General features: G+C 43.7%; 1 protein-coding gene and 1 long non-coding RNA gene across 3 annotated transcripts; one reads left to right on the plus strand and one right to left on the minus strand.

The window, feature by feature from the left end:
- Positions 1-20822: 20822 nt before the first annotated feature.
- Positions 20823-53463, minus strand: LOC146344145 (uncharacterized). Of its 2 annotated transcripts, none has more exons than XR_014792588.1 (3): positions 53320-53463; positions 52369-52483; positions 20823-24125 (listed from the first exon to the last, which is right to left on the minus strand). It is a non-coding gene; the product is annotated as an uncharacterized LOC146344145 (long non-coding RNA). The 2 variants fall into 2 exon arrangements; XR_014792587.1 differs by having other exon boundaries at positions 53205-53463.
- A 153-nt stretch (positions 53464-53616) lies between these two features.
- Positions 53617-113679, plus strand: KDR (kinase insert domain receptor). Its single transcript, XM_084860313.1, has 30 exons — positions 53617-53948; positions 59845-59935; positions 61733-61929; positions 62641-62783; positions 63002-63170; positions 65046-65200; positions 66244-66415; positions 68873-68984; positions 69912-70075; positions 76660-76816; positions 79902-80025; positions 81557-81665; positions 83131-83475; positions 85379-85525; positions 86605-86736; positions 90193-90299; positions 90730-90865; positions 92757-92861; positions 95376-95489; positions 97102-97190; positions 99457-99601; positions 100197-100297; positions 101600-101722; positions 101968-102079; positions 102975-103074; positions 103562-103667; positions 104160-104311; positions 107537-107633; positions 107752-107840; positions 112488-113679. The coding sequence occupies exons 1-30, from the start codon at positions 53876-53878 to the stop codon at positions 112699-112701; spliced, it is 4080 nt and encodes a 1359-aa protein (XP_084716439.1). The 5' UTR covers positions 53617-53875; the 3' UTR covers positions 112702-113679.
- Positions 113680-144179: the final 30500 nt, after the last annotated feature.

Here is a 144179-nt window from a genome sequence, read left to right on the forward strand (position 1 = left end):
AAAAAACGGAATAAGGGTAATTTAGTGCGGGAGATGACCTGGAGGTTTGCGACATCATCTAAAGGACCTGCAAACTTCCATGAGTAACCAATCTCAATTGCAGGATAAAAGCTCCATGTGAAGAAGCCCTGAATGGGTGGCAAGGGGACATTAGATGAGTAACTAGGATCTGGGTACTATTGAGTGATCAGATTTCAATGTTTCAAATGGATTCTTCTCCTCCTTGTATTTTTTTTTTAACACAACATTCATTCATAACCAAAAAAACCCTCCAGTCTGAGAGCAGGCCATTTCACAGTTTTGAAATATAAACTCCAAAAAAACAGCCAATAAACTGAAACCTGTCTTCACAGCTTGACGTTCTGAATGCGTTTGCCTCATTCGTTCTTCATCTGCAGTGCACCGTATGGGCAGACAAACAACACTGCCTGGTTCCCCATTGTCAGGAAGGATATTTCTTCACTTCCAGCTCACAAAAATAATTCTAACATCCCCAGAGGTGGGAAGGGACTCTGTCTGAGCCCCTGGACCATTGCTGTCATTCAGTGTATCTAGTAGTGCATTAGATGGACCAGGTGATTTGGTTCTAGGGTGGCCATTTATGAATCTCCACAAAAGAGGACACCGATTTGGATAAAATTTGCATATGCGAATTGATATCCATAGATGCAAATTTAGACATAATTAGTTTAATTTAAATAGAAATACAGCACATCTCACCGTAGTGTGGAAGACTGTGACCATGCTCAGTCTGCTGATTTGTTCAGCTGCAACTCGTATCCAAGACCAGAGGGTTGTGCTTTTTCTCCTTCCAGACAGCCACTGCCTGGCCCGTTCTCTTGTTAACCCTGAAAGAGCTATTAGGGTAAATTAGGGGGAAATGGAGGAGTGTTGCCAGCTGTCTACTCAGGATCCCATAGCCTTGATCTTTAGTTTCTTGAGAACTCCGTGACTGTAATGAAGAACGATCTACCAATATTGATGTCTCTAGCATTTTGTCATCTTTTCATGTAGATTGATTAATGGATGCTTGATTATGCTATTACATAATTCATTTACTGCAAAGAGCACCTTTGGGGGCAAGAAGCACTGGGGGGATTTTTGGTGAGGAAATGACATGAGAAGGAAAGGGTTTAAAAAAACCTTCCCATTCACCATTGTCTCAGTCTGAATTAGAGCCTCACATGGCTGCTGCTGCTTCTTCTTTTTTTTTTAAAGAAAGTGAATGTTGCTAAGCATTGTTTTAAAAATGCATGCTTAATGTAAAGTGTAGGTTTGACTCAGAATTGATCAACACAAATGGACCTACCAAGTGGCCTTAGGCAAGTCACTCTCTGTCAGGCTAAATCAGGAGTGGGGAATCATTTTCAGCCTGAGGGCCAAAATGAACAATGGAAAAAGGTCTCAGGGGGTCACATTCCATCTGTGAGTAGGGCAGAGACAGAGTGGTGGGGCCAAATGTGATTATTACCATTTTTAGCGTACTTTGAAGTAAGCAGGAAAAGGTTTCTCTATGTGTACTCAGAAGTAAGCAAGACTGAATCACTCAGCAGCACTTTCAAACAGCAGTCCAAATACCAAATGAGTCCATGTCTACTCACAAGTCTCCTGCCTGCAAAATGCACACCTCAGTTCTGTGCATCAGCTCTCCTGCCTGCAAAATGCACAGTCCAAATACTTGCAACAGCTCAATTCTTTGCTGGGTATTTAAACATCAATTTCCTTTAAATGCCCTCTTGTCTCCCATCAGTGATTGGAGATAACGGGGAAAAAAACCTTATTGGCCAATGGGGAATCTGTCGTCGTCCCCGCCCCGTCCTGCACTATGTTCCACAGGCCCAAGGTTCCCCATACTTGGGCTAAACCATGGCAAGGATAAAATGAGCTAACTCTATATGTACGTTGCCATGAGTAACTTCGAATGGGCTTGGGACACATATTCAATTTCTAAATATTTCTTGTTTCATTGTAAATCCAGTTCTGTTTGTATCTAGCAACTCTCTGAAATATAGAAAGAAGTAACTGCAAATAGTGTTCTTTTGAGTTTGGCAGCCAGAATAATGGGCCTTCGCACAATGGAAGGCCAGCTATAGTGTGAATGAACAGTTGGAATTGAGGTTCCACCATATGGCAGGAAGCCATTTATCTGGCTTTGTTGCTGGTGGGAGGGAAAACTGACAGGACAATGCTATCTGTGGGGCTCACAGACAGCCAGTTCCTGCTCATCTCGCTCATGTGAAGACTTGCATTGATCTCACCGTGACAACTAGTGTGGATAAGGTGAACAAGCTTTGTTCCTTTGATAATAAAGATTCAGTAATTGGTTATTCTGGTCAGATCTGTTTCATTGCAAACTGGAGGCCAGATACGCTCCATGCTTGCGATTTCATGCTATGTTCAAAGGCAGAAAACCTGGTTGCAAAGGTTAAATTAAAATGAGAAAAGAACCATTTGCAGTCTCATTAAAAAACAAGGTATTAGAGTGAATGTTTAACAGCGTTTTAGGATGAGATATAGCCAGCGTTCTCAAACAGGCTGTCCCTTGCTATATATGATTACAGTGAAGTAAGTCCCTGAGACTTCCTGAGATTGACAGAAGTTCCTTCCATAGGTACGCTTCAGCTTGCCCTCTTAACCGTTGCAGTCTTTTCACCAATTATTGTGTTCACCATGCAATAAATGCTGTCATTTATCTTGCACAATCCTGTTGTGCTGTTGCACTTTCCCAGCACTTTCATAGTGGTTAAAATATTTATATTATGGGGTGGCATACAAAGGCAGTAAATAAATATATACATACATACATACATAAAGGATTCCCATGCTCTGCCATGCCAGCTAGCATGTCTGGTCCAACAGCAAATGCTGCATGGTATGTGGGTAGCATGTGTCACTGCCTCTATCAGATGGCATGTATGAGATTACTGTCAATATAACTTCTGTCCTTAACATCTGAGAACTTTTAAAATGCTTATTTGATATTACTTCTTTCAAGATGGAGTCTTCCCAGGCTGTACCATTCAAGTATGTGAATGGTCTTATAACCCTTTACTGCAGCATTCTCAAACTGTTTTTTCACGGACCACTGAACAATTTCTGGGGTTTCAGCAGCCCACTTAATCACCATCCTCCCCCTCCAGAAATCAAAGCACATGCTTAACTCATATTTTAATAAACCTTTTCCCCCTTTAGCACGGGCATCATGATCAAAACCAGTGCTGTATTATGAAAATGATAGGTCCTAGGCCAGGCTACTGAGAAGGGCCCCTTTAACTTTTTAGTGATAGGGGGGCAGGGGCAGTTGACTACACCAGCACTGTATTATGAATGCCAGGTGCTTCTTAGCCTTTTCAATAAGCCAGCCCTAGTCAAAATGGCCTTCATCTCTGTTGTCTAAAAAAATAAAGCAAGTATAGGGCTAAGTACAGATATCTTATTTATTTACTTATTTATTTATTGGGCATCTCCGCACAGTTTTTATCCTGCTATTGAGACTGGTTACTCATGGACGTTTGCAGGTCCTTTAGATGACGTAGTCAACCTCCAGGGCATCTCCCACACTAAATGACCTTTATTCCATTTTTTAAAAGATCGGAGATAATGAGCTATCAAATGACTGTGCTTGAGTTCCACTTGAGTTCCCTCATGAAAAGAGAAACTCTCAATAAGAGGAGCTAGACCACAGCGCCATCTAGCAGCTGTATAATGAAAGATTTCAAAGACTCAGATAAGGGGGGAAATGGGGGAGGGGAAGGAAGCATGTGTAAAGGGCATCCGTCTCATGATTCTGCATTTAAAACTGAAGCAGAAAGCCCCGTTTTAAATGCGGGATTTTAGGCGGGTGTAGAGATGCTAATTATTCCACAACCTTCCCGAGAACCACCTGAATGGCACTTGTGTACCACAGTTTGAGCAACCTCTGCTTCAGAAGGAGCAATACCACCTCTCCTGTCTGGGTGTATCATACTCTCTTCTCCACTGTTTCTGTCACTTGTAGCACCCACAAAACTATGCATCTAATATGGGGTAACTTTCGGGTTTTGATTTACTTTGATTGTAATGAAGGATTAATGTCCATTTTCCTGGTGACAATAAAGAATGATTTTTAAGAGAAATAAAGTGACTGGCTTTCCGGCCCCACTCCCAATGTTATCATTAGGTTTTAACAGGATAATGTCATAGAAAACATCACAATGGGTTGAATTATTTTCCCTTAAGAAGTGATTAAAGAAAAATGTATCTAAAGCAATGAGATGTTTGCAGCATGTTTTATGTTGTTTTTATTATGACTTCTTTTCCTTTGAAAAAAGAAGGATCTATTGTTTTATGTTATCATGTAATTCAAAAGGAATTCCCCAGAGAAATGTGTAATTGGTTGAAACCATTTTTCATTTCAAGTGCTTGCAAAGAAATAACTGCAGGTGGGGTAAGATTATGGGGTTAGGAAGAAACAATAAAAAGTGTCAAATATTGTGCTGGAATGATTGGGTTGAATTAATATTGGTTTTTAATTTCCTTTCAAAATGTTGTTTTTGTATCATTACTTTAATACCAGGCTTCTTATTTTTGCCAGCTACTTTAGTGTCCTATAAGGACAACCTACCTTTTCCATGTATTATATTTCTATCAATTTGACAGCACTGAAAAATATTTTGTACAATGAGGACATCTGTTTTACTGGAGTGGGTTTGATCTTTGCAACCTGAGTTTACAGAGATAGAAATTCATTTCTGAAATAAAATTCATGGTCTGTCATACTTGGGAACATTCTGAACCAAAAAGGAAGAGACGAACGTAAAAACAACCTCTGTGGCCGCAATCTGACCCACACCTTCCAGGAGTAAGCCCAATTGAAAACAGGAGAACTTACTTCCGAGTAAATATGCACAAGGTTGCATTGCATGTGTACAGTTCCGGCTCCAGGTTTTTGAAGGCCCTTGGGCAAGATACCCTCAATGGGACCTCTCCCTCAGTGAGTGGTCCGATTGCTTCTCACTGCTATTGTCACCAGCTACTATCTACTATTGATCCTCATCCTATTTCTCAGCATTGCTGGCTTGACAGGCAGAGAGCCAGTGAGCAAGTAGGCAGTGGCAACTACTGCTCCTGCTTCTGTTCTCTCCACCATCATTGACTGGGCCAGAGCAAGAGACAGGTTAACAAGCAGGCTGCAGTGATGAAGAGATGGAGCAAATCTAGGGATGCTCTTGTCAGTGGGCCCTGCTGGGATGTGAGCCCCTGGCAAGTGCCTGACCATGACTACCCTTGATGTCAGCCTTGAATGTGTAGATTCTTTAGCTGGATCAGGAACATACAGGCTGGATGCAAAGGCACATCTGCATTGCGATGTACATTTCAACAGGAAGCATCATACTGCATTTCCATCTGCATTGCACCATGGGTGAGAATGCACATCCTCAACTACTGTCTCAGGGTGTGTGCAGGTTGTTGTGTGTGACTAGATTTGGATGAGGCTCAGTTTATTTTCAGACTTCACTTTTACCTTATGCTGTTGGGAGCCACTATGGAATAAATATGATGGTTTTGAAGGATTACTGCCACTTTACCACAGCTTTATCACATGGTATGCATTCAGTAAAATAATATGGTTTAATTTTTTTCTTCTAGCCAGGGTTGTAGCAACAGTCCAAGGAATAGTCTACACATAAGCCCACACCCCAAAAGGAGGGGGAAGGTAGCTCAGACACCTAAAGTGTAAAGAAAACATACTAAACAGAGATGCACTAATATAATACACAAATAAAATCTTCAGTACTCACTACGTTGTTGTTCAGTCGTTCAGTCGTGTCCGACTCTTCGTGACCCCATGGACCATAGCACGCCAGGCCTTCCTGTCCTCCGCTTTCTCCCAGAGTGTGCTCAAGTTCATATTCATTTCATCGGTGATGCAATCTAGCCATCTCATCCTCTGCCGTCCCCTTCTCCTTTTTCCTTCAATCTTTCCCAGCATCAGGGTCTTTTCCAGTGAGTTTTCTCTTTGCAGCACTCACTATATTAAATCGTAATTCATTCTCTCCACTTACAAAAATACATTGAAGATATAATCGGGGGGCGGGGGGGGTAGAAATGCAGTAGTCCATAGCTGCACACAGGATCTGGTCTTGTGATACAGACATTCAGTCCTTAGGGAATTGGGTGTGTTTAGCCTGGAGAAGAGGTGATTTGATAGCCTTCTTCAAATATTTGAAGGGCTGTCACATTGATTATGGAGAAATGTATTTTCTGTTGCTCCAGAAGGTAGGACCTGAAGCAACAGGTTTAAAATACATGACAGGGGAAGTTTCGACTAAGCATTACAAAGAACTTTCTGATGGTACAAGCTGTTCAACAGCGGAACAGGTTACCTCAGAAGGTGGTAGACTCTCCTTTGTTGGAGATTTATAAGCAGAGGTTGAATGGCCATCTGGCAGAGGTGATGTAGTAGTGGATTTCCTGAATTGGCAGGTGGGTTTGGATTAGATGACCTCTAAGGTCCCTTCCAACTCTGTTATTCTAGTTCACACAGCATCATGATGTTTACTCATCATAAACAAAACAGAAGGCTGGTCAACTCACAATGTTCATATATACACTTATGAGAGTGAATATTCAGATAACGTGCCATACTCCATTACTGTGTGACCATGGGTTATTAAGTTAATTCATGCAGGGTGTTGACTTTTTGGTAAGTTGATAATGCCTATGAACAGGGGTCTCCTACATACCCTGCTTGACCAACAGAAAAGAAGGAGTTCTTCAGTCTGTGTACAAACTTCCTTTGAGTTGATGGAACTGTAGCTCTGTTCAGGTATTCAGTATGCATATTCAGTCAATGTTTACAGGCAATTCACCATCTTTGTCCCTCAGTCTACAGCCTTCCCCACCCTGGGGCCCTTCCAGAATTGGCTTTTATTATGCAGTCACCTTGCCTGAATCACACAATTTTTCAGGGGGCCCAGACACTGTTGTCTTCTTCAGTATGTAATTCAGGAAAGTTACATACTGAAGAAAGCAGTGTCTGGGCCCCCTGTAAAACTGTGTTTTCCTACTGCTACTTCTGTCTTTTTTTTACTAGAAAAAAATCCATTGAGGAAAAGATGGCATAGCTATACAATGGGTTTCTTCACGCGGAGCTTTTACCCTGCTATTGAGATTGCTCAGTCACAGAGGTTTGTGGGTCCTTTTTATGATGTTGTCAACCTCCAGGGCACACCCAGAGGTATTTTCTGGTTATTCCATGTTAAAAAGATCCGGAAAAATTGAAGTATCAAAAAAACTTGGATTGTTATGTTATTAAAACAGCTAGTAGATGGCGCTGTTTCATTGAGTTCTATGGAACCTTGAAAATTAAAAGTTTCCCTTCTCAGCAATCACGTGGTCACTTCTTGGGAGCCCACTGTAAACACAGAAAGATTCCACAATGGTAGGACTGCGGCAGTTTTCTTTAATGTAAAGGCAGCCACAGTCTAATGATTGGTAGCACAAGGAGCCTTCCATCTGGAAGAACTCCTGCTTTCCTCCAGATATTTTGGACTACAACTTCCATCATCCAGCATGGTCAGTGGTCAAGGATGAGGGGGGTTGAGGACCAAAACATCTGGTGGGCAACAGGTTGGGGTAGGCTGGTCTACATAATGTACTTTGAATGTCTGAAGAGAAACTCCCTGCACATACAGCCTTAGTGAGATGCAGAGATATTTTTACAACCCAATAAGTATATTAAATTATCTCTCTTGTACACAGATTGCCGAATTGTGTGGACTGGACAGTTAGCATCTTCAGCCAAAGCAGTAGCAATGTGCAAAAGCAAAGATGCCCCTAAAGCAAACAATGCATTTTTCTTGAAACAAATGTGGACCCCCCTCCAAAAAAGCCCACCTTGGTTCAGATGACTCGCTTGTCTCACAATACTTAACACAGAAACATCTCATGCCAACCTGCTCATTTTGAACTTTCACCGCAGATACGCATCCCAACAAGGAAGGATCTGTCAATGGGAGGCAAGTTTGCATGTGATATGTGGCCATTTGAATCCACCTTTGAGGTCGTCAAAATTTTTGGGAAAAGCCTAATGTTATTGACAATGTCGAAAGCAAAACTCCCTCAGGACTCATTAAATCATGGCTTTGCCCTGTTTTGTGTAAATCACATTTCCTCTTTCTTAATCTCAGACGTGAAAAAATCCATCTCCTCCTCCTCCACTTTTCTGAGATGGAAACACAAATATCTTATTAGACCTTTAGTCCTGGCATTTTTTTTTTTTTGGTCCATTCTAAAAGAAAATAAGAGGTCAAGGGTCAGTTGTAAGCAACAACTTTTTAAAAGCATGTTTTCTTTTTGAAAGTGGAGTTTTGACGTGATCTTCACTCATTGATTTCACTCATTGGCCCCTGGAGTTGCTTTAATTTCAGGGTCAAAAGGAGAGTCTCACTTTGAGATGGCCATCAAAATAAGACAGGAAAAGTGCACAGCATGGTTTTGAAAGCAGAAGGCAGAAGAAATACACAATGCCCATGTTGAAGGGAAAGAAACCAAGATCCCTCCTCAGGCCATATAAAAGTGTAACTGTGGTGAAATATTTAAGTGTGAGGAGAAAAACAACAACAACAGGAAGAGAAGCCAAGACACTTTCATTGGATAGGCTAAAGGACTTCACCTGTAATACTATCTTCTTCCCCCTCTGTTTGTGCAACTAACCATTTCCATATGAGCAAACATCCTGAGAGATACTCTTCTTTTAGGGCGTCTCCCATTAAGCTTTTTCTTTTCCGTTGAAGTACACAGATTTAATGTTAATTGATTCCAACTTAGCTTTCACCAAAGCAGTAGCTTTTCTCCCTGAATCATGTCCTTTCTACTGAAAAAGGAAAGAAATATGCTGGTATGGATTGCTTATGCGTCTCCTGCTTCATCAAAAAGCTCTTTCCTGTGTTGGCTACCTATCCAGATTTAAAAGTCTGAAACCCATTGAAACATGTTTGGCTAAATTGCATAGAACCTAACCATGCCAGCAAGGTTCTTCACATAGGTTCTCTTGCTGATAACCACGTGGGTAGATGGTTTGTGGACATGGATCCAGATATGTAAATGCTTTATGATACATATCCAGATGCGAAACATCCAGTACAATCCTAAGCTGCACTAAAGGATTCAGGGCACAATTCTATTCATGTTTAGGCAGAGAAAAGGCCTACAACTCTCAGCATTTTGAACTTTCACAGCTGGGGAATGCTGGAAGTTGTAGGCCTTATCTCTGTCTAAACATGCATAGGATTGCGCGCTTAGATGGGATATCCTGCCTCCAGTCACTTGGGCTCCTAGTTGTGAGCGCTCAACAGTTGGGTCTTGAACCTCTTTCAGCCTAAGGACTCGGCCTGCCGAGGAGCTGCTGCCACTGCCACAGCAACAGCCCCTACTGCTGCCACCACAGCAGCAACCACGGTAGAGTCAGAGCTGGGCTGGGCCCTTTTGAGCCCCCTGGGTGCTCTGCAACTGTCCGCCCATATTGACCCCTGACACCGGGCCTGCACACAAGTGCTGACAGACTCCTCATATTTCCTGTGAAACATCCAAAGCTGGGGATTTCAACCATTTTGTGTATTAATGGCACTTCCCAAAGTGACATGATTTACTAATAGATTGGCAAGTCTTTCCTTCTGTGTCCATTTGGAAAGGTTTCCAAAGGTGTAAAAAAGCTGCACAGAATACTTTTCCTGAATATGAGAGACATCCGAGAGATCTTGAAAGGTACTTAGTACAACATTCTAAGCATACAATAATGCTGATCTGTGGTGAAGTTTTTATGAGCAGCACTAAAGAATAAGCTAAAACAAAGAGAGATCTTACCATACACAACAGCTTTCTCCGACCTCGTGCCCTTTCCAGATGTTTTGGACCACAACTCCCAGCATTCCTGACCATTGGCCATGCTGGCTGGGCTGATGGAAATTGTAGTCCAAAACATCTGGAGTGCACCAAGCTGGGGAAGGTGGATACACAAGCTAACAGACTATGCAATAGGATGTGATCTCATGTATGGGGATCAGAACACTCTCCTTGGAACATTTTTGCTGTCTTAACAAATCATGTAATACAATCCTCAGAAATAAGCCCCTCCCTGAGTTTAATGAGACATCCTCTGTAGCCAGTCTGTTAAGAATTGGAAACATAATTATAGTGTTTTTATACATAACGTAATGTGTGTGTATGTGTATGATAGTTCTGGGTCTCCCTGCAGACACCCCTCTTGGCACCCACCAGGTTCTCCGCCGCTCCTGAGTTTTAGTTTATCTGTAAAGATTTTTAAAATTTATTTGTGTTATTGGGACGTTAACATGCTGCAAAGTGAAGTTCTGCCCTCCAGTGCCATCTTCATTCAGATTCAAAAGTCTGTTTTTGTGTTTTGGAGCTCAAACCCCACTTCTGCCTTCTACTTAGGTTCTCACTAGCTTGCCTTCTGGGAAATGAGTGTTTTGTCAGTGGCCATATCCACCATGGCAGCCATTTTGTCAGTGGCCATGTCCGCCTCCCATGGCAGCCATTCTGTCATAGTGCCCATGGCATTAGTATGTGGAATTGCTACCTTAATATTTTCATGTGCTTCTCTCTTCCCTGAGCGCTGAGAAATTCCAGAGGCAGCACTAGAGAATTCAGTTTCCTTTTGGATAAGAGAGCATTGGTGAATCTTCGTGTTTCTGTGAAATCTACAAACATGGATGTGGTACCCTGGCTGTGGGAGGCAGGGACAAAGTGGCAGGCTGAGGAAGGGCTAAACATCTCCTCCACCATTTAACCCTTCCCCTCTCTGTATCAACCCTCCCTCCTCTTTTCTGATTGGTTCTCAGACCCAGGTCTATCAATGAATGTTTACTTTGGCTGTGTGGGCATTCAGAAGTCTTGCACATGCACAAAGCCACTTTTCTTCATTATTACTTCAACATTCCAGGACTTAGCCTGGTATTGAAAACAGATGCCAGGGATAAATGCTGGTGAACGCTGGCACAGAGTATGCCCTCATTCTACACTTTCCCTGAATTATTTCCCACCAAACTCAAAATTAGTTCTTGTTCTCCCCACCGTCACTGCTCTCTCCCTCTCTCTCTCTCAAAACATATCACAGTATCTCCAAAAGGCATGGACTCCCATGTTACACAGCTGGATGGAATTCCACATTCCTTGCAGTATTCTTCTTGCTGATGTCTTTGAACAGCTTTCTAAAACGCTGCCATCTAGTGGCTAAGAAAAGGTGAAAAAGGTTTTGCAAGTAAGAGTATGCCATCAGAACCTGCAATGATTTTCTAACTCAGAGCATAGATAAGGTTGTTTGTTTGGGACAAACATCTGAACAACAGCAATTCCTTCAAGAATTCAAATGGAATACTTCCACATAAATGATTATTAAAGTTCAATCCCACAGGATTCACTGTCAAACTTCTTGGGTATTGAATCCATGTGAGACATTTTACCTCCCCCCCAAAAAAAACAAAACAAAACAAAACAAAACATGATGATAAACAAATTTGCAGTGGAAAAAACGTGTTGGTCCATTTTGGGAAACTCTGGAAAGCTTTGTCATGAGCAGGAAGACGTTTCGGAAGTAACAGTCATAACAATTGGCTCGACTAGCATCCAGCTTGGTTTCTGGCACACAGCACAATATCTCACAAACTGAGGGCCAAGTCACTTCATTTGAGCAGATGTTTGGTGGTGCCTACTGAGTTCCTATATAGCTGTCATCATGGGGTGGTGTGTCTGTCTCCTATATAAGGTATGGCTAACCTACATGTTCTGCTAATCATGTAGTTGTAGCTGAGCTGAATAGTTTCATAACTTCAGTGTAACTGGTCATGCTCCCTGCTCATGATTTGGATTGGGACAAGCACCCTCTGGAAGGGAAGGATTAAACATTCTCCCCTGTTCCCCCCCCCAAAAAAAAGTCTACCTCCTCCACCTAGGGGGTTAAAAAAAGAGAGGAAAACATCCCCATTGGAGTCAATAGAGATATCAATTTTTCTTTTTTTAACCTGCCCCCCCCCACTGGGATGGGGGGAGATCTTAGGGGGGAAATGGGGTGGAAGGTTTAATCCTTCCCTCCTGGAGTGTGCTGGTCCCAATCCAAATCAGGACCACATGCAGTTCAGTGGAGTATAGAAAAGCAACAGGCTCAACTATACCTACATGATTAGCAGAACACATGATTTGACCCACAGTCAGTAAGCAGTAGCTTATCCTGAAACATACATATGCAAGTAGCAGCCAAAGATAAAGTGCTTAACGTAGTGTCAGGGCTGGGCAGTGGGCAACTACCTGAGGTGAGCCAGGAACTAGGAGCCATGGGGCAAGCCAGTAGTCAGGATCAAAGAGTCTGAGCCAAAGGACAATCCAGGAAGCAGGGTTCTAGAAGCAAGCCAAAAGTCAGGGCTGAAGAACAATCGAGAATGCAGGAATACATCAGAGATCAGGAAGACCTTGTTGCTTGAGCAAGGCTCAGCTGAAAGCCCTTTCACACCCCTCCCTGTCTAGAAGAATCCAAGGGCCAACTTGGGTGAGCAGTGTCAGTCCAAGACCTCAGTGAATGTACTTTCCTGAGAAGCTGCCATGTGCAATTCAGTGGTTCACCACAGCTGCCTTATACCTAGTCAAACCACTGATCCATCTAGCTCAGTAACACTGGGTTTCAGGCAGGATGCATTTTCAGCCCTACCTGGAAATACTGGGAGTTGAATCTGAGACCATTTGCATGCAAAGCACATTCTGTACCACTGGCCTCACCCCAAGTCCCAGTTGATTTCAATGGGAGAGAAAGAAGCACATATTTAACTCTTCCACAGATTCAGTAGGACTTAAACTTGTTTAACTTCACCTGGACCAAACCTAGATGGGGAAATCAGTGACAAAGCCCACTGCAACTTTTCTTTGCATTGCACAGCCTTTTGACTTGCTTTCCCGGAAATAAATGACAAATAGCCACATTTTTCAGTCTATTTATTTTTGACCATTTGTTAGGGGTGGGGAGGGGTGAAAAAAAACTGCACCCAAAAATTGTGGGAAGGGGTGAGATTTTCAGAGAAATTTCTCAGGGTGCAGGGCTCTTTCTTTTACCATTCCCCCCACCCCGCATTTCCCTTCCTTCTGCCCTTGCAGCCTCCCGGGCTTCTTGAGCTTCTTGGAAAGCCCCCTAGAGGACTTCAGCAGGACTTCCTCCCTTGGGGCTTTCCAGTGCTGCTGCCTGTTGAGTGCCTAAACGTTGAGCGAAGTCTTCTTCTTCTTCTTCTTCTTCTTCTTCTTCTTCTTCTTCTTCTTCTTCTTCAGCGGCAGCAAAGCAAAACCAAAATGCCTCTCTCAGCTTTCAGGCACTCAGCGGGCAGCAGCACATTAAGCTCAAGCAGCCAGAGAGGCTGCAAGGGCAGGAGGGGGTGGGGAAATGGTAAAAGAAAGAGCACACACACCCCTTGGCCACCTCCTTACAGTAAGGTAAGCACTGAAGCCCTGCGGCCTGAGAAATTTCTCCAAAATTCTCAACATCCACACGAAAGAAGCAGAAAAACGACTGCCTCTTTCTTCAGGAAACCAGGAGGTTGCGAAAGGTTTCCACACAGCACTAATTACAAATATACTTTAGCACAAATGGTGCACCAGGTAGTAAGAAGAAAGTTGACAAGTTTTATTATCTTACAAATCTTATTAAAAATCTGTATTTCCTGCCATATTGAAGGTTGTGACAAGACATCTAAGAGACCTGGATCCCAATCCCTGCTCAGCTATGAGAATCAACATGCATAGGCCACAGGCTTGTGAGAATTTAGACAAAAACAGGGCAACCCTATATTTATTTATTAAAGGCTTGGTTCAGATACTTGTCAGATTCCACTTCTGCAATAATTTAAATGCGGTGTGGAGGGCAGCTTTATTGAACTTCTCATGGTTGCATAGATACATTTATACCACCCACCCACCTACTCAACGGCCAGTTTATACTCGGTGCCTCCACCTGGTCTTGGTTGTTTACAAGTTTGCCAGAATCCCTGTGCACTCCCACAGATGATTGCATGGGGCTACAAAGCACCTGAACAGAGCCAAAAATTAAGACATCACCTTCTGCTAGTAGGTTCAAGATTTCAATATTTTGAAATGTCAGAGAAAATACATGTTGCTGCTTTCTCTTCTCTTCTCTTCTCTTCTCTTCTCTTCTCTTCTCTTCTCTTCTCCATTGTGTGTATAGTCTGCTTATGAACCTCCATAAGACACGAGTTTGGCCACTATCAATAGAAGAAACGAGGATCTAGATGGACAATTGGAGGAGCCGCTGTGTCAGGAATTGCCTAACTGCAATCAACTCTCTCTCTGTGGTGGGCAGATACAATAGGTAATGGGAAACCTTCTTTCTGGGTTTCTACTGTCCTATATGCAAATTTTCTTTTCTGAATTGTTCATCCAGCTAATCTGTAGGCAATTTACAGCAAAATCTATACATCTTTGCTCGGAAATAATTCCCATGGAATTCAATGGGGCTTGCTGCCAAGTAAATGGATACAGGATTGATGAATTTTTTCAGAGGGTGAGAAAGGATAATGACATGTTCCTATCAAGTCTAAAGTACCATGAGTATTTTTGTAGAACTCCAGTAATTCTTAGTTTTCGAATGACAGAAGGGATCATGAAAGAAGATCTATGGATATTTTTTGCCATTAATCTCTAAATATTTTTCTTTTATTGACTTTATTTAGCCATTGGGAACCTCCAGCTCCATCAGAAAGCAATGAGAATTATAGGTGCATATGAGCCTTGATAATGAAAAGTCTCTCTCTCATACACACACCCCTACCTTGAAACAGTAAATTCAACCAATGTTATGACTGGAGGGTTGGGGTTTAAAGCTTGTCCTTGACTCTATTTTTCCCCTTTAATGTTCTGGCTCTTGATGGTAGTTTACTACAGGAAGTTATAGCCTAATCAGACTGTAAAACCAGCCAGAAGGAGACAATGATTCCAGCCACAGAGTGGAGCAGATAAAAGTCCTCACTCAACATGAGAGATAAAAACCAATGCATTTTCTTCCTCATTATTCAACTGTTTCTGAGAAATGTTTTCCCTCCATTTTTTTTTCTGCTTAAGTTACATAAACACCATAAAGTGACATGACATGAGGAGAACTCTCAGCATGAACCTATAGTTAGAACATTTCCACACATGAATTTCAAGAAAGAGTGGGGTGTCTTTAAGCAGCTTGTCTGTCTTCACAGATCAGAAGATCAAGTCAGTCTCACCTGCCGTGAAGGTGGGATTAGAGACACTAAAACAGTCCAGGAAATTATGGTGTCTTCCATCATTAATGCACTCTGCTCCAGGTCTAACATTGTCTTTGCAAGAGGGACAGCCCAAGACACGTTGTTGCCTGAGGCGAAGGACAAGATGGTGCCCCCTTCCTTCCCCCCCATTCCGCATACTGACATTGACTGGACTGGCAGCTGAATCTTACTTCAATGCTGTCAACAGGACAACATCCTCCACTGCACCTCAGGGCAGCAGGCTTGCTGGGTGGCACACACAGCTCTGTCCCCCAGCACCACCCAGCATCTGTTGGCTGAGGCAGCTGCCTCACTTCGCCTGATGATAGGATGGCCCCTGCTCTGTAGCATGGTAGCCAGGTTGTCAAAAAAATCTTCAGCAGTATAATAGGTGTGAGTTGCAGTTGCTGCAGTACATCTAAGGTCATCTTGACAAATGAGACTTAAACTGGATTTTCCTTAAATTGCTCTGTAATGCAAATTTAAAACTTACATGGGTGAGAATGTACCTTTGATTAGATTTGGGCATTTTTTCCCCACTGTAACAACACTTCCTGCATCACAAAAATGAGCTCTCATGCCCTTGTCTAGATAGAGAAATTGTCTCAAGGTCCTTTTTTCTGGAGAAAAATAGAGATCGTTCACACAACAAGACAACCCAGAGTATGGGTTGAGTATGGGTCATTGCTGAATTGTGGGTTTTTGTGTTCTGTGAACCTGGCTATGCTAACAAACCATAGTTTGTTAACTACAAACAACCCATGAAGAGAACCCATGGTTTGTTGTTGGTTTGTGAACTCTGGGTTGTTCGTGGTTAACAAATCATAGTTTGTTAGCATGGCTGGGTTCACACAACACAACAACCCATGATTCAACAACAACCCATGATTCAACAACAACCCACACTCAACCCATACTCTGTATTGTCGCGCTGTGTGAACCAGAATAATTTCTCAAAATGGGTACTACAACTGAAAACCTTGAAATATTTTCCAAATATTGCTTTTGGGGGGCTCCATAATTGAGGCAGTTGGTGAGTACTTAAAGGCTCTAATCATAGCTAACAGTGGGGTGCAAGTGCAGTTCCTTTGCAGTCCTTATTAACACTTTTTGGTAAGGAAAAAGGTGGAAGACGCAGTGGGAAAACATGGGAGAGTTACAAGTGGAAAATGGTGTCATCTGGATCCCCTGTGAGATTCCATGAAAGAGGCAGGACAATTGCATGATAACAGCCTCATTCTAATCCAGTACAAATATATAGCTAAAGCATGTGCTACTACATTGTTCACATACAAGTTCATTTCTGATTACACCTTCTTTCTCCATGCCTCTCTAGAAGTCAGTGGAGATGTCTGGAAAGTAGTATAGCCCACATGGCCCCAAAGGTATTCTTAGAAAATAAAAATGGTGGGTGGCCGCAGCCCAGCACTTCATTTTGAAGCATGCCCCGATGCCCAGAAAAAAGAAGGGACATCCTAGAGGCATCTTGGGGATCTAGAGGGGGTGGTGGGCTAGATGGGGTGGCAAGGAGCCAGGGTTGTGTATTGTGTGTGCTTTGCCTGTTTTCTGTTTTCTTTTTTATGTGCTGTGTGTTGTCTGGGTGTATGTATGTATGTGTGTGGTGTGGATTGGTGTCTTGCCTGTGTGTGTTTCTCTGAGCATCACCAGTTTACCTTCTGTGGAATGGGTATTTTGTTGTGCTTTGCAGGGGCAAATAAGTGATTTAGCATTTAGGGCTCAGATGCTACTTCTGCCCTGTACGCAGTTCCTTGGCCAAGTTACTTGTCTCTGAGCCTCATCAGTTTGCTTTCTGTGAAACGGGTGTCAAAGCAGACAACTGTGGGTTCATAAGAATGGTTTTGTGTTTTGGAGCTTAAACTCCACCTCAGACTTGTATTTGGGTTCTTGGATGACCTTTTGTCCGCCTTGGGCAAATGGATGCAGGATGTTGGCCAGCAGAGGGGACTATAAGTAAGAATGTTGAAGGGGCAAGGATGGTGTTTTCCCCCTTGGCCTTCCAGGGCTTTTTTTAGAACTGTACATCTCTGATCTGTTCTGCTCCCAGTCCTGCCAAAAAACACTGTGCCTTTAACTCACTTTGCCCCAGATCCCAACCAGGTATCAGAATTTCTAGCTGTCTGTTCTAGGACCCACTCAGTAACAAAGTCGTACATCCTTAGCATGACTCCATGCTGTAGTGGTAAAAGACATTTCTAACAAAGTTGGCAGCTTTTGTTGGATCCGTTAAGGTCCTTTAGAAGAGTTCCACCCACTGTTTTCACCGACCTGCCTGTTAAAGTTGTCCTTGCCCAGAACACAGGAGCACAAAATGATTGTGGTCAAAGAGCACCGCACCACACAGGATAACAGGCATAGAGGCAGCCTTGCAGCTGTTGCATCCTCTTGAAAAAGGCCTCCATCAGCTCTTATAAACTTGCTGAAGTCACCGAATTTTCACTTAGCAGGACAGGAAATTTCCACAGCATCTCCTCCTCTTCCTTTGCTAAAATACCTATTCAAAGGCTTCGCTGTGGTTTGTGCAGGACCGTCTATTACTAACGAATGCCTAGCTCTGAAACCTGAATGACCTTTTAACTTTCATAGCGGGTAACAACTTTTGGATATCACAGTGGGGTTCAAAAACAGAAGCATGTTCCTAAAGATTGAGAAAATCTAGAGCAATATTTAAGAAGAAACCACTATTTAAAAAGAAGGAAAAGAAGAAGAATATTTCACAGGGAAGTTAATACAAATCATATTGATCTGGTCTCAGATTACCACAATTCAAGTATAAAGTGCTCTCTTGTTTATTTATTTATCTTATTTTGTGAGTTTGTCTGGTTAAATAATCAATATTTACCAAACAAAATTCTCTGGATGTATGAAGTGGTTAAAAGATTGGGTGCAGGTTATTTGAAAGGCAGCCCACACCTCTATGAACCTGCCCATGGTCTAAGTTCATCTTTGGAGGCCCTACTTACTGGCCTGTGCTAAGTTCAGTAGATTGGCGGACACTAGAGGCAGAGCCTTCTCAGTGGTGGCCCCTGCCCTGTGGAATTCCTTTCCAAGAGAGAGATGGCTGGCTCCATCTGTGGCTGCTTTTAAGGGTGCAGTCCTATGTGGATATCCGGCAGCCTCCATACTTGGAGGCTGCTGACTATCCAGTGCAGGGTGGGAGGACAGGGGAGACAATCTCCACCTCTGCGCTCCAGCCGCCCTGCATTTCTGTTAGATGGGGGATTTCTCCTGTCTAGCAGTGGCACCTCAGAAGGAGAGGGAAGGAAGCTGGGGCAGCCATTAGACAGGTCACAGCACAGCCAACCCAGTGTCCTCCCTGCCCTGCCCTGCCCTGGGGATTGTCCCCTTTACCCCTTCTTTGCACTCCATTTTCTGAGTTCAGAGACATAGCTGGCACAGTTCTCTCCATGCTGGCTACAAAGGGTCAGGGAGTGTGGTCTCCAAGATCGGGGCCCTGTCTCCTACCTCACAGCCAGGAAATCAGATTATCCTATGCCCTCCCAGTTGCTGTCTGTGGGGCATAATATTACTCCCTAAGAGGGCTTAAAAAACATTTCAGTTCTTTCTGGCTTTTAATTAAAAAAAGCTTTATGGTATTTGCTGCTGTTAAATATTTGAAACTGCATTTGATTTTAATTGGCTTATTTTAAAACTGTTTAAATTTTAAGGTGCTTTTATAATTTTATATTTAATGGTACTGTTTTATACTGTAAGTGGTCTTGAGAAGACCATGGTCTTGAAAGGTGGCTAAGAAATAAGTTAAGTAAATAAAATAAAGTCAAATAAATAAAAATGAATACAACAACAAAAATAATGCATGATGGAACATACATTTAGATTTTTTTGTTCCTGTTATGTGATGAAGTCATATGATACAACACAATTTGCCAACAAGCATGTAAGTGCGAGAGGGGCTGATGTGTAACAGTGAGCAGGGCCGGCGCTATCATTAGGTACAGTGAGGAAACCGCCTCAGGCTGCAGATGCTGCAGTTCCTCCTGACCCCCTGGCCATTCCCCTCTCTTGAAAGACAGGGGTGTTTGTGCCAAATAGCCTGTTCTGCACCCTCTAAATTACTCTGCTGTCCTCCAATGTGCTGGAGAACGCTATCCCATTGCCAGTAAACTGCCAGTCCAGATTCAACTATTAGTCCCATTGGCTTTCTGCATGGGAAATAAGCCACAATGGCTTTTTCCCCCCACTGCATATACTGGTCACATGCCAGCCAGATTTCCTGAATTACCTTTGCTGCGCAGCTTGCCATGTCATCCAAACCCAGGCATGGCTTATTTGGGGTGGGGGCAACAAGCAACCCTCATATAACCCAATAACAGCTCATGGGTTATTTGAGGTTGCTGCTGCCTCAAACAAGCCATGCTGCCTGAGTTTGGATGATATGGCAAGTCGCACCAGTGAGGAGAATTAGGGAAATCTGGCCGCATGCAACCAGCATCCATAACAGGGTTAACGGGGGTTAACAAGGTTAACAAGCCAACAACAGGGTTAACAAGCTACCAACAGGGTTAACAAGCTTGTTAACCAGGCTGCGATCGTGTAAACTGGGTTTATGATTCTATATAAGAACTTTATCACCTTTGAAATTGTCCCAGATAGTTCATCTGAACTGAGCTATTAATCTTTTTAGTAAGAGATTAGGACATAGATTTCCACCTTTATCTTTCCAAGTTGCAATATGGAGAAGTGAAACCAATTTTGTTTTTTGTTTTTTGGGAAAAGATTTAAGATAGAACACACTACAGTCATGCAGAGTGTATTCAAAATGTTTGAAAAAGTTATGCGTGGGGCTGGTCAGTCTATTAATTGTAGTGCCCTGGATACATATAGATCACAGGCTGATTTTCTAAGCAATATAATAGTTCTGCATCCTGACAATTTTATGCTACCGTCCACAACTGCAGTCTTTCAACACTTCTATCAAAATGGCTTCTCATTAAAAAGAGAGGGAGGGAGGGAACATTAAGAAACAAAGTAAAACAAAACTATCTTCAGATAAGCAGAAGAGTATAATATCCCTTTGTCACAGGTCTTCTTTTATGTGTGTGATATATTTATTTGGCCTTGTCTGCTCATTATGGGAAGGAGCATCTGAATTGGTGTGCCCATAAGGAAATCAGAAAAGGAGAAGAAGGAATGTTTACAGTGAAAACGATGCTTAATCTCTAGGAATGACAGGAAAAGTTTATGCAAGCTACAGATAACTCACCATATCATAAAAAGTAAACATGCTGAATCTAATATAAAATAAATACACATTTGCCATTTAAGCACTTTCTGCATCAAAGTCCCTTAGCATCTCCAGTGAAAGAAGCAGTTTTAAGCTATATCCAATTGCTGTTGATTGTTCTAATCTTGGTATGTATTTGTTTGTCTATCACTTATTCAGTTAGGTGAATTTGAGCTTTCCTGGACTTTATATTGGCCTTTCAAATGTGATCATAGCAGGACCTTAAGACTTCAGTCCTCAAAACACATTTGTGGATATACACGTGTATATTTGAATTGAATTTATTTGTCTGTGACACAAAGGCCATTACAAATTACAATAATAAATATAAAATATAGCAATGCAGAATACAAAATGCCAGTAAATATTAACCAAATACATTCACAAAAGGTCCATATCAGATCATCTCCTTTACAATCCATTGCAGACATCTCTAAAAAATTACAATGGATTTCCTGTGTTGCTACTGCAAAGGTAGCAACCTTGCTTGTGTTGGAATTACTAGAAACTGCCATCAAGTCACAGATAATGTCGGCTGAAGGCCATCCAGCTCTTATTTTCAAAGGATTCCCCAGAAAGTGAGCCATGGATATCCTTATACAGGGGACAATGTAACAGGTAATGTGCTACATCTTCTACTTCCCTCATATGTGTATATGAAGGCCCATTTCACCGTATATGCATGAGGCTGGACTAAATAGCCTTCCAAATCCCCTCCAACTCTATAATTCTATGTCCCTGAGTAGGTCCTTGTACAGCAATGAGTAGTTTAGGAAAGCATACCAGTGAACACATTGGTAAGATTGGGGTTACCATTTGGGCATAGTTCACTTAAGGCCACTAGGAGCCCATCTACATGGGAGGTTTTCTCTGATACTGCTGTGGCTTAAAGTCATTAGGGACATATGACATTGTGGCCATTCTGCAGCCACCCTGGAGTATACCTGTGGGGAAGCCACATTTTTGCAGAGTACTTACTCCTTTGTTTTTCTTTAATTCTGTTCCCCTATGATTCAGCTGCTGTGTGCCCATCCCTCTGCTTTAAATTTGGTATGAGTGGGGCATGCCTAGGGGTGGGTCTTTCACCTGGCTGTGCCCTCATTAACCTAGGTAACTAGATTAAGTAGCCTGCTTTTCCAACACATCAAAGTGCTAGACCGGTCTTTCGAGCCTTCAGATTCACGCTGTACTTCCTTTTTGCCAGTGGGAATAATTAGCCTCAGTGATTATGCACTTCTCTGATGTTTGTGTTACTTAGCTTCTGTGACGTGTGAAGTCGCTTCTCCGATGTTGTGTGAAGTCGCTTCTCTGATGTCCCATAACTTTGCTTCTCTGTGATGCTTGCTAGGGATGGCGTGAGTGTATGGTTGGGCTAAAAGCCCAGCAAGAAGTTGCCGGTTCGGCCCCCCAGATGCCAGTTCATAGACCTGAGCTCTTGCCTGACTTGCAGCATGCTGAGTCAGGAAACAGCATGGTCGCCTGCTCCCTCAGCAAGCCAGCTGCCTATCGCCATGAAGGGAAGAAGCCAGTGCCTCTCCTCCTTCCCCCATCCTTACTACAGCGGCAGTGGCATGGGACAGGCTGTTCATTTTCTGTAAGTGTAAGACCCTTATGGAAAACAGCCAGCTTGCCACCACTGCTGTAGCAGGTGGGTGCAGAGGGAAGAAGGAGGAACCTATCCTCTTCTCCCCCTGCTGGAGGCCAGGGCAGGAGGCTGGGGGCTGGCTGCCGAGGCCCTTCTTCCCTGCGCCAGCACTTGACAGCCAGTGTGAGGAAGAGGGATGGCTCACGCAGCTCATGGGCAGGCGGGGTGAGCAGGGAAGCTCGCTGAGCAGGTCCGGGCTGCATGAACTGTGGGGGGCAGTTGGTGGAGCTCCCCCCTCCCAGATGGAGATGGGCTTATCCATCCCTAATGCTTGCAGTAGGGCTTAAGGGCTTTATCACTGTAGTGATCTAGCACAGTCTCAGGAACCAGGGAGCACAAAAGCCTGTCATTGCGAGCAGGGAGAAGTGCCCAGGGAAGGAGAAACGGTGGTGGTGGAAGTTATAACTCAGTGACAGTTTGCTGGAGCAGGGGTGAAATTGGGGTGCAGGCCTGCTCTCATAGGGAGCCTTCAGATGGTGCACTGGAGAATCGAGGATTTTGGCTTCTTCAGGCAAAAGTGTGCACACTGAGGAAAGGGGGGAGTGCTGGTGGGGTGCTCTCATGGGGAGCAGGTATATAGCCTGCCTTTTTAGTGCTGTTTCTAGCTTTCAGAATTGTGAATTAGGTACTCTCCATTCATAAGAATGTAGTAGCAGGGGGGAGCCTGGACATGGGCTAGGAAACAAGCCTCTCTCATAGGTTGAGCAGCCCCTCCCCAGTTGATGACATTCAGTTGTACTCTCCCCCACCCAACCCAGAAGTATGTTCCTTTCAAGCGCTGTGTGAATCCTGAAAACTGGATTTTAAAGGTACTGTACACTCAGCTTATCTTGCTTTGTGTGTCCCTGATGGAACAAAGCTGATTCCATGGAAATCTGGATAATACTCCAATGCACTTCTCATTGTTGTGAAGATCTCCCCCACTCCCAGGACTGTCAAATGCCCATGCATCAGACATAGTGTTGGGATTGGGTGTATACTCATGGAGTGAAATGCATAGGCCTGATCCCTGCAGTTGTTAATAAACAACTTCTGTAAACTGCCCAGAGAGCTTTGGCTGGGGGCGGTATAGAAATGTTAGTAGTAATAGTAGTAGTAGTATAGTGTGACCCCACTCCACCACCATGTCTGCTCATGGTGAGTCTGCATGCAGACACATATATTCACAGCTGTAGCAGTCATTGGCAGCAGTAGCAGGTATCAGATTGGATTGCTAGGTATAAGCTGATATATGCTACGCCTACCAATGACTAATTCATTTAGTCTGCAAATCTCCATTTTTGAGATTGAGTCTAAAGCTGCAGACCTCATTTGGCAACATTTTTGGATTTTATTCTGCCTTTTCCCATCCCCTACTTTTCTATCACCTAGTACTTTATTAAGAGTTCTGGACAACTCAAAGGCTTACACACTTTTGTGGAATTCTGGTTGGCCCTAATAAACGTATTGCCCATCTATGGATTTCAGATCCCCCTCCTCCCCTGGAACTAGTATGGCTACCTTTAAAAAAGAATCCTCTTGAATATTTATTTACTTATTCACAAAATGTATAAACTGTTGGAGGAAAATTCTGAGAGTGCCTTGGACTGCAAGAAGATCAAACCAGTCCATACTCCAGGAAATAAAGCCAGACTGCTCACTTGAGGGAATGATATTAAAGGCAAAACTGAAGTACTTTGGCCACATCATGAGAAGACAGGATACTCTGGAGAAGATGCTGATGCTAGGGAAAGTGGAAGGCAAAAGGAAGAGGGGCCGACCAAGGGCAAGAGGGATGGATGATATTCTGGAGGTTGGAGCTCCAACCTTGGGGGAGCTGGGGGTGGCGACAGCCGACAGGAAGCTCTGGCATGGGCTGGTCCATGAAGTCACGAAGAGTCGGAAGAGACTGAATGAATGAACAACAACATCTATGCAAGGTTCCTGCATGCTGAAAAGTAAAGAAAAAAAAACTATTTAAAATCAGGTTATACCAATAAAACCATGGCTAGTCATTCAAGAAAAACATATTTAAATAAAAATGTCTTTAGCAGACGCTAGCAGGCAGGGAATTCCATAGAGAGGGAGCCAGTATACTAAAAGCTCTATTCCAAGTGGACTCCAAATGCTCGTTAGGTCCATGCAAACCACCTCAACTGATGACCTCACTGATTGGGCAGGCTGGTGAGGGAGAAGGTGCTCTCTGAAAGATCTTGGTCCCAAGTTGTTTAGGGCTTTATATACCAATAACAAAACCTTAAACCTGGCTCAGTAGCAAACAGGCAGCCGGTGGAGTTCACTCCTGCTGAAAATGGGCCACCTCCATCAACAGCCGAACTCCTACATTCCTCACTACCTGCAGCTTCTGGACCAACCTTAAGGGCAGCCCCACATACAGCACGCTGCAGTAATATGTCATTATTTGCAATATTTTGGTGTCTGCCATCCACATTTTGTTTCATCTCCCTCCTCACAACCACCCAGTTCTCATTAAGACCCTCATGCCAATCCCATTGACTTCTTGAGATTAGCATAGCTGTACCATGACCCTGGGGATTGCATGTACATGTGTGCACGTGCTAACACATATTCTTTGCTAAGAGATGCCTAGGCCTTTCACAAAGCTACTGTTCCTGCAATCTCTTAGTTGGGAACCCCATTACTGGGAAACAACTTTGGGGGGATCTCCACAACAATGGAATGAGAAGAGCGTTGCAGCATTACCCAGATTTTCATGGAATCGGCTTTGGTCTGTCAGGGACACACAAAGCAAGATAAGTGGAGTGGAGTGTACCTTTACAATCTGGTTCTCAGCTTGAAAGGAACATACTTCCTGGTGCTGTGCGGGAAGTAGAACTGAAGGTCTTCAAACTGGCAGGGGCTGCTCAACCAATGAGAGAGGCTTGTTTCACACTCCTGTCCAGGCTTCCTGCTGCTACTACATTATGAATGGGGAGCAACTAATTTTCCCTGTGTGTGGAGATTTCCCTGAAGAAACCAAAATCCCCATTCTCCAGTGCAGCATCTGTAGGCTCCTGAGAGCTCCCCCCTGACCCCAATGTCACCATATCCCAGCAATCTGCTGCGGAGTTATTGGTCCCACCCCATTTCGCCCATGTGTGTACTTTTGCCTATTGCTTCCAACCCCTTGCCCTTTCTCCCTTTCTCCTCCCTGCTTGCAATGAGAAGCTCCTGAAAGACTGTTACTTCGATAAAGCAATAAAGCAGAGAAGGGACTTTACATAACAACAGAGAAACTACAGAACATCAAAGAAGCACAACATTGCAATAGCGATTTAAGAGAGCATCAGAGAAGCGAAAGAACGCCTGAGGGTGAATTACTAAGGTTAGCCTTTAACCCTTTCACTGCAGGGAAGCGAGATTTATTTCTTACTTCTGAGTAAACATGCACAGAAGGGGGGTTCTGTTAAGATTAAAAGCAGGCTAGCTAAAGTGAATGAGTGTCCCCACTACTGCAGTAATGCGAGGGGTCGCTGCTGCGCTCCTGGGGATTTTCTCCATGGGAAAAACTACTTCCGTTGAGGAAATGAAAGGGAATGGGGCATCCCACCCCCTTGACCATGTCACTGCCAGGTCACAGAGGCACGCCCAGGATTTAATGCAGGGGGGACATGGCACACTGTGGTAAAACTGCCAGGGAGCCACTTTCAGTAAAAAAAAAGTCGGAGTAAATGGAATTTCAGAAAATGCGGCTTTTCAAGAGGGAAGCAGCTGGTTGGCAGCAGATTGGTGACAACAACATCTGTCGTGAAGGACCTCACACTGCTCTAACTTTGTAGTAAATCGCTTGTGGAGACAGCCCCTTTGAAACTAGATTGGGATTGTAGTGACAACACAGTATGACCTTCAGTACTGTATTATTGGAGTACAGAAATTGCACCATTCAACATGCTCAGCCACATACTGTGTGGCTTTTAAGAGAAGCTCTTAAAAGATGCTGCATTTGCTGTGTTTTCTTCTGAGTAATGGCTGTAATCCCCCTTCATGGATCACTGCCTTGTTGTGGTGAAGGGGGCTGCATAACTCAGGGAAGCCATAAGCTATGCCATGCAGGGCCACCCAAGACGGACAGGTCATGGCGGAGAGTTCTGACAAAATGTGGTCCACTGGAGAAGGAAATGGCAACCCACTCCAGTATTCTTGCCAAGAAAACCCCATGGAACGTATCACAAGGCTAAAAGATATGACGCTGGAAAATGAGCCCCTTAGGTCGGAAGGTATCCAATATACTACTGAGGAAGAGCAGAGGGATTTCCAAGTAGCACCAGAAAGAGTGAAGTGGCTGGGCCAAAGCCGAAAGGACACTCAGCTGTGGATGTGTCTGGTGGTGAAAAGAAAGTCCGATGCTGTAAAGAACAATATTGTTTAGGAACCTGGAATGTCAGATCAATGAATCAAGGTAAGCTGGAGGTGGTCAAACATGAGATGGCAAGATTGAACATCGACATCTTGGGAATCAGCGAACTAAAATGGACAAGCATGGGTGAATTTAATTCAGGTGACCATTATATCTACTACTGTGGACAAGAATCCCTTAGAAGAAATGGAGTAGCACTCATAGTCAACAGAAGGGTGGGAAAAGCAGTACTGGGGTACAATCTCAAAAACGATAGAATGATCTCAGTACGAATCCAAGGCAAACCATTCAACATCACAGTAATTCAAGTCTATGCCCCAACCACTGAGGCCGAAGAAGCTGAGGTTGATCTCAGGTTCTATGAAGACCTACAACACCTTCTAGAACTAACACCAAAAAAAGATATCCTCTTCATCATAGAGGACTGGAATGCTAAAGTAGGAAGTCAAGAAATCACCAGGATAACAGGCAAGCATGGCCTTGGTGTACAAAATGAAGCAGGACAAAGGCTAATAGAGTTTTGCCAAGAGAACACGCTGATCATAGCAAACACACTTTTCCAACAGCACAAGAGGTGACTCTACACATGGACATCACCAGATGGTCAATATCGAAATCAGATTGATTATGTACTTTGCAGCCAATGATGGAGAAGCTCTATACAGTCAGTAAAAACAAGACCTGGAGCTGACTGTGGCTCAGATCATGAGCTGCTTCTTGCAAAATTTCGGCTTAAATTGAAGAACGTAGGGAAAACCACTAAACCATTCAGGTATGACCTAACTCATATCCCTTATGAATATACAGTGGAGGTGAGGAATAGATTTGGGGGATTAGACCTGATAGACAGAGTGCCTGAGGAACTATGGACGGAGGTCCGTAACATTGTTCAGGGGGCAGCAACTCAATCCATCCCAAAGAAAAAGAAATGCAAGAAAGCCAAGTGGCTGTCTGATGAGGCTTTACAAGTAGCTGAGGAAAGAAGGGAAGCGAAAAGCAAGGGAGAAAGGGGAAGATATACCCAACTGAATGCAGAGTTCCAGTGAATAGCAAGGAGAGACAAGAAGGCCTTCTTAAATGAACAATGCAAAGAAATCAAGGAAAACAATAGAATGGGAAAGACTAGAGATATTTTCAAGAAAATCTGAGATATCAAGGGAACGTTTTGTGCAAAAACGGGCATGATAAAGGACAAAGAAAGCAGATAAAGAAAGCATGATAAAGGACCTAACAGAAGCAGATGAGATTAAGAAGAGATGGAAAGAATACAAAGAACTATACAGGAAAGATCGTAACGTCCCTGATAGCCATGATAGTGCGGTCACTGAACTTGAGCCGGACATCCTCGAGAGTGAAGTCAAGTGGGCCTTAGGAAGCATTACTAACAACAAAGCTAGCGGAGATGACAGTATTCCAGCTAAGCTACTTAAAATCCTAAAAGATGATGCTGTTAAAGTGCTGCACTCAATATGCCAACAAATTTGGAACACTCAACAGTGGCCACAAGACTGGAAAAGGTCAGTTTACATTCCAGTTCCAAAGAAGGGCAATGCCAAAGAGTGTTCAAACTACTGTACAATTGCGCTCATTTCACATGCCAGCAAGGTGATGCTCAAAATCCTACAAGCTAGGCTTCAGCAGCATGTGAACCGAGAACTACCGGAAGTACAAGCTGGGTTTCGAAGAGGCAGAGGAACTAGAGATCAAATCGCCAACATTCGCTGGATCATGGAGAAAGCAAGAGAATTCCCGAAAAACATCTATTTCTGCTTCATTGGCTATGCTAAAGCCTTTGATTGTGTGGATCACAACAAACTGTTGCAAATTCTTAAAGAGATGGGAGTACCAGACCACCTTACCTGTCTCCTGAGGGTCAAGAAGCAACAGTAAGAACCGGACATGGAACAACCAATTGGTTCAAAACTGGGAAAGAAGTATGACAAGGCTGTATATTGTCGCCCTGCTTATTTAATTTATATGCAGAATACATCATGAGAAACGCCGGGTTGGATGAATCACAGGTCGGAATTAAGATTGCCGGGAGAATTATCAACAACCTCAGATACACAGACGATACCACCCTAATGGCAGAAAGCGAAGAGGATCTAAAGAGCCTCTTGTTGAGGGTGAAAGTGGAGACTGCAAAAGCTAGTTTGAAACTCAACATTAACAAAACGAAGATCATGGCATCTGGCCCCATCACTTCCTGGCATATAGAAGGGGAAGAAATGGAAGCAGTGACAGATTTTATTTTCTTGGGCTCCAAGATCACCGCAGATGGTGACTGTAGCCATGAAATTAAAAAACGCTTGCTCCTTGGGAAGAAAGCTATGGCAAATTTAGACAGCATAGTAAGAAGCAGAGACATCACCTTGCCAACAAAGGTTCGTATAATCAAAGCTATGGTTTTCCCAGTAGCAACGTATGGCTGTGAGAGCTATACTATAAGGAAGGCTGAGCGCCGAAGAATTGATGCTTTCGAACTGTGGTGCTGGAGAAGACTCTTACGAGTCCCCTGGACTGCAAGGAGGTCAAATCAGTCCATCCTAAAGGAAATCAACCCTGAGTGCTCATTGGAAGGACAGATACTGAAGCTGAAGCTCAAATATTTTGGCCACCTAATGCGAAAACTCCCTGGAAAAGACCCTCATGGTGGGAAAGATTGAAGGCAAAAGGAGAAGGGGACAGCAGAGGATGAGATGGCTAGATAGCATCACCGATGCAATGAATATGAACTTGAGCACACTCCAGGAGAGAGCGGAGGACAGGAAGGCCTGGCATGCTATGGTCCATGGGGTCACGAAGAGTCGGACACGACTTAACAACAATGGCTGTAATCATGAAACAAATATTTTGATTCCAAAATCTATGTAGCATAATACCTTTATTAAAAGGTAAAGGTGTCCCCAACCAGTCGTGTCCGACTCTAGGGTGCAGTGCTCATCCCCGTTTCTAAGCCAAAGAGCCAGCGCTGTCCGAAGACGCTTCCGTGGTCATGTGGCCGGCATGACTAAACACCGAGGTGCACGGAACACTGTTACCTTTCCCGCTGAGGCGGTACCTCTTTATCTACTTGCAATGACTAGATGTTGTGGTCAGGACATCTGCATGGTCAGAGTCTTAAGATGATACTAAGGAAGGGTTTCAGACATTCAAATTGGGCTCTGCCACATGATGCAATGGTTTCAGGTTTCAGTGTCCCCCGGATCACTGTGTAGAAGAAATTCTCAGGCAATTGTAGATCCAAAATTGTAGATCCATACCATTCCCAAAGCTCCATCAGTCTCCAGGAACAGATTTTCAGGGAACTGTAAAGGGAAGTGGGAGGTTGCAAAGGCCCGTTCTTGTAGCCAACCACCTCGCCTCATTTGATAGAGCCCCTGGCAGAGAGTCTCACATGATGAACTTCATGTCCGGGTAGGTAAATATGGAAGGAGATGTTCCTTCAGGCCCCAAGCTATTTAGGGCTTTAAAACCATCACTTTGAACTGGGCCTGGACATGGACTGGCAGCCAATGCAGATGAAGTACTGACATAATATGATCATGTTGGTCAATCCTAGTAAGAGAAGAAGGTTTAGAATGCACTGCACACCTAACCTAGTAAGTGCTGGAGGACAGAGGATGGAATGGCCAGGGAAATGTGTGGTAGCTTTGTAGAGAGAAGCCCTCTCTGCCTCCAGGCCACTGAAAACCCCAGTCTGACTGCCTTTAGTTTCTGGAGCTTTTTAACTGACAGTAGTTACTCGTTTTCACGTTTTCCACAGTAAGAATAAAAGCTAAGCATGTGCTGTTTCTGAAAAAAAAAAAAACGAACAAGAAGATACAAGATTCTGAAAAGTCACCAGATGCTACGCTATAAAGTCCAAGTCTATGACAAGCTTCTAGGCCTGCAGATTAGAACTAAGCCACTATCTGGCCCGCTTATCTAAAACTCAACTTTCTGCTACTGCTCCCTCTCTTTGTAAACACAATTAGGGTTTTCCAGATTATCAGTTAAAAAAAAAAGTAGTAGTGGGGGTTACTACTGGAGCATGCTTGAAGCACAGAGCATCCCTTGAAATACAGGATGTCTGGCCAACCTAATCATAATGGGCTTCTACCTATCGCGCTGTGCACATTGTACTTTGAAAGCAATAAATCAGTGTCAGTCTTCAAACAGGGGTTTTATTACAATTTTAGAGGATTTATCTGTTGCCGGCTAAGGAGTCCTGAGCATTAGAGGCTGCTGGAAGCCAGGAGACAGGCCTCCCACCAGATATGCATTCACACCATGGCTACAGGGCTGCTGGCACCTGAGCTTTGTCTGGGGCCCAGTTCTCACACACAAATTGTGATATGATTGTGGCACTTGAAAAAAAAAGTCAATGAGTAGAGGACGCTTCACATGTTAAGCCCAACAACATCTGGAGGGCTGCAAGTTGCTCAGCCCTGAAATGGAGGATGCCTCCAAGTAGAGGACAGTCCTCTGTCAGCCCTCTGAACAGAGGACTGTCCTCTGTAAAGTAGGATGCGTGGCCACTAGTCTAAACCCATTCCAATTTGTCTGTACTGTTCTTAAAGTGTGGTGGACAGAACTGGACTCAGGATACCAGATGAAGATAAAGTGGAACCTGCGACCTGGAAGCTGTGGTTCTATGAATGCAGCTTAGAACTGCATTCACTTTTTTTCTCTTTTTTTGCAGCTACATCACACTGCTGATTCATGTTCAGCTTGTGAAGGACTACAAGCTTTTTATGGGGGTTGCAGAGTACTTTGTTGTTTTAGCTTTTCTAGATGACCATGGACCTACTCTCCTGCCTATGATCTGCACCTAAGACTAGGAGACTGTAGTGGAGATACAATTGTTCCATGCCAGATGCCGTGTTTTTTTTGTTTTTTTTTAAATCTTATATATATAATCCAAAGTCAGGAGGTAGTTGGTCATCCCTTTTTGACTGCCTTCCTGTTGCCCAACTCTCATGAAACACTCTTCACTGGAAAGCTCTTGACACACGGATTCCACAAATAACAACGGGTTTCACTATAATTCAAAGTCAGGAGTTTATTTATGTCCAGAAAGCTTTTTTATTTATTTAAAGAATATAGTAATGTACTATAAAGATTTGTTTTCAATATCAAAAAATGTCAAGTATAATTAAGGAAACATAATTCATTGCAAATTGGAATAAAATCTAATACAAACACAAAGAAGTCTCTGTACACCTTTATAAACAGAGGTGCAGGGCAAGTACAATGATATGCCAGTAACATATGGCCTGTGAACAAATCATGAAAGGATCTATGTTACCATGAGTCGTGTGCACTCATTGGCACACCTTAAGATTCAAGTTGTTGATACACCAGAACAAGGACGTTACAGTGGCCACCCTGGAGTTTACACCAAAAACATCGTGTTTATTAAGGAAGTTTTGTAAAGGTAAAATATGTCACACTTTGAATGTTTCAATAAATGCAGTTAGTTAAGCTAAACTGTGTTCATGGGTAACCAACTGGTTATTATTATTAAAGAAAGTGTGGGATAGAATGTTTAAATAAATAGATTGTTCCATATGTAAGCGGGTGAGGTTACTTTAAGTAGCGACCAACTGAACAGTTTCTAAATAAATCTAACAACACTGCCTGGTGCTACTACCAATACCTTCTATTGGGGTTCCTGCCTTTTGGTTTAAAAAGGGTGGGTGCTATGGGTAGTGTCAGGACAAGGAGGCAAGGAAGAAAACTGATTGAGCCAGGCATCAAATCCGGCCGCTCTAGTGGTGGGGTGAACAGTGAATATTGAAATGATAATATTCCATTGGCAGTGTCAGCCAACTGCATTTTACTGGCTTATCATACATACTAATACCAAACTCATTCTGTGACTGCCTTATGTAGCCAAAATGGCACCACTCAAGTACAAGAGAGAGATATCGGTAAGCTCAGGGGAAACTCAAGGTTTGCTGGAGTACAACCCCCCCCCATACACACACAACTGGGGGCGGGGGAGACACCCAAACACCCCAATGAGGACTGAATGTGCTCAGTGGGCATGGAATACTGACTGACTGTTGTGTGGGTGGGGAATTAAAAGGAGTGCCCTAGAAGAGGGCATGCGGGCTGGAAGGAACCCTGAACAGGAGCACTTCACACTGCAACACTCTGTTGCAGGTCCCACTTATTAGACCATTCTTAGATTACTTGCCAGGATGTGATTTTACTGGTCAGATGTCAGACCAAGTAAAATAATGTCCAGAAGGCAATCCAATTCTTCATCCAATCAACAACTTTAGAGGTGTCACATATCACAAGTTAACATAAGGACATAAGAAGAGCTATGCTGGATCAGACCAAGGGTCCATCTAGTCCAGCATTCTGTTCACACAGTGGCCAACCAGCTGTTGACCAAAACCCAGAAGCAGGACATAAATGCATCAGCACCTTCCCACGCATGTTCCCCAGCAACTAGTGTACATAGGCTCACTGCCTCTGGTACTGGAGTTGGACACAGCCATCAGGACTAGTAGCCATTGATAGCCTTCTCCTACATGAATTTGTCTAACCCTCTTTTAAAGCCATCCAAATTGGTAGCCATCACTACATCCTGTGGTAGTGAATTCCATAGTTTGACTATGCTCTGTGTGAGGAAGAACTTCCTTTTATCTGTCCTGAATCTCCCACCAATCAACTTCTTGGGATGACCCCATTGGGTTCTAGTATTATGAGAGAGGCAGAAAAATGTCTCCCTATCCACTTTCTCCACACCATGCATAATTTTGTCCACCACCACCTCAGTCATGTCTCCTCTTATAATCAGTGCTCTGACATCACTCTAATAGTTCATGTACCAGTAATATATGCTAGCTATTTGTATTCATGGGGCCAATTAACATGGCCGGTTTCACCAGGTGCACATTCAGTTGGAACAACAACAGAAGTTGTAATGGACTGACAAACAAGCCCAATCTGAAGTTGCAACAACTGGCCATTTAGATTGCTAAAATGAGAAAAAAGTCAGTGGTTTGGTCTGCATTGCATGGGCAGTGCGAGCATCTAGCCAAGACAAAGTAATAAAGATAAAGATCCGCCTGCTGAGTGACTGTAGAAGCATACGTGGTCGCTTTTGTTCAAACAACCATTTCTGGACATGTGACAGGTACAGGATGTCATAGTGTTGACAGATCAGAGGCACAGGTGGCAACCCCTCCCTGCTGCAAAAGCCAACAGGTCAGGAAACATGCGGACCTAATGGGGAGGAAGTGAAAGTGGCAATCCCCAACTCATTTTCCTGATGATGCGCCCATTCAAGAGGAAGGCAACCGGCTTTGGGAAATGACTTTCACTGATCCTGGACATTATGCAGTAATGATGCAAGTTTCTTCCATTCTTCTCCGATATGTCCAGATAAAGTGTTTGGCTATACAGTATAATTTAGAGCAGCTGACATCTCTCTTGAATGGCTTTATTTCTTTTCTCTCCCCCGCCCTTTCTAGAAACTCCATAATTCACTGATATGTGTTAAATGTGTCACAAATTAAATTTAGGCACCGTAATGTGGGAGCACCCATGTCAACAATAGCCAAAACAATGAACCAAGCAGCAAATTATTTAAGTCCCTGTGGAATATATATATTTGTAATTATGGTTTTGATTGGTGCGAAGTATTGCTAAATTGAAAGTGACAGTCCCCCAGTCATGGACACTGGTATTTTTAAACTTTTAAAAGTTTTATATTATGTTTTTTCAAGTTGTATTTTATGGTTTTAATTCTGAACTGCCCACAGAGCCTCGGCTATTGGGCAGTATGCAAATGTAATTTTAAAAAATAATACAGAGTAGTCCTCATCTTATTTTGGGGTACAGGGGTGTATACACTTTGGTTGCTTCCAGGCTGGTGATATAGAAGTAAATTTTGAAGGGCAGGTGCTCATCATGACAATTCCCCATAATCACACCCCTAAAGAGAGTCCAAAAATGCCTGCATTTATGTTGATCTATATCTATGTGCGTGTTTACACACACAGCACAACAGTCTATTGTTGGCCTTCTTTCTGTCCCATTAACCAGAACAGCTAGGCTGGTGAGGTTGAGGGAGAGAGTCTTCTCTGTGGTGGTCCCCACTCTGTAGAACTCTCTCCCTATGGAACTCTGCCATGCCCCCTCTTTAATGAGCTTCCGCCACGCATTGAAAACTTGGTTGTTCAGGCAGGCATCGGGGGTGGGTTAGGGTATTTTTAGAATATGATGTTTTAATGTTTAATTTTACTGTTTTAGATTGTTTTTACTGCTGGGTGACCAGACAGATGGGCAATTAAGAAAATGGATAGATAGATAGATAGATAGATAGATGATAGATAGATAGATAGAATATAGCATATTACTCAATTTATTAGGATCAGTTGACAGTGATAGAACAGAGAGCTGAAAAGGGCACTGTAAAGTGAATAATTGCTCATTCAAGACCAAGCCACTCCCAAATACTTTGCATTACAACAGGGATAGTTCACAACAATATATTGTTGCTGGGAAAACCCATTCCCCCCACCTATGGTGAGGATTGCAACTAAGCTCAAAGGGAACGGAGGAAGCCTGAGGGGGGTGGCAGATGACATCATCATCCCTGCTAATCAAAAAGTCCCAGGGCTTTGATCCTGTGGGTCCTGACTCCACTACACCGCTGTTCCAGGCAGACCACTCCTAGCGTTATCAGTCAAAAGGCAATGTACAGCTGCTTTGTCTTTTCCTCCTTTTTCTGGTAAGAAAAAGATGGGAGAAGCACTGGAAAACACAGGAAGGTTACAGATTGAAGATGATATCATTTGGACCCCCTGTAAAGTTCTGTGAATGAGGCTGGGCTATTGTACAATAAAGGGACAAAAGTCTCCCTCGGCGTCAATGGAGGCTTTTTTCTTTATTTTAACCCCTGTATGTGGCGGTGTGGCGGCAGCAGGTTGGGAAGCAAATGGTGGGAGGAGGTTTGAACCTTTGCTTCTAGCGTGCAGTGGTCCCAGTCCAAGCTGGAGCCATGTGTACTTACTCTAGAGTTTTAAAAAAGCCTCAACTACATGCAATTAACATAACATGTAGTCTGATTCTCAGTTCACTGGTCAAGCATTGTTTTGGACTTCTGTGCAAACAAGGAACTGGGATTTGGGAACTTCGGCAGTGTTTACATTAGTGAGTTACTTCCTGTTACCTGGAACCCCGGCCCTGTATTCCCCATGCTTGTTTTTAATAAAGCTGTTTTGTCGCTAGCTGTTCAAAAACACTATTTCCAAAACAGTTATTAAGGTATATTCCTGGAGTTGCATGGAGTTTATTTAGTTATTTATTTAGCACTAGCCAAGTCAAAATATTTTTGCTGGTTTGCCTAGGGAAAATCCTTTGACTGTTATAAAAGCAGATTGCAAAACAGTAATAAAAATATGTGCATCGGTCTATAACCCAACAGCAGCACAGATGTAAATCCAGGTGAAATTATACATCAACAACCTGATAGTGTAACAACTAAATGTTTTTGGACATTTGTAACACATCTCCCCCCTCCCCTCGGCCCCCTTGAGGCATTTCACTTTCCTATGCATTCACAAAGTGATGTATTCAAGGCCTGTATGTTGTCCCCCCACCCCACTCCCACTGCAGCGAATAGCTCCTGGACGTCATTTGCTTTCAGGAATGGGGGGGGGGAGTTAACCCTTCTTCCTCTGCACTGTGGTCATGATCCAAGCCCAGTTGACTTATGGCTGTATTTCACCATCACCACCACCACCACCACCACCACCAGTGCTAGCTCCAGGTTTTTGAGGACCCTTGGGCAAGACACCCTCAGTGGGCTCCCTCCCTCAGTGACAGGGTTCACATGAGTGACGGCTGACAGCATGGCTTAAATAAGCCACAGTGGCTTGCATGCTGGCCACCAGTGCGAATACTCCAGCCATGGCGGGTGGTCACCGTGGCTTATCGTGTTGTGTGAACCTGGCCAGGGTGGCTTATTGCCATGGTTAACAAGCCACCCAGCACCCATGGGGTGTTCTTGGATTCTGGGGTGGCTTGTTAACCACGGTAACAAGCCACCCTACCTGGGTTCACACAACACGATAAGCCATGGCGACTACCCACCACAGCTTGAATATTCACAATGGTGGCCAGCACGTGCCATAAGCCACCATAGCTTATTTAAGCCACGCTGCCAGCCACGGCCCACTGAGTCTACCTTTTCACCACCATTGTCACCAGCTGCTACTGCTTCTTATCCTCTTTCTCATCAGCAGGGGTGTAGTGCCCTGGGGTCACACCAGTGCTTCTGCGCTTGTACTGGAGCCGGCTCCCAGCTGGGTCGCAGTCTGCTGGTGCTGCGGGCCAGACGTGGCGGGAGGAGGAGGGAGCAGACGAAGGGAGTGCGAGCGACTGGTGGATGCTTCTCGGATGCTTCTCGTCTACCACGCAGAGCTGGCCAGACAAAGGGGGCGAGAGAGGGACCCTGAGGGAGCTCTGCGGCCTCCTCTCGGCGCCCCCTATTCTCCTCCTCAGCTCTCGGCTTCTTCTCCTTCTACCCCCTGAGCAGCCACCATGCCTCGCAACTCGACCATCCCCAGCCAGCCCCTCAGCTTCCTGACCCTTTTCCCACCCTGCTGCCCGTCCCTGCTCCGTGCCTGTGTGCCTGGCACTGCCCTAGTTGCCCTGCAGCACCGACCACTCGCTCAGGGCTGCTGCTGGCCACGGCAGGAGCAGGTGGGGGGGGGCTGCCACCACCATTGTCAGTTGCTCCTGCTTATGTGTGGGGTTTGCTGTGTGTGGGAGAGGGATTCTAGTGGGCTTGATGTGCAGACGTTAGCAGGGGGTCATGTTTTAGCACCATGCAGTGGAAAGTTTTCACCTGCTGTTTGTTTGCACATCAAGTTTGTCCTTCAATAGGATCCTAGGTTTGTTTACTTGGAAGTAAGTCCCAATGTGTTCAGTGGAGTTTATGTTGGAGGGACTAGGGCTTGAACTTGAAGGGCTAATATGAGTAAGGGGGGGGGATGAGAGCCCTCTTCTGCCTTTTCCTTGTCTCCTCCCTCTACTTCCCTATCTTCTTCCTTCTTCCTCCTGCAAGTGATGCTGACCTCAGCCAGCTTACCTGGAGATGTAAGTTTGTTATATCTCCAGTCAAAGTCTGTTCCTAACCCACCACTCAAGTGTGTTTTGTCTACATCCGTGGCTATTGATGGTGGGGTGGGGGGCTGATTCAGACTTCAGTTTACTCCCCTAGAGAGTGTAGTTATGCTTGTAGCCTTATAGGGCAATCCTACTTGTCTATTCAGAAGTAAGTACCATTACGTTCAATGGGATTTACTCCCAAATAAGTGTGTATAGGATTGTAGCCTTAAAGGAGTTGTGGGTGACCATGGACTAAGTTCCATTTATTTTAATGGGGCATTGCTTCACAGCTGGTTGCAATGGCTCTTCATAATAATAAATAATAATACATATACTATGATTATATTATCATTATTATTATTATTATTATTATTATTATTATTATTATGTTTCTTGAATTAAAAAGGACTAAACATTTTAGTCCACACTGGAGGCATTTAAGATGAAGCTGGATGAAGCCATCTGTCAGGGATGCTCTGACTTGGATTCCTGCATTGAGCAGGGAGTTGGACTCGATGGTCTTAATGGCCCCTTCCAACCCTACTATTCTATGATTAATCAAATAATATGTTCTAGCGAGTTGCTGGATATGACGTTTTGTGTGTGTGTGCATGTGTTCTTTTCAAATGGACCTTTTAATAATTCTGAATTAGGGTGACCAGATACAAAGTGACTGAAACCTCGTTTGTATTGTATAATCTTACAAGGTTGTATAATCTTAGAAGGGGGCGTGGCTGTGAAGGGGCGTGGCTGTGACTATCATGAAGGGACCCTGCACTTCTGAATTTGCCACTACACTATTGCTCATCAGTGCTACCACTTGCTTGCTTGAAGGCAGAGACAGCCAGTGAGCAAGCAGGCAGTGGCATCTATCTCCTCCTCCTCCTCCCCATTGTCTGGGCCAGAGCAAGAGGCAGGTGAACTAGCAGGTCATGATGGTGAAATGGGGGAGTAGCTCCAGGACTCTTGTCAGTGGACAGGTGCCTGACACTGCCTACCGTTGATGCCAGCCCTAACAACCACCACCACCACCACCACCACCACCACAACATCTGGAGATGCATACATACATCTGACATCACCTTAGTTTGGCCCTAAAGACACCCCTAGATTATGAATTTAAACCACTTTCAGATTGTCAATTTAAACTGGTTATGGTCCAGTTTCAAACTCTCAACAAAGGAAACTTGTAAGTTGTAGTTCTGGGTAGGGGGGAAGATTTAAAAATAAATAAATGAATGAATGAATGCGGGGAGGAAATGTCAGCACCTTCATAAAGAACTCCCAGGGTTTTTGGAGGGATTCAATGACAACTAAATAGGGTGGACAATTATGAATTGCCATAAAATAGGAAATCTATCACAAAAAAGAGTACAAAAAGGACATTAGTTTACATAAAATTTGAATATGATAATTTATAGGTGCATATCTGAATTAATTATTATAATTTAAATAGAAATACAATACACCTCATCATAGTGTGGAAGTCTTTGACGAGGAGCTTTTCTACACAAGGATGTTAATGGCTCTTAATCAACTGTGTGTACATTAGTTTTTGTCACAGAACTGAGACCCCAAGCATTACATGAAGAGTGTTTACTTTCCTCCTTTTTCCACTATATGACCTCTAGGTGGCACTGTGGTATAGTGGAACAGAGCAAATACACACATGAAAAAAGTGGTTTCTTCTGTTTTTACAATTAAAGACTGCATTTTCCCTGCTGTAAAAAAATTGCTGAAAGTAATTTCTCTGTCGATCTAGAAGCAAAACTGGAGGCTCACGACATCATCTAAAGAACCCATGAACAACGTGAGCAGGGAATGGTGAGTGCATGATAAATGCCTTGTGCAGAAAAGCTCCAGGTGACCTGTGTACCTGCCTGTTCAGTCTGCTGTCGAAGTGCTAATGGTAACAGACAACAGTTCTTATGGTTCTTTATCTTTAAACTGGAATTGGAGAGGACAGTCCTTCAAACAGAGGACACCTTCAAATAGAAGATAGTCCTCTGCTAGCCCTTCCAACAGAGGACTGTCCACTGTAAAAGAGGACACATGGCCACCCTACAACTAAGCCAGTTTCAAACCAGTTTCACATATGTAGTGGAGGTTTGCCCAAAAATCTGTGAAAGCCCACTGTGCAGTGGCTGCTGGTGACCCCAGTTCCAGAGGGGCTGTAAGTCCATTCAGGGTTTTAGTTACCACCAGGCTCCAGCCAAAACCCCCGAATGGAATCACTGCCCCTCCGGAATTGGCCACGGCCACTGCGTGATTCCACTGGCCCTCAACACTGCTAACACCATCAAAGGGAAGAGCAAAAACCTACACAGCCCACCCTTCCTTGGCAAGTTGAGAAATGTAGCAAAGCCAATAAAGGAGAAGGGATAAAGGAAGGACCCCTTCACAGACTGTCTGTGACTCTTTAGAACATCACACATATAGGTTCATCCTATGATGACTCAGCATCAAGTGATGACTTGCATGTGAGAAATGGCTACTGCAGGTCAAACTCCACAAAGATCTTGTAATGTTCAAACAATGCTTTTCAATCGACACACTCATACATTAGGCAACATCCCATTAATAATGCAGTCCTGTAACCATTGACCTGAAAGTAGGCCCCATTGAACTCAATGAGACTCACTTCTGAGTTCAGCTTCTAACCATGGTGATCTCTGTTTAAGGTTGGCTTACACATCAGTTGCCACATGGAAGCCACTTTAAATAACTCTGTATGGGCAAGTATTAATATATAGTGATGACCTGTTGGCTCTCAGTGCCTGAGCATGAACTGAATATATTATGGCCATACCAGCCATAATGAAAGATTTGAAGTTGCGTCTGGGTAAAAATGGTCCAATTCCCATCTCAAATGCAGCTGGCCATTGTTGTAGCCCTCCAAATGTTTTGGCCTACAACTCCCATCAGCCTATTGTAGCCAATGGTGAGGAATCATGGGAGTTCTGAGGTGCCCACCCCTGTTATAAAGATTCTTCTAATAACCATCCTGAATGCCTGTGGCTACTATACATGGATGGCCACGTGGTGTCAGCCACCACATGGAGTCATTGGAACCCACTTCAGTGTGGCAGCTGTAATGTGACTTATTCAATCAGGCTGCAGCAGAGGCAGAGAAGACAAGCAGGATGACCATCAGCCCTCCTGAGAAGACAGTGTCGTCAGGTTTTACCTCAATGGTTATCCAGCAATCCATTCCATCAGGCTGTAGGAGCGGCAGAGACACTCCATCTGCTCAGCTGAGTGACTCAGAGTTTTTGCTCCTCCTCTCTTTAACTGTTTCCATCCCAGCTGGTCATGATAAGAAGACAAACAATGGCCAGCTGAATTCGAGATGCATTTGAGATGGTTATTAGAAGAATCTTTATAATAGGGGTGGGCACCTTGTGGCCCTCCATGTTTTGGCTTAGAACTCCCATGACTCATCCCCAGTGGCTATGCTGGTTAGGGCTGATGGGAGTTGTAGGTCAGAACATTTGGAGGGCCACAAGTTGCTCACTCCTGCTTTATAACATTAAGAATTGGTACTTCGTTTTTCTTGTTTTCCTTTTCCTGCCCCATCCCTTTTTCCTTTTGTGACATGTCTTTCTATATTGTAAGCCTGAAGGCTGGGGCTATCTTGTTTGGATTGATTTTTGATTGATTGATTGATCTGTAAGCAGCTCTGGTAGCTTTCCAGCTGAAGAGCAGGATATACATGCTTTCAAGCAACCAGTTAATCAACACGTAAGCTGGTCCTTTGTTACACATGTTCTGTTTTATAGTAACCAGTTGGGTACCCACGAACACAGTTCACGGAGAAAAATCAAATCGAATGAAAAGTTTAACTTAACTAACTGCATTTATTGAAACATTCAAAGTGTTACATCTTTTATCTTCACAAAACTATCTTAAACACAATGTTTTTGGTGCAAACTGCAGGACGGCCACTGTAACATCCTTGTTCTGGTCCATCAATGACTTGAATGTTGAGGTTTGCCAATGAGTGCACATGACTCATGGCAATGTAGATCCTTTCATGATTTGTTTACAGGCCATATGTTACTGGTATATCATTGTACTTTGGCCTCCACCTGTGTTTATAAAGGTGTATAGAGACTTTTGGATGTTATTTTGTTACATTTAACAGATAGGCTTCCTTTCTGAGCAATAACTAAACTTTGGGTTACTTCTAACTCTAGGTGTCTCTTAACACCTTCATGATTTGTTTATAGGCCATACGTTACTGGCATATCATTGTACTTTGGCCTGCACCTCTGTTTATGAAAGTGTACAGAGACTTTTTTGTGTTCATATTTCATTTTGCTCCAATTTGCAATTTATTATGTTTATTTAATTATACTTGAATTATTTGATATTTAAAATAAAACTTTATAGTACATTGTTATAGAAGATAGCCAAATTCTTGAATAAAAAAGGTTTATGGACATAAATAAACTCCTGACTTTGAATTGTTATTTGTGGAATCTGTGTGTCAACAGCTTTCCAATGAAGAGTGTTTCATGAGAATCGGTCAATGGGAAGGCAGTTAAAATGGGATTGCCAACTAATTCCTGACTTTCAATTATATATATAAGATTTATCTTGCCAAGTGCATGGAAGATCTGGACAGAATTTCACCATTTACCTTGGCATTGAATAGACATTGCACAAAGCTGAACGTAGGGTAGTCCAATCCTGAGTGCATAGTGACAGTGCGAAACTATGTCATTGGAATGATATGCATGTTTACTCAGAAGTGGCATTGATTCCAAAGTTCCTGTGCATCACATGGATCTTGACTAAGATGTAGTTGTCAAGGGAGATGGGCAGTGATACAGGGTTTATACAGGGCTGCTAGAAAAAAAGAGGATAGGAGATCAGGTTCCTTCTTCTTTTTCTTTCCCCTCCCCATGCTAAAAGGGAAATGCAAATGGGCAAACAGGCTGAGGTTCAGTCCTGAAAGTTTGTCCAAAGAAATTCTGCTCTCCTCCCTTCCAAGATGGATTCAGAAGAAAAGATGTGGGACAGCACAGAAAAGCACAGAAAAATCAAATGATGGCTTGGATATACAGAAAAGGCCTTGTTAAATCACTGATAGATGCGACTGGGAGAACTTACTTCTGGCTTTAAAAAATGTCTCAGTTAGCAACATCATTTGTAGTTGCTGTCTTGTCACAATTCAAGATCATGTCTGCCACAAAATGGGTTTCCACATCTGTTTCACTATGACATGTCTCTTTGGCAGGTGCTCATGACCTTGATCTTGTCATCTTCCACCCTTCAACTATTCAGGTGGTCTCTTTTGGCACCTAGGAGATCAACAGATGTCAACACATAAGGGGGGAATGTGATGCCAACCCTTCCAAGGGCTGGCACAAGGGGAATACATCCTGCTGTGGAAATGCCAATTGTAGCTTTGCATGGAAAACTCATGAAAGGCTTTGTGCCTTTGATGCTTTGGCAAATCAGTGAAGGAAGCACCCTAAAGGTTGTGTTCTTTTTTTTTTTTTAGCATACAGAGTGTACAGTTTATTTTGCTCTCTTGGCTTCTGAAATCTACATTTGTATATCTTAGCACAGCCACTGTGACTTCATGTGTTACGTTATGTCTTCTTTCCTACATGCTGTCGGCCATTTAGAACACATTCCTGTTCCTCCCACTCTTCTCTATCCAATTGTCAACTACACTGTTGGGCATCCAAAATGTTCCCTTTCTCCCCTTTCTCAATATTTCATATGGTTGGTTTGAAATCACTGTTTCATCTTTGCCAAACCTAAGGAGAAATTACATGGTTTAGAGCACAACTACGACTCTGTCGGAAAAGGAAGTCTGCTTCAACTTCCTGTGGATGTCTCTTGGGTGATGGCTTTCATACCCTCTTAAATTTAACACCCCAGAATGTCAGGGAAGCTCTAGAACGCTGTGCATTAAAGATACATAAATAAGACCTGCAACAAAATGTGGTGTGTTTCTGTTCAGTGTTCTAGCCAGCCAGCCATGCCTTGCTTCAGAAATTTCATTCTGCCTCCCCACAAGAGCACTCAGCATTCTGTGGTCACTGAGCATGCCCAGTCATTATTGGGCTGTTTTTCTGGTGGTGGTAGTGGTGGTGGTGGTGTTGGGTTTGCCTTCTGAGCTTTTCCCTCTAAAGTTTTGTTCTATTTCTGCAAAACCTGGGGTTCTCCTGAACCTGTTGATGCCTTCCTCTTGTTTCTCAGTAGCCCAGTTTTGACTACATAGCTATCATAACTCGGCGCCTGAATTTGCTATTATTATATACGATATGATAATAGGCTAGAAGGAACAATGCTTCCCCAAGCTGTACACAATATGCTTAAAGCACACATCTTTCCAACTTCTGTAACTCCATGTGACACCCCTTAACTATTCATATATATGTTGCCCCAACATATAAAACAGCTAGATCATAAGGTGCCAAATTATATCTCTGTTCAGGTGAACCAGCTAGCAATTCCCTATATAAGGTAAACAAGATGGTTGGTGTACAGTTCTTAGATGTTTTAGAATGGATTAAGAGGGTGTCTAGAAAAAAGATTTGAAATTTGAAAGAAGTTGTACTGTGTCCAGTTCTGGGCACTGCACCACACTTTAAGAAGGATGCAGACAAACTGGAGAGGGTTCAGAGGAGGGCAACGAAGATGATCAGTGGACTGGAAACAAAGCCCTATGAGGAGAGACTGAAGGAACTGGGCATGTTTATCCTTGAGAAGAGAAGACTGACAGGAGATATGATAGTGCTCTTCAAGTACTTGAAAGGCTGTCACAGAGAGGACGGCCAGGATCTCTTCTCGATCATCCCAGAGTGCAAGACACAGAATAATGGGCTCAAGTGACAGGAAGCCAGATTCTAGCTGAACATCAGGAAAAACTTCCTGTTAGAGCAATAGGACAATGGAACCAATTATCTCCGGCGGTGGTGGGCTCTCCCACACTGGAGGCATTCAAGATGAGGCTGGACAGCCATCTGTCCAGGATGCTTTGACTGAGATTCCTGCATTGAGCAGGGGGTTGGACTCAATGGTCTTATAGGCCCCTTCTAACCCTACTATTCTATGATTCTATTGATCCATTATTTTCATGCCTATGCTTATACTTTATGCACATTTGAGCAATAGACATGTCATGATATATTTCCTAATGTTAAATCCACATGGGGTGTTTAAGAACAAGATTTTCATGTTTTTTTAATACATGCTGAAAACAAATGTAGCTCGCCACCCATATACTATATGGCAGCCCACCAGTGGATTAATAAACCTTCTATTTCTGTGCCTCTCCTGGATTGCAGTAACAGGAAAAATTGCCAAGTCTCCAGTAAGAATGGGGTAGGCAACGTGGTGCCCTTCAGATGTTGCTGCCCTTCAACTTCTATCATCCCTGACTGCTGGCTGGGGCTGACGGGAGTCGTAATCCAACAACATCTGGAGGGCATCCTTTTGGGATGGTTTTATATCCTTTTTGGATAGTTTTATATTGCTAGAAAAACACTGCACCATAGCAAGAGACAGATTATTATGTGATGGATTTTCCTTTTCTGGCATATTTAGGGTCAGGAAGGATTTTTTAATTAGGTGAGGCTGAGCAGTAAGGCTGACAAATTGGCCTTTTACTGAAACATGGAACACAACTCACTTGTTTTAGCTGGCTAGGATAATTACACTAAACTTATTCCTTGCCCTACAGACACTTTTGACATGGGCCTTGTGGCTCCCTATTTTTGTCATTCAACCATTTTCCCATTGTTACTGTCATGGACTGGCTTAGCATAGTGGCTAAGAAAGTGAGCCATAAATCAGGAAGTCCCTAGTTTGAATCTCATCTTTGTCATGAACTTACTAGCTGGCCTTAGGCAAACCACTATCTCCCAGCCTCAGTCCCTCCATCTGCAATACGGGGGATAATAATACCTTACAGGGTTGTTATAAGGATTACAACTAGATAATGCCTGTAAAGCACTTTGAACATAGTAAGTGGTATGCAAATATTTCTTGTGTTGTTGTTGTTGTTGTTGTTGCCTGCCGCTGGTTTTAGCACAGAAAGATGTACTTAGTGACTTTCACACACACACCCCCGCCCCCGCCCCTTACAGTTTGGTGATTTTATTAAGTAGGAAGATTTAGGGGAAAGGGTAATGCCTCAGCACCATTTTTTAAAATTCAGCTTGCTCTTCTGTTGTAAATGGGAAGTTGTTTATATTGTCCACTGATTACAAAAATTATAAAGTTGACTGTAAGATGGGAACTTCTGTGCCAGGATCTTTCTTCCTAAGTTATTGTTGTTTTTCACAATTACGGAAACGAAAGACAGCTTGCTGTTGTGTCTGCTCCTGCTGCTGCCTCCTGTCTTGGCCAGACTACTTCGTCCAGACCCTGTCTGTCGGCAAAGAGCTCATGGCAGGTCTGAAGAGAGGAATCGTGACTGACTCAGGAGAAGCAAGAGGGGGGGACATGCACTGGGAGTGACTGGGAGACGTCAGTCCCTTCCTCATTCCCTGTAGAGCCTTTGGAACTTTTTCCATGAGCTTCTGGTGGTCCTTTGTGCATTGGGTTTAATGAGGTTTTGGCCACCAAAGGAAATAGCAGATGCACAAACAAAAGATGGTGAGCATCCAGTATAGCTAATGGGAGATGTTCAGCTCCTTCCTTCCTTCCCTCGATTTTTTTTTTTAAATCCAGCTGAACTCAAATTATCTTGGAAATGAATCCTACAGGCCACTTCTTATGCAACCATCTTAAGACATAGGAAGTCACCACAGAGTCTGAAAGCATTATTAGAATGCTCTCTACACACAACAGTATTTTCTTTCTTTGAACCACCTTTCTAACTTGAAGTGTTCAACGCAAGGGACATAAAAAAAAGAGATAACTCATAACGAAGTCCTTGATTTAAATTTACCTCATAATACAGGTTGGCACTCTAACATGGAGGAAGCCAAGCCAGACATGAAATGGAAAATATTAGACTTTAGGATGTCAGCTGGCCCTTCGCATTTTAATCAGGCATTCCCAGTAGCAGACAGGACTGTGAATTGCCTGAGAGCATTTGCAAGTTGGGCAGTATATTAACAAATAAATAATAAAATGTGAATCTGTGTTGCAGAATGCAGGCTGAATTTATTAACATACACAAAGCATACTGGCTATAGGACTTTGGCTATGTGAGTATATCTCCCAGGAATTCTGGAAGAGTCCCTAACCAACTTGCAAGTGGGAGTTATTGTCAGGGAACTCAGGGAGGAGAAGCTGAGTGGAATTTGCAAGGCCAATCCTCGTATGAGGCAGAGTGAAACAGCTGCCTTAGGCAGCTGATTTTGGGGGTCATGAAAGGATAGCAAAAAATTATTTAATATATTAAGGTGCAATCCTATGCATACCCAGCATTCTCCGGTAAGCCATGCTGGCTGGGGAATGCTGGGAGTTGTAGGACTTTTTTCTGTCTAAACCTGCATAAGATTGCACCCTTGTTGTTTTATTTTTACACCTAGGGAAAGGAACTTGTGGGATATTCTGCCCCAGGTGCCAAAATAATTTGACTAGCCTTGGGTGCTATGCACCTTGACTGGTGTCAGGAGAGGGGGGAAGCCATTTATTGTTCCTCCTCAGGCAGCCAAGCGTCTTGGGCCAGCCCTGGAATTATTCAGAAAAGTAAGCTTTATTTCCTCAGAAGGAGAATCTTATTTCTCTGAGGAACTGAAGGGCACAATGAACAGTGGTATGGAAGTGTTACTTCTGTGGCAATCCTGTTACATTACAATTACCAATTTATTCACATAAAAACCAGAAAGTGTGACATATGCCACACACACGCCACATAACTTAAGGGTGACACATGCCACATAACTTAAAACAGTTAGGGAGCAATCCTATGGCCTCTAGACAGTGGCTAGATGGCCATGGGATACCTGGTTTTCTGGGAACCAACCTCGGAGCCTGCGCTACTTCTGTGGTGCCTCAGAGGCAGTGCGGTACAGCCCCATGCTCCGTGCTCACAAGAGAAGCGTGGAGTGGCCGAAAAGGGGCATTGCCGAAGGGCGTTCTGGGACAAGAAGGGCGGAAATGCAGCCTCCTCCCCCGGTCTGCCCTCCCCCAGCTAGACAGCCGATTGCGGCCGTCTAGCCGAAAATGCAGGGCAGGAGAAGAGTGGAGGGAATGATCCCCTCCATGCTTCTCCTGCCCTGCTTTGGATAGGCGGTCACCTCCGAGTTCGGAGGCAGACGCCTATCTGAATAGGATTGCGCCCTTAATGTTTTTTTTCCCCACTTCAGAAAGCTGTGATAAAGCTTCAGCGACAGGTTATGAAAGAAGTTTAGCAAGAATGTAACATGGTAGTATTGTCCAATAGCCGAAGTTTCTGTTGAAGGCAGCATGCGTTTGTAAAATATATTTTGGAAAACTGTAAGGCATAAACTTAAAATTCAACATAACAAGGAAAATGGTTTCAGTTCTGAGTGAAGCCGTTATGTCTGTTCTACAGTTGTTATATACTTTTGACAAAAATGTTGTCTTCAGCATTAACGGTGGGAAGCAAGTATTTTGTCAACCATCATTTCAGTAAGTATGCATGCAAACAGGAAAAATTAATTAAACGTCTCCTGGGGATTAATGCCTCACTGAGTGCAGCCACAACCAACTTTGATGAATGGACTCACTACTTCAGAAATTCATAATAACTTTCAGCTAAGACTCTGAGAAGTCCAGAAGGTCAAAATACAGTCATTAGGGACAGGTTCCTTTTAAATGTTATATCAGAATTAAGTTCCTAGGGCATCCAATGTTAATTTAAGTCCCATTCATTTCAATGGGTTTAGTCTAAGTAGGACTAACATTTGATACAAGCCATTAGCTTTAACCTTCAGCAAAGGAGATCATTACCTTGTCTTGGTGCTGGAGCTTGAGCACCTCAATGACGTCATGAGCTAAACCATGAAGGGAGGGACACCCAAGATGGGAAGGTCATGGCAGAGAGGTCAGACTAAATACGATCCCTGGGGAAGGAAACGGCAACCCAGCCCAGTATTCTTGCCATGAAAACTAAATGGATCAGTACAACCAGAGATATGTCGGTATACCATCGGAAGATGGGACTCCCAGGTTGGAAGATGGTCAAAATGCTACTGGGGAGGAACAGAGGATAAGTTCAACTAGCCCCAGATGTGATGACGCAGCTAGCTCAAAGCTGAAAGGATGGCTAGCAGCCGATGGTCAACGACGAATCCGATGTTCTAAAGATCAACACACCATAGGAACCTGGAATGTAAGATCTATGAGCCAGGGCAAATTGGATGTGGTTATTGGGGAGATGTCAAGATTAAATATAGACATTTTGGGTGTCAGTGAACTGAAATGGACTGGAATGGGCCACTTCACATCAAATGGCCACAAGATCTACTACTGTGGACAAGAGGACCACAGAAGAAATGGAGTAGCCTTCATAATTAATAATAAAGTGGCTAAAGCAGTGCTTGGATACAATCCAAAAATGACAGAATGATCTCAATTCGAATTCAGGGTAAGCCATTTAACATCACAGTGATCCAAATATATGCCCCAACCACAGATGCTGAAGAAGCAGAAGTAGATCAGTTCTATGAGGATCTGCAGCACCTACTGGATAGTACGCCAAAAAAAGATGTTATTTTCATTACAGGAGACTGGAATGCTAAGGTGGGTAGTCAAAGGACACCTGGAATTACAGGCAAGCATGGTCTGGGAGAACAAAATGAAGCGGGACATAGGCTGATAGAATTTTGCCAAGACAACTCACTGTACATAACAAACACTCTCTTCCAACAACCTAAGAGACGACTTTATACATGGACTTCACCAGACGGTCGACACCGAAATCAGATTGACTACATGCTTTGTAGCCAAAGGTGGCAGACATCTATGCAGTTGGTAAAAACAAGACCTGGAGCTGACTGTAGTTCAGATCACGAACTTCTTATTGCACAATTTAGAATCAGACTAAAGAGAATAGGGAAGACCCACAGATCAGTTAGATATGAGCTCACTAATATTCCTCATGAATATGCAGTGGAGGTGAAGAATAGATTTAAGGGACTAGATTTAGTAGATAGCGTCCCGGAAGAACTATGGACAGAAGTTCGCAACATTGTTCAGGAAGCGGCAACAAAAAACGTCCCAAAGAAAAAGAAAACCAAGAAGGCAAGATGGCTGTCTGCTGAGACACTGGAAGCAGCCCAAGAAAGAAGGAAAGCAAAAGGCAGCAGTGATAGGGGGAGATATGCCCAATTAAATGCAAAATTCCAGAGGTTAGCCAGAAGAGATAAGGAATTATTTTTAAACAAGCAATGCATGGAAGCGGAAGAAGATAATAGAATAGGAAGGACAAGAGACCTCTTCCACAAAATTAGAAACATCGGAGGTAAATTCCAGGCAAAAATGGGTATGATCAAAAACAAAGATGGCAAGGACCTAACAGAAGCAGAAGTGATCAAGAAAAGGTGGCAAGAATATACGGAAGATCTGTATAGGAAGGATAATAATATCGGGGATAGATTTGATGGTGTGGTCAGTGAGCTAGAGCCAGACATCCTGAAGAGTGAGGTTGAATGGGCCTTAAGAAGCATTGCTAATAACAAGGCAGCAGGAGATGACGGTATCCCAGCTAAACTGTTTAAAATCTTGCAAGATGATGCTGTCAAGGTGATGCATGCCATATGCCAGCAAATTTGGAAAGCACAAGAATGGCCACCAGATTGGAAAAAATCAACTTATATCCCCATACCAAAAAAGGGAAGCACCAAAGAATGTTCAAACTATTGAACAGTGGCACTTATTTCAAATGCCAGTACGGTAATGCTCAAGATCTTGCAAGGTAGACTCCAGCAATTCATGGAACAAGAACTGCCAGATGTACAAGCTGGGTTTAGAAAAGGCAGAGGAACTAGAGACCAAATTGCCAATATCTGCTGGATAACGGAGAAAGCCAGGGAGTTTCAGAAAAACATCTATTTCTGTTTTATTGACTATTCTAAAGCCTTTGACTGTGTGGATCGTAACAAATTGTGGCAAGTTCTTGGTGGGATGGGGATACCAAGTCATCTTGTCTGCCTCCTGAGGAAACTGTATAACAACCAAGTAGCAACGGTAAGAACAGACCATGGAACAACGGACTGGTTTAAGATTGGGAAAGGAGCACAGCAGGGTTGTATACTCTCACCCTACCTATTCAACCTGTACGCAGAACACATCATGCGACGTGCTGGGCTTGATGAAGCCAAGGCTGGAGTTAAAATCGCTGGAAGAAACATTAACAATCACAGATATGCAGATGATACCACTTTGATGGCTGAAAGCGAGGAGAAGATGAGGGATCTCATGACGAAGGTGAAAGAAGAAAGTGCAAAAGCTGGGTTGCAGTTAAACCTCAAAAAAACCAAGATTATGGCAACCAGCTTGATTGATAACTGGCAAATAGAGGGAGAAAACGTGGAGGCAGTGACAGACTTTGTCTTTCTAGGTGCAAAGATTACTGCAGACACTGACTGCAGCCAGGAAATCAGAAGACGTTTACTTCTTGGGAGGGCAGCAATGACAAATCTTGATAAAATAGTGAAGAGCAGAGACATCACACTGACAACAAAGGTCCGCATAGTTAAAGCAATGGTATTCCCCGTAGTAACCTATGGCTGCGAGAGCTGGACCATAAGGAAGGCTGAGCGAAGGAAGATAGATGCTTTTGAACTGTGGTGCTGGAGGAAAATTCTGAGAGTACCTTGGACTGCAAGAAGATCAAACCAGTCCATCCTCCAGGAAATAAAGCCAGACTGCTCACTTGAGGGAATGATATGAAAGGCAAAACTGAAGTACTTTGGCCACATAATGAGAAGACAGGATACCCTGGAGAAGACGCTGATGCTAGGGCAAGTGGAAGGCAAAAGGAAGAGGGGCCGACCAAGGGCAAGAGGGATGGATGATATTCTGGAGGTGATGGACTCGACCTTGGGGGAGCTGGGGGTGGCGACAGCTGACAGGAAGCTCTGCCGTGAGCTGTTCCATGAAGTCACGAAGAGTTGGAAGCGACTGACCGAATAAACAACAACAACATTAGCTTTAACACTTTAGGAAGAATTTGTTCAGACCATTTGGGATATTCAGCAGGCCCCAACACTTTACTCTTTTAGGCTTCTGGTCAAAAATGTGGTGACTTCAGAAAGTTTTCAGCCGATTCATTTTCTATACTCAATTATGTTATTGCGGCTGCCCTCTGAGATTAAGTTTTATTATGTTATTGGTAGTTTTGATTTTGGTCATTGGATATTGGATATCCTCTATGAATTGTGTGATTTTTATTTTTCATGACTGAAGCCATTTAGAGTTTATTTGGAGTTAGGTACTAAATGAATAAATACATAAGGTGAGATTAGAAAAAGAAAATATTACATTCGGGTGCAGTCCTAGGCATGTTTAGGCAGAAAAAAGTCCTACAGCTCCCAGCATTCTCCAGCCAGCCAGTTGAAGGACTTTTTCCTGCCGAAATCTGTATAGAATTGCATCCTTCAGCATCAGTGAGAAAGAAAGCTAGGAGGTGAACATCCCATCACTTCCCCAACAAGGTATATGAAGTGTATGGCAATGACAGGCAGTGTGAAGATAACAATAGGGAAGAGTCAGGATACATTGTGCCTTCAGGTCTTAGGGTGCTTTCCAGACAAACCTTTGATTGTGCCTCATTCATGAAGTTTGAGGAAGTCCAGACAACATTCAATTTGTATCCCTCCAGAGTTTTTAATCCTTGCTTCTGTCTTGTTTCTTACCAGAAAAAAAAAAACCTGTTAAGGAAGAAAAGAGGTAAGAGATTTAGAAGGAAGAAAAGAAGAAATAGATTTGGAGTCTCTTCCCAAATGTGCTTCCAGACAAAGGGCTCCTAGCGCTAATAATCAAAAAAGGCCTTTTGATTATTAGCACTAGGAGCCCTTTGCTGGAAGCACATTTGGGGGGAGACCCCAAATCATCCTAGATCAGGGGCCTGAGACGGCCCAAGACATGTTGCTGCCTGAGGCAAAGGACGAGATGGCACGCTCGTCATTCGATGTATAGAAGCCAGCCAGACTGGCAACTGAATTTTACTTCAACACTGGTGATAGGACAACGTCCTCCACTACACCTGAGGGCAGCAGGCTAATTTAGGGCTGCAGGGCAAGCCAGACAGCATATACCGCTTTCCTCCAAGACCTCACAGCTGCTCCTTGCCCCTCAGCATCTGTTGCCTGAGGCAGCTGTGTCATTCTGCCTAACGGTAGGGCCAGCTCTGTCAGGGGAAGGCAATCTTCAGGCTTGTGGCAACTGTTTGTTGTTGTTTGCCAGAAGCTACGTAAAAGAGCGGCTCAGGAGGGTGGACATATGCTTGCAGTAAGGTCCAGGGCACCTGGGAGCACGTGCTCAGGCCCGGAATTTGTTTTCAGTGCCAGAACTGAGCTCACAGGTCTCATACAAAACAAAAACCTTCTGGTCTCGCCCTCCCCGCCAACCTTCTTCATTTCAGAAACCTACTGTGTGTGCGCGCGCGCGCCTTTTAATTGCTGCTGCTGTTGAACAGCTGGGAGTTCGGACCCCTTGCTGATCTACCGCAATTCCCTCTGCGATCTAGCAGCAGACCAAGTTCTACCTCTTGCGGCCCACCACTGTCCTAAAACGAAGGCGAAGCGTCGGCCCATCAGTGACTAGATCAGCCTTCCCTAACCCGGTGCCTTGAAACCTGTTGGAGCGCAACTCCCATAAAACTCCAGCCAGGTTGCAGCCCCAGCTCTCCGGAGGGCCGCAAGTTGGGGAGGGCGGCACTAGAGAGGGCGTGGGGGCGGGGCCGGCATCTCACGCTCCTCCTCCGCCCCGGACGAGAGCGCTGAGGCCGGGGATTGGCCCGCGCTGAGTTGCTAAACCCCGCCTGGCGGGGAAGGCTCTCGCCGGGGTGTTCGGCGCGCGGTGGAGCAGCTGGGAGGGAATCCGCAACAGTTTCCCAGCAAAAAGCGCTCGTGGCTGCGCTGCTTCCGCCGAGCCGTCGGCTTGCCGAAGCGGTTGGATCTAACAGGCACGCGGCGGAGGGGTTGTTGTCTTTCTGGGTCCTTGGCTGATGTCAGGGCTCTAGTGGAGAGATCGCCTTTGCCGGGCACCTTCACCCGCCGGACCGGCGCGGCTGCTGTTGTGTTGTGGTTGCTTTGAGAGAGATGGAGCTTGCCGCAGATCTGGGACTGATCATCGTGCTGTGCTTTGCTGTGGAGCCCTGGCCAGGCGATGCAGGTGAGTTGTGGGCTTGGGGCACGTGTGGCTTGCGGGAAGCCCAACCGGCCTCTTGGCTCCTTCCTTCCAGCTGAGATCGGATCAGTCGGGCTGGGTTGAAACAGATTCCGCCGCCCCCCCCGCCCTGCTGAGGAATTCCATGGGGCTGGGCGGATGTGGGGGTGGGGAGAGGAGGCCACCCTCCTCTCCCCACTCCCCATTTCACAGGAGAATGGTGGGAAGAATAAGGCACGGTGTTCCGTGACCTGTACAGCGCCTGGCACACAGCCCGATCGGCAAGGCAAATGAGAACTGAGTCCAGCGGTAGTCATTGTAACGCGGTGTAACTGGGATCCTCAGGCGAAGAAGCAGTTATTTGGGAATGGACCTAGTTTCTGATCCTGGCCCCACGGAGACTTGACACCCACAAGGAGCTTAAGACACGCGACCATGTTGACTGTGGATGCATCTGGTAAAACTCCTCTTGCCGCTTTGTTGGGTGGTACCAATGACCAACCTACCCACCGGGCTGAGCGAAAGCGAGAGCGCGCGCTGGTCCCGAGCTAGTTTGGACTCCATATGGGCTCATGAGTGTTCCAGCCTGGGTGGGGTAGCGCTTGCTATCTAGCCACGGGGGGTGAAGGCGAAACAAGAAAAGAAGTGTGTGTGTGTGTGGGGGGGATCCTGCCTCCCTCGCTCATTTTCGTTACGAAAGCAAGGAAACGTTTTGCCCAGGACACAGGAAGCCAGATCAGGTGCTGCTGAAAGGCACAAACTTCCTGCTGAATCCCTGCAAGAAGGAGGGGGGGGGGATTTATCACGTCTGTGTAACGGTGCAATGTGTATAAGGGTTAGAATGTAAGCTCCTTGGGACAGGGCCCTGTGGTCTTGTACTCAGCCATGGGTCATGTACACGGATGGCACTACATTAACAACAGCAACAATAATAAATAAATCAAAATAACAATACACCATCTTTTCTAAGTAATACGCATGTCTGTTCATATGGCTGTGCATATGAACAAAACACTATGGGAAGAAACCGCCAATTCTTGGGGGTGGGGAGGGTTGTGTCCCAATTTTACACAAGTTAATTCTTTACAACTTCATTATCATCATTGTCATTTTTGTCATCGGTGTATATGGCATGCTTGCATATGCCTTTTGTACACTTTTTCTCTGTTTCCTACATAGAAAAATATTTTATGAACTATTGTGAACTCCTGTCAGTCAAGTTTGACCTAAACGTTCCCAGCCAAGCGCTGACCACATATGTTCAGACTACAGCTCCCATCATCCCCCAATGGGTGGGTGATGGGAGTTGTAGTCCAACACCTCTTGTGGACTCCAGGTTGGGGAAGGCTGTAGGCCCTACAGTGTAAGGGAATAAATGAGTCTAGTGCTTATTTGTATATGCTATCTTTGCTCACACATTTAAACTTGACAGTGTTGTGAGTTACAAAAGAAAAATGAAGTACCAAAAAAAGAAAAGAAAATCCAGCCAAAGATACTGACCAAATGCCAACCCAGCAAGTTTTCAAATTGCTTGGGAGGGAAGGAGGTTCTTGGAAGATTGTACTAATCGTTAGGATCACAATGGGATTTGTACAATGACAAAGGAAATAATCAGCAAAACATAAGTACCATACTCACGCTTAATGGAGATCCCTTGGGCATCTGCTGTGGCTATAGGCAGCTTGAGTCTGCAGGATAGTAATTTAATATTATTGATGCTAATGAGGTGGCAGAGGCATTGTATGTAAATGGCAAACCTCTCATGCTGCCAAGGTCCTGACTGGCTAAAGGACTCTTTGAGATTGTTTCTGGTGTTTCCATATTAAAGATGGATAACTGGGGTGTTATTATATTAGTGCTAAACTAGTGATGCACAACTCGTAATAAAGTACAATGAACACTTTTGTATGAACGATGATTTCTCATCTTGGTGAGCAGGGGGTCCAGAATCTGTGTCTCTCATCTGCGAAATGTATAGAATAGAGCAGGGATGAACACACGTCAGGCCTGCGGGATCTACTTTTTTTTTTTTTATGAGATCCCTGGGATCCACGAACCAGAGCCTGGTGCAAAAGATAGAACACTTGGAATGAAAGAATTCCAAGCCCAGGAATTTATTTTGATTCTCACAGGCTTTCCTAACAAAAATCCTTTCCTGGTTACCTCAAGTTCTCTTCATGTTTGTAGTATGATTTAGGGTGGGTGGGGAGTCATCTTGTTAAACAACTGGGAGACATAAATCCTTACTGAACTCCTGCAAATGACCCAGTACATCCAGATCTATCTCTGGGTCTAAAGCCCTATGTTTCTGTTTCACAAGGAAATACAACCACATAGGAAGAACTAGGTTTCTTGATTCTTTTGGGAAATGAAAATTGTAGTGTCTTTATTCTTTTACTTTTTAATGTTTTATGTTTTTCCATGGGATATTACTTGTCTGGCTTCTTTTGTAGCAGCCACTTTTATTCTCCAAGCCATTTAATTACTTGATTATCTATATGGTGATACCTCTTCCCACTCCACACCCTTAGGACAAAAATGAATATGTCTGTTTTCTGTCCTCCTTGAGGTGGTGTAATCCACATAAGTAAATGAATCCAACAGGATTGTTCTGAAGATGTCTAAGAGAAGACTACATTTACTTTGGTTGCTATCCAGCAAAATTGGCCATTCCTAAGCACCATTTAAATCAATGACAATTAGCAGCACAATCTTATACATGTTAATTCTGACACAAGTTCTACTGAGTTCAGTGAGACTTTCTGCAAGATAAGTGTGCATAGGATTGTAGTCTAAAGCTACAATCCTATACCTACTTTTGCTGGAGATTGACTTCTGAGTTTTAGGGTAAATTAATCTACAGTTGGGTAATAAAAATGATAAATGTGGTACCAGCAACCACAATGAAGTGGTTAACCTAGTTGAAGAAGTAAAATCTAAATAAAAGAGAAGAATATTTCAGCATGGAACAGACTGTCATGAATTATTGGTTATTAATACCCTTAATTTAAAACGAACACAAAACTAATTAATACCTTTAATTTAAAACTAATGCAATATGAGATAGATAATATTAGGTTGATAATAAATTCAGGGATGATTGGCTGCAAAGAACAATACAGTTGATACAGGCTCTGATCCTATATACCACCATATACTAAATGAGTAAGTCTCATTGAATTTAGTGCGATTTTCTGTAGCAATTCTCTGACATACTTTTTACTTTTGAGTTCTCTCATAACACTAACCTATGGTTTATTGAATCCACATTTTATTGCCCTACCCAGGGTTTTTCTGGCAGATGATCAAACTAACCATAATTTGTTTTCTCAATCCTGGGGTTGTTTGTTTCCCTTCTCCTTCACTTCCTCCTTCCCTGTATCCCAAATGCCTTTGTGGTGCTGTAGTACTGGCATGTAGAATGGCTAGCTTTTTCACCACTCTTGCCCGCCGCCTTTGTAGCCTGGTGAAACAATCCATGGTTCTGGATTCACATGTAACAACAATCCATGGTTTAAACAACCCAGAATTTACAGCCCAACAGCAAACCTTGTGTTCTCTTTCTGGTTGTTTATGGTTACCAAACCATAGCTTGTTAGCATGGCTATGTTCACACATCACAACAACCCAGAATTCAACAACCCATACCATAAGTTAGCATAATGTGTGAACCAGGTCATTGTGGTTGTCAAAGCAGAATTTAAAATCAATCTGTGGGACATATACATCCAACAGAACTTGTTTCTGTTGACCATTCTAAGGTTGGTCCCTTGGTAATGCTGGATTAAGTTTGTTCGTAACTGCAGAAGCTACTTTTCCAGTCCTAGCAAGCTATCAAAGAGAAGAGGTCTTACAGATTTAAGATTTTAGCAGATGTTCTCTGCTGTTTGGGATGCATGTTGTGGGAATATCCCTTCCATATGATTTAAGATTAAATTTTAAGTCATTGCACTTATGGTGTGGGCACAGTTGAAGATATCCCCCACTACTTATTCCAGTACCCTATTTATAATGAGCAGGCATTACGTTCTCATCTCAGCTTCCTTTCCTCATTGATTTCTAGCTTAACAGAACATTTTACTTTAACTGAAAATTGCAATTCTACTTGCAGATATGGAGAGATCAGTAACAGAGAAAGTGAGTCAATATTCCCTGGCAAAAGAAAGATTGAGAGAGGGATGTGTGGATCCTGATGTGGTACATGGTTTTGAGGGCAACAGATTATTTTTAATCGTTTGTATTTTGAATATTCGTTTATTATTTCATTATAATGGATGGTCAAGACAATTAAATATGATTACCTCTAAGCAATTTGATAGTCAGACCTATTGAAATCCATGGGACTTACAATGGGTCTACCCTAAGCATGACTAAGTCTTGATCCAACCCAATATATTTCAAAATATGTCAAAAACTGATCAGCATGCCAGTTTCAGTCTGGTCAACAGAAGCAATAAAATGGGGTGGTATCTGTTGATAATCAAGGTCCAGTTCTTATGCAACAATTTTCTTCATAAAAGAATACCATTGAGGAATCCATGAGAAAAAAAATATATCAGGAGGTATCAGTTTCGATTCCAGCATAACACTTTTAATGGAATTATTCTGCAGGTAATGGTCCATGAAAGAAAAACAATATGTTAAAACAATCTCTTAATTTTAAGTTTATTCAGCAAATATTTGTCAGATATTGGGAAATGTAGGATAGCTTATGGTTCAAGCTAAAAAAAAATAACATCGATACAGTTCAGTGACAAAGGATGCCCAGAATTATTTGCTCGCTACTTTCACCTACAAACTTCGTTTAACAGAGAGCCTCCCAAAGCTGGTGTAATAATGATGTGTAATAACAAGTCACGAAATGGTGACTGATGACTGGATGGATGGTGGAGGTGACCTTTTCAAGAAGTGATATGGCCAGGTGACCTGTGTGCCTGCTCAGCCTGTTGTCCAGGTGCTAACTCTGATGGGCAACTCCAGGGTCCCTGCTGGCTATCTCCTCTTATGGTTCTTTATCTTTAAACTGGACTTGGACTGGACAGCCCTTCAAACAGGATGCCTTTAAATAGAGGACTGTCCTTTGTGAAGTAGAATACATGGCCATCCTAGCATTGGCCAGACTGGATGGAAGATGATGGGAATTGTAGCGCAACACACCTAGAAGATGCCAGGTTTGGGAAGGCTGGCATAAGCTTTTGTGGGATAGAATCTACATAATCAAATGCAGTTGTCAGTTAATAGGTATATTTATGAATCAAACATCTTGCTAGGCACTAATCCAGCTATTTTGCCCTGGAGTCTTCCCTTTCCAGTTATCTCTCTCCCCCTCCACCCAAGAATGGCAGCTTTCAGATCAGTGATCTAAAAGTTAGATTGACGCACTACTCAGAATAATTCCAAGCAAAGGGGTCTGAGGCACTGACAAACTATGATTATGTTTAAAAGGTGTTTAATAAGAAAAGGTTTCGGGAGCACCAAGTGAATGAGATCATCATGTGAAACAAAGTTCACTTCATTTCAGTGTCCCATATCTTTAGCTAGACCTTGAAGTTAGCAATACATCAAAACAGGAACTCCACCCTAGCTTTATGAATTGCAGAGTTGAGTTGCTAGCTTCTGACCATCTGCCCACTCTTCCTGTTATGACAGCACTTATGAATTTCTGTATGATGTGTGAAAGGCCATGTTTTGTTGTTCATAATTTAACCCTTTAAATGCACAATCCCTATCCCATAATAGCCAATGGTGTCATTCCCCTTGACATGCACAAATCTGGCATGCATCCCAAATTCATATGCTGATTTAAATATACTAGTGACATGTGTGTGACTTGATAGAATCACATTGCTACTGAGCATGTGTCCTTCAACATATTCCGTTTTTGATCTTTTGTATTTTGCAGGCTCACCTGTTCCACTGGATCCACCATCCCTTAGTATCCAAAAATCTATTATTACTGTAAGTGCAAATGATACGCTACAAATTACTTGCAGGTAAGGGTGGAGCATCAAGATGATGGTCATTTTGTATATACTGTGTTTCCGCCCCCTAAATTACATTCTTTCCTTTATACTGTGACTTGCTTGGCTTGTGTGCATAATAGACAGTAACATAAAATGAATAATGTAAACAAAGAACCTTTGGGAAATCCAAGGGTGTCTAAAGTATTCTAAATGTGTTCTGGCTCAAGTATTTAAAGTTCTACGATCCAGAAAGGGGGGGGGGGAAGGGGAAGAAAGATGTTGCCTGGGTCCTACAAGGATGGGAGATTTTTATTCAATCTATCTGTCTAAGTATTTATTTATTGGGGGGGTATTTGCATACCACCTTCCATAAAAAATATACATCCCAAAGATAATATATAGTATAGCAATAGTATACATGCCTGTATACCACAATTTATACACAGTGGTACACAGTAGTATACCACAATGGTTTTCTGTGTACATAACAAAAGAGAAGGCTAAGCACAGGCAGCATTGTCTATGGATACTAACTGTGCTTTCCACTTGCTTTTGTGTTCCACTACAACACATAGCACACAGGAAGAGTTTTTGTAAATATGGGTTGGATCCAGACTTAGTCGTATTTAGGATAGAACCATTGAAATCAATGAAACTTAATTTAGTCATGGGGGGACCAATCCTATGGCCACTAGTCAGCAGCTAGACAGCCATAGGATATGTGGGTTTATGGGAACCGACCTTCCCCCCATTCTTTGCTGCCTCGCGGGCAGTGTGGAATGGCTCCGCGCTCTGCACTCAGAAGAGGAGCGTGGAGCGGCCAAAACAGGGCATTCTGGGGGGAATTTGGGGGCGGGGGAGGCGGAAATGCCAGTACGACACATCCTGTGTGTTGTCCGGCAGCCTCCTCCCCTGCTCCGCCTTCCCGCGGCTAGACAGCTGAAATCGGCTGTGTAGCCGCAAATGCAGGGCAGGAGAAGCATGGAGGAAATGATCCCCTCCGTGCTTCTCCTGCCCTGCATTGGATAGGCAGTCACCTCTGAGTTTGGAGGCAGCCACCTATCTCCATAGGATTGCACTCTAAATAACTTAAGTCCCATTGATTTCAATCAGTCTCCTCTAAGCATGACTAATCCAACCCAATGCATCCAGTTTAAAGAAATGGACATTGTTTCAACAGAAATCTAAGGCTCAAACCATGGTTAGGTAAGCTTAACTGGTTTGGTATGATGTCCATATTGACAAACCACTGTTCACAATAGGCTATCCACCTAGAATCAGATTGTTTAAAGGAGGGTTGTCAACCATGATATTTCTAACTGAAGCTTGGTGTCATGTCTGAATTGACAAATCATAGTTATGGCCATTGCTCTTCCTCCAGAGACCACTGCATCATAGAAACAGGAGAGCTTGACAGATGTAAAATGAAAGCAGACACACAGTTCTAAGCCATGGCCTGCCTGTATGTTTGGAAGCCATGGTTTAAGTCCTGAACTATGGATGAGCATGGTTTCACATGATCTCTGAATGGAGTATAACTGTTTCTGAAAACAGGCTGTTATAAAACTAAGGTTCAGAAATAAAGATCAGTGCATTAGGCGTGGTTCATATGTGCATGCACATCACTAGATGAATGGCAGACTCTCCTAAATGTTGTGTTAGAGGTGACTTCAGGTGGTGTTGGCTTGAGGTGGCTCATTCAGACACACAAGTAACAGCTTGATGCGGCAGTTTATTAAGTGATGAGCACACCCATGTGAATCAGCCATTAGCCCTGTGGGGATAGTATCACTTCTGTATCATTATATCTCTCAATTTCCCCCCTAGTGGTGAAAGAGCTTTGGAATGGCTTTGGCCAAACAACCAGACAAGTTCTGAAAACCGTGTAGCAGTGACTGACTGTACAGACAATGTCTACTGTAAGATGCTCACGCTTACAAAAGTCATAGGCAATGACACAGGGGCCTACAAGTGCTCTTACCAAGACAACAGTACAACGTCAAGTATTTATGTGTATATACAAGGTAGGTGTTTACCGGGGTAGTGTTCTTTTCATATTTAATGGATCAGGAAATTGAAGATTAAAGCTGCAATCCTATGCGCCCTTTCTTGTCCTGCTGAAGAAAATGGGACTTACTTCTGAGTAAACTTCAGTTTTAGTTCTACACATATATCAGAATGATATAAATATTCATCTAATAGAAAGGACGAAATTGTTATGAAAGAAAAGAAACAATGCTGCTTGTGTAAGAGAGTTTCTGAGGAAAAACAGCACCGTGGCATGTTTTAAAACAGGAGTCGGGAACCTGTGGGCCTCTCTCTAGATGTTGTTAGGCCACAACATAAATCATTCCTGACCACTGGCCATGCTGGCTGGGGCTGATGGGAGTCAGAGTCCAACAACATCTGGAAGGCCACAGTTTCCCCATCCTTGCTTTAAAACCATGGTTTTCAATGCAGACCCCCAATGTTTTGTTTTTATCCACATGAGCCAACAATCAGCCGCACATAGTTTCCAGAAGCCTCTCTCTCTTCTCCTTAATGACACATTTTTGCAACATCCCAGCCTATTGACTTGTCTATTCACAAGCATGATGGGTTCCATTGGGTTTCAACCTATCATGAGTTCTATTGATGGGAATCACCTAGGTAATCACTCATTTTCATCCTTGTAATCTTTTGTTTAGAAAGAAGTGCTTCATGCAAACTAGTAATATTTATCTAAATTACTCTAGATTTTACAGATCTTCCAGATTACAGATCTCCATTTGTGACATCAGTTAGTGATCAAATTGGCATTATATACATAACTGGAAACAAAACCGTGGTGGTACCATGCCTTGGGTCTACATCAAACCTAAATGTATCACTCTGTGCGGTAAGAGAAGCAACATAATTGCCTTTTTCCACTTGTTTCAGCTGTTCCCAAGTATCTAGTTGACATGACATTTGGGGAAGGAGGAGTTGACAGTAAGGAACTGTGGAAGAATGCATGTGGGAAGGGGAAATGAAGGTGTGGTGGGTGACTTGATCATCCCTTAGATTGTTTTAGAAAATATTAGACTTTAATCAATTGTCATTTTGATCTTCATGCAGAAGTATCCAGACAAAACATTTGTTCCTGACGGTAAATCAGTTACATGGGACAGTCAAAAAGGTTTCACTCTTCCCACCAACTTGATCAGTGACGTTGGCATGGTCTTCTGCAAGGCTAAGAAAGATGGTGAAAGCTATCAATCTGTGATGTACATTGTGGTGGTTGTAGGTAAGTCATATACTACTAGCTGTGGACATGTTATTTGCTATTAAGATTTTGTTTGGCATAATGGAAGGAGGCGCAGTACAACAGCATGGTGCTGCATTGGCTGATGCGGCTTTCAGGAGACTAAAGCATCACTGTCATTATTCTAAGACTAAAATTGTATATATTTGAGAACCAATATGGCTGTCCGAGAGAGTTGTAAAAAGAAACCCAACTATTGTTCAGAAGTGAACATGAAAACAGAAGAGCTTCAACCCTTATACAGGAAACTGCATGGTTTGCTTCTTCATCTGCCTTCCAATTTGAGCCATTTTGGATTTAGATATATTCTATCTTTGTATTATTTTGCCTTGTACTTGTTTACACCGCTGTGTAATTGCCTTGTACTTGTTTACACCATGATAATTCCAAATGTTATTGCTCTACACCAACCCAATTCATATCGTGTCTTTTACCATAGCGTTCCCCAACCTGGCCCACTCCAGATGGGCTGGACTACAACTCCCATCATTTGCAGCCAGCACAACTCATCTGTGCTGGCTGGGGATGGTGGGAGTTGTTATCAAAATCATGACAAACGTCAGAGGAGAGTTCACTCTCTTTTCTTGTTCACTGTCTGCACTCGTCTCTGTGGGCACCTTGAAAGATTTAGCTTGCACAGTCTGTACATTATGGTTTAACTTAGGCGATCATGTTTACTCAGAAATAAGTCCCCTTGTGTTCCATGGGGCCTACTCCCAGGTAAGCGTGTATAGAATTGCAACCTTAAGGCCCATTTTAACCAGTGCAGCTTCATGCTGTTACATTTCCCCTCCTTCCATTCTGCTAAAGAAAATCTTCATAGATGTGATGGCAGCGCAAACTGTGTCTTCAATGTGGGTCTTGTGGTGCAGAAGAAACATAGGTGAATGAGACTGGTTGAAGGGAGCAAAAGCAGCAGGGAGAAGGAGGGCTTGGAACCCCATTTCTCACACGCTGCTCCCCCACTTTACAACTCCCCACCTCACAGCTGTGTCACTGGCTCAAGTTTCAATACACAGGTTGGCTGGCTTGTTACACCAAGTTAAAGTCTAAGAATAGAGAGTTTCTCAAAGTAGTTCCAGCTACAGACACGCTGGGAGCTGATTCTCAGTGGGTATTCCTGGTATCTTTCAGTTTTTGGACCCTGAAGAAAAGGCTGTGTGATAGAATATACGCCAAATTCAACTTCAGATACATTATATGCATTGGAAGTTCTTTGTCTCTAAAGCTTCATTTGGGATTATGTGTCTCCCATGAGGGTTCTGCAAAAGAATGGAATTTATTATTGAGTTCAAAATTCAGCACATTTGAGAAACTCAGTTTTAATTTTTCAAATAAATAAATGAATCAATAATGTTTCTAGCCCTTAAAGATGCAAAGATAAGCATGAAGATATATGGGCAGCATCTGCTGAAATCTCAGAAACCAGAGAGTGGCTGGGAACATTTTTATTGGTCAGGGCAACTCCTTGCCCCTTCACGTGACTAGCAGAAGTAAAATATGCAAATTTAAATACTTTACATAACACTGTTACATTGGTGCAAAAAGTATCTTTTTCAGCTTCTTTTGTTACCAACCTACCCACTTCCCCAAATCATTCATTTATCTGAAATCACACTTGTTTGGTTGCTACTGAGAATGCAAACATTTTGACTTTATTCGAACCTTCCCAATCTGGCATTCTTCAGTTGTGTTGGACAACAATTCCCATCATTCCCAGCCAGCAAGGCCAATCTGTGCTGGCTGAGGATGATGGGAGTTATTGTCTAACACATATGGAAGGTGCCAGGTGGGGGAAGCCTGCTTTATTCTATGTGATTTTCATTCAAATTGTTACTGTTTTGTTTTTCTATTCAGGATATAAAATTCACGACCTTACCATGCATCCTTCTCACCAAGTAGAGCTGGCAGCAGGAGAGAAGTTAGCTATAAACTGTACTGCAAGGACCGAGTTGAACGTGGGGATTGTCTTTGAATGGGACTACCCGACCAAGAGACTCCCAGCAAACAAGGTAGCTTCCTCTTGAAGGCGAATCTGTTGGATCGAAGCCCCAACGGGCACATAGGCCCTTCTGTGTGTGTCATTTTCTTTTTAGCTTCCAGAAATGCATTGAGAACAATCATAAATTTGGGATTGGCAACCCAAAATTTAAGACGACTGATGTGTGAGTATTAGCAGCACCCAGTGGACAGTTTTGCTAGTAGGAACCACTGGCTACTCCCTTGGGGTGATGGAGAGGGGGAAGGAAATTCCTACCCTTACAGACAGCAGTATGGAGGTGGCACTGGAGTCAGGGGGCACTTCAGTTTGCACCATGCAGTTGTGCAGTTGCTGATTGGCTAGCTGCTCCTCTGACATCAGCAGTATGCGCCCATGTCAGGGCCAACTAGAGTGTCAGAAATCACACACCTACCCAGTGTTACTGCTGCACATCTGCTCTCTACTGCTACCTCCGGAGTGGTACTGGTAAAGGTGGGAATTTCTCCCCTTCAAGTAATGGCTTGCAGTTCCGATGAGCGAACTGCTCCATTGTGCGCTACTGGAGACTATGCATTCAGAAAAACGCAAACTGCTATGAAGCAGGATGACCAGATGCAAAGGAGGGCAGGGCCCTTGCATTTTTAAGAGATGTGCAGATGAGGACTTTTTTTTTTTTTTAACTTGTGCAGTTTTTCAAACCCCTGCAACACTGCTGAAATCTTTTCTTCCTATGCTCCCATTAAACAACCTTGCAAATAAGTATCCAAAAATTACCAGTGCACAAAAATGGTTACTAGCCCATCTTGACATGCGTTCCAGTCTAGATCACTTGTGGTGCATCATCAGTGTTCTAATCTATTTGACAAACACTTCCCTATCTGCTCACCTGGGAGCAATCCTTGTTCACCACAGGTGAGTAGGTGAGAAGCTATTTACAGATCTAAATGTAAAGGCACAGGAGTCTTTCACCCAATCTGATCAACCTAGTGCGAAGTCTGCTTGAGTTCATGTATGTGGGTGAGGGGAAGCTGAAAGGATGATGTTGGAATGAATTGCTTTCAACTCTTGTTCCAGAAAAAGCATGTTACAATAAGGGATGTAAAGACCTTGTTGGGTGATGAAGTGAAGAAGTTTGTAAGCGCTCTCATCATAGAGCACGTGACCTTAAATGATAGAGGTCAGTACAGCTGCACAGCCTCCAGCACCCGTATGACGAAGAAAAACAGTATTAACGTCATTGTTCGTGGTAAGGATTCGCTTGTGGAAAGGAGATATTGGGAGAAGTGAAGCACTGATTAAAATAAACTGCCAGCAAAATCAAGGCAGCTATCAAACTGAAGTTCAAGGGTTTCCTTGATCTTAAAAAAAAAATCAAATTAAAAATAACAACAATAAATTTCCTCCTTTGTGAGAACACTGCTTTATTTAAAATAATGAGCTAGGAACAATATAGACTTAGGGGGCAATCCTATTAAGACAGCCTCTGAACCTGGAGGCTGATGACTGTCCTATGTAGCGGGGACAGAGCACAGGGGGGATTCTCTCCTCCATGCTCCAGCTGTCCTGCATTTATTTTTATGTGTCTAGCTTCGGGAAAGGAGAGGAAAGGGGCATGAAGACCTGATAGGAAACTGTCTAAAGCAGCTTCCGTGGTCCCCTCCCTGCCCCTGGGACCACCCCCTTTTCACCCTCTCTGCACTCTGTTTACGAATGCTGAGATGGCGGTGGCACTGAAAGAACCGTGCTGGCTACAAAGGGGCGGAGGAGTGGGCAGGAAGTGCAGTTTCTGGGAATAGAGGTCGAATGACCTCAGTTTCCAGAAACTGAAAATCCTATGGCCATCTAGACAGTGTTTAGTGGCCATAGGATTGCTCTCTTACAGTCTATAACGCTGTGGGTTTTACTTCTGAGTAGACACGTATAGGATTACATTGTTAGGGTGCAACTGCAAGCTACCCAAAACACAGGGCAGCCATTAAGATCAGTGCTCCCTTGCTTAGTTTGTTCAGTTTATTTTTCAGCTTACATATAAAAAAAAGCTTCAGTTGCAAACAATTTAAAATAAGAAATAAACCCCAATCAATATAATACAATAAGATGAATTTAAAATATAACATGGCATGAATACCAATTGCAAGTGCATAATAGCAGCAGAGGCCAATAAAATGTCACTAAAGTCTGGAATAAAATTCACCCCTTCCCAGATCCAGAACAATATAGTCTTACATGAAAAACCCAAACTGAGCAGGTCTACCAAGCTTCACAAGGGTAGGCATTCCAAAATGAGGTGGCACTCCCAAAAATGCCCTGCCCCTTGTTTCAGCCAAACGTGCGCTGATAACCTAGGTAGTACATGGGGTTATTTTGCTATGGGAGGACACATTCTCTGAAATACCCTGGAGCAAAGCCCTTTAGGGCGTTAAAAGTTGAACCCAGCACTTTGAATTGTGCCCCAGGGCCGGCCCTAACATTAGGCGGAGTGAGATGGTTGCTTCAGGCGGCAGATGCTGGGAGGCAACAGCAAGGTGTTGGAGGAGAGAGCTGTAGTCCACGCAGCCTGCCCTGCATCCACTAAGCTAGCCTGCTGCCTTCCAGTGTGGATGCTGTCCCGTTGCCAACTTTGAAGAAAGATTCAACTACTAGTCTAGTTGGCTTTCTTGTGCATGGAGAGAGGGCACCTTCTTGGCCTCAAGCAGCAAAATATATTGGGCCAGCGTTGTAGTGTCCAAACACATATCAGGAGCCGACGTAGCTCTTTCAGTGCAAGTATTATGTGCTCCCTTCAACTGTGCCCCATTGACAGGCAGATCACCACACTGAGATTCCCAAGGCCTGCATAACAGTGGCCAAATCACTACCTTCAGGAGTGGCCTCAGCTGATGTATGTGCTGAAGCAGTTAAAAAGTACTCCTATCCACAGATGGCACCTGGATTTTGAAGAGTAGCATTGGATTGGGGAGAACATCCAAACTGCACACCTGTTCTTTCAGGGGGAGTGCCGCCCCATCCAAAACTGGATTGTTAGCTCCTAAATCAGTTGGACCACCCACTAGGATCACTATGTCTTGCCTGGAATGATCTTCAGCTTATTCACTCTTGTCCAGTCCACTACTGATTCCAGACAGCCTTTCAGGACTTCCACTGCTGCACCTGATTGAGATGAAAGGAGAAATAAAATGGAATGTCATCAGCATATTGGTGAAACCTCACCCCAAATCTTTGGGCAACCTGTAAATGCTGAATGTTACATTTTAAAGCAGGGGTGGGCAACTTGTGGCCCTCCAGATGTTTTGGTCTCCAACTCCCAAGAGGCATATTGGGACAGGATGGGACCTCAGAGCACCCTTCAGGACAAATTCCATTGCTCCCTTTTCTCTTGCAAGGAATGAGGAATGGCATGAGGTGACATCAACAAGTCATGCATTTCTCCTTCGCCACCACTGTGACTGCCAGCGATGCAGAGTGGGTGCAGGAAAAGGCATGGCTTGATGATGCCACCTCAGCTATGGCAGGGGAGAAGGGGGAGCCAGGCACGGGGGCTTTTGGTTTCAGCTGCAATAGTACAATACCTGTCTCTTCTTAATAGATGCTGCCTTTTGCCTCTATTTAAAATCTACTGAGCAATAAGAACACATAAATTTCTGGAAAAGGAGAAAATAAATCCATTGTCTAAAATCATTGTTGTCTTTTAACCTTTTGACAGAAAAACCCTTCATCACTTTGGGCAGAATGCCATCTTTGGTAGAGACAAGACTGAGTGAAGCAGCTAAAATTCCTGTGATATTCAAAGGGTATCCACCTCCAGAGGCAAAATGGTAGGAATCAGGGTAGCTTAAAAAAAAAAAAGCCTCTGTCTGTGTCCCCCTCCTCTCTCTCTCTCTCTCTCTCTCTCTCTCTCTCTCTCTCTCTCTCTCTATATATATATATATATGCTGAAGAAGGCAGAAGCTAAAATGTTTTGCTTGAAAACTTGAATATTTCTGTAACATTAGTCATTGCACTAATTTTTTTTTTTTTTAGTGATTAACTCTATCCTTTTGGCATCCAGAACAAACTTTTCTGAAGTGCTGTTCGATGCTTTAAAAATAGCCCCTCCCTGTCTCCTCTCTCCAGTCAAGCCATGGTGTAGTGGAGTCTGAGCTCTTGGGGACACAATGCTGGCACTTTTTATTGGTAGGGACACTAACATCAGCTGCCACCCACCTCCGAATTCCCTATTCTCTGTTCCCTTTGGGCTTAGCTGAAATCCTCACAGTAGCTGAGCTGGGTGGGGTGGGGTAGGGAAAATGAATTTCCCAGCTGCAGTATATTGTTCCTTATTGTAAGGTAAAGTGTTTGGGGGCTGGCTTTGTCTTACATGGGCAATTAAGACCCATTAACTTTACAAAAGACCTGCTCCTGGTGGAGATGAAAACTGCTAAAACTGGTTTGTTGATATGGAGCAACATAGCACCTGCAACTTTGGACTCTCCTTGGGGTGTGTGGCTATGGAATCTGTCATGATAAGCGCTTGCACTTCAGAAATGTACCACTGCATCCAAGACAGGTGAAAATCCCCATGTAACTGTGATGCTCACTGGGTGACCACGGGCAAGTCATTTCTTTCTCAACCTAATCTACCTTTTGCATATAAAAAGAGTTTATCCCATGTACATTGAGCTCCCCAGAAGAGCGATGCTATATCTATCCTCTATAAATACCTTCTATTTCAAGCTTAACGAAGGACAAACTTTTTTTTTCAGGTATAAAAATGGAAAACCCATCGCTGCAAATCGTACTATCAAACTTGGTTACTCCTTGACAATTACTGAAACAAGTGAAAGAGATGCTGGGAATTACACTGTTGAGCTGACCAACCCCATTAACAGGGAACGGGAGAAGCACACGTTCCATCTGGCTGTGAATGGTAAAGTCCTGTTTCCTAAATCTTTGCTTCTATCAGAGGACAATTCTGCCCCCAATTGAAACTGATGATAAGCTATGTGGAAGGGTGACATTTCATTCTCCATTTACATTAGACAAGTATTTTCCAAATTATAATATTCAGAAAACGAGTGATTGTAAGGACATGGATATCAAAAGTATGAAGCAGGCCTTTCTGAGAGGCCCTAGGGAGTTGCTAAGGGGGATGCAGGGTGGAGAGGTGACTCAGTGATGAAGCATATGGTTTGGATACAGAAGGATCCTGGACCACTCCAGGTATGACTGCAAAAAACCCTCCAGTTTGAAACCCTGAAGAGCTTCTGCCAGTTCAGGTAGATAATACTGAGCAAGATGAGCTGTATAAGGCGGCTCTCCATCTTCCAGTGATGCAAACTTCTCCTTAAATCTCCCAAGCTTTTTTGTGGGTGTCTTAACAGACAACAGGAGAGGTAGTGTTCTTTCTCTTTGACCAAGTCAGGGCAACACAGGTACATGGGTGCCAACTTCTAGTTTCCCAGGAAGATGGGTGGCAAAGTATATAATAAGACATCCATACCTTTACACAGCTTCTGGTATAATTTGTGACCCACTAAGCTGAATGTAGCCCACCAATCAGTAACTCGAGAAGTGTATGTATGTTTTATTGTTTGTTTGTTTGTTCGTTTGTTTAAATGTATATTCCACTCAGCTGGCAGATGCCTTTGGGTGGTTTACAATAATAAAAAAACTAAAACAACAATAAAATAACAACCAAAACAATAAATACAACAATAAAAATATCAAAACGTTAAAACATTAGAAATATTTTAAAATATTAAAGAGGTGTAAAGTTAAAGTTAATAATCAGAGCAACAGATTAAAGATTAAATGCCTGCTGGGAGAGGAAGGTCTTAACCTGGTGTCTAAATGTATACAATGAAGATGCCAGATGGATCTACCTGGGAAGGGCATTCCACAGATGGGGGCCACTACAGAGAAGGCTCTTTCCCTGGTAGCCACTGTCACACCACTGTGAGTGGCAACACCCAGAGAACAGTTTTTCTATGTTTCACCACACCTCTGTTTTTGTAATCTCAGGCAGGCAGCAAAAGCAGTCAGTCTATCAAGCTTTAGGTGGTCCGACATCCATTGTACTTATTTTGTTTGGCTCCAGCATCCTCACTTTATTTTTTTGACAGACTTTTGATTACCCGGTTGTTTTACAAAAAAAAGTTTTCACTTTACTGTATATATATGTTTTGCCTTTGTGTCCTGCTCTCTTCCTGCCCTCTCTTACTCCTGTATATCACGAGTCCTTCCCCTGCTGTCCTTGTGTGCCTCACCCATCCTTCCTGCTGTCCCTTCACTGTGCAGTTCACCCCTGAAGTTCCTCCTTTGTTTGGCGGCTCAGGAAACATTCTTGTCTGCGGCTTCCAAAAGGGCCAGTTTTAGGACAACACTGTTGTGCTGGTACTGTAGAATAGTGATGGTAGTTTTGTGGTAAATGCAAGATGTTGGCTGGCTTGGGTTGGCAAAAAGGAGCACAGAGTAGTCAGAAGGACAAATAAGGCTGTTCTTCACTTTCAGAACTTGCCTGCAGCTTAAAGATGCTATCTAGCTATCGTCTATCTATCTATCTTTCTATCTATCGTCTATCATCTATCTATCTATCTATCTATCTATCTATCTATCAATCATCTAACTATTATGACTATGATTATTATATTTATTTATACCCGGCCTTTTCCCCAGTACTGGGACACAAGGCGGCTTACAAAAATTAAAACATATGAAAATATAAAAAAGTTAAAATATAAATTAAACCACAATACAATTAAAATTATATTAAAACATTAAAACAGCATTTAGCAGCTTACCCCCATGTTCCAACTATATCCCAAAGGCCTGCTGGAACAAGAATGTTTCAGTCTGCCTCCAGAAACACATCAAGGAGGGAGCCATCCTAGCCTCCCTGGGAAGGGTGTTTGACAGCCGTGGGGCAGCCACTGAGAAGGCCTTCTCCCGGGTTCCCACCAAACGTGCCAGTGACAGCGGTGGGACTGAGAGAAGGGCCTCCCCAGAAGATCTCAGGACACAGCAGGTTCATAAGGGAAGAGATGGTCTTTCAGATAAACTGGACCGGAGCCATATAGGGCTTTATAGGTCATAGCCAGCACTTTGAATTGTGCCCGGAAACAGACTGGAAGCCAGTGAAGCTGTTTTAACAAGGGAGTTGTATGCTCCCTGTAGCCAGCCCCAGTCAACAGTCTGGCAGCAACTCTTTGAACCAACTGCAGTTTCCAAACACTCTTCATAGGCAGCCCCACGTAGAGCGCGTGCAGTAATCCAAAAGGAATGTAACTAAGGCATGTGTCACCGTGGCCAGATCAGACATCTTCAGGAATGGGCGCAGTTGGTGCACTAGTTTTAACTGTGCAGAATTACTCCTGGCCACTGCGGAAACCTGAGCATCCAGGCTTAGGGCTGAATCGAGGAGCGCTTCCAAACTGCGAACCTGAGTCATCAGGGGGAGTGTAACCCCATCCAACACAGGCTGAATCCCTACTCCCTGATCTGCCTTTTGACTGACCAAGAGCACCTCTGTCTTGTCTGGATTAAGTTTCAATTTGTTCTCCCTCATCCAGTCCATTACTGATGCCAAATACTGGTTAAGGACAGAAACAGCTTCCTTGGAATCTGGTGGAAAGGAGTATAGAGCTGGGCGTCATCAGCATATTGGTTGCACTGAACTCCAAAACTCCGGACAACCTCTCCCAGCAGTTTCATGTAGATATTAAATAGCATGGGGGACAGAACAGAACCCTGAGGGACCCCGCAAGCTAATGGCCACAGAGTCGAACAGGCATCCCCCAACATCACCTTCTGAGTTCGCCCTGCAAGGAAGGAATGGAGCCACTGTAAAACAGTACCCCCAAGTCCCATCCCAACGAGGCATCCCAGAAGAATACCATGGTCGGTGCTATCGAATGCTGCTGAGAGGTCCAGCAGAACTAACAGGGACACACTCCCCCTGTCCAGTTCCTGGCGTAGGTCATCCACCAAGGCGACCAAAGCTGTCTCCGTCCCATACCCAGGCCTGAAACCAGATTGAAATGGATCAAGATAATCCATTTCATCCTTGAACCCCTGGAGCTGGGAGGTCACCACACGCTCTAATACCTTGCCCAAAAATGGTACATTAGAGACTGGACGATAGTTATCTTTTATGGTGGGATTCAGGGAAGGCTTCTTCAACAGCGGTCTCACAACCATCTCTTTTAAGGATAATGGAATAATATCTTGTTCCAAAGAGGCATTAACCACTCCCATAATCCAGTCAGCCAGTCCTCCTCTGGCCTCTTTAATAAGCCAGGAGGGGCAAGGATCCAGCATACACATGGTGGCTCTCACCGCTTCAAGAATCCTGTCCACATCCTCAGGCTGCACATATCGAAAAGAATCCATCAATACTGAACAAGCAGGAGCCAAAGTGACATCCACAGGATCTGCATCAACTACAGCATCCAAGTCCGAACAGATCCGAGCGATTTTATCAGCGAGGTGCTTAGCAAATTGTTCACAGCAGGCTGACGAGTGGTCAGAATTTTTTTCACATGGGCCAGGATGTAGAAGGCCCCTGGCCATTCAAAACAGCTCTGCTGGCCAGCTCCCTGCAGATGCAATGGTGGCAGAAAAGAAAGCTGTCTTTGCTGCCCTCACTGCCACAGAGTAGGCTTCACCATCTATCTATCTACCTATCTTCTATCTATCTCTTTGAATATTATATATATAAAAAATATGTACTAACGAGATGTCCCCAAGCACACCCCTTTGCTTTCTCCTATGAAATAAAATAGTCATTACTCATTTCTGGGAGGCAAAGTAGGATGTTCTACTTGGGTACACAGTTGTGATAAAAACAATCTGACTCCATCAAGGGGAGACCTAGTCTGGCATTGGGCTTACAGTTTAAGTAAATATATGAGCCAGAAGCAGGGCCATCCCGAGTAGTTCCGCCCCTGATGTCACACATGTCACATAGCCCCTCCCACTAATGTCTGCACATACAGTGGAAACGCCTTCAGTGAGGGGACGTCCCCGTGTACAGCATGGATATCTGGGGGAGGAGCTACATATGACATGCTTGGCTTCAGGGGCATAGCTACTTGGCCCAGCTCCACTTCCAGCTTACTTAGTTACTTCACCTGTAAGTCTTATGGCAGAATAGGCATTTGCTTCATAGAAATGAATGAGAGCCATTTTCTTTGATAGGAGAAAGTAAAGAAGTGTGCTCTGGGAAACTGAGGCTTCAGTTAATCAGACTAGAGGTCCATATAGTCCAGCCTCCTGTTTCCCACAGGAGCCAACCAGATGCCTCTTACAAGCCCACAAGCAGGACATGAGGATAAGAGCCCTCTCCTGATGTTGTGCCCCAGTGATGGGTATTTAGAGGCATACTGCTTCTGAAACCTAGATGTTGCTTATTAGCCATCAGGACTAGTAGCCACTGATAGGCTTTTCTTCCATGAATGTGTCTAATCCCCTTTTAGAGCTGCCTGAGCGAGTGACCATCTTGTGGCAGCGAATTCCATGAATTAATTATACGCCGTGTGAAGAAGCTCGTCCTTTTGCCCATCCTGAATCTCCTGTCCTGTATTATTGGATGGCCCCAAGTTCTAGTATTGTGAGCAACACTACTGTAATGGGCCTAAATCTCTTCCCTACCCTGATGACTGTAGTGATTGATAGTCAAGCGTGCTATTACCTGCTTAGGTCCATTATAGATTATGTTTATTGGTCACTGGGGTAGGGAGAGTGGGAGAGAATATTGGAAACTGGCATAGACGGTTAAAAATGCCAGGAGTGAAATTCCCAAATGACCACTATTTTAAAGGGCATCCATCCCTTCGTTTATAACTCTGCATCACTAATTCTCACTCTTCTGACTCTTTCGTAGCTCTTTACCCTATCACGGAATGAGTTGCAGCAAAATATGTGAGCTACCTCCATGGGAAAGTATTGTGTTTGAGACAAGGTCCTTGGTCTTTGGTACCTGATGAGTGCTGGATGCTTCAGTCGTGCCACTGACAATGCAGTCATTGATTTAATGAATGAGCTGCATAGAAATCACAATCTGACAGCTCCATAGTATGACATCTGTTTAAAAATGCATGTTAATGAGTGTTTGAACACCTCTGGCCTCTATCTATCTATCTATCTATCTATCTATCTATCTATGTATTTAAAAGTAGAGCTGTGCGCAAATGGTCTCCCAAAATTCTCTGCCCTATTTGTGGGCAGAGAAATTGGGAGGACAATTTCACCGAATCTTTCCAGGGACAGGAGAAAATCTCCAACAGTTTCTCACAGATAGGGATCACCACTGGAAGGGGTTGTACTACAGTGTCTTTCTCCATTCCTAAGTGGGGGCTGGCTGGTGGGGGGAGGGGTTGTGCTGCCAGTGCAAGTGCCCACAGTAGTAACTGCATTGGCCCCCTGGCCCCCATTTTATATACTCCACAATGTCCCATCCCTAGCATCATTCTGGGGCATTGTGGGAGAAGAGAGTGAAAGCAGCCACCATATAAAATTAATTGAAATGCAGGAAACCAAGGAGGCTACAGTCTGCCAGGTAGATGATTATACAATGAAAGAAAGGACAGTCAAGCACATTTCTCAGCCACCTCATAAGTAAGATAAGCACAAGAACCACATACCTGGCCCATAAGAATGTCTCCAAATTTTTCTTCTCTGAATTTCTTTTCGAAAGCAATTTCTTTTCTATCAAATTGAATGAGAATGGTTGAAAAAAAATGTGGGAGAAATTTTCAGCACAACACTAAAAAAATAAATAAATAAGGCAACCCAAAACAATTCAAGAAAGGCTCTGAATTTGATCCTTTATATATTTCAAATAAAACAATTTCATTTCCTCTATTTCCAAAGTTCAGAGGCATGTGCCAGTCTTTTTGTAGCCAAAACAGCACCAACTACATACATTCCCAGCAGGCTTGGGAAACCTCAAGGTTTGCAGAAGTACCAAAAAAACATCTTTTGGAAAAACCCTAAAGGCAGGGGAAATCCCCCCTCAACCCAGAAACACCCCAGTGAGGACTGAGCATGCTCAGTGGCCACAAAATGCCAGCTGATTGCTGGTGCAAACTCCCCCCCGCCCCGTACCACCAAAACCAGATGAGAGGTAGAATCGACTGGAGTATCATGGAGGAGAGCATGACTGACTGCAGCTCTGAATAGGAGCACTCTGCTCTGCAACATTTTGTTGTTGTTATTATTATTATTATATTTATTTATATCCCTGCTTTTTCCCAATGCTGGGACTCAAGCCGGCTTTACAACGTTAAAACTTATACAATTAAAACCTATAAATAGAAATATAAATACAAGTGTATAAAAGTTAAAATATAATTAAATCATCAATATTAAAATTGTAAAAATATCAAAACATTAAAAGACAACCACCACAACAAAAATAGTATTTTGTTGCACCTCCCACTCATCCTTAGTAAGCATGGTTTGATTATAGGAATCCAGTCATGTTATTCCTTCATGCATCTTTTTCCCCCGCAGTTCCACCTCAAATCGGAGAGAATGCTCTCTTAGCTCCTGTGGATTCTTATAAATATGGCTCCATGCAAATCCTAACATGTACAGTATATGCTGTGCCAGCAGTGGCCAAGATTCAGTGGTACTGGCAGTTTGAGGAAGAATGTACTTTCAATCCACAGTAAGTACGACATGATTTTGCCACTTATTTGGCACTAATGCATTGTGCTGGCTATTGTTCTGACTCTTTCTAAGGATTCAGTGGCTTTGGTATCCACCTTTTTCTGGTCTGGATCCAACATCCCCCTACATCCCATAACAGTGCCTAAGATCAGTTGAAAGTGCCTTTTTTGTAATGTTATTTGGGACTAAATAAAAGGACCACATACTTTTTGGCTGGGTGGGAGGAGTGTGAAAGCTTTTGTGAAAATGACACCCTATTCTCACTTGTTTCTGGTCATCTGTTTCCCTCCTCATTGGGTAGGGGCTGTAGCTCAGTGGTAGAACAGCTGCTTTGCATGTGAAAAGTTCCAGGTTCGATTCCTGGCTTCTACAGGCACGGCAGGAAACTTCTACAGGAGTGGCAGGAAAAGCTCCTGTTTGAAACCCTGGAGACCCGCTGCCAGTCAGTGCCGACAGTACTGGGCCAGATGGACCAATGGTTTGACTTGATATAAGGCAGTTCCTATCTCTAGAATACACACAGTCCTAAGTCTGATCAAAAAAATAAAATAAAATTGAATTGTATTTTGCTGTGCCTTATTCACTGGAATAGCTCTTCGGGGCAGTGAAGCTGGATAATAAACATATCTTTGGGCTACAGGAAGAGCAGAGGCTGTATCAAAAGATTCATTTCCACCCCTTCCTGGTGGTAGACACAACTTCCACCAACAATGCTATGGCTTTGTGAATGCAAAACCACTTGGGAATCAGCTGCAGGAACACATGCTGCTTGCTACACACAAGAAAGTGGCAGATGATTTCCCCCCCATACTTTTTTTCACTCTTCAGGCAAAACTCCCACTGACCTGGCTCACATGATGTGGTGTGGCTTGTCATGGGTTATTTAACCCACGACAAGCCGCAGCACCTGCGGATGCCACTTTGCATATCTAACCCCTGCTCGGGAGTTCTCGTGCTGTGTGAACCGATGACCGCAGGTTATGTGAGAGTTAAACAACCCTCACATAACCCATGGTCTGCTCTAGGGTGATGCAAGGATTGGTTTACCCTCACATAAACCCCTACACGGCAACCCCCGAGCACGGAACGGATATGTAAAATGGTGGCTGCACACGCCCCGCAGCCTCACCATGAGTTGAATAACCCATGGTGAGCTGACATGTTGTGCGAATCGGACCACTATATCATAGGGCTGTCCAAATTACTGTTCATTTTAAATATATGGTTTTTTTAAACCCTCTGTTTCTTGCGTTCAGGAATTTATTTTTTTTAATTGATAGCTTGGTACACTCTTGGAATGTTTGATTTAAGCCTATTTCTATCCTGCCCTTCCATACAGGAGGGGCCCAAGGTATCTGACAGCATGAAATCCAAAACAACAATTTAAAATATATAAGAAGTGCAGAGCTAATGGGAAATGCACTGTGGCCGTATCTGTCAGCCAGGGAATGAAGGGCTGCTTGGTTGTGTGCATGATTGCAAACTATTGCGAGATGCCTTGAGGATAATCTGATCAAAAGATGGGATATCAATCTGCTAAATAAATAAACAAATAAACTCTTCTTCTGCTCTATCCTCATATACTCTTTGGGCTTCAATTGTGCCATCCAGCTCAGCTCCTTAAATCTAATTGAAGCTATTGGGTTGGATCAGACTTAGTGAGATTTAGAGCAGAATCATTGGACTCAGTGGGACTTAAGTTAGTCATGACTTAACTCCTACTCATTTCAATGGGTCCACTCTAAGAAAGTCCCCTTGATTTCAGTGGGTCTGTTCAAAGTATGAGTCAGTCTGAATCCAACCCAGTGGGGTTTAAGCCGCCTAACTGGGCACAGGACTTTAGCTTTGGGCACCTGCTGTTTCTCAGCTCTGAACGGTTTTGGTCCTGTTGTTGTTGTTTATGCTCATGACAGACACTTGTGTTTTTTGCTCTGATTTCCTCATGGCATCCCACTGCTGAATTTGACACAGTGTCTTATCTCTGTGAAAGTGTATCTCAGAGGAAGCGCCTTGATTGATGTTAGGGGATGATAGAGTAAGCTTTTGACCAAGGGCCACTCCACTTCCCTTATCTTAGTTTTGCACAAGGCCAGGCTTCCTTTTAGGAATGACGGGGGGGAAAAGGAGCCAGCTTTCCTGTTGTTGTTTTTAAAATGACTTCCACTATCTTCTTCCTTTGGTGCCTAATCATTTCCTACACAAAGCCCAGTATCCTAGAGAAATACTTTAGGGAATCCAGTGATTTCTGTGATGCACTCTGTCTTCCTTTTGCACCAAATTAACTCAAATGGTCAATTTTATGAATGGAGGTTTGTTCCCAAAATAGCTGCTTCTCCCCGATCAGTATCCTGATTGGGCTGACCTAGTCAGAATAATGAAGGCATTTACCGCTAGGCCCTGGGAACTTCTGTTTTTGTGTAGTAGCAAGGTCTCGGAAGGTTGGGTATAGCTTGAGATTTTATTCATTACATTACAAGTGGTACCTGCATCATCACCCACAGAACAGGAGTTCTGCTGAGGGTTCCAGCCAGCCAGCCAGCCAGCCATGCCCACCCCCCCAGGATACTATAAGCTATAAAGGACTTAAGCTGGCCAATTCACACACCCCTGTCTCATTTTTCTGGTTTTCTTTTCCAGTTGGCACTCAACATTCTGTGGCTCCCAGAGGCCACTGAGTGGGCTCAATACTCATTAGCCTGTTCTTTTAAAAAATATATTTTGTACTTCTGCATGCCTTGGGGTTCACCCAAGCATGCTGAAACCTCCCTCTTGTTTCTCAGTGGCCCAGTCCTGTTGGCACTCAAGCACTTGAGTTCACTATTAGAGGGGATGATACTCATAGCTCACTCTTCCTTTAGAGCAGTTTACGCAGGGATTCCAATAGCCTTTAATCTGGACTGTCTTCAACAATTCTTCTGCATCAGATGTTCCCAGACCCTTTATTATGTCCGTAAAGATTTTCAGGCATGCTATTGCCCTATGTTCCTGTCACTACATTATGGATATATATCTTGGACATTTGCTAATGCAAGCAAATACACAAAGAGTTTAAGGGTGATTTTTCCGTGATCTTTCTCTCTCAGACAAGCTGGACTAGGGAACAATCCCTACGCCTGTAAGAAATGGAAAGACATAACTGACAGAAGAGGTGGAAATCAGATTGAAATAGTAAAACCCCAGTTTGTTGCTATTGCTGGGAAAACGAAGGTGAGCCAGTCATCTTTTGTTCCTATTTGAAATGCTGTTTGAAAGTATTGGGGTCAAATTGAATGTACTGGCAAATTTGTGAATATTATTATCTTGGGCCTATTATGATCCTAAACACAATTACACATTACCATGCCAATGGATACAGAGACATAATTCCCATGTAAATCAGTGAGATTCTCAGGGGGACATGCAGGGTTGTGTCCATGAAACTGAGAGCCAGTGATGGAAATTATTGGACTGGGTTTAAACCCAGAAGCCTGGGTTTAAAGCCCACCTCTGTTATGGATACTCCAGGTGGTCTTAAATACTGTCCCTCAATAACTCACCTGTAAAATTCGACAGGTCATGGTATGCCTCACAGAGTTGTATTCAAGGCAAATACAATAAAGAGTAAAAGATTTGCAAACGTTCTTAGGGCAGTATCCAATGGGTGTACATATGCCTCTGCCGATTCTCTTGCGCCCCACAGATTCCGTTGTGGAAGTGGGACCCACCACTAGCGCAACAGAAATTTTCTAGTGGAAGCCCCAAAATGAGTGGAAGAGTTCTTTTCTGGATTGGGACCAGTGAGTGGAGCTCCCTTATGTGAGTTCCGCCAACCTGCCCTGTTCCAGAAACAAGTGTTTTTGCTCATTTCTGATTGGCCATGGAAGTGCTAAATTTCTGTTCCACAAGTGGTGGGGCCCTTGCGGATGGGAATTAATGAGGTACAAGAGAATTGGCAGGGGCGTACACACCCCATTGGATCCTGCCCTAAGTATTTTTAGCTTCAATCCTGAACATTTATCCTGAACATTTGTTATCAATCTTGAACATTTGTTACAAACATATGCATTGAAATGCATGATAAAAAATTAGCAAAGAGAGAGAGGGGCATGGGGAAAGTATAATTGAAATTATCAACTATTTTAAAAATTGGAAAGCATTTATAAATGATAAAACATGGTAACAGATTTCAAAGTGAGTTTGCTGCAGCTAAGTATGTGTGGGACTATGACAAATGGCATTTAACCATTCTTGTTGACTGTCAGCACAATCCTATGTATGTTTACTCAGAGGCAAGTCCTGTGGTGTCCAATGGGATTTGCTTCCAAGTAAGTGTGTTTTGGGTTTCAACTTAAGGACGAAAGCCTGAACAATTTAGAGAGTAAGTCATGTTGAAGTCAGTGAGACTAACTTTTGTATAAACAGGCTTTGGGTTGACCGGCATGGTACAGAAGGAATGCTGAGGAAAGTGTTCTATTTTCAGTTTTTCTTAATGTTGAGATCTCTATTGACAACAATAAGAACTCTATTGACAATGGTTTAGGAAGGGTAAACAGTTTCACTTTTGTTTGCCTGGATGGGTAACCAGCAGGTCATGTAAGCTCCAGATTTAAACAGGATACCTAAAACAATGGTGGGTTGTGTTGCACTGGAATTTTATGATAGCTACATGGCAAGATGTTCAGCTGACTTATTGTGCAAAATTCAGTTACGCCCTTTAGCATCAGTGTGGCATGAAATTGCTTGACTTGTTCTCTTGTAGACTGTAAGCAGCCTCATAATTCAAGCAGCAAATGTGTCCGCTTTGTACAGATGTGTTGCTACTAACAAAGCTGGAGAAAGCGAGAGGGTCATCTCCTTTCATATTACCAGTAAGTATAACATGAGTGTTTGCAATTAATATATCCTTTCATTAAACGTATCAGGCTCCTTACCCTTCTATACTGTCAATATGGAAAAACACTTCCTGAGTATACGTAAGACTAACAAACAATGCCTTATAACGGTTATAAATGAGGAATTGTTACTTACTTTTAAGGTAGGGTTTTCTGTTTTAAGCTGTAAACTGAACTTTGAACACTTCCAGTTCAGTTTGTGAAAAGTGAAACGTCAACTAAAATTATGTTCTAGATGTAGTAAACAAAAATGGTGTGTTTACATGAGACATCATATTAAAGCTGACTGCCTTGGGTGCTTCCAGACGGAGGGATCCTAGAAGGGGTTGTGCAGCTATTTTGTCTTTTTTTTTTCTTAAGAAAAAAGACAGAAGTACAGGCGGAAAAACACGGGCAGAATTATGAGTGGAAGATGAGTGGAATTTTATGGCCCCTCCACAGTGGTCAAAGTGTGGTTAGTCTTTAGGTATGGTTATGCAACTTCAACCATAGTTTAGGAAGCTGGCTTGTTTCAACTCACCATAGTTAAGATTCAGGCTCAGATGCAATGCTAAACTCTGGTTAATTGAAACTGGAAGAGAAAGTTCCTGATCTTGTGGTCGCACTGGAGGGAAGGTGACTTGGGGGACCACACAAGTCAGAGGATCATGCACTTAATAATAAACCATTGTTTATCGTTATGTCTAAACCAGGCCTTTGTGTGAGGTAGGCGAGATCTGGTGATTGGAGTTGCCCTAGGGTGGAGTCTTAATGTGTTGACTAAACAATAAATGGTTGCCTGTTTCTACCTGTAGCCAGGAGCATACAGGTGAAGGACCAAATACACTGTGACTACTTAGGACACTGCACTATTCATTAATGAATTATTAGTTGGATAATTAGTTTTCCAAACAATCTGATTAGATTAAATCAGCTTTCTCTAGCCTTCTGCCCTCCAGATGTGTTGGACTACAACTACCAACATCTCCCTGGGAGTTGTAGTCCATCACATCTGGAGGGAATGAGGCTGGTGAAGGTTGGATTAAAAAATTCCAGTGAGGCTGGTGACTCAAATGCCAGTCGGGCATTGCATCCACTCCGGGTTTCAGTCAGAACTCTAAAGGAGCTCCAAGATGCAAAGGTCCTTTAGAGTTTTGACTGAAACCCAGAGCGGATTCACCATCCCACTGACATCGGAGCCACCAGCTTCCACTCAACAGTCCTTTGTTTTAGTAGCTCTTGGGGGGGCGGGGGTTATTGCACATGTTCAGTTTGATTCTTGATTCCTTGGTACTTCATAGCCAGAATGCATATGAACTGATCATATGGTAAAGAACAGGAGAAATCCCATGATTTTCGAAATGAAAACATTACCCTTATCCTTTCAGTATGAAACCCCTGTCTCTGAGCATGATGGATGATGACTTTCTCTCTCTTCTAATAACTTCATTTTTGTTTACAGGAGGCCTTGAAATTAATCTTCATCCTAAAAGCCAGCCTACTGAGAAGCACAATGTGTCCTTGCGGTGCACAGCAGACAAGCTCACTTTCGAAAACCTGACATGGTTTAAGTTAAGCCCTCGTGCCTCCCTGACACACCTTGGGAAATTGCCCATGCCTGTTTGCAAGAACCTGGACGCTCTTCAAAAACTGAATGCCACAGTTGCGAGTGCCAGTGGGGAAAATGTTGCCATGGAACTCCTTCTCTGTAACATTTCCCTCCAAGATAGTGGGGATTATGTATGCATAGCTCAGGACAAAAAGACCAAAACACGGCACTGCCTTGTCAAACACCTCACTATTCATGGTAAGCCCATGCAGTTTGAAAACTAGAGAAACTGTCCCCTATTTTGATTAGGAATGAATAAACCCACCTGTTTCCAATCACTTCCATATGTGTTCACTCATAAATCCATTACATCCCATTTCTACACTTATGTGAATTTTTTAAAAATCCACACAAAATATGGTGTGCAGATACATATTTAAATACATACTTTCAAAATATGCATTTTAAAATACACATTTTTGAAAGCTTTGCCATAACATTCAGGAACTCTAAAAGCCGGTGGATATTTTCTGATCTATACATTATTCCGTGATCATGTCAGCTCATATATTGGAATGTGCAAAAATTGAATTCCTCAAGCATCCCTAATTATAATAGCAGTGTGCAATGCATTGTCTTTGGGCTGCACGTGGCCTTCAGAAGAATTTAATGGAAGTTTCTAGTGCTCTTTGTTTGTAGATAGCAAGTGGGCCATAGAGGCAGAACAACTAGAGAACAAAGAGAAAGATAAAAGGAAGTGCTTCTTAACACAGCATATAATTAACTTGTGGAATTCATTGCCTCTAGGTTTGGTGATAGCCAGTAGTTAACTTTAAAAATGGGTTGGGCGACTTCATGGAGGACAGAGATCCAAGGCTGGTAGAATGGGACCTCTTTGTTTAGAAGCAGTGTCCCTTTGATGAGACTTCATGGAGGACAGAGATCCAAGGCTGGTAGAATGGGACCTCTTTGTTTAGAAGCAGTGTCCCTTTGATGAGACTTCATGGAGGACAGAGATCCAAGGCTGGTAGAATGGGACCTCTTTGTTTAGAAGCAGTGTCCCTTTGATGAGACTTCATGGAGGACAGAGATCCAAGGCTGGTAGAATGGGACCTCTTTGTTTAGAAGCAGTGTCCCTTTGATGACCAGTAACACACAATGATTATTCAAGTGCTAGGCTGGATTGACTCTGACTTCTACCCAGCAACGCAGTGTTCATGTTCTTAGAATGCTCACGCATGATGCTTTCATAGGTGACCATTCCTAAGCCCACCTCATGCTTCTAAGAGGTTGACTCAGGGGAGGGGAGGGGCCATATGCAGCTCAGTGGTAGAGCAGCTACTGTGCATGGAGAAGGCCCCAAGTTCAACACTTGGTTTCTCCAGGTAGGGCTAGGAAAGAAACCTGCCTGAAACCCTGGAGAGCCACTGCCAGTCAGTGCAGACAATACCGGGCTAGACTGGCCAATGGTCCGACTCAGTACATGGCGGCGCCCCGTGTGCTCCTTCCTATGACTCATGTTGAATATGACATTTTAACAGTATCAAGGCTCTTCCCCCCCACAACTAAATAAACCTGAGGATCAGGCAAAAATACTAGCGGTGCGTCTGTGTTTCCATGTGCACTCCCGATTTGAGCAAAGGTGGTTCCCAAAATTCCTGGCCCTCTGTCTATTCAAAAAGCAATTCAGCATCAATCACATCATAGAAAAATGCAGAGCAAGGTACATTGTACCAAAATAATTATTTAAGATTTATGGCAGTTCTTGACGTGTGGCATGAATGTTTTCCCGGCACAAATCCACGGATCATGTTCGCTCTGTCTGTCTGTCTCTCTCTTAATGTAACACTGTGGTGCACATGCCTCTTTACCTGGAGATTATCTTTGTGTAAGGAAAATATATTAAATGGTCCTCAAGTGAAAACAAATCCTAAATCTAACTAATGTCTTTGAAATGTTGTGTAGCTGTGCTGGTATTTTGGGTGTCTGTAGTGGGAGAGTTTAGGAATGAATGCAATTTTAAACTGGGCCATTCATCTCATAGCTTAGCTGTTAACCATTGTGCTTCAGCACCTTAATAACTTTTCAATAGCAGAAGATTTGTGATTCCAAAATGGCATTTTCAGATCCTGCATTTAAAAATGTTCTGCCTTACACACAGAACCAGTGGCACCCACAATTACAGAGAACCCTGAGAATCAGACGGCAAATATCGGTGAAACTATAGAAGTAACTTGCATAGCAAATGGGATTCCTGCTCCACTCATCACATGGTTTAAAAACAACGAATCCCTTATTGAAGATTCAGGTGAGACAATGTTCTGTCCTGCAATTCCATTTGCGGACTTGCTTACATAAAAATCCCATTGATTTTGTTTACTTAGTGTCACGTTCCTTGGTCCTCCCCCTTCGCAATCAACACACTCCAGGATACCAGGCTTCAGGCTTACTACAACTACCAGGTTCCTTACAAATGCAGGTTCTAGGAAACTCTCAGGCTACAAAGGAAACAGCTACTCCACACAATTACGAATATCAATAGAGGAACCGAAGTGGAAGTTAGAGAAGTTGCCAGCAGTTTGAATGAGAACTTCCTGGCCAGACTAGCTTAGGGGGCATGCCCCTCCCTTACAGTTGCTCCCACCTACATAGGCTTTCATACATAGCCAACCTGGAGGAGTGCCTGACCTCCGCCTCTAACTTTTCCCGCTTCACTCTGCGATAGACCCTAGCATCCCTCAAATCATGCCCCTCACTCTCCTCCTCCCCCGAAACCTGGGTTCTCATGGAGTAGGAAAGGAGAGGCCCTTCAGGCTGAGCCATCTGTGCGCCAAGGTCAGGGAAAGAAGGCGATATCTAAGGTCACTAGGGCGGGAGCCTACCCCTGTTCTGGCTATTCCCATTCTGAATCTGAGCTGCTAGATACATGCTCAGATTCATTCCTGACATTTAGGATGCTTCCAGATGAGGTTTTTATCCTGCCTCATTCATGGCATTTTATGGGGGTGGGTGTCCTGTTTATGCATTCAAGCCAGTAAGGTGTAGTGGTTGGAGTGCTGGACTGTGCAAAAGCCAGGAAAACCCCAGACTATCAGCAGTTGGGGAAAAGAGAGGGTGGCCAGGGGAAGGGGCGTGGCCATCTGAGGAACCTGCACTAGGATTACGGGGGGAGAGTGTTTAACCTCACCCCACAGTGCTCCTGACCCTGATCCCTGTTGGTACACTGTTTCCTTGCTGGTACATGGTGGAAGATAAGAAAACCCAAAGCAAAAATGTACCTACCTCAATGTCATTGTCTTAACCACAAAGGCCAAGTCAAATTAACAACAACAGAAGAAAAAAACATTGTGTGTGTGTGTGTGCATCTCTCTCTCTGTCTTCCTCAAGGTATTGTTTTGAAAGATGGGAACCGAACGCTCACCATACGAAGGGTGAGGAAGGAAGATGAAGGACTCTACACTTGTCGTGCATGTAATATCCTGGGTTGTACAAAAGTGGCAACATTTTTTGAAGTGAAAGGTATGTATCGCTGTGTACCTCTGGTTTGGTATTGCAAAGTGTTGCTTTCCACTTCCTTGATATTTTATTTTATCCGTGTTTAAATGTACATTCGTTTTACAAGCTCTCTTGCAGAAAAAGCATTGAGCTCATTGGGAGATGGGTGATTCATGGGTGGTTAAGTTGAATCAGAGCTGAGGGAAAGCAAGGGCAGTATCCAGTTTGGCACTAGCACTAACATAATTACATTGCGCTAGCATAAGCTGCCACAGAAACCCACTGTGCTCGCAAATGCTATTGGCATTGGGCTAGCAGACATCTTAAGAAGTAAAACAAAAATCTGGAGGGGCAGGGAACTTGGTGGGCCCCATGAGCTGTGTTTCATGGGCACCATATTGAAGACCCCAGGCTGGAAGTAGCTTACACTGGCGCAACATAATTTATGTTGGCGTTAGTGCTGAATTGGATCCTGCCCCATGGTTGCTAAAATCTGGGTCCAAGCAGGGAGACCGGAAGCTGTGTGGAAATCAAGGAACAAAGACCTCAAATTGCCGAATTCCAGATAATAGGGGGACAGGGAAAGGCTAGGAGAAAGCTACATACAGAGACCAATTGGATCAGCCAAGAGTGGCTCCTTTGACTTTATTTAAGTGAGTGGATAATTGCATGATCATTGCAAGTAAGCCCCCCCCCCCCCAATGTCAAAGATCACACCCTCCTTCAAAGCCTATGATCAGATTTCTTGTTCAAAATATTCATGTGCTATCTGCATATACAAATTTTTAATAAGAGCTGTCAAAATAGCGAGAGAAACCTTGCCCCAGTGTGATAATCTGCTGGTGTTTTTTTGTTTTACCAAGCAAGCCAAAGCTATATCCTGTTATTCTTATAGTCCCTAGCAGGAGATTGAAGTGATGTGCCATGTGACGTATTTTTGTTGGACAATGCCTGTAAATAGTCCTCCATGTAAATATGTGCATTTGGTTATCTAACAAATCTGACTTGTTGGAGTATAGCCTAGCATGTTTGGGGTTTTTTTTTCTTAGAAATGGGAAAATGTTTGTGAGATTGTTTCAAATGGTGGAATTTATGACCCGTCTTGTCACGGGCTATAGAATGATATTAAAACAATGAACCATTGTGAGGAGAAGCTGCATGATGCAAGATCTTGAAGTATAGGGGCACAGGGTAAATGTGGTGGCAGAAATGAGTTCTTTGGGTGCTGACTTGCAGAATATTTTAGTGGTAGTAAAGTTAATCTGTGTTTGCCAGTGGTAGAAATTTTACCATAGAAGCTACTGAGATTACTGGTCCATCTAGCCCAGTGTTGTCTATACCAGAGTAGTCAACCTTGTGCCTTCCAGGAATTTTAGACTACAACTCCCATAATCCCTAACCATTACTCATGCTGGCTGGGGCTGATGTGAGTTGCAGTCAAAAACATCTGGAGGACACCAGATCGCCCATATCTGGCCTACACTAACTGGTAGCAATTCTCCAGGGTTTCAGACAGTGATCTTTCCCAGCCCTCAAATATATAACAAGTTTTAATATAAAAACTAATATTTCATACATAGTTTAAAACAATAGATTAGCAGTCCAACAGTTTATCATAATACATAGTGCAATACTGATTTCCGCACCTCCCAAAAGGCTATACAAATATACAAAGCCTATATCGCAAACACATTTTTACCAAACTGGTCTCATCAGTGGAACAATAATTACAGCTTTTGCTAAAACAATATTTTCATGTTAAATTTTCTACATGGAACCAGTAAATATTAACTATACAGATTCTGTAATCCTTATCATGCAGTTGGTATCTGAATGCAAAAAAAAAAGGGCGGGGGGGACGCAAGAACATTCCCTCCTATATCCAAGGATGATTAGTTCTTTGTGTCTATAGCAGTCATTTACCACACCACAAAAAATAAACAGGACTGTTGTTTAGAAAAGTTTTTTAGATGCTGGCACACCGGCCAACTCCTACAAAAGTCTTGCATGCTTTGTTGTTTGTGACTGGTTAAGGACAGAGCCATTTTACTGGTGTTTATCTTTCCCAGCCCTACCTGGAGCTGATGGGTTTTGAACCTGGATCCTTCTGCATACTAGTTGCGTGCTCTGCCACCAAGTTACTGCCCTCCCACTATAGCAGGGGCAGGCAACTTGTAGGCCAAAACATCTGAAGGGCCACAGCTCCAATGACCCCTTACCATTGGCTCTGCTGGCTAGGCCTAATGGGAGATGTGGGCCAAAACATCTGGAGGGCTACATGCTGTCCATGCCTGCCCTACAGCAACATCAGGTTTAGGTACTTTGGCATCCAAAGGAAATGCTAAAATAGAATCACACTCTGTATCAGGTGCTGAAGCTCTTGGGTCTGTCAGCCCATTGTAATCATCCTACCTGGCACAGTGCCATGGAAAACTATAAACAGAGCCTCCATCTATGCTGTTTCCTGGTTAGAGCCAGCTATCCCCATCTGCAGTCTTAGTTCACTCTCTCCGCTCAGCATCTGCCAGTGAGCCCTTTCTTTCTCTGAACTGGATCATCCTCCACTCAAGTCTCATAACCAACCCAGTTTCACTGGTTTCCTTGGCCACTTGCTTCACTTAGGCTAGGATCCCTTGCTAGTTACCTAGCTTTTAAAAGCTTCTTCATGCAATCTGGATCGTTCCTTTATATCCATTCAGGGTGGAAGAAATAAGCCTGCGCAAACATAACTGGAGACTAAGGGAACAATCCAGCTAAACTAAAGCACTTTTAAGTCCCACTGATGGGAAAGTTTTGAACATGCAGTTCAACCTAAAAGTGCTTAACTTTGACTGGACCTTGTTCGTTTGTGTGGTGCTCGCTGGGGAAGAACTATAGCCAGGGGAGGCTGGAGGATCCGATTTTGGTAGGGCAGAGATTCTATTCTGGGTTTTAGTTATAACCAGCCAGAAGTCTGAAGGAGCTATCCAAGGTGCTGGACCCTATCCCTTGCCTGCTTTGCATGCAGAAGGTCCTAGGTTCAGTCCCTAGTATCTCCAAGTAGAGCTGGGAAAGACCCCTGTCCTAATACCTGGAGAGCCATTGCCAATCAGTGTCAACAGCACAGCTAATAGGCCAGTGGTCTAACTCCGTATGAGGCAGCTTCCTATCTTCCTAACCTTGCTGCCATAACCGTGTGTATCACTTGGTTTATTTCATAAATTTTAATAGAGAGGATGAATCTGAGAATGCATTGACCAGTATTATGGGCACCTCTTGGCTTCATTCACTTCAGTTGTGCTACAGTGGGGAATGTATGTTGCATACTCCTCCTCGATATGCTGTTTCCTCGACACGTTTTTGTCTTAGTTGACTTGCTACATGTTGGGCTTCTCAATTTTTCTTTTTTGAACAAGGAACCCTTTTCAGTACTTCAGCTGATGACCTATCCCAAGAGAATCTCAGCTCCTGTCAATGAACCATTCAATTGTTTCTTCCCAGGCACTGATGAGAAAACGAACCTCGAGCTCATTATTCTCGTTGGAACGGCAGTAATTGCCATGTTCTTCTGGCTGCTCCTCATCATCATTCTCCGGACTGTTAAACGGGTAACGAAACCAACTCTCCCACCGTCCTGTCGGCATCTATCTTGCATGGCAAATGAAAAGTGACAGGCCTCCTTTTGTGTTGTTTCTTGCATTGTCTTTAAATCAACAGCCGCATTTTTCCCCTCTTGGTACCATCACATTCTTGCTGGGAACTGAGGGCGTATAAAGTTTTGCTTTTTAATTGACCAGGCATTTAGTGGAAAGGGGTGGGGGTGGGGAATGTCCTTTTTCGGATATTAATCAAGCAAGTCATTAACAATGATTTGTGGGCACCTGGCCTGCGATGCAGTGGGGGGAAACTCCACGCTTGCATTCCTGTGGACTGAAAAAATAATAATGTTCCAGCAAAGCCAGTAAATGTGACAAGCTGCACATCGCCCAACCAATATGGATAACTTTATTTAATGCACATTGATGCTGCTTTTTTCAGGCCAATGGAGGAGAACTAAAGACTGGCTACCTCTCTATCATCATGGATCCTGATGAAGTCCCTATGGATGAACAGTGTGAACGTCTCCCTTACGATGCCAGCAAGTGGGAGTTCCCCAGGGACAGGCTAAAGCTAGGTGCGCTTTCTTCTTCGGAACAAAGAAGGGGGTGTCCCTTATCCTTGAAACTAGAGGCTGCTTTGGCTTGTGGGTGGCATTGGTTTGAGGACCATGTGATACATACCCAATATAGAGGTCACTGTGAGCTGTGCTTGAAACTCCGGGATAAGAACACCATGTATGCATTGGCACTCCTGAGTCTGCAAGGAATTCCTAGACTGGACACTTATTTATGTATTTATTAGCCACCTTCCGGGGTTGTTGCTCTTAAGGAGTTAGAGAAGGGGTGCGGAACTCTTGGCATGCAGATCTAATCCGGTCTGCCAGGCTCCCCGACTCACCCCATGGAGCCTCCTGGGGTTCCTCTGGAGGGGAATCCCTGCTGTTATCTCTGATCTCAAATTGGAGAGAACAGCGGGGATGCGAACCTGCGGGGACAGGGCTGGCACTGGGAAGAACACCCAGTTCTCCCAGGGCAGGCCAAGGTGTTTCATGGGGACACTGGGTGCTGCATGACGCCAGGGAATCAACCAGTGCTGGGAGCAACAGCAACAGTCAAGGCCCTTTCTCCTTGCTGGGAGAGGCATAGAATTCCATGCCTCTCCAGCACGAAGGAAGGCTAAAATGATAGGGGGCAGGCAGTGGAGGCTGGTGGCTCCGATGTCAGTGGTGCAGTGAATCTGCTCCGGGTTTCAACCAGAACCTGTCAGAACTCTAAAGGAGCTATCCAGTAGCTCCTTTAGAGTTCTGACAGGTTCTGACTGGAACCCGGAGCAGATTCACCATGCCACTGACAACAGAGCCACCAGCCTCCACTGGGGGCAGGACACTGATGTCAGTGGCCATGGTCACACCCATTGACACCATCCAGCCCATGGGGGCCAGTCTGGCCTCTCACCCACATACTGTTCTGCACACCTGAGTTAGAATTACAGTTTCCCAGGGGCTTTGTAGGGTTTAATCTGAACCGGAACTCAGCACTGGAACCCATCTGTTAGTAGCAGGCCTCAACCATAAAACATGCTATGAAAAATCCTAAGCCTGTAGAGAGTACCATTCCATTGCTATAGAGCCACCACAGCACACTTTCACACTTCTAAAGCTGGGAAGCGGGGCTTCCACCTCAGAGGGCCTAGTTCCCAAGCAGGTGAGCAGTGAGTCAAGAAGTCTGTGGTTCAAATATCGTCTTTGCCATGAACTCATTGGGTGGCCTTAGGCAAACCACTCCCACTCGGCCTCAGTACCCTCCATCTGCAACATACGGCAAAATAACACGGACTTACCTCACAGGTTTGCTGTCAGGATTGCAACTAGAGAACGCATGTGAACTGCTTTGAACCCTTGAAAGCGCTATAGACATGTTTATTATTATTGTTATTAGAACAGCAACAGGTTACTTCTACCATGCTTCTAGTGCTATGCCATGGGTAACCAATGTGTAGCGTAGGTTGCCACAAGAGGCACAGCCAGCAGCGGTTGGTGGCAGAACTGGCTAGGAGCTAAGAAGCCTGCCAGCCTGGCCAAGACAAAGAATTAGGCCTGCATTCTTGTCTTACTCCCCTGCACTATGCTGCTTTCTGCCCCTTCAATAGACTAGAGGCAAAATCATCCCATTCAGATGGGGCAACATATGTACTACAGTGTACCCTAGAGTACCACTATCTCATATTTTGATTTGTGACACAATTTCCAGGCATGTCGGCCAGCTCTGTTTACAAGGGCATGATGCAGCATGATGATTCTGCTTTTGTCTGACTGCTCCCTTTCTAGCTGTGGTGTTCCCTCACTCCTCCTTGTGAGCTTTCTCCACAGATCATTTTTACTGAACGGCTAGCTTTCTTTCCCATGACTTGGTCAGTGGACATATTAAAAGTTGCCCTTTTTCTTTCTCGTCTTTCTTTGCGTGCAGGTAAGCCACTTGGTCGGGGAGCATTTGGCCAAGTCATTGAAGCAGATGCATTTGGCATTGACAAAGCTACTACCTGCAGAACTGTTGCAGTCAAAATGCTTAAAGGTGAGAATCAAGAACTAAAAGCCACCTATGAAGGCAGTGCTGGGCAGTTAGCGCCTCTCAAGGACAGTAGCCCAATTTAGTTGTTCCGCATGTGGCTGTAATCAGCACACAAGGAGGGAGAGTGAGGACGAGCGTGCTTGCTTTTCCCCTCTCTGTTGCCATTCTTGTCACCCTCTTGTTCAGGGGTAGGCACTTTGGGAGGTCCAGGGGCCATTTCTGCCCCCAAACCCCACTGCAGGCTGCACCTCCCCCTCCCATGGCACTGCAGTGTGTGTGTGTGTGTGTAGGCAATGCGGAGCAGTTATGGAGTGCCAAAAGGGTCAAAATTAGCTTGGGCGAGAAGGCTTCAAAATGGCCACTCTGGACGCCATTTTGTTTTGTTTTGATTTAATTATTTTGCCATTTGGGGCAGGGGGAGGTGGTGGGGTTCAGAAAAGTGGGGAGCAGGGGCTGCATGCTGTCCATGGGCTGCACATTGCTCCCTCCCTCCCCCACTCACTGTAGGGCAACTGAGTGAGGAATCTTTTCTGTCCATAAAGTCTATTCCTGTGATTTAGAAGCCTGAAAAACCAGGGTTCTAAAGTGCATGGAAAGACTCTATAGACACAAGGGACTCCCCTTGTACAGAAAGTCACCCACAATATCTAGAGGGTAGGGATGTTAGAGAATTCCACCACAGACTCCAGTGAGGCCAGATTCTTTAGAATCTGCCCCCCCGAAGTCGGTGGCGGAACGGAGCAATCCCCACCACCACCCCGCAAAATTGTCCCGGGACGGACCCTACCTGGTGTCGGCCATCCAGTCCGTCCACTGCCCCTGGTCTGCAGCCATGAATGGCTGCCCCGGTCTGCGGCTGCCATTTGTGTCCCTGCGTTAGCTGTGATAGGCTACGTATATATTTACGTAGCCTATCACGAAAAGAGCAGGGATACAAATGGTGTAGCGGCCGCCATTTGCATCCCTGCTCTTTGCCATGATAGGCTACATAAATATATATGTAGTCTATCATGGCTAACGCAGAGACGCAAATGGTGGCTGCTACGGCGGCCACCATTTGCTGCCGCAGCCCAGCAGCGGACGGAAGTCCGGCTGTGGGCGAGCCCAGCCGGTGGCTCCGCAGACTCGCCATGGAGCGGAGCCAGCCAGGGGGGATTCCAGGGGGAGGGATGGATCGCCTCCCCCTCTCCGTGGATGCCCCAGACCAGAATGGGGAAGTAATTTGTACACCCCTAGTAGAGGGCCACAAGCATAGTGAAGAAAACTTTGTAAAATGCTTTTAATAAAGATAGGCTCAAGGTTTAGAGTGGAGCTCCTTTATAAATGTGTACGTTAATATGAGCAGACCATATATCTAAATAAGTATCCAGATGAAATTGACAACTGTAAGATACGTGTGCAAATGTAGCAAGAGCTGTAAGATCTTCAGACCATTGAATAATAGGTGGTGGGTGTTTATCCTTCCAGGTTTGGAGTACAAGTTCCCTATTCCATTCCTCTGGAATGTGAACTGAATGTTCACTTTATTATATCCCAAAATACTTTTATAAACAACTGCTGTAGGATTATCTGTATGTGAAGATGCAGTTAATTCCTCCAACACTATAGGAGCTGACCCTGGGTGCTGAAGCACTCATCACTGATGGCCAATATACAGACTCCAGAAGGTGCTGCAATTGAATATATTGCTTCCCATCAGTAGATAAGTGATATCTATGCCACAGTATTGAAAATGATGAAAATTCATCATCTTATCTATTAATTGATCTAATGTATAAATTCCACTGTCAACCAATTCCTCCACAAAAATGTTGTTTCTCTACTTTCACATCAGGATTCCTGCATAAAGTTAATTTAGCATGAGGATGAGGGCCAAACTGCAGCTGATGAGACATTGGCTGGGTTCATCCAACATGACAAGCCAGAGTATGGGTTGAGTATAGGTTGACTGTGGGTTGTTGTTGAATTGTGGTGTGAACCCAGCCGTGCTAACAAATCCATGGTTCAAACACAACCCACACAACCCATATTCAACCCATACTCTCTGGCTTGTCATGTAGTGTGAACCGGGTCATTATGTGACATATCTCTCTAGCTGCTGAAAAGTGGAACCATTCCTTTCTTTTGAATGTGCCTAGATCCTAGTGTCATCCATCCATCCTTTTTTTTTAACCAACGGTATTGTGAATAATTATTAAAAATTGATATGTCTTTTTTTATATGTTCCAGCTATTGGTGTTGTTGTTTGTAGTCCTTCCTTCTTTGTTTTGTTGTAAATTCAAATAAATTAAAAAAACAAAAAAATAGAACAGAGCTCCAAGTGCCCCACACAAGATTTTTCTTACCAATGTCACACTATTGCAAAGAAGCCACACAGACCTTTGGGACTGTGTATTTCTTTCCCTCCTTCTTTGATGGAAGGTGGCAGATGAACCTTCATTGCTATGCTATATATGATGTGTGTAGTCTGTCTATCTATCATCTATCATGTATCTGTCTTTTTCTTTTCATTTATAGAGGGTGCCACACACAGTGAACACAGGGCACTGATGTCTGAGCTCAAAATCCTCATTCATATTGGTCATCATCTCAATGTGGTTAACTTACTTGGGGCCTGCACAAAACCAGGAGGTAAGTGTTGGAAGACTTTTGTCACTTTGGGGGAGAGGGCATAGATAACTAGTAGAACACGAGCATTGGGGTTCAGTCCCAGGAGTCTGCCATGAATGATTTGAAGCACCTCATGTTGTAGACACTTGCAGCCTGAGGATCAACAATCAAGAAAGAGAAGCTGCAAACATAAATAGAACCATTCCTGTGAACAGCAGATTAAACAACAACAACAAATCAGAGGTTCCCTAATTGATTGCAGTTTGTATGTGGGGTGACCTTCTCTAAACCTTTGTGTGTCTCCTTAGAGAGCCACTGCCAGTCAGAAAAATACATGCATCCACCTGCAAGTACCTTTGCAATCTGTCGACCGCTTTTTAGGGCAAAAGTAGATGCTGACCCACTTTGCACATAACTAATTATGGGTTAAGCAACCCATAATTAGTTGGGGGGTGTGGCACCGAATCGAGCATGCTGCTTCTCACCCGCTCATTGCTTCCACTTTGTATCAGTTTTCATAAACAATGCAGGACCGCCCCATTCCTGGGTTGTTTGGTGCGACGTGCAAACCCAGAATTCTGGGATGTTGATGGACAAACAACTCAAGAGTTTGAACTCACGGTTTGTTGTTGGGTTCAAACTCCAGGTTGTTTGTCCCAGAGTTCCAGGTTCACACGTCACATCAAACAATCCAGGAATGCAATGCAGCAGTGGCGACTGCACAGGAGGCAGCGCTCTTGCTTTGGCACAGCCCCATCAATTCATTAGGTGATGTCACGCAGGTAATTGGACTCTTACTGAGCTCACCTGAGGCAAGGGGAGAAAGGTTTTTTTTACCTCCCTATTTCAAGACTATGTTGTAGCTCAGGCTGTGCTGCAGTTGGGGTGTAGAGGAACTTAAGTATTATTTTGTTTGGAACCTAGTATGTACTATATTTGGAGGGATAATTACTCTGGTAGAGGTTGGTACATAGGTATGCTTTGCCCCAGGGCAACTGGTGGCCCTCCAGATGTTTTGGCCTATGTTGCCCACGCCGACTTACCCCATCAGAGCTGTTTAGGTGTGTCCAACCTCACATCACATGCGGGAAAGGGGAGTAATGATCCCCCTCCCCAGAAATGTGTTTTTCCAGCTGGGGTCACTTCTGGTTTCAAAGCATGGCTAGGTAAAACTAAAATCAAAACTGCTGCTTCTCGCCCACTTGTCGCTTGTTAAGAAGAATTGGCAGAATGGGGAAGGGTTAAACACCTCCTCCCACGCACTGATTCTTCCCACTGAATGTCACCTCCTCCTCACGCCCTGTGTTAGGGTTGTGAGGGACACACAGGATGGAAGACCTAATTTCAGTCATAATTTCTAGTTCAGCCCTGAATCACAGATGATATGCGTTGGATGTACTCACATGCAAATGTATGTGTGTAAGTGTCAATTCACAGTACAAAATATTCTAAGGGGGAGTGGGATACGGAGAGTGTAAGCATCCTATCATGTATAGAGCTATGTAAAACAGCCATTTGTGTTACACATGGTCAGCAAACATGTCTCCAGATATTTTGCTTAGGCCGCAGCCAGAAGCAATTGTCCAAAAAGTTAATGAAAACCACATTTGTGTTCTTAATTTTGTTTATTCAGGTCCACTCATGGTGATTGTAGAATATTGCAAGTTTGGAAATCTGTCAGTGTATTTAAGAAGCAAGCGAAGTGATTTTGTTCCATACAAGGTGAGGTCTGCATGAAGTGTAGGGAACATTTTTTTTTTTCATTCAAGAACTTTTAAATGTTTCCACTATGAGATCTGTTGGATGTTACTAGAAATTGCACTGGGATTAAAATGATTGAGAGCCAGTGGGTTGTAGTGGTTCGAGTGTTGGACTAGGGCTGGGGAGACTCAGGTTCTAGTCCTTGCTCAGCCATGAAGCTCACTGGGTGTCTTTGGGCCAGTTACTAGCTTTCAGCCTAATCTACCTCACAGGGTTGTTCTGAGGATACAATGGAAAGGAGAAGGACTATGCAAGCCACCTTGATTTCCTTGCAAGAGGAAAAAAGGTGGGATGTAAAAGTAATAATAAATGAAAATACACATTCTGAAAGTTTCTCAGCGAAACCTAAGCTTCAGTAGGTCATGTGCTGGTCAGCACTGGTTTGTACCCCTCCCTTCACTTCTTACCTTTGCTATTATTAAATGTACAAATGTGCAAAGAAGTTAGATTTCCACTGTACCCTTGGTGGATTAGACAACAATTCACTACTGCCTATAGAAAAATAATATTGTCTTGCTAATCAGGATAAAGCTTTGGGCCTATTCTTATGTTACCAGGGCAGAGTGGCTGTTGCTTTCTCATGGCTCCCTCCCACACTATTCAGGTAAAATTGGTAGCCCCAGTTCAGCTAAATATTAAGACCTTTAGAGAAGCTCCGTTTGGGCTTGCAGAAGTGCAGGGCATTTCACTGACAGGCTTGCACTCCAGCAGCCCTTCCTAAAATGTCCATGTGATCAGTGGGGGCTGGTGGCTCTGATTTCAGTGGGGCTGTGATTCCATTCTGGGTTTTAGTCAGAACCAGCCAGAACTCTAAAGGAGCTATCCAAGGTGCTCATTTCTAGTCCCCAAATGGGTTCAGCACCTTGGATAGCTCCTTTAGGGTCTTAGTTAGTTCTGACTAAAACTCAGAATGGATTCACAGTGCCACCAAAACTGGAGCCACCAGCCTCCACTGCAAGTGACCATGCAGTGTTGCCCCCCATGCCCATGTGACCCCCACCACCGCCTCCCATGTGAAATTCTTATCACAGTTCTCTTTCTCCCCAACCGCTTTTGTAAGCATCTTTGTTTTGCCCCCATCTCCATGAATTCCCCCTCAAAAAGGAGAGAGCTATTCAGCACAGCTTTATTTCCAACACAGACACTGCCGAGGTTTAAAGTCCTTTCCCCACAAGCACAGTCTTCAAACAATTTTTAAAAAACACAGACGCCTTAGCAAATATCCTAAAACCAGGAGTTCACAAAATGCTGGGAAAGAAGAGCTGGGCTGTAATAGCAGGGTTGACCCTGGATGTTTCGCTGCCTGAGGTGAAGGACAAGATGGTGCCCTCCATTCTGCATACAGAATCCAGACAGAGTGGCAGTTGGGTATGACTCTAAGAGTGGAGCATCCTCCACTGCACTGAAGAGCAACAGGCTTAGAGCAGGGGTGCAGAGCCTGTGCATTCCAGGGGTGGACGAGGCTGAAGGCCAAAGTGGCAGGGCCAGAATACCAAAAATACCAGCATATTGTGGCTTAAAGCTCCTACTGATAGAAACGAAGCCTTAGGAGAGGCACCTCAACCTTTAAGAAGGGTGAGAAAATGGCACAAAAGCTGGGAAACTACTAAATGACCAGTGGCTGGGGGAAAGGGGTGTGGCCTTCTGGGGAACCCTGGATGGCCAGATTGGGCCCCCAGAAGGCTAAATGTGTCCCCCGGGCCTGAGGTTCTACTCCCCTGGCTTAGAGAGTGCAGGGCAGACTAGCTTAGGGGGAACAGGGGGAGTATCTTCTACCTGAGGTGGCCGCCTCACTCTGCCTAATGGTAGGGCTGGCCCTTCTAGGTCACCAAAAACATCCAATAGCTTTCAGCAGCACTGTGGCAGCTCACATGCCACACAGCAATCACAACAAGGATGAATGTGCTATTGGAGCAAGCATCGCATTTTCTCAGGCACAATACACTGCCCCTTGAGCGCCCACTCACACAATGTAATATCCCTCCAACAACAGTACTCCCCTTAGCAGAGATGTGTGGACTGTGCTGAGCAAATGGGGAAACAAATGTTCAGCTGCACCAAAACCTGGGCTGGTTTTTCCTCCAATACTTGATGGCATCTCCTGGCTATAACTGCCTCCAATATTTGCTTCTCAAGAACAGTGTAGGTCTTGCACCGCTTTGCTTTCTGCCACGATAGGCTAATGCAAGTTCTGTTTCCCATTTGTTTTGTTTTTTAAACCTCATAGGCCAATAATGCCAGGTTTAGGCATAGAAATGGTGAAGTCCCTGCAGACCCAAAGAAACGCTTGGACAGCATTGCAAGTAGCCAGAGCTCAACAAGTTCGGGTTTTGGGGAGGAGCGATCCCTCAGCGATGCGGAAGAGGGAGAAGGTGGGATTTGTCTTCCATCACTGTATAACCTTAGAACAGCCTTCCCCACACTGGTGTCCCCTGAGATGTGTTGGCCTGCAACTCCAGTCATCCCCAACCAGCACAGCCAATAGCCATGTTGTCTGGGAATGATGCAACTTGCAGTCCAATGCTTCTGGGGGACCCCAGGTTGGAGAAGGCTGTCTTAGAATGTTAAGACTGAAATTCAAGTGAACTGAATCACCGCTGACTGCAGGTGATTTAAGAAAATGAACCTCTGAGTTTGAAGAGTGGGATAGAAATAAATAAAAGAAATAAATGGATGAAAACTCAACTGCATACCTAAACGTTCCTAATACATACAGTCTTGTCTACTCAGAAGTAAGTCCCATTGAGTTCAGTGGGGCTTACTCCCAGGTAAGTGGGTTTAGGATTGCAGCCTAAATCACTGGTGGGGTTCCTGTTGTACAGCTCCAGCAATCATAAAACCAGAAAGTAAGAACTGTAAGGATGGAAATTGGAGGACAGGGTTCTTCTGTCCTAAAGTGTGAACAGTATTAATCAGGATGCATGGTGCCATTAAACACTGCATATAACTTAATCTTTCCCTTTACAGCAATGTCTGAAGATCCTTGCAAAAACTCTCTAAGCCTGGAGGACCTCATCTGCTACAGCTTCCAGGTGGCCCGCGGGATGGAATTCCTGGCATCTCGGAAAGTAAGGAATTTCTCTTGGGGAAATGACATCTGTCAGATGACTCCATGCTTCAGGAAATGATAGTGATAAGGATGGTGCTTAATAGAAGGACACTGTAATGCTCATGTCCGGTGTTCACTCAACATTTCCGAGCACTCGGCGTCTAAGCCGTTGATATTAGGAAGTGCTTGATAAGAATGTCAGCACTTGTAAATTCACCGCCGAGCGTGTGCATCCATGTGGGTAGCTGGCTGCCCATTTCTTATGGTCCCATGGGGAAGCCTGTTTTACCATTAATTGATCTATCCACCTAATCAGTCAATCAATCAATCAATTTAGGCTGCAATCCTATGCATGCTTAACTGGGAGTAAGCCCTGTTGAACTCAGTGGGATGTACTTCTGAGTAAACCTGGATAGCATTGTGGTATTAGTTGATTTATGTCCCACTTTTTGACTAGAACATTTATAAAATACATTGGATACCTCAAGAACCACAGGTTCAAAACAAAGTAAAACACCCAGCCCCACTGGAACAGGAGCTGGGATCTGATATCCCTTCCCACAGGGCAGTTGGTGGTTGATTGCCCCTCAGCTGGGTTGAGGGGATGGTCCAGTTACAGCAGGCTCTGATGTCTTCCTTGCCTCCTTCCCTTGCTCTCCTGTTCCTTTCCATAGGGCAGCTAGTAGCAGATGGCCATGTGTTGGGCAGGGCGGGGGTTGGACAGTGCAGCTGGAGCAGGCTCCAAGGTCTTCTTTGCCTCCCTGCCTCCCTCACCGTGTCTCCACTACTCCATAATTTTTACCAGTTAAGCAGAAGTGATAAAATTGTATGGTCAGCAGCTACACAGTACTCAGCTATGCGTATGGTCAGCTAGGCATGGATCCACTGATCTATTAAGAACAATTCCTTTCATGGTTCTTCTGTAAGACTGTACCGCCACAGGATATTTGTGAACAATAGCTTATTTTGAAAGGTCTCCCATGTCAAGATCTTCCCACACATGGAATGTTTATAGCCAAGCCTTCTCCCTTGCAAATAACTTATCCAGCTGCAGGGAGGTTTTGGTATGGATGAGTTTTCAAACCAGTGATCTCGTTTATCTTCAGAGGCAGTGTAGCCTTTTGAGAAGACTGTACTTCAACAGAAACAGCATAGTTAAACTGAGTCTCCCATGACTTGCTTGTGGTAATCCTGCAATAAGATCCGCAAGGAGCTTGAGCCTTGCAAAGAATATACCAATTAACATAAGGTTAGCAAAGTTGTGAAAGTGCAAGTCTCTGGAAGAATTCAAACAGTAGACCTTTTGTTCATCTCTTTGCAGTGTATCCACCGTGATCTAGCAGCTCGCAATATCCTCTTGTCTGAAAACAATGTGGTCAAAATTTGTGATTTTGGATTGGCCCGCGATATCTACAAAGATCCAGATTATGTCAGAAAAGGAGATGTAAGTTTCAGTGCCTGAAATCTTGAGATATTGTGAATGATGCTAACAATAGTATAACAACATATATTTAATGCTTCCTTTTCTTCACTGCTTTGCTAATATTTTATAACAGTTTTATTTGTATACTTTATGGTTTTAACTTTTACAGTAAACTGCCCAGAGAACCGTTTTTTCCATTATTGGACAATATATAACTATAGTAAGTCAATAAAAAAATACTATATTGTTGCTTCTTAAACTTCTAGGCTAGGCTACCCCTAAAATGGATGGCACCGGAAACTATTTTTGATAGAGTATACACGATTCAAAGTGATGTGTGGTCCTTCGGCGTCCTGCTCTGGGAAATATTTTCATTAGGTATGTCGTATTTGTTGCTGACTACACGTCTCAGATCATAACAACAGAGCTTCTGAAATGTAATCATATTTAGTTTCTCTTTCAGAATTAGGATATATACCAGCTTCTCCATAAATGCAAGACAAGCTAGTGAATGTTTATCAAATATTTAATTAATAATGTGTTTGGAGCCATTTACTTCATTGCCCCTCAGTAAGACACAAGATAGACCTGTGGGTGGCTTATAGAATCAATTGTACTCCCACTGAAATCAGTGACACAATCCCTCTTGATCGCAGTAGGTCTGGAAGTTGCCTCTGCCTGATTTTGGGGGATCTCCCCCCTTAGTCCCCCCCACAGTCTCCCATCCCCCTAACCCATGGGGAGCCTTTTTGAGTGAGTTGCAGTGGGGAGGTGGGGTAGGGAAATCGACTTCCATCAGACCCATTACATGTGATTTTTTTTCTTCATTGAATGCATCGTAATTGGATACATTTTAGTGGAGCAGGATTATAAGCAATTATTGAAATATAAACAATTATAAGCCATTATTGGACCAGGATTATAAACAATTATTGAATTGTATTGATGCTTTAGCTGTCCAATCTATTGAAGCAGGTTGTGCTATTACAATGCAAGGTTACTCGTATGTGATGCAAACAGCCTCTTTCTGGTTGGAAAATATATAGCCCGGAATCAACTCAAATATCCAGACATTTTAATAACTTTCTGTGAAGGTTGCTCATGTAAATGGAGTTGTTGTGCTTGCAGATCCAATTTGATGGATCCTTGATGGATCCAGTCTAAGTGATCCCCAACAATTTTAGCCAGTTCTCATACCCACATACTGTAAGGAAGTTGAACAATAAGGCCAGGATGTTTAGCACCTTACTAAAAGGAACTCTTGTCATTTTAGGAGCCTCGCCATACCCTGGTGTAAAGATTGATGAGGAATTCTGTAGAAGACTGAAGGAAGGAACAAGGATGAGGCCCCCAGACTACACAACACCTGAAATGTAAGAACGTTTGCTTGTGCAAATATGCCTTTATTGCAGGAGTTGATAACTCACTTAGGAATTGGCCTGGAAAAAATATCACACGAATCCTGCCACAGGTGGCCAGTGGGGCTTTGGAACTAATGGGGTGGAGGGAGGAACCACAAGAAGCCACATCTGTTCAGCTCCTGCCTTTCTTCTTTCCTTCCTTCCTTCCTTCCTTCCTTCCTTCTGACAGTAAAGTGTTGACCACTTCTCACTGCTTTGTTCTAATGATAGCTATCAATACTAAGCAGAATGTGTTAATTCAACACATTTGTATTTCTTTATAGGAAGGGAGGGCAACTTATGGTCCTCCAGATGTTTTGGCCCACAACTCCCATTAACCCTCACCATCGGCTATGCTGGCTGGAGCTGGTGGGAATCATAGGTCAAAACATTTGGAGGGCCACAAGTTGTCCAGCCCTGCGTTTATCAGAATGCTATTACTGCTATTTTATTCCTCCAGGTATCAGACCATGCTGGACTGCTGGCATGGGGACTCCAAGCAAAGACCTGCTTTCTCAGATTTGGTGGAACGCCTTGGAAATTTACTGCAAGCAAGTGTTTGCCAGGTATGTCAGTGCTCTTCAGACAGGGATGTGGAAGAATCCATTTGGGGGGTGGAGCCCGACGACCTTTCATTGGCTCGGTGCCCCAGGCTTCAGTCCGTTTTCTGCTAACTGGCCCGACTCAGTCTGCAGTGTGTTGGGCCAGTTAGCGGATTTTCTTTAATTTGCGCAAATTACAGCCACAGTTTGTGTAATTTGTGCAAAGTACATCTGCAATTTGCACAAATTATGGAAACTTGTGCAAAGTGCAGTCTGACCCCTCCCCCCAATCCGCAGAAAGTCCCCGATGTTCAGGGAAAACCCTCAGCTCAGCTCACAAATGCAGGCCGAGTTGGGCAGGCAGCGGAAGTCTATCTAGCCCCAAAAGGGCCGGATTTCCAAACCACGGACATTCCTTTCCTCAAACTGCCGTCACCTCCCTGAAAAAATATATCCCTTACCTCCAGTCAGAAATACTAGAAATGTAGAACTATTCTTGGTTATCTTCTGCATCAGGACGGGAAAGACTATATTGTCCTTCCACAAACGGCACTGCTGAACATTGAAGAGGATTCAGGACTCTCTCTGCCAACTTCACCTGTTTCCTGCATGGAAGAAGAGGAAGTCTGTGATCCCCAGTTCCATTATGACAGCACATCAGGAATGAGGTTTGTAATATAATGACCATCCCACTGGGTGGTGCTTGTCATTCCCCCCCTCCAACCCCTGCTATTTCTTTGTGAGTGAGATAGTGGTGTGAATGAGGAAGGTCTTTATGATGTTCATTATTTATATCTAACCATGTTCCCTAGGTTGCAACATTTCCAGAGCCACGCTATGCCCACATTGCACTGGGACTGGAGATAACACTACCACTACAGTGATGGAGCGGCTGCCACATCCAGTGTTTTCCCAGCCCAGGATGGCAGGGAAATGACACATAAAGTAGAAAACACAAAACCAGTGCAATAATGGTGGACGTGTGTTCAGCATCCCTGGAAACACTGCTGCGGGCCAACTGGATTGCACAACAATGCCCCCCCACACAGAGGGAGCCAATGAACTCTCTGCAACTGGGATATGCTCTTGCATCACAACACACACAACATGTACAATCAGGCCAGAGCATCTCCACTCCATCAGACGTAGTGATACATCCAGCAATAGCCCCACTACTGCCATTTTCTGGGCCTCCCAATAAGCAAGGCTTTCAATCCTCTTATGGTCTTCAAAACCACAGTTTTATGAGCATGACTCACACAAAGGGGAGGAAGGAGAGCCCACCCAACACAGCACCCACATGGCTCCCTTGGCAGGACATCTGGTGCAAGCACAGATGATTCAAGGTCCACCCAGGGAGAGAGATGATTTTGCCATGCAGCATGAGAGCGGGCTAGGTCATACAACAAGAGGAGCCACAGACACACACCGAAAGCTGCAGCCTCCAGGGCTTCACTGCATAGGACACGGGGAGCAGGAGATGGGTGTTTTAGCCCCACCAAGGGGAAGATGGGAAGGGGCAGCTGTGACTAGGGATGCTGAAGAAATCCGCCATGGACTCAAGTGAGGCTGGATTCCAAAGAATCCGACCTCCAGAGCCTGCAGCGAACCTGGAGGAGTTCCCACAGAACTCCTCCACAGTGGTTCTCTGGCTTCCTGTAAAACGTGATACACTAATGGCGGCTGCTATTAGCTTATCGCAGGAAAGTTACAGTCATAAATGGTGTATTGTACCCCATTTGCAGCCATTAAGCACTTACTTTTACCTAACTACAGCTGTAAAAAGTAAATGCTTTACGGCCACAAATGGCTTAAAATATGCCATTTACAGCTGTAATTTTCCCGTGATAGGCTAATGGCAGCTGCCATTAACATACTGTTTTTTATAGGAAGCTGGACAGCCACTCCGCCAACTCCAGCAGATACGGCACGGCTCCAGAGGCCCAAATTGCCCTGCAACGAATCCCCCCCAGACTAGACAGTGGGGGGTTCGTGCATCCCTAGTTGTGACCCTCGAGATACATTTTGCTTGTTCAAGGAAAATATCTGCCCATATGACCCCCTTCCCTGGGACTCTGGGAAGAGTTCAGCACCCACTCTGGCTGATGATAATGTTCCTGTGAATTTGGCAATATCTAGGAGTGGTCTCTGTAATTTTCTGCATAGTGCTCTTGGCAAAACAGAGATGGTAGGGATGTTTTTTAAAAAAGTTTAGAGATATGATCATGGTACTGTAAGCCCCTGAGTTAATAGCATTGTGATTAATAAAGTTTGCAATATGAACAAACTTGACAGAGCTTTGAAAACAGTTGCTCTGGTTCTCTATTTGCAGTTTCCCACTGGTTTTGCTTGCTGACCCACACTTTCCTATTATTCTGCAATAATGAAGGAGTTGGGGAAAGCTACCCACTGTATTACCTTTATAAAGAGACCCCAGACTGCTGGAAGAGAAACAGTCAGAAAGAAAGTAGCTGCAGGACTTATTCTTAATTTATTTCTACAACACCTACAATTGACTAGGCACTGTATAACTAGAGCTTCAGTGATGCTCAGTGAAGCATATGAACCATTTTTGCTTTTGGATACATTTATTTTTTTAGAGATCCAAGATAATATTGTAGCAAATCAGTATGTCTTTTGTTCAAATGTTCTGCCTCCTACTAGGAGCTATTCTGGTTTACTTGCCAGAGAGGGGACATCTCAGATCCCACCAAATATTTCTAGATCTCACCAAATCTGCCATTGGCCACACTTCGGTTTTAGGTTTCTTTGTCAATAGTAATTTCCAGTTCATTACTTGTTTCCCACTTTGGTGATGGTGGTAGCCACTGGAGCGCTCCATCAGGAAAATCTGGTGGGTTGGTCGTCACAGAGTTGGGAACTCTTCCAGCTCAGATGGTTTTTCTTGGAGAAAGCCTTTGGGAAAGGGGAGTTGTACAAGATTCAGTGCCAATTCCAACAATTTAAAAGGAGAGGAGTTTGCTGAGTTGGTTGCTGCTGTCTCCAGTCCCGTTAGGGGTCTCAGAAGCAGAGTCCAAAGAAAAAGATTTACAAGAATGATCCAAGCTTCTTTGTTTGTTGTACTTAAACAGAACAGTTTGCAAAAATAAGAATTTGAAAAATGGAACAACATGCTTAACACAGAAAGCAACAGATTTTATTTGTTTCAATAGAAAGGTCTTTCCAGGGTTCACTTCAGGAGAAATATTTTCAGCATCAGAAGAAAAAACAACCCTCTGTCTTGTGATAGGCCCCTTTTTTCCCTGCCTGTATTAGAATATGCTTGTGCTGCCAGGTAAGTCATCTGAAGCACTTGCCACAAGCACAAGCTAAGATTCTCTGAGCCACTGCTCAAACCATACATACTGTGTTTGAAGCAGCATGAAAACGTTTGGATTTGTATTCACTGCAAATGATCCAGACAAGTTGGTCACCAAAAGCATAGTCAAATCTAACCCAGGTAGGAGAAAACTTCCTACCCAGTCCTAAAACATTTTCTTTTCTTACTGAGACTTTCCAAATGAAACTCAAATATTTTGAGGTTCAGGACAGCATGGCTTGTGACCAACCCAAGCCAAACACAGCCACAGCTTGTAATATGCCAGGGGTTTAACAACTCCAGCCTTCATTTTTTGCTGTCCTAATTCAGGTAGCAAAACCCAGAACTTTTTTGTTTAGTGCCAGCCAGAAGAGGAAAGCTCTGGCCCTCAGGCCAGAAATGACCACAGAGTTGCCCATCTGGCCTGCCAGCTTCTTTCCCCCTCCCCTCCCCCAGGTCTTCCCCCTGCCTTAGTGGATCACAATTTGTGCAGGCCTGGCATAGGATGATAGACTCTGATATCCCGGCACTCTTAGCAGCTCCATCAGCACTGACAAAGATATTTGTTTTTCAGTCAGCACCGCAGAGGAAGTAAAAGAAAAAGCCGTCCTGTGAGTGTAAAGACCTTTGAATCTGTACCAGTAGAACCAATAGTAAAAGTGGTACAAGAAGTGAGTCCATGTTGCATGTTTTATTGTTTGTGCTCTTTGATCCTTTTTGTGCTTTTCCATTTGAGACATGTCTTTTGGGGGTCTTTCAATTTGGATCCTGTCTTTTGGGGTCTTCCAGGATAATCAGACAGATAGTGGGATGATTCTAGCATCTGAAGAGTTAAAGACACTAGAAGAGAAATCCAAGCAACTGATTTTGCCCTTTAGGTAAGTCTGGAAAAGCCGACATAACGCATATCTTCATTGCAAGATGGTGTAGAACAGGGCTGGACTCTTGAAACAAGGAGGGTAAAGTTTCCCACCCGTCCCTTGGCAGCTCTGCCTCCTACCCTTCTAACACCGCTGTCTCTATCCTGCAGTGGCATTTCCAGGATGCACATTGTGTACATGCTTCCTAGACCAGCCTGGTGTCCTCCAGATGTGTTGGACTACAACCTGTATCATCCCCAGCATTCCCATTGACCCTGCTGTCTGGGGATGGTGGGAGCTGAAGTCAACACGTGCCTAATGATGACTATAATATTATGAATCAGGATGGTATTTTCCACCAAGCCGTGTCCAAGCGCTGGCAGCTGAGCCTATGATCGTTTTAATTTGCTCATGTTCTTCCAAAGTGATTAGTGTGGCAGCCAATACCACTTTTGGGGTGCAGTTGCAATGAGGGCTCCAGAGCTGTGAGAAAGTTTGGCCTGCCCCCTTGCTGCTACAGTGCCATCACTGGCCCTGCAACCCCAAAGGTGGCATGAGATTGGCTCAGTTGCTTGCCACTCTCGTCACCTTGGAGGAAGATCAGTGAATTAACACGGCACTGGCCAGCTCCAGCTTTGCCTACCAACAATGCACTGGCACTAGCATGCTGCAGCTTGCTGCCATTGGCACCTCTTTGGATGTCATTTGGGGACACTCTGGGCCCCTGAACCAATGGTCTGGCCCTAATGGTAGTAGCCACCAGGCACAAACCCCAATAATAGTTCACAACTGTATTGTCAACAACGTATAACAGGACTGAATATATATATACATAACAGAATGCCCATCAAAATCTGTTTCAGCAAATCACCTTTCTCAAGTGCATATATGTAGATTTTGAGTTCTTGGGGGAAAAAATCTTTTCTGATCCAGTTTAAATAAGTTGCTGTTTAAACTGAAACAGATTTTTATCTGCATTCTGTTATGTATATATGTCCCCTTCATGGATCACTGCCTTGTTGTGGCGAAGGGGCTTGCGTAACTCAGTGAAGCCATAAGCTATGCCGTGCAGGGCCACCCAAGACGGACAGGTCATGGCAGAGAGTTCTGACAAAATGTGGTCCACTGGAGAAGGAAATGGCAACCCACTCCAGTATTCTTGCCAAGAAAACCCCATGGAACGTATCACAAGGCTAAAAGATATGACGCCGGAAGATGAGCCCCTCAGGTCGGAAGGTGTCCAATATGCTACTGGGGAAGAGCAGAGGGTATTTCCAAGTAGCGCCAGAAAGAGTGAAGCGGCTGGGCCAAACCCGAAAGGACACTCAGCTGTGGATGTGTCTGGTGGTGAAAAGAAAATCCGATGCTGTAAAGAACAATATTGTTTAGGAACCTGGAATGTTAGATCAATGAATCAAGGTAAGCTGGAGGTGGTCAAACATGAGATGGCAAGATTGAACATCAACATCTTGGGAATCAGCGAGCTAAAATGGACAGGCATGGGCGAATTTAATTCAGGTGACCATCATATCTACTATTGTGGGCAAGAATCCCTTAGAAGAAATGGAGTAGCACTCATAGTCAACAAAAGGGTGGGAAAAGCAGTACTGGGGTACAATCTTAAAAATGATAGAATGATCTCAGTACGAATCCAAGGCAAACCATTCAACATCACAGTAATTCAAGTCTATGCCCCAACCACTGAGGCCGAAGAAGCTGAGGTTGATCGGTTCTATGAAGACCTACAACACCTTCTAGAACTAACACCAAAAAAAGATGTCCTCTTCATCATAGGGGATTGGAATGCTAAAGTAGGAAGTCAAGAAATCACCGGGATAACAGGCAGGCATGGCCTTGGTGTACAAAATGAAGCAGGACAAAAGCTAATAGAGTTTTGCCAAGAGAACATGTTGATCATAGCAAACACTCTTTTCCAACAGCACAAGAGGCGACTCTACACATGGACGTCACCAGATGGTCAATATCGAAATCAGATTGATTATGTCCTTTGCAGCCAAAGATGGAGAAGCTCCATACAGTCAGTAAAAACAAGACCTGGAGCTGACTGTGGCTCAGATCATGAGCTGCTTCTTGCAAAATTTTGGCTTAAATTGAAGAACGTAGGGAAAACCACTAAACCGTTCAGGTATGACCTAAATCATATCCCTGATGAATATACAGTGGAGGTGAGGAATAGATTTCAGGGATTAGACCTGATAGACAGAGTGCCTGAGGAACTATGGATGGAGGTCCGTAACACTGTTCAGGAGGCAGCAACGAAATCCATCCCAAAGAAAAAGAAATGCAAGAAAGCCAAGTGGCTGTCTGATGAGGCTTTACAAGTAGCTCACGAAAGAAGGGAAGCGAAAAGCAAGGGAGAAAGGGGAAGATATACCCAACTGAATGCAGAGTTCCAGAGAATAGCAAGGAGAGACAAGAAGGCCTTCTTAAATGAACAATGCAAAGAAATCGAGGAAAACAACAGAATGGGAAAGACTAGAGATCTCTTCAAGAAAATTGGAGATCTCAAGGGAACGTTTTGTGCAAAGACGGGCATGATAAGGGACAAAGAAGGCAGGGACCTAACAGAAGCAGATGAGATTAAGAAGGGGTGGCAAGAATACACAGAAGAACTGTACAGAAAAGATCTGAATGTCCCTGATAGCCATGATAGTGCGGTCACTGAACTTGAGCCGGACATCCTACAGAGTGAAGGCAAGTGGGCCTTAGGAAGCATTAGTAACAACAAAGCTAGCGGAGATGACAGTATTCCAGCCGAGCTATTTAAAATCCTAAAAGATGATGCTGTTAAAGTGCTGCACTCAATATGCCAACAAATCTGGAACACTCAACAGTGGCCACAAGACTGGAAAAGGTCAGTTTACATTCCAGTTCCAAAGAAGGGCAACGCCAAAGAGTGTTCAAACTACCGCACAATTGCGCTCATTTCACATGCCAGCAAGGTGATGCTCAAAATCCTACAAGCTAGGCTTCAGCAGTATGCGAACCGAGAACTACCGGAAGTACAAGCTGGGTTTAGAAGAGGCAGAGGAACTAGAGATCAAATCGCCAACATTCGCTGCATCATGGAGAAAGCAAGAGAATTCCAGAAAAACGTCTATTTCTGCTTCATTGACTACGCTAAAGCCTTTGATTGTGTGGATCACAACAAACTGTGGCAAATTCTTAAAGTAATGGGAGTACCAGACCACCTTACCTGTCTCCTGAGAAACCTGTACGAGGGTCAAGAAGCAACAGTAAGAACCGGACATGGAACAACCGATTGGTTCAAAATTGGGAAAGGAGTACGACAAGGCTGCATATTGTCACCCTGCTTATTTAACTTATATGCAGAGTACATCATGAGAAATGCCGGGTTGGATGAATCAGAGGTCGGAATTAAGATTGCTGGGAGAATTATCAACAACCTCCGATATGCAGACGATACCACCCTAATGGCAGAAAGCGAAGAGGATCTAAAGAGCCTCTTGTTGAGGGTGAAAGAGGAGAGTGCAAAAGCTGGTTTGAAGCTCAACATTAAAAAAACGAAGATCATGGCATCTGGCCCCATCACTTCCTGGCATATAGAAGGGGAAGAAATGGAAGCAGTGACAGATTTTACTTTCTTGGGCTCCAAGATCACCGCAGATGGTGACTGTAGCCATGAAATTAAAAGATGCTTGCTCCTTGGGAGGAAAGCTATGGCCAACCTAGACAGCATAGTAAGAAGCAGAGACATCACCTTGCCGACAATGGTCCGTCTAATCAAAGCGATGGTTTTCCCAGTAGTAATGTATGGCTGTGAGAGCTGGACTATAAGGAAGGCTGAGCGCCGAAGAATTGATGCTTTCGAACTGTGGTGCTGGAGAAGACTCTTACGAGTGCCCTGGACTGCAAGGAGGTCAAATCAGTCCATCCTAAAGGAAATCAACCCTGAGTGCTCATTGGAAGGACAGATAATGAAGCTGAAGCTCCAATATTTTGGCCACCTAATGCGAAGAGAAAACTCCCTGGAAAAGACCCTGATGCTGGGAAAGATTGAAGGCAAAAGGAGAAGGGACGGCAGAGGATGAGATGGCTAGATAGCATCACTGATGCAATGAATATGAACTTGAGCACGCTCCGGGAGAGAGCGCAGGACAGGAAGGCCTGGCGTGCTATGGTCCATGGGGTCACGAAGAGTCGGACATGACTGAACGACTGAACAACAACAATGTATATATGTATTCGGTCCTGTTATATGTTGTTGACAATACAGTTGTGAACTATTATTGGGGTTTGTGGTTGGTGGATATTATCTTAGAACCCCTTGTTGTGAAGTATTCTGGCCCTAATTGTACCACAAAGCTTGAATGAAAGCAGTTTGAGGAAGAGGACTAGCCATATGTCAGCTGGTCTCTCACAAGTCAATAGAATGGGTCCTGCTTTCCATCTCTCCCTCAGCTGCAGTCCAATAGAATGGCTACTGTTAGATGACAGTTGAAGGAGAGGAAAAGCCTGCTAGAACTGATCTCTCAACAGAGCTGATGGAGCAGACCCTGTTTCCCATCTCTTCTTCTGCTGTACCCAGATTATCCATCTTTATCTGCAAAACAGATGGGTAAACAGGAGCTAATTTTCAAAGCATGGTGTGAAGTTGCTAATGTTTATTTTTTTATTTTGCAGTGGGCTGGTATCCAGTAAAAGTAATGAGTCTGTTATGTCTGAAGCTTCCAATCCAACAAGTGGCTACCAATCAGGATATCACTCAGATGACATGGACACAACAATTTACTCTGGTGAAGAAACAGAACATTTAACTCTCAGGGAAGATGCTTCTCAGACTTGCTGCACACTGGTATATGGTCCTGGGATACCCCTAGGCCCACCTCCTATTTAAGAAACCCTCCAAAATAAACATCGACTGGAACTTGCACCCAACATTGCCTTTTTCTTAAACCGTGGTATTTGATGGCCGGAACATCTGTGTTCACAGGAATTGGAAAAAGTGTATGTTTCTCTACATCTTCTTTGATAAGAAGGACAAAGCGCTACATTAGAGGATCCAAACTCATTGCTTGAGAGACCTTAAAAAAATGACCGAGCACTGTTTACACCCATGACTATATCCGTGTAGATGGTTTGATGATAAAGAGAGCATTGCAACCTTTCGGACATCCATGAAATGTTATGCTGACACCACATTTCTATGCAATTGTGTGAAGATGGAATAGCATTCAGCCAGAGTCCTTTGGATTTTCAGTCTTGTCAGCCATCAAATTTCAACAGTCCCTGGGCATTAGTTTTTGGGAAGACATTGTCAGTACAATTTGCTGGCCTTGCAAAATTACCTTTCACTTACATCTCTACCATTAAAAGGAACCTTCAGACTAAATCTCACTAATAAATACTGGTGAAACAAACTGGGGAACACTGGTCAAAAGCAGAGCAACTATCCCTCTTTTTGAAAGAAGTCATATTTAGGCTGTGCGGGACTTAATTGGCTGAAGGTCTTCTTTCGATGGAAGCTTCCCACTGCACTGAACCATTATATTTTGGCTCAGTATGTACAGAATCAGTGAAATGATCCAGGAATTTAACCTTACGTTTTGGAGATCTTGGCTTGATTTGATCAAAACTGTGAGGTTCCTCTTGAGATACAGATCCAAGCTTCTTGCTAGGAAAACACACATCTTGGATATAGTTTCTATGTAACTCAGCAAACAATGTTGTCAGTGAACTCATATGTATTAGTGACATTAATTACTAGCTGCTCAGATTTTATGACAGATGCTGTTTAATGTAGAAATTGTTAGACCATTTTCCGTGTGTTTGTTGCCCAGAGTTCTAACAACATATGAAGTATATTACAAGATTTAAAAAAAAAAGAAAAGAAAAGAAAAAGGATATCCTGGTGCTATTTTGACTGGTGTTACTTTTGTATTTTTTGTTTTGTTTTTTATTCATGGTTTTGTATTTTGTATAATATTTCAAGAGGTGGAAACCATGAGCTAACAAAAATGGCACATATAGTATTTATAGTCTGAGTAGAAAGAAATGTAATATATTAATAAAATAAATATATATTATATATATAATGCCAATGCAGTGAGACTTTCTTCTGAGTAAACATGGATAGGACTGGGCTCTTGATTAGGAAATGACTCTTACCCCAGACAGAAAACTTTCCAACATGTTCTAATTTTGCAGTTGACATGTAAATATTTCTGTTTATCACTTTGCGTATAGCAGTTATGTTCCCTCTGGTATGTCATTTGTTCATTTCTTATTTCCAGTATTCATATACAATGGACCAATAAATCAGTTTTGTGCCATTTTAAATTATTTATATGTTCAGAATTTATTGGGCAATCATTTCCCCCCACAAATATTTTAGAAGTAATTCAGATCATCAAAGGAACAACTTCACACCTGGTTTTGAAAGGAAGTTGGCTTTGCGTGTTTCTGTTTTTACATGTATTCTGTTTCAGGAACAAGTCAGAAATCTGTTGATCTATTTAGCACTCATCTACAGTTCTTTTCTTAGACTTTTTCACTGAAAGGCACCTGGTCTTTCAAAATACATATTCTCAGTGCAGTATTCTTGGCAAAACACCAGCTGGGTCATATCTAGCTCAGCAGATGTCAGATTATACAGTATTTTAATTATGATATTTATGGTAAATACAATCCAATTCAAAGTGGGCTCATGACTGACTATGCTTGCCTCCCTCCCTCTCCCACACACACACACACACACACCACTTAATGTATATATTTAGGTGGTGTGATGCAGTTGCCTCAACTGTTTTAGTGCACAGCGGTCCTGGAAAATTGTATTGACTCTACAGTCCACTCTTACGTTTGTTTACTTGGAAGCAAGTTCCAATGAGTTCAGTAGGACTTACTCCTAAGTAAGAATGCACAGGATTGCAACTTCAGCCATGATGAGGTGTCCATGTCCATCTGTTGCCACATATAGGCAATCCAGATAGAAGTGTTTGACATACTACCACAAATGCTCAGAGAGCAAACTTTTCTTTGCAGTATCAAGGTCAACCTTGCATGCTTGGGCAGACACACGCAACTGGGTTTCCAGAATCATGCTGCTGGAAACAAAATGCTGGACTAGATGGAACTTTGGTCCAATCCAACAGGACTCTTCTAATCGCACAATCCTATGCATGTTTACACAGAAAAATGGCCTACAACTCCCAGCATGTAGAAAAAACAATTGTTCTACAATATGAAATCCACAACTCAAGATATACCTCAACAGTGCAATGCGTGAAATTGGCAGGCTGTACATTGCATGGAGCCTTAGTGTTCAGACATGTACATTTACGCTGGTGCACACTAGAGACAATATGGAGGACTCAGCCAGTCAGAGATTTAACTTCTAGGAGACTCTGGAGAAGGAGCTAAACAGGCATTTTTATCAGGTACAGGTACCAGAAAATAGGAACGCTCCCTCCCAGTAATTAGGGACAAGTGGGTATGTCTGGTTTAGCATTTGTTACACTAATTGTAGCTTTTTTAAAAAAAGAATTAACGTGAGATCCTTCTTGTCCATGACTGGCACAACATTCTGACAACAAAGATGACTGTTCCGCCTTCTTCCAGAGCATCAATTTTATGACATCATAAGCAGTCATAAAATTCGGGAAAAGTTCAAAGGATTTTTGCCAAAATGTGCAACAACATTTAATCCATCTCTGCAGATAAACTGCCCTCTATAAAGGGTAGTTAATCTACATTTGAACAGCCCTTGGATTATGCAAAAATGGTGGATCTTTTCCCTAGGCCATTCAAACAAACAAGGACAGACTATCTCTTGATTGGATAATGTGTTGTGAAAGAATTCACATTAGCATGAAATGCATCTTTGCTGCTATGATAAAGCGTTCGCAGTAGTAACTTAAACAAAATTGAACACTGAAAGTTTTCCCACATATATTTTTATTTTTGTGCAGCTGCCTATTGATACAGCTGCCTCATTATTATGAGCTTTAGGTCTGCATTTTGTTGTGCTGGTAACTGTGATTTCAATCCCCCCCCCCCCCGCACCTCTAGCTTTTTCGTCTGATTAAGTCCTGGGAAAGCCTCCATGGGGTCATTCAGGAACAGAGTAGGAGCCCTTTAACATATGGTACTGATAAGCATCTCAGCATCTGAGATAAGAAGTTGTTTAATGGAATTTTGGGAAGCTTGGCTTTTGTTTCTATAAAGCTGTGTACTGTAAAGCATAATCCACCCAAAGATGTAATTAGTTGTTAACCCTATCAGGTTCACAATATGTTTTGCTAACTCATACAGTGCAGCTGGTTGGGCCCCAAACTGGTTTAATGTAAAAGAACAGCAAGCTAATAGCTTACTTGGCCTGCCATGTTATGCACAATGTAAGGGGGCTTCCACAAGTGGCAGATTTAACATTACAGTCAGGGCCAGAACGAAGATAACTGTTTTGGCAGTTGGCCTCTGTACACCACCACATTGAAGTTGAAAGGAAACACCCAGATGGGAGCGAAGTCAGGACATTCAGCTGTAATTCAAGGAGTTTGACAAAAGTGGGGCACTAACCATTCAGGAAGGACAGCCAGTGGCATACACACACACACCCATCGTTGGTGGCTCATAAGTAATGGAACGAATGGCTGACAAGCAGCTGCATGGCCAGGTGTGGCCTGTTTCCTGGGTACCCCATGACCAATCAAGCAGATAAAAGGCTTGGAGGTGGTTCTGAGTGTTACATTTGCATTTGGTAGCTGTTCACTGGAACTCCCAACATGAGGTCCAAAGAGGTGTCCATGCAAGTGAAGGAGGCCATCATTAGGCTGAGGAAACAAAATAAACCCATCAGAGAGATAGCAAAAACAGTGGGAGTGGCCAATACAACAGTTTGGAACATCCTGAAAAATAAGGAATTAACTGGCAAGCTCAGCAATAGCAAAAGGCCTGGCAGACCACGGAAGACAACTAAAGTGGATGACCGCAGAATTCTGCTCATGGTGAAGAGGAATCCTTTCACAACATCTAACCAGATCAAGAACGCTCTTGCGGAGGTAGGCATGTCATTGTCAACATCTACAGTCAAGAGACAGCTGTATGAATGTAGATACAGAGGCTTCACAACAAGGTGCAAACCACTAGTAAAGCTCAAGAACCGAAAGGCCAGATTAGCCTTTGCCAGCAAACACCCAGAAAAGCCTGCCCAGTTCTGGAATAAGATTCTTTGGACTGATGAAACCAAGATTAACTTGTACCAGAATGATAGAAAGAGAAAAGTATGGAGAAGGAAAGGATCAGCTCATGATCCAAAGCATACCACATCATCTCTCAAACATGGTGGAGGCAGTGTTATGGGCTGGGCATGTATGGCTGCCAATGGAACCGGGTCACTGGTGTTTAGTGATGACCAGACTGCTGATAAAAGCAGCAGGATGAATTCTGAAGTGTATAGGGCTATACTTTCTGCTCAGATTCAGCCGAATGCTGCCAAACTGATAGGACGCCGCTTCATGTTGCAGATGGATAATGACCCAAAACATACAGCAAAAGCTACCCAAGAGTTTCTCCAGGCAAAGAAGTGGGATGTTCTTCAATGGCCAAGTCAGTCACCTGATCTCAGCCCAGTAGAGCATGCTTTTCACTTACTGAAGACAAGACTGAAGGCAGAAAGACCCACAAACAAGCAGCAGCTGAAGTCAGCTGCAGTAAAGGCCTGGCAAAGCATCTCGAGGGAGGAAACTCAGCATTTGGTCATGTCCATGGGTTCCAGACTTCAGGCAGTCATTGACTGCAAAGGATTCTCATCCAGGTGTTAAAGGTGATCCTTAATTGACATGATGTTGGTTTGTTCCATTACTTATGAACCACCAACGATTGGGGGGGGGGTGTATGCCACTGGCTGTCCTTCCTGAATGCCCCACTTTTGTCAAACCCCTTGAATTACAGCTGAAAGTCCTGACTTCGCTTCCACCTGGGTGTGTTTCCTTTCAACTTCACTGTGGTGGTATACAGAGGCCAACTGCCAAAACAGTTATCCTTGTTCCAATATTTCTGGCCCTGACTGTATGAACAATTAAAATGGATTGCTCATTGATGTCTAGCGGCCCAGCCCTAAAGGCAGTGCTGTAAAACAGTAACACCATTTTTGCAAGAAAGGCCTCCATGAATTGGGGACTGCTTATCTCAGAAAGTGCCCCCCCCGGCCCCCTTTCTTTGTAGGGCTTTTCTACATGAGGCAGTTATTGAGCACTCATCATCCCCTACTCACTGTTGTTTACAGGTTCTTTAGATGACAACGTAACCTTACAGTTTTGCATCTGTGTCTAACCAGCACTTTTGATAAGTGTTTTTAGAACGGAAAATGCAGGATTTCATTGTGAAAGCAAAAGAAACCGCTTTTTCACTCATGTAGTTGTGCTATTCCACTATACCACAGTGCCACCTAGAGGTTATATAGTGGAAAAGCAAGAAAGGAAACACTGTTCGTGTAGTCCTCAGATCTCAGTTCTGCGACGAAACAGAAAGTAGATACAGCAGATTAACAGCCTTGTATAGAAAAGCTCGTAAAGAGCAGCAGGAAGAATCCTGTTTTAAGACGTATATAAAAAACGGTGAGATCAACTGCAGTGTTCTGCTGCTGACTCCAAAGCCATGTGGGACTAAGAGGGTTGGACCAGGGGGAAAGGTCTCTTCAAATTCCAACTCACCCCATGAAGCTTGCTTGGTGATTGGGGGACAGTTGCTATCTTCTACCTCAGCCTTTTCCAACCTGGTGTCCTCCAGGTGTATTATGCTACAGCTCCCATCATCCTCAGCCAGCATGGCCATCTGATCAAACACATGCTAGAGCTCATTTTAGAGCCCCCTCTTGAAGCAATAAATGGCGGCAAAGAACCTTATTTTCAATCTGTCATAGCTGGCCATCAGAATTGTTCTGAGGGCATTTACTTCTTGGACCTCCAGGTAGAGAGCAGGACTGCTCAGTGGCTTGCTGTGACCAGTTCGCTAGACACTTTGCAGTGTCGCTCATACTTAGATGCTGCTACAGTTAGATCAGTTGCCAACAGATGTGTCTTTGGCACCTGCTTGTCCAGGTGCGTGGGATATGTTTCACTTTGTGCAGCCTGAGGGACAGGTGAAACTAACCATTTGTGTATTTGGCCTGTGCCCAATCTGGTTAATAAGAGCTGCCTGAGGAAGAGTGACCAAGTGGGTGGTGGACATGGCAAAGTCCTCCTTGTTAGGAAGGTGTGCCCCTGGCAAGATGCAGTAGCTGAAAAAATGTTCCTTTAGTCCCACCGTATTGAGAGTTTCCAGCTACTCCCAAACACTCCATTTTTAGGCATGGTGGCCTCTCAGTTACTTTGGATTATATGGATTAATATTCAGATCCCTTTCAGTCTGGCTTTAGGGACAGTTTCGGGACCAAAACAGACTTGGTTAGCTTGGTGGATGTTCTAGGCCAAGAACAGGACACAGGGAGTGTTTCCTGGCCTTTCCATGACTTTTGATGCCATTGACCGTGGCATCCTTCTGGACTGGCTTGCCAGGATACAGTGTTTTGGTGGTTCCAGTCCTTCCAGAAGGTGGTGCTGTGGGATTCCTGTCTGATGCCTTGTTGTTGACTGATGGGGTCCCACAGGGTTCCATACTGTCCCCCATACTGTTTTATATCTCTACCCGAAACTGCTAGGAGAAGTCATCCAGGGATTCAGAGTTCGATGTCACCAATGTGCACATGACTCAGCTCTTATTACAGGGAGGCATAGCGCTCACAGCCTGTCAAGTTATATTGGCACCTGAGGCAGAAAACCCCACAAAGTGCCTCTTCCCCTCCCTGGCAGTAAAAATGCAACAACAACAACAACAACTTAAATAACTAACAATTTTCTACTCTTTCATAGCATTCAAAATCAGTCGCCTGAGGTGGCCACCTCACTATGCCTAATGATAGGGCTGGTCCTTCAAGCTTGGAAGAGACACATGCACACATATATTCATTTCTTCCCTTCTAGCTTATGCTGCTCAGTTGACTGCTTTAAAAGAATAGAAGATCCATATTTCTATTGAAAAATCCACCTTGAATGCTTGGTCGTCTCGATAAATTCCCACCTTAAGAGGAGCCAAATTGGGAAGTGCAAACCATTAGGATGGGGAAATGCAGCCATTAGTTGCACTAAAGATTATTTAATGAGCTTTGTTTCATGGCATAAAATGTAATGCATTGGCTATGTGGGAGCCTTCAGGAGATAATTTTACAATAACAGCTCTTTGGGCACACTTAAATGTTTAGTTTTAAATTACAGTCGCCAAGACTTCTATACATTTCCTGATAAAATTCTTAACCCGCCAGCGGCTGTGTAGCATCACAGCTTGGTTAAGTACTAAACCAGCATGGCATATGCAGATAAGGCAAATGCAATTATAAACACAAAGACCAGTCATATTATTAAATCAATGGCCTTTTCAACCACGTCCTCACATTATCTCTGCTATTTCCTTGATGAAGATAATTAGGTCTTATTAGCAATTTGCAGTACACATTAATTTTTATGGCTATTGCAGGGAGTGCTGCCATGGAATAATGTTGATTTGCCGCAGTGATGATATCATTGTCATCGCCTTTTTAAACATGTAGACCGCAGAAATATTGATGCTGTGGAAGATGAGAATCCGTGGTTGAATTCCAGGTTGAATATCAGTCACAAAATTGTGCAGATTGCTTCAAAAATGGGTGCATACTTAGATTTCCCTTTGTGCCACAGTGCTCTGCTGCTCTTCAATGTTACGTACTTACTTGATAGACATGACCTGGACTAGGTGTGAAGACATTCCGATTGAATTAAAACTGGATTAGAATTAGGGTTTCTTCACACATTTTGCAGTAAGAATAGCTGCACCTACCTATGTCAGGAAATCACAGCCAATCCCAGCTTCCAGGTGTGCGAAGCCATAAGATGTAAGCCAGAAATGTGTTTTCCCCATGCATGTGTTAGAGGCATACATAAAGTGCTTTGCTGCAGTGTTAATGGAGACAGTATGAAGAAGAAAAGCTGTTGAAGAAGGCCGTGTGAATGGTGAAGAAAGGAGATTTATGGTTATGTTCCACACCTATCCTGAGTTTAATACTGTGAGGAAACTGTTCTGGATATTTGTTTTTGTAATATAAATACAATTTATTGTAAATGTGTATATTTATTTTTGTTTTCCCCCTCTTTATATGGCTTATTATATTTATTTGTCTGGAGTTCGAATAGAAAAAGCCAAGAAAAAGTGGACTGGGGCTGGGGTTTTGCTGTCAAAAGTATGATGTGTGAAATAGCCATTAGGAACAATTAAGCACTTCAACAAGCTTTCCTGATGGGAGGCTAGAAATAATCAAGGTTAATAATTAATGTCTCAAATGGGCTATCTTAGTCACATCATTATGGAGATTGAGTGCAATCCAGCCAAAGTTAAGCACTTGGGGCAGAACAATCCCGATGGCCTTTCCAAGTATATGCTGACATAACATGGACTGGCGTAACACTCGAGTAGCATAGTTTGGATCCTATGGACTCCTAGCAGAAAGGCTGAGAAGAAAATGGCAACAGTGCAAGAGAATATAGCAATGCCAACAGCCCAGCATCCATGCAACACTGCCAAACACACCGATCACTGAGCGGCATACTGCTGATGCCTTCACATCAGCCAAGCAAGAAGTGGGGAGCCCCAGCTGCCCTGTCACAGGAACCAATAATGGTGGTATGCTTTCTAGAGTACCTGGATGGGAAATAGGCAGGGAAGGTTGACACCTGCCAGGGGACTGGCAGAATTAAGGCCAAATTAATGTTTGGCATGCCTGGCCAGCAATAGTTATATCTGGGGTAAAAACAAAACAAAAATGGAACAGGTATGACTAGAAGAACCCACACTCTGCACTCCACAGATAAGCTCTCTAACGAACCACTAAGCCAAAGCAGCAAGCAAGGAAAAGATACCTCATGAAGCGTTTGCCACCCTTTAGCTGCACAATAACCCCAAGGTGATAGTGCATTTCTGCTTGCACAGGTAGGACGGCTTCTGCTGGCTCTGCTTTTGCCCCTTGAACCAAATGGCTTTGCTGTTGTTTTAAAATTAGTGCAGGGCATCTTGCAGCAAAGTACATGAATACAGTCCACAGCAGGTAGAGAAGAGGCATCAGTCATGTGTAATAGTGGGAGCGGTGGGCTGTCGCAGTGATGGGCAGCATGCAAAGTGGGTTGTTCTACATGTGCTTGTATTTTCATCAATAAAATGTTTAGGGTATGCACTCACCTAAACAAAACCATCAATTCTCTCACAGTAATGGTTCTGGCAAATCCCAGAAAGTTCACTAACTGGCAGGCACGTTTCCCAAAAAGCTGGCTTACCCCACTACTATTGAAGTTCTCTTGTAATGCAATGCTGAAATGCAAGTGTTTTGTTTGACTACAACTTCTCTGTTCACAGAGACTTGCCAGTGAATCACAACAGGATGAAGCAGAGCAACATTAATAGAGTTCATGCCCTAACCTAAACACATGTTATCTGATATGGTGAACTGCAGATCTGTGGAATTACAGCTCCCATCAGCCTCATCCAGCATGGCTGTTGGCCATGATGGCTGGATAGACCAACGTATCTGGAGGGCCCCAAGTTGAGGAAGGCTGCCCTAAAACATGACCCAAAATCCTCTGCCAGGCAGAGGGATTTCCGCCATAAATGTGCATGGGTCCTCAGTGTAATGTCCCTTGGGCATGGTTAATGTGGGGGTGAGCTTACCTGCTCAACATGCAGTTCACCCCTGGGCCTTGCTTTCCAAGTAACACACTTCTGACTCCAAAGCTTCCACAACAGCATTCTTTATTGATACACACATGAGAGAAGACTAACTCCTAAGGAGCCACACACCAGACTGCCTGGCTCCAAAGCCTAGACAGTGAGAATAGAAAAGGGCCCCCACCCAGGCCTCCAGAAAGGAAAGAGAAACTAAGAGCTATAGGCTTCTTAAAGATATATACACATACATATCACACCCAGCAAATAAGTCTATGTCAGAAGGGTTCCATGGAGGTAGAGAGTCTGAAAACCATCATTCTCTGGGCACACACTGAGCCCCTGCCTGTAACTTTGTGTATATCAGCCATTCACAGTGCCATTTTGTGGAAGAGCAAATGTGCTCATATCTGTGGCCACCATTCCCCCCTGCAAAATGGCGGCCACAGAGATCACCAGATGGGCTCGGGCTGAGTGCGGGTGGCTCGGCAAGCAGAGGGGGGAGGTTGGGCGGGGCAGGGGGTTCAGTGGGAGCAACTTGGGGCAGTGTGTGGTGGGTGTCCGCCAGATTCCTGGACCCTATCGGGCACCTACGCCATCCCTAATTCTTACAGCTTTCCATGAATGTCGTCCAACTACCTCATGTCCTCCATACCCACACCCTACCAACAAAATGCAACCATAAATCTCATGCCACTAGTGTAATGCCTGTGTTCCCACGGGTGCTAGTAGTCTGAGAATGATTGGATGAAAATATGTTTGGCCGTTTCCCTTGAGACTGGAACAACTTTCAGGGGGCATTTCCTTATTTCTCTTCCTCTGTCAACCTTGCAATTATGTCCCACATCAGCTTCCCTTCAATGAGCAGCTCAATAGTACAACCTCTTCCCACTATATTAAAGCAAAACTGCTCCTGCCATACCAAACAGGGTCTTCCACCCCACCTCCCTCTCATTCACCCACACAATTAGCATCCGTTGTTCCAATAAGAACTCCCTCCCAGTACATGAAAGCATAGACAGACCCACCCCTTCTCTGCAGCAGGGAAAGAGGGTGTTCCAAGCCCCCACCCAAGAACCCCAGCCCTAGCCCCACCTTCACCTGGGCCTGAAAAACAAAAGGTGAGAAGGGGTGGTGGGAGGAGGGAAGAAAAAATGCCACCTTTCTCTCACCTGCCCTGAGCCATCCAATATGGTGCCAGTCTTTCACCCCATCCACTCCTGCTGCATCACCCTTCCCACTACCCCCCCCCCCACACACACATACACACACCCCACCTGTGTGCAGGACATAATGGGAAGAGCAGCAGCAGCCCCTCCCTCCTCTCTGATTCATCCCGTTTGAAACAATACAGTTGGGGGGGGGGAGTATGGCCCTTACCCCTAGCAACTGTCGTGAGGCCTAGCAGCACCCCCATGAAGCCTGCCTGTGAGGCAAAACAAATACAACCAACCCCAAACAGAAACCAAAAAAAAGGAAACCGGGAGGATGCAGGTAATGGAAGTCGAAAACACATGATACCAGATCAGGTGCTGTTTGGAGTAGAGCAATGGACTATTGCTCTACTGAACTGTAGAGCAATAGGAGACTGTTTGGCACAGAGCAAATAAACATATTGTTTGCTATTAAAGCTCAAGCTTTGAACTTTTGTGAAGTTTCAAAATTTTCTGCACATTTATATTGCTCAAGCTTCAGGGTTTTCTTTTGTTTTAATGAGCAAAATAGGTCCGGTACAACTCTAGTAATAAGCATTACACTACTGTATTCTTATATAGATTGATCAGAAATGAGAAATTTCCACAACATTCAATTGGTAACTACCAAATGCTGAATAATTTCCGTTTTTGACTGGGGTGCATCTAGTACATCTGGTAAAATAATTTAGGCTCTGCTTTTCAGTCTTTTAGGTGTGAATGAACAATGCATTCTTAACATTTCAGAGACACATCAAGGATATCAGGACAGCAGCAACCTTCAACAACTGATGTAAAAGGAAATCTACTACAGATTCAGGAACCACTAAGTTTCCCATGTATTCTAAACAAGTTGGGAAGAAAGCAATGGTTCTAACTATAGATATCCTGTACATGTCTACTGTCTTGGCAATGCTATCTATTATTTAGAAAAAAAAACAAGGTAGAGAAAGAAAAAAGCAAAGCATATTGAATGACATTTGTAGAGACGTTGCTTTGCTACTCATCCCACATTTTCATTTGCAGATTTTAGACATCAGAATTATTAGCACATCCCTTTGTGGGATGTACATTATTGCTAGGAAGTGTACATTTTTCTTGCATAACACAAAATTCTACTTCCACCAACGCAAACAGATGCTGTCTGTTGTTCAGTCGTTCAGTCGTGTTCGACTCTTCGTGACCCCATGGACCATAGCACGCCAGGCCTTCCTGTCCTCCGCTCTCTCCCGGAGTGTGCTCAAGTCCATATTCATTGCATCAGTGATGCTATCTAGCCATCTCATCCTCTGCCATCCCCTTCTCCTTTTGCCTTCAATCCTTCCCAGCATCAGGGTCTTTTCTAGTGACTTTTCTCTTCACATTAGGTGGCCAAACTATTTGAGCTTCAGCTTCAGTATCTGTCCTTCCAAGGAGCACTCAGGGTTGATTTCCTTTAGGACTGACTGATTTGACCTCCTTGCAGTCCAGGGGACTTGTAAGAGTCTTCTCCAGCACCACAGCTCGAAAGCATCGATTCTTCGGCACTCAGCCTTCCTTATAGTCCAGCTCTCACAGCCATACATTGCTACTGGGAAAACCATAGCTTTGATTATACGAACCTTTGTCGGCAAGGTGATGTCTCTGCTTCTTACTATGCTGTCTAGGTTTGCCATAGCTTTCCTCCCAAGGAGCAAGCGTCTTTTAATTTCATGGCTACAGTCACCGTCTGTGGTGATCTTGGAGCCCAAGAAAATAAAATCTGTCACTGCTTCCATTTCTTCCCCTTCTATATGCCAGGAAGTGATGGGGCCAGATGCCATGATTTTAGTTTTTTTAATGTTGAGTTTCAAACCAGCTTTTGCACTCTCCACTTTCACCCTCAACAAGAGGCTCTTGAGATCCTCTTCGCTTTCTGCCATTAGGGTGGTATCGTCTGCGTATCGGAGGTTGTTGATAATTCTCCCAGCAATTTTAATTCCAACCTGTGATTCATCCAACCCGGCGTTTCTCATGATGTACTCTGCATATACGTTAAATAAGCAGGGCGACAATATACAGCCTTGTCGTACTCCTTTCACCTACAAATTCCTGTCACTTTCAAAGAGTCTCATTTTGTGCAAACACTTAATATAAGAATTAGCATTTATAAAAGGATGTTCCTAAATGTTCCATTTTACCTTCACATATCCTTGCAGCAATCCTGTAAATCAGACTGGTGTTATTAATACAATATTGTTACAGCTGGAAGACTGAGGCCAAAATCCACTGGTTTACCTAAGGCCACTTGGTGAGTTTATTGCTAAGTTGGAAATTTTAACCAAGGAGCTTGGAGCTTATGTTCTTCAGCACTAAGCTATAGAGACCTACAACTCTGTGCAATTGCATTTTGTTATTTATAGCCGCTTTGATGCTCCTCAAGGTATTGTATCCCCAACTGACTCTCATTTAGGCTTTGTCTAGACAGAAGATTCTCCCACTTCTACTCAAAAGAAGAAACATTAGGAGAAATGTCTTAATGGAAAGAGCTGTTCAACATTGAAAAAGATTGCCTTGTGAGGTAGCACTCTCCCCTGGAGATATTTAAACAGAGGCTGGACAACTATCATTCAGGGATGCTTTAGTTGCATCCTACATCGAACAGGGGATGGACCAGTTGATCTCTAAGTTCCCTTCCAACTCTAAAATTCTAGGATTATACCATTCTAAATTACAACCCCAACCCAACACTGCACCTAGGAGCCTATACCTCATAATTGTGTCCATATGCCCAGCAGAAGGGCTGGTAACCAGCATGAGCTTCAGATTCCACGGGATGCTGGGAAGATCAGAGCAGCCCTGAATCAGCTACATCAAATGCCCATAGAGAACTCAGTGCCCATTCTACAGAGCAGTTCACAACATGTACATTCATGACTTGATGACTACAACATGAGATGATGACTTGCATGTGTGAAACTCCATTCCAGAGACCAACATTCATCAGCTCCCCACAAATGCAATAGCTTTCCATGGATGTGCAGTTCATACATTCAGTGATGAGCTATTGAGTGTTGATGCACATGCATTGGGGGAAGGGCCATAGCTCATTTGCAGAGCACACTCTTTGGATGCAGAAGGCCCCAGCTGCTGGCATCTCTAACAGATGATGGGAGGGAAAGTTCTATGCTGGAGACCCCATCCGAATAGACAATACTGAGCTGGATAGACTATGAAAGATCATGCAGGGATGGTGACTTAGCTGGGCTTGCTCCTGATATTGCTCGACCTGAAGATGATTCTGGGATTCTAGAAATAGGTAACAACATGATGCCAGGCATGAGCAGACAGTCCAAGCCATAGAGGTTGCTATTGAAATGGTGTGGGAGACAGACAGGAGAGAGGCACGGAAGAGCGAGAGCTGGAAGTCCAAGTGCCGGAGACTGTCCAGGAGCAAGGGAAGCTTTGTTTCCTGGGAACCGGTAGTGGTTACAGTAGTAGGAGAGAGAATTATTGAGCTTGGGAGGAGGTACAATAAAAGCTCTGGCCTCTGTGATGAGTTAGTCCTCCTGGGCTTGTCTAGACTGGAGATTCTCCCACTTCTACTCGAAAGACGAAACATTTGGAGAAACACCCTAATGGAAAGAGCTGTTCGACATTGGGGCAGACTGGGTCAAGGCTGGGAGACATTTCGCTCTCTCAAGGATTGCAGAGATGCTATATCAGCTTTGAGGAGGTCTTATCAGTAAGGGGGTGGGGTATCACATAGACAAATCTGAGCTCGCATAAGGCAGCTTCCCAAGTGTGAATCAGCCATATGGAGGGCCATTCTAGTACTTTTTATCCCTCAGATGTCAAAAAGATAACTGTGCTGGAAAAAGAATATATTGCTTTGATTTTACTACAGGGTTACTGGTTCCACAAAGTAAAGTTGTTTTCCTTTCCTTTCTTCCATGTTTGTTGCTGTTGTTGTTTACAATCCAATTCCACAGGACATTCTGTGGCAAAATCAACAATATAGGCTGGAAAACAATACCCCAAGTGCTCTTGCAACAAAACAGTACCGCTCTTCCCTCTCTAGTGGAAGGAAGTCATAGGCAAGGCGAAGAAGGTGAACTTCGGAACGAAAGGAAAAGACTTCTGGCATTTATACAAAGCTGAGGTTCACACGGAAACAACATGACAACATTGAACCGCCCAGGTCTATTTGAGGATGCAAAGCCGCTTGTCGGTTTTCACGTAGCGAGTTTATTCTGAGGTGGTTTTGTAATATCTTTTGGCTTCTCCTTCGTCCTTCATTTTTTTAAAAAAGGGTCAGCAATGGCTTCTTTGTTGTTCTGAAGAGCAATAAGCTAAGTGGCTTTCAAAAGGAGAAAAGCATGTGGAATTGCTTTTCTGAGAAGCTTTAAAAAAATCAAAAGGGAGTTTTTATGAGGTAAAATATAAAATGTATAACTACACCCTCGAAAGCAGATATAAACGTGTGTGTGTGTGTGTGTGTGTGTGTGTTAGTATACTCCTATATAAGGAGCTATCTTAAAGAGAATCAATGTGGCAATCCATCAAGGTCATAGTCCCTCTGGTTCTACCTCATAACAGTCACAGGTCCAATGAAGTGTGCTTTCTTAAAGGGAGGGACGATGTCTGCGGTGAACACTATTGGGGGCCCAAGCAGGTGCTTGAGGATGCCTTCTCCGGAAACCTGGCCTGCTCATGAGCTCTTTTCATGAAACATATCTGTGGATATGACTTGAGGGTAGAATCGACCCTGCAGGCCCAATTGTTTTGGAGGCATCCTTGGGCCAGCATGTTGCAGTAGTGGGTGGGGGAAAAGTCTAGCACAAATTGGGCTAAAGCTGTGAAAAGGAAAACTGACTCTAATTCATAATTTCCTAACCTCTTACACTTAACAGTTCTAGAATCACAATCATTCCATGGAAATAGGGCCAGCCCTACCATTAGGCAGATTGAGGCAGCTGCCTCAGGCAGCAGATTTCTGGGGGTGTTATGAAAGGGCGGCAAATGGTTAGTTGTTGAATTTGTTTGTTTTACCTTCAGGGATGGGGAGAGGTGCTTGTGGGATTTTCTGCCTCAGGTGCAAAATAACTTGCTTGGCCTTAGGTACTATGCACAATTCGCTGCTCTGCCTCAGGCAGCAAAATATCTTAAGCTGACTGTTCATGGAAAAATAATCATTGAAAAGATCTGGCATGTCCTTGTAGCTGTAAGGATTTCTCCTTGTCTAAAGGGGTATTTGGTATGGTGGCAGTGGTTCCATCCATTTGTCATCTTCTGAAATAAGAAGAGCAGCACAAAACCCTTTACAGAGACTCTTGGTTTGTTTGTGGGGTGTTAGCCTCTGTGCCACAAAAGCCCCAAGAGACTTTATTTCTGCCTGGGATCCTGATTCGTGGTCTCTGGTTGTTTGTTTTGAAAACAAAACTGACAGTGAAGCTCTCCAGCAACAGAGCCGTGTATTTTAATCGTGTTGTTGTGCAGTCACTTGATATCACAGCCAAAATGAGGGTGCTTGTCAGTGTTAATTGAGGTCGGCTTTTAATGTGTTTTATTGGTTTCTGGTTGCTTTCATTACAACTGGCTTATACTACTGGTGAATACAAGGGTTACCAACTTTGCCACTGGAACTGTGCCTTTAAAAGAATGGTAAGATGCCGGATTTAGCAAGAGAAAAGTTTGTCTCCATGCTATGGAGGGGGAAAAAATCACGTTATTATTTATTTAGTTGGCACATTTACATCTCTTGCTTATATTGCATATGACACTATGTTAAAGGCCGAAGAACAGGCGAGGCTGTTTTCTTTTGGTCAGTTGGCAATCCTTTTGGTTACCTCCCTCCCTTCCTGCAGCTGCAGCCTTCTCAAACCTGACTCTTACTCTGCATTGTGGCACACAAGCAATGGATGCTCTATCACTTTATTGTTTAATTCTCTCACCTGTGGCCTGAATCAAGAAAATGTGCTTTTTTCCCACTACAGATGTTAATTCGCTTACCAATGGCAGGATGTCTGTTATCAACTCTGCTTTGGGAATGGTCGCTGTAATTATTTGGCATACAGTTAAGACTTAACTGTCATTATCACCCGTTGTTTGCATTTCATTTGCAATCTGACCTTGCTGTTTACACTTTTTCTCCCGTACCTATCAACCCTGGATAAACCTTTGATGTAGCTAGTGAAATTAACTGTGGCCTACAAAAAGCTCATTCCATGATAAATTTGTTACTATTTGAAATAGCGTAAGGCTGTTTATGATGCAGAGTTTCCATCATATTTTCCTATATGGATGGCACAATAGAATTTGTACTTGTTACTACTCAGCTCTTGCTTCCAGCCCTTAATCTGGAAATTGCGGCACCTCCCAGATCAGGCTGCTTTGTCCCAAATACCCAGCAATGACACAAGCCTAGTGATCTGCTTTCAAGGGCAGAAGGTGGATCTGGATCTACTGGTAGATCTCTGGGTGATTTGCAATAGATCAGGAAGGACTGAACTCCCAATTCTTTAACAATAGAAACAATAAAATGACTCTATCCCCTCCCAGTTATAGTGCTGAAATGAACCAGGAGTGGATTTTGTGTGGAAGGACTGTGAGCTCTGTCCAGTTTTAGTTCACCTACACCCTTATGAACCTGCTGTCTGTGTTAAGATCATCACTGGAGGCACTACTTGGTGATCTACCATTATGAGCTTTTAGGTTGATGAGCACGAGAGGTGGGGCCTTCTCAGTGGTGGCCCCTGCTCTATGGAACTCTCTCCCAAGATTTATATGGCTGGCTCCATCTCTTACTGTTTTTAATAGGGTTTCAAAAACTTATTTTGCTTCTTTGGGTTTTCATTGAAAGTTTCTTATCATATACGCTGCTTTTGTTACTGGTTCATTTTAAATGGGTTTTTTAATTTATGAACTTGTGATATTGAAATAGAATTGTATGTTTTATATTGTAAGGTGCCTTAGCAAAACTGCAGTCTTGGATGGCAGCTAAGAAATCATCATCATCATCATCTCAAATTCCTCAGCTCAGAATTCTTTAATTCTAAGTGCCTCTCTTTTGCAACTGGTTGGTGGATCTTGGGTTTCTAGTAAAACACGAAGTAGATCCTACAAACCTGAACTCGCCCCACCCTTGCTGTATGCAGTGATGTAATGGTAAATTTTGAAGTGGAAGGGCTCATCATGGCAGTCTCCATAGCCAGGCTCCTAAGGAGAGGCCAAAAATCCAGGCAGCTGTGTTGATCCATACCAACAAACTAGCTCTAGTAGTCTTTTGTAAAGCTAATGCGTCTTAATTGCCCATTCAAGATAGGCCATCCCAAAATACTTTGCATTACAACAAGGCTAGCTTACAACTATTCATTATTGCTAAGAAAATTTATTCCTACATACACACACATACCCCTGCCTGCTAGTGAGAGCATTGCAACTAAGCTCAGAGGGAACAGAGAATTCTGAGCGGGGTGGCAGATGATGTCAGCATCACTGTTAACCAAAAAGTGCTGGTGCTGCATCCCCATGAGCCCGGGTTCCACAACACCTTTGGCTGTAATCCATTGGTGAAGAGAATGCAACTCTTGAGAAAGGTTGGGAGTATTGTAGCCTCATCTGCAAGTTACAGAAGGGGACAGAGTTGCAATTCGTTCATGGTAATTTGGGCATAGCTAGCCTTAAGATCTCTATAGCCTACAGTGCAGTTTCCTGCTCTTCCCCTTCCTTTCCCCCTCTCTCTTGGCCTTCCTCCATTGCTGGGTGCACACGTGCTTGCTCTCTCTTGTTCCTGCGTGTGTAAAGGAACACAAAATGGACTGAACAAACTCCATTTGAAACCCTACGCTGTGCCTGTTTTTGTATGTGCAAGAATACTTGTGTGTCAAGCTATTTTCTTCAGTAAAGAAAGGTGTGGACTCTTTTTAGCCCTTTGTGTACATGTGGGACTGATAAATGCTCATTCTGTTCTTCCTTTTGTTTTTTCTCTGCTAACTGCCTTTTTAACAGGAAGCAGCAATACCAAATAATTCCCATCAAAAGGATCATCTGTATTAACAAGCAGCTTTGCAGAACCTGGTGTAAATAATTTATAGACATTTTTAGCATGTGGGTAAGCAATCATTCCCCTTCATGGATCACTGCCTTGTTGTGGCAAAGGGGCTTGCGTAACTCAGTGAAGCCATAAGCTATGCCGTGCAGGGCCACCCAAGACGGACAGGTCATGGCAGAGAGTTCTGACAAAATGTGGTCCACTGGAGAAGGAAATGGCAACCCACTCCAGTATTCTTGCCAAGAAAACCCCATGGAACGTATCACAAGGCTAAAAGAGATGACGCCGGAAGATGAGCCCCTCAGCTCGGAAGGTGTCCAATATGCTACTGGGGAAGAGCAGAGGGTATTTCCAAGTAGCTCCAGAAAGAGTGAAGCGGCTGGGCCAAACCCGAAAGGACACTCAGCTGTGGATGTGTCTGGTGGTGAAAAGAAAATCCGATGCTGTAAAGAACAATATTGTTTAGGAACCTGGAATGTCAGATCAATGAATCAAGGTAAGCTGGAGGTGGTCAAACATGAGATGGCAAGATTGAACATCGACATCTTGGGAATCAGCGAACTAAAATGGACAGGCATGGGCGAATTTAATTCAGGTGACCATCATATCTACTATTGTGGGCAAGAATCCCTTAGAAGAAATGGAGTAGCACTCATAGTCAACAAAAGGGTGGGAAAAGCAGTACTGGGGTACAATCTTAAAAATGATAGAATGATCTCAGTACGAATCCAAGGCAAACCATTCATCGTCACAGTAATTCAAGTCTATGCCCCAACCACTGAGGCCGAAGAAGCTGAGGTTGATCGGTTCTATGAAGACCTACAACACCTTCTAGAACTAACACCAAAAAAAGATGTCCTCTTCATCATAGGGGATTGGAATGCTAAAGTAGGAAGTCAAGAAATCACCGGGATAACAGGCAGGCATGGCCTTGGTGTACAAAATGAAGCAGGACAAAAGCTAATAGAGTTTTGCCAAGAGAACATGCTGATCATAGCAAACACTCTTTTCCAACAGCACAAGAGGCGACTCTACACATGGACGTCACCAGATGGTCAATATCGAAATCAGATGGATTATGTCCTTTGCAGCCAAAGATGGAGAAGCTCCATACAGTCAGTAAAAACAAGACCTGGAGCTGACTGTGGCTCAGATCATGAGCTGCTTCTTGCAAAATTTCGGCTTAAATTGAAGAACGTCGGGAAAACCACTAAACCGTTCAGGTATGACCTAAATCATATCCCTGATGAATATACAGTGGAGGTGAGGAATAGATTTCAGGGATTAGACCTGATAGACAGAGTGCCTGAGGAACTATGGACGGAGGTCCGTAACATTGTTCAGGAGGCAGCAACGAAATCCATCCCAAAGAAAAAGAAATGCAAGAAAGCCAAGTGGCTGTCTGATGAGGCTTTACAAGTAGCTGAGGAAAGAAGGGAAGCGAAAAGCAAGGGAGAAAGGGGAAGATATAGCCAACTGAATGCAGAGTTCCAGAGAATAGCAAGGAGAGACAAGAAGGCCTTCTTAAATGAACAATGCAAAGAAATCGAGGAAAACAACAGAATGGGAAAGACTAGAGATCTCTTCAAGAAAATTGGAGATCTCAAGGGAACGTTTTGTGCAAAGACGGGCATGATAAAGGACAAAGAAGGCAGGGACCTAACAGAAGCAGATGAGATTAAGAAGAGGTGGCAAGAATACACAGAAGAACTATACAGGAAAGATCTGAATGTCCCTGATAGCCATAATAGTGCGGTCACTGAACTTGAGCCGGACATCCTAGAGAGTGAAGTCAAGTGGGCCTTAGGAAGCATTAGTAACAACAAAGCTAGCGGAGATGACAGTATTCCAGCCGAGCTATTTAAAATCCTAAAAGATGATGCTGTTAAAGTGCTGCATTCAATATGCCAACAAATCTGGAACACTCAACAGTGGCCACAAGACTGGAAAAGGTCAGTTTACATTCCAGTTCCAAAGAAGGGCAACGCCAAAGAGTGTTCAAACTACCGCACAATTGCGCTCATTTCACATGCCAGCAAGGTGATGCTCAAAATCCTACAAGCTAGGCTTCAGCAGTATGCGAACCGAGAACTACCGGAAGTACAAGCTGGGTTTCGAAGAGGCAGAGGAACTAGAGATCAAATCGCCAACATTCGCTGCATCATGGAGAAAGCAAGAGAATTCCAGAAAAACGTCTATTTCTGCTTCATTGACTACGCTAAAGCCTTTGATTGTGTGGATCACAACAAACTGTGGCAAATTCTGAAAGTGATGGGAGTACCAGACCACCTTACCCGTCTCCTGAGAAACCTGTACGAGGGTCAAGAAGCAACAGTAAGAACCAGAGATGGAACAACCGATTGGTTCAAAATTGGGAAAGGAGTACGACAAGGCTGCATATTGTCACCCTGCTTATTTAACTTATATGCAGAGTACATCATGAGAAATGCCGGGTTGGATGAATCAGAGGTCGGAATTAAGATTGCTGGGAGAATTATCAACAACCTCCGATATGCAGACGATACCACCCTAATGGCAGAAAGCGAAGAGGATCTAAAGAGCCTCTTGTTGAGGGTGAAAGAGGAGAGTGCAAAAGCTGGTTTGAAACTCAACATTAAAAAAACGAAGATCATGGCATCTGGCCCCATCACTTCCTGGCATATAGAAGGGGAAGAAATGGAAGCAGTGACAGATTTTACTTTCTTGGGCTCCAAGATCACCGCAGACGGTGACTGTAGCCATGAAATTAAAAGATGCTTGCTCCTTGGGAGGAAAGCTATGGCCAACCTAGACAGCATAGTAAGAAGCAGAGACATCACCTTGCAGACAAAGGTCCGTCTAATCAAAGCGATGGTTTTCCCAGTAGTAATGTATGGCTGTGAGAGCTGGACTATAAGGAAGGCTGAGCGCCGAAGAATTGATGCTTTCGAACTGTGGTGCTGGAGAAGACTCTTACGAGTCCCCTGGACTGCAAGGAGGTCAAATCAGTCCATCCTAAAGGAAATCAACCCTGAGTGCTCATTGGAAGGACAGATAATGAAGCTGAAGCTCCAATATTTTGGCCACCTAATGCGAAGAGAAAACTCCCTGGAAAAGACCCTGATGCTGGGAAAGACTGAAGGCAAAAGGAGAAGGGGACGGCAGAGGATGAGATGGCTAGATAGCATCACTGATGCAATGAATATGAACTTGAGCACGCTCCGGGAGAGAGCGCAGGACAGGAAGGCCTGGCGTGCTATGGTCCATGGGGTCACGAAGAGTCGGACACGACTGAACAACAAAGCAATCATTTCTGGTTCTCTTTCTACTTTGGTGGCATTGCTTACATTTTCTTCTGTTTTAGTTTTCTTTTATGCAAAATGAGTTTTTCATTATGCTTTGAGCATTAGATGTAATTAGATTAGATTATTTTGAGCATTAGATGTATTTTTTAAGGATCTTTTCTTAGCTGTTGCAGACTTCCACTTCATGATGGAAGCCTGTCAGTTGATTCTAGTCAAGTGTTATTTCTCTTAGCAGAGATTTAAGTTGCATGCTAAACATAAGTACAGTCCCATTGAACTTAAAGAGACTTACTTCTAACTAAGCATGCATAGGATTCCACTGTTAAGTCTGTGAAATAAAATCCATTTGCTAGGTCATAGATTGAGCAGCCTTCCCCAACCTGGCGCCCCCTGGATGAGTTGGACTACAACTCCCATCATCCCCAGAGAACAGTCTTTGCCATGCTGGCTGGTGATGATGGGAATTGTAGTACAACACATCTCAGGGGTGCCAGGTTAGGGAAGGTTGGATGAAGGAGCTGCAGATTGGGAGAAGGAAGCTAGTTTGCTCAACCAGCTTTCTTTTAATTTTGTGAGCAAGATAATGCCTAAAAATATTTATTTATGGAATTTATATACCACTCTGTATCTAATAGGATTCTCAAGTGGTGAACAATAAAAAGAAAAAAGAATCACGATTCAGAATTAAAATATTTAAAATCAAATTATGCCAACAATACCATGGCAGGTTAGTCAGAGAAGGCTTGTTTAAATCAAAATATCCTCAGCAGGCACCCAAAACCAAACAACGTCAGTGCCTGCCTAACATCAACAGGCAGGGAGTTCCACAGATAGGGAACCAATGCACTGAAGGCTCTACTCAGAAAGGACTCCAAACGGACCACAGGCCCGTGGGAAGGGCTTATGAAACATCTGTTCACTTTTCTACACATGACAACATTTAGTTCAAATGTTGAGTTACCCTGTGGAAGAGTGTTGGTTGTATTTTGCTAATTTGTTTTGGTTTGTTACAGTAATTCAAACTCTAGGACTAGTACTTTAAAACTGATAATGATTGTGGTGGGGAAGAGAGGTTGACCGTCAATCCCGTCTGGTGGAGGCTGGTGGCTCCGATGTCAAAGGGGCGGTGAATCTGCTCTGGGTTTCAGTCAGAACCAGTCAGCACTAAAGGAGCTATCCAATGTGCGGGAGGTGTGTGTTTGTGGAGAACCAGTCCTTGAGGACTTGGCTCATTATGTACTGGACTGTGAATTATAGAGAGACATAAGAGAAAGTTATTTTGAGCCTCTCTTTAAAAAAGTGAAATGCATGGATGTAATGGAGCAATTGAGTTATTTATTACAATCAACCAACCCATATGTGATACAGAGGGTCATGGAATTTGCCACCAGAGGTAGAGCAAAGTTTTTGGATACTGTCAGTGTGAAGTGTTATAAAGATTCAGAGATATGAATGTCAGGTGATTGACATGATATTAAAGGCTCCTTTATGCTATATTATTGTTGCATATCTACCTTATTTTAACTTTAGTAAAGGGTTGATATGTATCTTATAGTTTTGTTTTATGTAACTTTATGTGTAATTTTTATATTGTATAATAGCATCTCAAATTTTAAATTTGTATCTTTTGCAATGATCTTTGGATTGAGCAATAAATGTATTACTTACTTGCTGGTTCTGACTGAAACCTGGAGCAGATGCACTGCCCCACTGACATTGATGCCACCAGCCTCCACTGATCCCATCTCCCTCCCAAGGCTGCTGTGAGGATTGTTTAATCTAGAATACTGTTTACTGCTCACTGTGTGTTCAATATTTGTACACAGAAAAGAGCCCTGAAATGGTTGGATTTATATTTATGGGCACAGTCCAACAAATATTCCTGACAGAGCCCCATTCAATCAGTGACACAATTATAGGTACACCTATTTGCAAAAAAGTCCATGAATGTCTACTCAGAAGTAAGTCCCACAAAACCTAGTGCTACTTACTCCCAGGAAAGTGTGCATAGGACTGCATCCTTTATTTAGTAGGATTTACTTTCAGGTAAACTTACTTAGAATCTCACCACAGGCCCCATTCCATGTTTCCAATAGGACTCAGTTGCAACTGACTTTTGCTAGGTTGTTCTTTCTGTTCACATGAATCTTAACACACTTTAAAAGCAACTTTAGAAGCAAACTGTATTGTGGATTGATGTGTGGATTGTCTGGCCTGGATGTATAGGCCAGTATTATTGTACACATACTTAAGAAAAATAACAGATTGTGTTTTGACATCTGCTTATGTGACTAATAATATTTTCTAAGAAAATATTTTAACTCGGGAAAGGTTGAACTAAGGGCAGCAGACTCATGATTCTCTTACAAAATGAAGCTTAAAACTTTCCTTTTAACCTCAACTTGTTGAAAGACTCTTTTAAAAGAAGATCACTATTTGTCTTTAAAGTTGCGTTTCTATTGACTGGAGATACTTTAAAGATCATCTTTCTGTAGGTAAACAAGCCCAGTTTTTGAACTGCCTTAGCCAGTGTTTGTCCAAACTAAAGTGTGAAGACCACAGTTTAGGTACAGAGCAGCAGTCAGTTTCATGGGATGTTCATCAGTAGTTCCATAAACTAACGAAGTAGTAAGTACTGAGCACTTCACTCTGCCAGAGAAACTTGGAATAGTATGAGGAGTTATATGGCCCAATAAACCTGAGAAACTTTGAAATGCTGAGTGATATTTTGCTTTAGTTTTCTGCTCAATTAAATGACAGCATATTAGACCCTACTGCCATCTTGACTTAACATTTTAACTATAATTTGTACAGATACTGGATGAACAAAAGTCATCTTCATCCATGAATCACATGAAGGGGTGTTATGGTTAGAATGGGTGTGCAAGGTCATGCCTCTGGTTCCACCCATGAGGTCACGTGGCACCTTGGTCATGACATGCACATGTTAGGCATGAATGTCTGTAGGAGAAACCTACATTCTGGAACCCCAGTCTTACAGGGCTCCGGAATGCATGGAAAGCCTATGTAGGTAGGCTTTCCTGTGCAGACATCCATACCTAATGTGTGGCGTCATGGATGGAGTCAAGATCCATGCAGCATCAGACATGCTCTCAATGCCCACTTTTATGGATGATGCCTGTTCATGCGATTCACAAGTTCTGCTGTTCTCCTGGGGCTTGAGGCTCACAGGGGAAGTAGAAATGGTCAGGCTGAGCTTTTCGTGTGTGAATCAGATCCAGTCAGGTCAAGTCTATCTAAGCCAGCCTCTCCCAAACTCCTTTCAGCCCCAGACAGCATGGTCAGGAATGATGTGAGTCATAGTCCAAACACTCTGGATGGCACCAGGGGTTAGTCAGGACCATGGAGAGTTCCCAGCAGGCCCCGCTGCAGCTTTCCACCTTATTTCAGCTATGGAGGGATGTTGTCTCAGCAGAAAGCTGATGTCAATAGAGAGCTTACATGTGGCCTGAAGTGTAATTGGCCCCACCTCCACGGAGGAAGTGGCTGTATTATTTAAAGGGCCTGATTCTGTATCCATTGGCTTGTATGAGATTGGTGAGATAGAGGTGTTGTTGGAGACTTGTTCTTCTGAGGATGACAGTTGGGCCATATGCTCCAATAGGGAGGGCATGTGAGAAGATATTGAAGTTTCTCCCTTGGGTGGAGCACTACTGTGTTTGGCAAGCCATGTCACTATAGGTTCTTAGCAAAAAAACATTCTGGACTGACTCCAGGCTGGCCATTGGCTCCACCTGGGTAGGAAGGAGTATAGGCTTCCTGTCTGAATGGAAATTTGCTTGGACAAGAAGATCTACCTGAGCTCTGGTGTGTCTTGTATTTCTAGTCTTGCTTTTTGGTCAAACTCCTGGCTTGTTCATGGATCCTGCCTTCTGGTTTGCTATCTGATCCCGATAGCTTTTCAGTCTTGACTCCTGACAATCTCCAGACCGCTGCTTATGGCCAAGCCCTGAAATCATGACACACATGAAGGGGAATAATGCTGACCCCAACATCATACTATTGTCAGAGTCACACTACTAATTTTTCCCATGTACCATTTGTAGAAAAGATTAGTGTAAACTAGCGTTTGGCAAACTCACCTAAATCCTCTGAGCAGCCAGAAATTGATCTAGATTTGGAATTGGGATCAGGATCAGGATACTATGCATCACCTTAGATGACATTATCACTGAGCATCCAGAGGTCTCAGTCCCTGCCATGATGTTCCTACTGTTGTCCCTTCACTTTGCTTTACTCACTGTAGGTGGAATGTTGGAGTCAGGCAGAGTTCACTCCCTCTGATAACATCAACAGCAGGTCTTGAAGCTCTGGATACTTCTACTTACCTCTAGGACATCCTTCAGGTGCTATATCATACTTATGTCATTGTTATGTGTTGGGGCCTGGAATCAAATGGCAGAATCTGGATCCCTTTCCAATAGGACCTGGAAAGAGTCTGGAGTCCAGTCTGCACTGGAGTTCACTGCCCACATTTCTAGCTCTGGACTGAGAATCAGTTTTGGTAGCCTTCACTGGCATCTCTAGTAGGAATCAGGCTGTATAAGCAATGAGCTAGCACTATGTTCATCTCAGCAATCTCAGGTGCACCCCCTTCCCACAGCCAGTCATGATCATGAGAATGGCTATTGGTGTGCGTGTGTGCACACACGTGCACACACACACATAAATGTTTTTAATACCTAATTTTCCACACAGTGTTTTCTTGCAGATGTGATTGCATGGAGGATTTAGCAGTGTGAATTGGTGCATCGGAGCACCATTTTGTAAGTCAAGGCCGTAAGTACTTGGGTTAAAAAACAACACGCAACTTTAGCTACCTTCGTACAATAAACTACCAACAGTTCCACATGCCTTTCACTTTGTCGTAAGCACCTGCTTTAATTGCATTCTTCTACTTCATTTCACTCTGATGCATGGCATCAAAGCTATTTTTAATTAAACTTCTCCTACCTCACCATAAGATGTAGCTGAACTAAAGCAGAAAGTAACTCTTCCTGGGCAGAGTTTTTGACAATAATTAATTACATGGATCATAACTGGAATACTTTGCCATTCAGTACGCTGCTGGCCATGAGAAGCAATAACCATGACTGATGAGGGGGAAAAGTAGAGACCAATTACAAACCATAGCTTCAGAGTAAAGCTATTTGCTGCTCCTGCTGAAAATATTTGGAATTTAAGCTTCCTGGCAAGAGAACTTCTTTAGAAAAAAGATCATCCCAGCTGGACCTCTGTGGGGCTGTCTGTTGTTCTCTCTCCTTACAAACTCTAGCAGAAACCCCACCTCTTTGGCTTAGCACAGCTTTTTCCAACCTGCTGCCCTCTAGATGATTCAGACTACAACTTCCAGCATTCCTTACCATTCACCATGTTGGCTGGGGCCAATGAGGACTCTAATACAAAACATCTAGAGGGCATGGTGTTTGGGGAAGTCTGGCTTAGCCCCTTAGCCCTCATTTCCAGATTCAAAGTTTAACTGCATTTGGTCACATTCTTCCATTCCTATCCTTGCTGCTGCTGCCGCCGCCGCCTACCCCCACCAATCTGGATTTAGACTGTAAGCACCTTGGAGATAGTGGCCTGTCTTGTTTGTTATATTGCAGAAGCACCAATTACCCCAACTGCAGTACTTTCCTAGCAGGTCTGCCATCAGATTTCAGTACAGAGCAGCCTTCCCCAGCCTAGTGCCCTCCAGATGTTTTGGACTTCATCCCCCATAAGCCCCATTCAGCATGGCCAATGGTCAGGAATCCTGGGAGTTGTGATCTACATACATCTGGAGGGCATTAGGTTGGGGAAGGCTGGTGGATATGTGTAGGCTCCAAGCAAGGTACCTTTGAACATGTGCAGAGCAGGGGACAGCAAATTAAGCCCTAATCACCCCTTTCCATGTAATTTGTACACAACTGAATGTTAGAAAAGAACCTAGACAGTCAACATGGTTAAGAGAAAGTGATGTAAGAAGTAAGAAACAATGGAGGAATACTGGCAGGAGACAAGATGGTGTTGGTGAAGCAGTAGGAGAGAGTGCTGTTTTTTGAATCACAGCCTTAGATAGATGGGCTGGGAGGAAGACAACTTTGGGCATAGAGACAAGGAACACAATTTAGGCTGGAATGCATAATTTGTTAACTGTTCATATGGAAGAGAAAGTGGAATGGTGCCATTTTAGAATCAGATGTAGAAATGCTATCCCATTTCAGTTGCTGCTGTGTATAGCCTATTTAAGCAGCAAGTCCAGAAGGCCTCAGTGTTAGCAGACCACATAAGAGGAATAGAAAGGGATGCTTTCTCTTTGGGGCAGAAGTCATTAGGAGCAGTTTGGCCTGCATAATCTCCTGAGAGGTCAGGACGAGGCTGGGTCTATATAACTGTACAAGTTACCAAGGTCAACTGTTCAGCTAACTTGTTTGTGCTCTACTTACAAGTCAAAGAAGGCTGCTCTGTTTTTCTGTAAGTTACAATAAATAATGGTTGAGTTTGAAGACATCTGGTGTATGATCCTGTTTCCCATACACAAAAGCTGCTTCAAGGAAAATTTATCATGGGAGGTTTCTGTGACTGATGGAACATGTGCTAAGGTAGCCAGGAGTTCTACTTCATAGAGAACAGACCTCTATTTGAAGAGCTGACCAGTCCAAGTCCGGCTTAAAGATAAAGAACCATAAGACATCTGTGCAGGGGCCTTGAAGTTGCCCTTCAACCTGGACAGCAGATTGACCAGGCATACAGGTCACCAGGTCGCAGTTTTCCTTACCATGATGTTTCTGTTTAAATTATAGTACTTATTTCTAAATTTGCATCTATACGTATAAATTAACATATGCCATTTTTGCAAAATTATGTGTCCTCTTTTCTGGCAATGCATGTCCTCTTCTTTTGCAATGTGTAACTGGCCACTGTAATATTTATTCTGAGGTAAGCTGGGTTCAATGGGACATACGAGGAAATAGTATAATAGTATCTTTAGTATGAGGATGATTGCAGCCTTAGGAGACCAAACTTAACTCTGTGGTTATGGAGACACCTAGTGTTTGAGAAGAAAATATAGTTTCATTTCACAGTGCCAAGAACTTCATGTAGCATGAACATCCTATCATGCTTTACATATTAACAATCATTAAAGCTTTATCACAAGCTCGTACTGTGCCTTTGGGGGAAAAAAGATATATAGTTCTATTTCTATCCGATCCTTCTTTCAAGAAGCTCAGAGCAAGTTTTGTAGCCTCATAACAACCCTGTGATTTAACTTAGGATGGGAGGTTGTACATGCCCATGGCTAGCCAGTGAGCTTCATGCTGGGCTCATGGGCATTAAAGATTCAGCACAACTTAAGTCTGAGGACATGTGGAAAGACTCTGTGATGGTGCTCTTTCCTATTCTTGCAGTGCTGGAAGAGGGACACTCACTGGCACTGGAAGAAATCCCACATGATTGGGCTTCAGTGTTACTGCAGAGGGAAGGAGTTATGTGGGAGTGCCTTCCATGCAGCTGAGATAACACCAGAAGGAGCCAACTATAACATGGAATCAGCACTCAAATAAGATGCTGAAGGACACTGCAGAGTCTCTTTCCTTGAGGATTTCAAACAGTTCAGGCAGGCAAGATGCCTTAGACATCAGAATGTAGATTTGTGGAGGGAAGGCAAGTCGACTTGCTGAACCTAAGCATACAATTCCATCCTAAGCACACAATTCCATCACTCTGATATCTTTTCAAAAAGAAATAATGCCTGCTTATAAGAGTAGCTTGCTGAAGAAAGGGCTGTCATTTTTTTTTTAACTAGCTTTGTAGATCCTGCCATTTTAACGGCCTGGCATGTAGAAATTCAGGAAGTAAAGCTCTCCCTGGCATGGGCATAAACATTCAGCTGCTTAATATCTGCCTGTCAGCCTGTTGTTAAAGGCTTCACATCAGCATTCATAAAAAAGGTGGCAGAGGAGAGGCCTTGCTCTGAGGATGGTTGTTTTTCAAACTGTCTGCCCTCAGGAAATCTTTTCCTCAGAGATTTGTTTGCTGAGGAGCTCCTGTTGCAAAGGATTCTGGGGCATGTTCAAGAGTGCCCATTCATGTTGGACAGTGGCCAGGCATGTTGGTCTTCAGTGGAACTAAGTGTGAGACCAACCCTCTTTTGCCGCTGCATATATTCTTGGGGGAAGATCAGCATTTATCTATTTTCTTTAAGTGGTGGGTCTGCTTGTTGCAGGGACCTTGTTGCCGTCTGCCATTACCAATCTTCTCAGTAAGGAGAAACTCCCAAGATTCTAAGGAACCTCAGAATTCTGCTTTATTCTTGCTGAGACTATGTGTCCAGGCCATCCAGCCCAGGATTGCCTGCTTTGATGGGCAGTCACTCTCCCAGCTTCATGGGAAGATGCGTTTCACACAACACCTGCTACATGATCCTTTAAACTGAAGATGCCAAGGTTTGAACCCAGGACCTTTCGCATGCAAAGCATGTGCCCTGTCACTGAGCTATGGTCCTTTTGTGGAATGCCATTTGAAAACAACAATCATGCAGAGCTTGGCCTAACCATGCTGAATGCTGGATTATTTTGCACCAGATCAGTAGCTTGCCATTTCTATAGTAAGCATCTGTGTCCACTGGAGGGCTCTGTTTGCCATACAAACACAAGGGAGATTTTCCAGCCTTTCAGCATTCTAATTAATTTTCAAGGATCTGTTACTCATTGTAGCCCAACAGAAACTCTTCTTTAGCAAAAACAAGCAAACAAAAAACCATGCCTTCCTGACCCTAGTCTCAGGACTTTCCTTCCTTGGGACCCTGTTGCTTCCCATCGATGTGAGAACCTGATGCTCACTGATGTGGCATCGATGTCCATAAATGTGGAATTTCCTCCCCCTTTCTTATTCCATAGTTATTATATTTATACACTCCACTTTTCCATTACGAGAGCTCAGAGTACTTTAGATGCAATTCCCAGTGATCCCCCCATTCAAGCAGTGATCACATCCACCATCAGCTGAACACCTGAAGCTGCATTACACTGAATCACATCCCTGGTCCATCTAGCTCAGCACTGTGTCTTCAGGCTGGCATCAGCTCACATGTCAGAGGTCT

The sequence above is a fragment of the Heloderma suspectum genome, chromosome 5 (genome assembly GCF_057233095.1).
Source record: "Heloderma suspectum isolate Gila_16-S chromosome 5, 16-S_ref, whole genome shotgun sequence".
Taxonomy (NCBI): Eukaryota; Metazoa; Chordata; class Lepidosauria; order Squamata; family Helodermatidae; genus Heloderma; species Heloderma suspectum.

Bases quoted from the DNA above. Each gene is read 5' to 3' on its own strand.
- KDR (XM_084860313.1), top strand. From the start codon at position 53,876: ATGGAGCTTGCCGCAGATCTGGGACTGATCATCGTGCTGTGCTTTGCT. The intron at 83,476-85,378 runs GTAAGCCCATGC...CCTTACACACAG, and splicing joins CAAACACCTCACTATTCATG to AACCAGTGGCACCCACAATT. The intron at 104,312-107,536 runs GTTTGTAATATA...TTTGTTTTTCAG, and splicing joins GACAGCACATCAGGAATGAG to TCAGCACCGCAGAGGAAGTA.